Here is a 122,669-nt window from a genome sequence, read left to right on the forward strand (position 1 = left end):
CATGGCATCGTTGGCCAGGCCTTGGTAAGATGGGCTTTTGCGGCTGCGTTTACGAGGCCTCTCTTCCTCATAGGAAAAGGTCTCGCTCGGAGGGGTTCTTGATCTTCGCCGATATTCGTTATCCTCGTCACTACTAAAGCCCGAGCCAGGTGAAGGACGTTTCTGCTGTGCTCGGCGCAGCTTTTTCTTCAAATCATCAATCTCTTTCCGTAAAGCCTTTCGATCATTTTGCTCATGGGATGCATGATCCTTCCCCTTTGAACGGCTTTTACTCGTGTAAGAGGTGTTCACGCTTCCCTCTCGTTGGTTATCTTGATCGTTCCCTCGTTCGACATTTAAAAAATTGTCCTGCCGTTGAGAATCTGCACGTCCGGTTTGGCGCTGGCCTGATCCTTCCATTTCTTACTGTTCACTTGTCGAGACACAAATTCTTCCCACAAACGGCGCCAATTGTAAGAGTGGATTTTGCGGCCCAGGCCCAGTAAACAGGCAATTCTGGCCCAAAAGACCCTCAACAATGAATTTGTAGAGAGTGGGTTGAAGAACTAGGTCTAGACAGAGTAAACGTAATTGTTAGTAAGCCATGCAACCATTTGAACGTGGGGATGTTTTATTAAGTTTCCTGGGATAACAGTTCATGGAACAATAACTTAGGCTTTGTTTACAGAACTTCTCTCTTTTTCTCTCTCTTCTTCTTCCCTTTTCCTTACTTTTTTGCTCTCCAGCTTCCGATCCCTTGATCATGGGGGTTTTCTTCTCTTATATAGCATCCTTCGAATGATAATGACCTTACACTTGTTGATCATCTGGGCCTCTACTTGAGTGCCTGTCCCATAGGACATCCTCCTCCTTTTCTGTGAGTTGCACTAGCTAAGATAATACTGTTCTCCTGTCCTCTCCACATTAATGCGGTTGAAAAAGTAGCTTCCTTGCATTTAATACGGCAGTTGTGGTTGCCCCCCTGAGCGTCCAGCATTTCCCTTCGATTTGGGACAATTTCCCACTATGTGAAGGGTGTGTGTTGGACTCCCATTTGATGCGTCCGAGGAGACACTCCTCCTCGGACGCCTCCTAAACAGGCTCGGTCCGGCCCAACAGGGTTGGGCTGGAAGTCCTCTGGCCATGTCCTCACTTCCTGTTATGGCTGGGCCCCGCATGGGTGCCAAGGCCCACTGTTGACTGATGAACTTTACCCCCCCAAGAGCAATACTGAGGGTACAATATTTTTCATAATTCTTCATAATATGACTTGCTATAATTGGAGTAACATTATTTATATTTTTTTTTTAATTCATTATTTATAATAACATTATTTGTACTTATTTACACATCAATCACAACAACTATGTCTTGTGAAAATATTGTATTGTTAGATATAAATAAGTAATGGGTCATGCTAATAAGTGCTCTTAGAGTAATGGTTAACAATTCAGTTTAAAAAAATTTTAACACCATTTTTATGGGAAATAAAAATAATTGTCAAAACATTAAATCTTTTTTAAATAGATTATTAATCATTACCTCAAAATCATCCATTAGTATTTCTCTGATGTAATATATAAAATTATAAAATCCCCATGAAGCTGACGTGAATCCTATGTAAAATTCCACGCAATGCACGTTGACTTCGGCACGAAATGCATATAGCAAAAGTGCAAAACAAAACAAGTTGCCTTCTATAGTTGATATCCAAAATCCTTAAAAAAAAAAAAAAAAAAAAAGGTTAGTTTAAGATCCACTAGAAACAAATTGATTACTTCATTACTTTTATCTCAGAGGTTAAGCGTTAAGCATGAGGGTCATGTCATCGATGCCATAGGTCAGTTTACTTGTTTTTCTTTTTCTTTTTTGCTAAAACATTGGCCATTGTTCATGCTCCACCATTGTACTATTTTTATGTTATTTATATCCGACTATCTTTGTTATATGGCAATCTTCTAATGATTACATTTTTATGTCTTCCCCTCCACTTACTGCCTTGAGTCCAAAAGAGAAAGATGACAATGTAAAGAATGTAGTCTCTATTGCCATAAAGATTCAAACTAAGGAGTAAGGCCTCCCCAGGTCTATGGGGCTGAAACTTTCAATTATTCAAAGCATCTTGCGGCTTCATTATTGGATGTTATGGCCCATATGGAATACAAAAGAATCAATATTATTGACTGTCATCAAAAGTTGTGAGATGGAGAAAGAGGAATTGTGGGGTATTTGCAGCACTTAAGTAAGTGAACTATCACTTTTGATTTGTTAATTTCTTGGAATGCTCTTGGATTCTCATCCAAATCTTCCTTTAGCATATTACAGGAATAACAATGATAGTGATATATAGTGCTAAATATCTGTAGATCATTTAAATAAGTTCCTACTTCAGCTTCAACTCTTTCCCACTTTTATTTTATTGGTCTCCATTTGTATTGTGTGGGAATATGCTGAGTGTTACTGAGGAGCACTTCCATTCCCATTTATTATGAATGATAGAAAAGCTGAAATCCCAATGGAGTCAAGGATGTAAAGGACCTCGATCGACCAAGAAGGGAGGATCACTGGCTAAGGGTGGTCCAATCTCCATTACTTAAAGGGGTCGTGCGAGAGGGGCCAATAACAAACCGAGTGCCCAAGACAAGAAAGAGACCCATTGAATGTTCCATTCCAGCTAAATTGTAAATCATTGAGTTTCGGTTGTGATTCATAATACAATTATAAATTCATTGTACTTAAGTTACATTTTGAACCCTCTACAGGAATCAAAGTAATTCTTAGGTACTCCTGGAACGTAGAGAATGGTGCTCTCTTCTCTTTTATATTCATGGTAGGGTTAACTTATTAAATTCATGTTAGGACTACCATAAATGTGAGGGGAGGCAGCACCATTTCTCTGTGCTCTGGGAACACCTAAGAATTTTTCCAAGTATCAACCCCTTTGCTACAACCGAAACTTTGTACTAAAAAGAAGAAAGAGCTTGAGATGCCATTTAATTACGAATACCATTTGTTTTATTCTTTTTTTTCGTAGTACATAGCTTTGAACTTTTTTTCTTAGGAATACATAGCTTGAACTTAATTTAACAAATAGTGGAGGAAGTACAATATGAGAAATGCTATGTCCACAACAAATCCTAAGTGATAAGCTGTTACTAGTTATAATATAGGTCTACCACTAAATTTGCTTTTTTACTTACTAATAATAGTCAATAGCAATTTGCCACCTAAAATTTGTTGCAAAAATGTTGTGAATTTAACATTTATCGGTACTAAAAATCAATGTCTAAGACTTATTCAAGCAATCCACATAGCAGGAATCCACAAAACTTTCCACCTTTTGCAAATCTGTCATATGAAAATCAATACGATGATAAGATTTTTTTTATGTTGCAATCAACTTTGTACCAAAAATAAATCCTTAGAAAATTTGTGAATCCACAAATGATTTCTTAAAATCCATTGTTCATAGAGGAAAATGGAAAATAAATTAGGGTAAATTACTTTTAAAACCTTAGAGTCCATGTTTAATTTAAATCTTGAACTTTTAAAATGTTTCGTTTAAACTTCAAAGTTTCTAAAAATGTTTCACTTAAAACTTTATTTCACTTTTTTTTTTTTGGTTAACACCTTTAAACATCACATGATTAACTAGTTCAAAATAAATTTACTTCAAACTTTAAGTTTTAAACAAAACTTACCCAAAATTGTAAGGTTGAAGTAAAATTATCTTAAATTATAAGTTTTAAATGAAACATTTTAACATTTTTGAGGTTTAAATGAAACATTTTGAAAGTTTTAAGTTTTAAAATAAATATATGTAAAACTCTGAGGTTTAAAGAGTAATAAACCATTAAATTATAAGTGGGAGAGAGGCAACAAGGGAATATGGGTGGGAAATTCTCATGCCAGATTTGAAATTGTCGGTCTTGGATTGTGCACAATCTTGAGTACAACTATAAACAACATCTGCTGGTGAACTTTGGCATAGTAAGAGCACCTACAGTAGATATGGGATATGTGCCAAATGCTAAATATTTGGCACATATCCCACACCAAACACAAAAAACAGCTCCCATCAGATGTTGCATATGTGCCAAAATTATACCATTTGTGTCCGTACCGTTGCAAATTTGCAACGGTATGGACAGATGTGGTAAAACGAAATAATGTTTTATATTTGGCTTTCTCTCTCCTCTCTCTTCCGGTCTTGATTTCTTCTCTCTCTCTTCTCACATCAGAACCAACTTCCCTCAACAGAGAAAGAACAAAATGACACTCCAATCAGATCCGAGGAGAAGCAGATCATCTTCATGAGCAAGGCCACTCCGATCGGATCATCGCCATCGTCATCGCCATCGGAGGCGCAAGCGGCATGGGCGAGGCCACTCCGATCATCGCCACTCCGATCAGATCATCACCATTGTCATCGTCGTCGGAGGTGCAAACGGCATGGGCGAGGCCACTCCGATCATCCACATCGTCATTGCTGTTGTCATCGCCATCATCATCACCACTTCGATCTCACCGATCTCTCTCTCTCTTTTTTGGTGGTTGGTTGTTTTGATTGTTGGTGGTTGGCTAATTTTGGTTGATGGTGGTAGGTTGATCGGGTTGTGGGTGTGAGATTTAGGTTGATATTGGTGTTTGAGTTTAGGTTGATCGGGTTTGCTGATTTTGGTTGATCGGGTTTTGATTGTAGTGTTTGTTTGAGTTTTTTTTTTTTTTTTTGGTAGCAGTGGCTGATATTGGTGGTCGGTGGTTGATTTGTGGGGGTGGCCAGTGGTTGTGGGCTATGGCGGTTGATCTGCGGTATGGGTTGTTATTGCTGTTGCTGTTGTTGATGATAATGGGGGGAGGGGATAATATATTATTTTAATGTGTAGTAAATATTATTTTAATGTATAGAATTGAATTATAAAACATCTGATAAATGGGATGTTGCAAAATGATGTGGTAAAATAATAAAGTAGGCATTTGATGTGGTAAAATTGCATAATTTTTGCACCAACTGCTACAGATGCTCTAACATGCAAAGCTCAAAGCAAAACAAATCTTGGGTAGGGTCTAGTTTTAGTTTCAATAAGCATTTTAGACCACACTTTAGACCACAACGAAGGTTTGATTCAGCTAAATGGAAAGAAGAAGAGTGATCAGCTTGCACTACAACAAGAGAAAGCATCAAAATCACAGTCACAAGTCTTTTTGTACCAATTCCTTCCATAATTAGTCTTTTTGTACTCCTCTCTCTTACTTCAACTCTCAAATGTTTTATTGGAAATTTTTATCATAAGGTAGTTAAATGAAACCACTATTTATGATTGAACTTTTGTCTATTTAAGCAATCATGCTTATTTGTGAATCCATATGAGAACCAGTAAAAATTTGCCACATCACCGGTTTGTAAATACATTATAAAATAATGGGTCATGTTAACGAGTGTCGTAAGGCATTGGTTAAGAATCCAATTAAAGAAAGTTTTTATAGGAAAAGAAAAAAAAAACAATTAATGTTTTGACAGCTTTTTTCATTTCCCATAAAAGTGATATCAAAACTTTCCTAAAATAGATTCTTAACCAATGCCCTAACAGCACTCGTTAACATCACCCTAAAATAATTTGTAATTGCAGTATTACTCCACAATAAATACATGATATTCCTCTCACATAATAGTGAGTTCAACTAAGTAATTACTTTGTGTTAAAGAGCTTAAATGTTGAAATTCTATATAGCAATTTATATCAATATTTAATTCTCATTTTCATCAAAAAAAAATTTTAATTCTCATTTGTGACCATTAAATATAAATTTGAATTATTATTTTTCTCCATGAGTAATGCTACAGGCCTAAACTATTTTACAACATTTTTACAAATTGTTGATATGTTCAACTTTCTATTGGTTTTCATCTAGGCCCACCATTAACATCATTTTTTTATTTATCAAAAACCACTCACCATATTAGCAGTTTGTAAAAAAGTTTGTATCCGCAATTATATTTAAAGTGTCAATTGCACAAACTTTATGTACATAACTGTTGAGGTCCAAAATATTACAAATATTGAAATCCAAAACTAATGAGCCCTCAAGGATAAGAAATGCCCAATCCGTGAGACAAGGCCCATTTAAAATGGGTCAAAGGAAGCTCAAGCTCATGAATGGGTAAGTCTTGGGCCTTAGAGAAGGAAGAAAAAGCAGAGGAAGGTTGGCCCAGCCTCTGTGAGAAGAACCCCCAAGGAGCATAGAAAGAGACTGGACCAAGATACCAAGGAGCTACCAGAACCAAGGAAGGGATCCTTGAGAAATGCAAGAAACAATCATCTGGGAGTTGGACAGCTCAGGGAAGCATGCTCATGGGCACAAGGAACGAAGAAAGACATGTCCCATCAACTGCTTGCAACTCAGAAGAAAAAACTTTGGAAACAACTAATAACTTAGGAACCAACACCTATAAAGGGAAGCCTAGTACCTCAGGAAGAGTAATAAGGTGAACCATGAAGGAAGGTGGCTGGAGATTTTTCAACCTGACAAGGGGGAATTTGCCTATTTAGAGAAAAAAGACAAAGGGTGAGAAAACCAAAAGGGGGGTTCTGAAAAGCCTCTTTAGAAGCCTTGAAAAAAGAGATTAAAAGTCAATCCCTAGGAGCCCCTAAAAGAGAAAGGTCAGGTGGGGACTTTTTGGAGGAAAACCTCAAAAGAAGAATATAGTGAGAAAATGAGGAAATGACCAGCCACCAATGTTGCTGACACAACATTGGTTTTGGTACCCAGAACAGGAAATGTAGGGAATCAGTGTTACACCAAAAACCCTAGGAATGTACTATAAAAGGGGATGAAGTCATAAGCAAAAACCATTCAACAATAAGGAATTAGAGCACAAAGACCATCTGAAAAACTCCTTTAAATCTCAAAAAAATAGAAAAAGGGAAAAACACTATGAGAGATCTTGAGATAGACACTAGAGGATACACTTGGATTTAAGGAGATTCAAACCTCACAAATCTTGGAAGCCTACAAAGAGCTGTCTAAGTCTGTGACTTTTGAACTTATTTGAACCTTGTGACACATCCCAGTGAAAAGAATGGTCCAATGTACTAAAACTTAATATAACGAAATATCATTCAATTTTCAGAGGATCCTTAACGTCCATACATGATTTTTCAATATTTCCTTTTTGTTCTTTAGCCATTTGTTTTACAATGTGTATATGTTTGCATATATGGATATTTATGTGTTTGTTGAGGGGAAAATTTTGGATGTTCCCAAATAGAATATGGGGTAGCCAAGCCGAAACTTGACAATAGGCCCTAGAAATAAAGCTTAAAGGCTTTCGGTGTCGTGTAAGCCCGCCCAAGTAAGAGATGGAGGCTGCACCCTAACAAGAAGACAACAATAAAGCACAATAAACACGTTACTATTGTTAGTTTGTTATATTATTAGTCCTTTTACAGTATCATAGTTCAAATCAGCCCTCTAGTGGTATGGTATTATCTCCAGCAGTAGGGTAATTTCAAGTTAATAAGTGTGTTTACATGGTAAAAATCATATGTTTTCCTTATTATTATTAAGTCAACATAAGGGAAAACTTCCATAGTTTCCAAAACATTATAGCCTTCATCATAATAATACTAAACAATGATTAAAGGCTTTATAGTTACAAATACAAGAGGAAAAATAGGATGGAATGACGGGAGAGAGAGATCCCAGCTCAGTGCAGCAAGTATTAAACTAAGATTTTGATGAGTATGTGTGCATAAGGCATGAATGAGGTAATGTGGGCGGTTTTGAGTGGGTGGGATGGGATTAACACTGAGGTTAAGGTTTTAGTGAGTAGTGGGCTAAAGGGAGATGAGTGGTAAGCTTAAAAAGAGTTAAACCACAAGTAAAATGACAAATAAATCAAGAGTTTCAAAGGGGGTAGTTGTCTATGACTAATTGGGAGACATTTATAAGCTATGATTGTGTAAAGAAGAGACAAGAATATCTGAGGTTAGATAAGCGTGGGCTAAAGGGGATGAGTAGTGAGCTTAAAGAGAGCTAAACTACCAGTAAAATGGCAAATAGATCAGGAATTTCAAAGGGAGTCTGTCCCCTCTTGTGGGCTGAAATGCTTTTGCTTTTATAATGGAGTTTTAGAGAAGCATCAATTAACAAGAATCCAAAAAAAGTAAGCCTGATTTAGGGGAGCCAAACAGCTGCATTAATAACTTGGATTTGGCCTAAAAATGGGAGATTTGCTTTTGGAGCTGCCTTGCTTCTTTAGGTAATGGTGGGATTTTAGAGTGTTTGGCGTAATCTTACATTAAATGCTAAGATTGCTGAGATTGTGTTCAGCCAATGGGATTAAGGCAAGTATCAAGAACAAATCCTAATGTTGCAACTGAGATTTGGACCCTAGGAAGTAGGACTCAACACCCCAAGCTAGGTGTTAAAGTTTAAGCTAACTTCAAAGGGTTTCGCTGGAGATCCCTTTATGCCCTCCAAGCCACATGTTCCCAACTTTTCCCCTTTAAGATTCATGGGCTTGGTACATGAATCATGTCTTGAATGTTTTTAACATTTATAGCATCAATTTGTTGAAATTTGGATAATTTGATTTCAACTCCCCTTCCGTTAGAGGTGCAGTCTTAAGGAAGATGATGGAGTCCCTTCACCCTTTTAACTTCAATTGATATGACAGCCCTTGGGCACTGTTCACATCAGGTACAGGGTGGCAAAAAACTGATGGGATAGCCCCTAGTTCATCCTTAAAGGCTTGGTCCTCTTGTAGGGGGCTCTAGTTGTTTCTTTCGTTAGGAATGAACAAGGGTTGGTTGCCCACTTTCAAGCCTCTTGCCGGGACCTTTTTGGGCTGGAACTTTGCTTCATTTCAGCACCTTTAGTTGGGCCACATGGCCCTTTCTTTGCTTGGGCTTGCTCCCTTCTCCACGAGATTCTTGGGTCTACAAAATGGGCATTAAAGACATGCTTTGCCATGCGTTTTTTAATCCTCATGGGTTTTAGTTGTTAGTAGAAATAAAATGAATCTATGAGCTTTAATAAATATTTATGATAGATTTTGGGTATTAATTCTCATGGGCTTTAAATAACTTCTCATAATTTTTATTATGGATTACTTTGTAAATGATATTTTCTTTGGGGCTTTTTTGAATAATGACCTCCAATATTTTTCTTGAGAATAATATTTACCATGGGTTTTAAATAAATATGGTAACAATCACTATAATGGAATAATGTGATGTTCTCATGAGTTTCTCTATAGATAATCATAATGGACATGTAGGATGAATAATTAGCATGAGTTTTGGTAATAAATATTATGAATATTGTGATGTAAGATAGATAGTGAACATGAGTCTATAAATGCTATGGGTCTAATAATCATATCTTTCCATAGGCTTTTATAAGATGATCGACATGGGTTTTGAGAGTAGATAATTCATAAATTCCATGAGCTTGTAATATTATAGTAATAGGTTTAAGAATCTAAAGTATTGTTCATTATTGGACTTTTAAGTGAAATAATTATGATATAGTATTTTGCCAAGTATTAATAACCTTGGATTTTCGATAAATAGTACCAAATAGTCAACTTGGGCTTTCAATAGTGCCAACATGAGTTGGGCTTTTGATATTGCCAATGAGAATTGGGCTTTGATGTTGTCAATGAGAATTGGGCTTTGATATTGCCAATGTGAATTGGGCTTTTGGATAAATAAATTGTCATGGGTTTAAACCATGGTCTTTGATTATGGATTTGAATTCCATTGATAAAATTGTTTTGCCATGGATTTGAATCATGAGCTTTTCCAATATTGCCAAGTATAACTATTCTTGAGCTTTAAATAGAATAAGATGTGTGTATTGGGTTCATAGGGCCGGTTTTGGGCTTAGCTAAATAATTATAATAAAATTAGATAAAATATAAGTTTTTTGGGATTTTTGTGATAGTTTATATCATGACTCAATTTAGATAATGAAATATGAAATATTTGTGATTAACATAATAATAAAGCCAAAAAATATTTGGGAAAACCCAATGATTTATAGTCGTATAAATAGGTGGTACTTAAATAAAATTAGGCGTAAAAAAGAAGAAGAAAAAAGTACCCTAACAATGTTGTAGGGCCCATGTTTTGTGCACAACTTGGTTCGTAATCAGCCCAATATAGCTATAGTGAACCAAGCCCAGTCCACCAAACAACAAATCTAAGGCCTAGGATCCTTGTTTCCACTTGAGCCTGGGTACTGTCCAAAATAAGAACCCACAATAACTACATATAGAAAGAAATTAATGTATCATTAAATATCATTATAAGCATGAAAATTATCTAATATGCTCTAATTAAAGCTGGAAAATGTGGAAATAAAAAATGCATTTACTCAGCACCATATTTATATCATGTTCTAATTATTATTTATGAGCATTAATTACCTTTTTTTCAACATAAACTATCACCTTGATTACACTTTTAGGGTTTGTTTGGTTGGAGAGGTGAAAAAGTAAGAGAATAGAAAATGGAAAGAGAATAGAAAAGTGGGAGAATAAAAAACTTTTTTAGTTTTCCCTTATGGTGTTTGGTTTGAGAGTTAAAAAATGGAGGGATAGAAAATATATTTTGTATAAATTTACTTTCATGCCTCTAATAGATTAAAAAAAAAAATACAAATGAGCCAAAAAACAAAAACAAAACAAAACAGATGGAAAAAAAAAAGTATAGAGAAGGACAAAAAATATATATATATATATATATATATTGTAAGGACACAATTCCTTTGCGGTCCAATAATGGTGTTGGGCTCGCATATGAAAGATCCCTCACAATATGATTTGTAGAGAGTGGGTTTGAAAAGCTAGCCGTTGGTCACGGGGCGGTGCCCGGTCTTGGTTTTAGAGGAATTCGTGTAGAAAAAGGATTTGGGCTTGAACATTTAAGCCCTACGGCGTCGCATCCTATGGGATGGGTCTCCTCGGACTTGATCCGAGGACCATTAAGGTCTTACCCCGGTTACCCGACGATGGGTTTTTTCTGTTATCTCAGGTGTTGTTTAGGTGTTCTCACCCATGTAGTCTCTCTTTTTTTGGAGGTGGGATGGGCCTCCTCTTAGATTTACTTACTTTCTTCTTTTATACTCGTCTGCGTTAACTGTCCTTCGTCCACGTGTAGGGTCAACTTTTACAAGACTGATATTTGTCCCATCAGTCTAATCCCAGAATTGTTGGGGATGATTGATAAGGCTGAAGAATACGGCTCTGCTAGGTGCAGAGTCTTATCTGGGAAGGGTCATAAGGGTAACTTTCCCAAGATATTTTAGGTCTCCTTTCAAGTTTAGTCCTATACCAGTTTTACCCCTTTATTCCGGTGGGATTTTGGATCTGCCGATGACTGAACTGTCATCGGCTGTATTCCAAAACAGTCTTGTGCTCTATGTTATCGGGCTTGGGCCATAGCTCTCCTCGGCTTGGGCCTTCGGACTCTCCACGAGCGAATGGGCCTGGCCCATAGATTATTGGGCCCTATATATATATATATATATATATATATATATATGTTTTAAAGGAAACAGTTGGCACGTTAAAAAATAAAAAAGACAAAATGGAAAAGAAAGAAAAGGAAAGAAAAAAAGAAGCAAAATAACTATGAAAATTTGAAAACCGAGCACGTAGCAGTAGCGTAGGGGTGTTTTTATTTCCATGAATGTTCTCAGGTTGTTTTCTCCCCTAAACATTTTGGTAGGTTCTGAGAGAAAATATTCATACCCAACAACTTTTTTTTTTCTCCCTCCCTTCCAACCAAACACCTACTAAAAACATCTTCTCTCTACTTTTCTCTCCTCAATTTTCCATTCTTCCTAAAATCCCTCCAAACAAACATTTAATCCCCTAACTATTGAAATGCATTTTCTGACCCCTCCAAAGTCCAAACTTATAATTCTGCTTCAACGTTCCCCTTCTATCTATTTCATGAAATTGTTACCTTTTATTCTAGCTTTTTGCTCTCATTCAATAGCTTTGTATGAGGATGTTACTATTAGGAATTAAATATTACAATTGAAAGTTTAGATTCATCAGATTGTTCACTTTGAAGTACAATGAAGATCTTTCCACATTCTAATGGCATGTGTTGTGAATATAAGTGGTTTCACTACTTAAAAAATTTATTTTGGTTTTCCATTCATATAGATAGTTCTTAAAATGTTGCCATTTTGGTATTGCAATTCCAAAATATGATAAGGTGATGTTAGAGATCTTCTAATTCACTGGGTAGGTCAAACAGATTAAATAAGATAGCAGTTCTTAATCTTGGGTAGGGAAGACTGGATTGGAGTATAATATAGCCTGGTTAGAATGATGGAGACACATTGACCACTCAACAATAACAAGTCAGTCCTATCCAACAAAAAAAAAAACAATAACAAGTCAGGAAGGAAGGCAATGGGAGAAAAAAGATATCAATGTTTTGTGAAATTTAGTGGTTTAAAGAGTATGAATGATTGATTTGAGAACAGTTTTATTTTAAAATGTATATTTTGTCTAGATCATGTGGCTTTTCCCATGGAGGGTCATTATCATTTGAATGGAACCTTTTATAAGTACTGCAGCATTAGGATTTTAGCTATATTATAGTCAATAGTTGTAGGTCCTCTCTCTCAAAAAGATGTTCTGAACAGAACATTTATTTTACTTTGCTATAATGATCTTGTCATTCCAAAGTAGTTGGTAACCTAGTATGGCACACAAACGCAAGGTGGCACCCCAAAAATTGAAGAGGACAAGAATAGACTTTCATTTTAGTCTAGTTGTCCATCTCTATTGGATAAATCTGTTCCTAACATATGCAATTGTATGTTCCTTCTGCTAAAGCTAGTGGCTGGTGGGTTTTCATTCCTTGAGAAGTTCTAAAAGACAATAGATTTCACCAATGATTTGATTCCACCTTATTGTATTTTTAAGCTTTATGTTGCTTCTTCATCCACATTCATTTGTATACCATAAATTGAATAAAGACTTTTCATGGTAATATGGATTATGAAACTGATTCTGATTCTGACAGTGATATGGATAATTATAATTATAACTATAATAATACAAATAATTGGAGTACTTACACAGGGGATAAAATCAACAGACAAACTAATAGACACAATAATAGTTTCTTAGATAGGATTAATAAAAAATTGGAATCTTTAGAAGCTATTGAAAGATCCACCACTGTAGAAAGAGAAAATGATAGAGATAATAGAATAGATAGTTTTTTGGAACATTATGAAAAAATTAAAGCTTTAAATTCAGAACAAGAAAGAAACTTTGAACCCCATCAAAGATCATCTCTAGTGACAGATAATTGGCATGATAGAAAAAATAATAGCTTAGTAAGCACTGACAGATTCATAAATAGTAGTAGAAAAGATGATAGAGGACTAAAAGTAATTGAAAGACCTATAGTTATAACATATAAAGATAACAAGAAAGACTTTGATGAAAGAAAAGACTATAGTCAAGAAGTGCAAAAGATGATAGACGTAGTGAAAGTATGAAGTTCAACAGAAAGACAAGAAAATAATAATAGGAAAGATGACATAATAGAAACAATACAAAGGAATCCTAGTACTATAATACAAAAGAAGAAGCTAGAGATAATTGATGGAGACAAAGAAAAATGTATGGAAAGACAACAAGGTAATAGTATTCTTACCAATTCAAAAGAAATTCTACGTAAAGTAATAGATATAGAAAAAGAAAGAGACATGATAAAAGACATAGTAAAAGAAAGAGACATAATGAAGAAAGAGAAAGAGAGATGTAATAATGATAGTCTAGAAAAGGTAGTCAACAAAGAAGAAAGAAGAGATAATTCCAAAAAGAGTAATAGTTTTAAAGAAGAAATTGATGAAAGACTAAAATCAATTGAAAAAACTATGGATTATACTCGAGACAATAGTTTAGTAGAACTGGCTAAAAATATAGAAATTTTAAATTCACCAATAGAGATAAAAGAAATGAAAAATGGCATAATAGTTTTAGAGATTACTGAGTTATCAAATAATGATAATGAGAAACTTGACAGACATATTAGAAATATTATTTGTCATAAATGTAAAGAATATGGGCATACTAAAAAACAATGCGACAGACATAATAAAAATGTAAAACGAATAAGTAAACTAGAATTTGAGAAAGACATAATAAATGAATTAATGGAAATATTTAATGCTAAGCAAAAAGAAATAGACCAAGTAAAGAAAAATGAAGAACTAAAATCAACCAACCCACTTAAAATTAATAAAACAAAAAGAAAACAAAAAGACATAATAATGAAATTGATAGAAAATCTACCCAATCACCTAAAAGATAAAAAAGAATATTTAATAAAATTGAAAGATTCTATAGATATACCTATTGCTTGCATTAAGTGTAGGACATATGGACACCATGCTACGGAATGTGAAAAAGCTAAGAAAGGAAAAGATAAGAAAGAAAAAACAAAAAAGAAACAAATTGGCATAGATATAAAACCAATAACACATCAAGATTTAATGATAGAAGCAAAAATAGTAAAACAAGAAATTAAAGAAGATGATTCAATGGACATAGATGAACAAAATATTGCAGAAATAATAAATTTAAAAGAATTTTCTAAACCCATGATAGACCCACCTTTATTAGAAAAAGATGATGGCAATAGACAGAATTTCTTGAGTTTAATTGATAGATTAATTTTTCAAAAATGGCATACAAAAATTACTTTAGTAATTAATAAAGAATTCTCTTTGACAGAAATTGCTTTAATAGACTCAGGTACTGATATGAATTGTATACAAGAAGGATTAATACCTTTAAAGTATTATGAAAAATCATCTGAAAGATTAACCTAGGCTAATGGAGAAAATCTCATAATTAATTACAAAATACCTAATGTTCATATATGTAAAGATGGACTATGTTTTGAAACTATTTTCGTTTTAATTAAAGACCTTTCTTCTAAAATTATTTTAAGAAACCCCTTTATGGCCTTACTTTATCCCTTCTTAACAACAACGGAAGGAATTAAAACTAACGTGTTAGGAAAAGATATATTCTTTAGATTCATCAAAAAGGTCACTATTTTAAAAGATATTAACGAAAGAAGAATCTATAGAACTGAAAGAAGTTTGTCATCTTGAAAGACAGAAATATTACTAGATAACCAATTGACAGAAAATGACAAAAAGAAATTTAAACAAGATAAAGAGACAGAGATTTGTTCCTATTCCCCCATTTATTTTTTGTATAGGCACCGACATAAAGTCCAATCACCTTGTGCAAAAAAACTTAGTAGAAAAGGCATAAAAGACGGAAATATGGATGCAATCTTTTTTAGTCAATATGCATGGACTGACAGTATGATAGAAGTACCAAACAAAATGATAATAAATGACATATTTACACCCTTTATAGTATCCTTAAATACTCATATAACAGATGTTTTAATAATTGAAGTATTGACAGATTCTCCTTTACTAATTATTAAAGAAAACATTAATTGTGGTAATCTCTTGAACAAAGACAGATTTAATTTCTTCACAGGAAAATTCAATCATAAGTTTTTGATAGATTTTACCCAGACTATTACAGTAGTTGATGAAAGATTTTATGGAGAAGCTTTATTTCACATATTCTCGCAAAATGAAATATATAGTAATACATACATGGATAGAATCATGACAGATTTTGAGAATTTTTTGAATTCCACTCAATTTGATAGACTTCATCATGACTACTCTAATACCACTACTACTCAGCAAGAGCACAAAAGTGTACAGAGAAAAGTTTGTTTTATTATATATACTCTAAATTTTAAAAATGATTTTCTTATAAAATATTTTAAAGAAATTTCACAAAAAGACATTGTTGAAAGGATTTTAAAAATGGATTCGAAAGAAACTTTGCATGAAAATGTTTATTCTCAAAATAATATTTCAAGACATAATCCTTTTCCAAAACCCATTTGCAGACTACTATGAGTAAAAGAACCTCCCAGGCAGACATGAAAGGAAAGGGCAAGGCACCAGCGGTGCAACCCAAACAATTCCTAAAGCCTTCAGTAAGGATTTCAGATAAGCATGAAGGCATCTCGATAAAAACAATATCCCTTCAAGATATGTTGCTAGCAGAAGCAATGTATTCATATGGTTAAAAAAGTGAAATTATGCAAGAAGTGCTCCGCATTGACCTCAATTTTCGAGATAGAGAATTTACAGACCTTCCTCTTCATATTAAATTACTCATTGATAATTTACAAGCAGCCTTTACCCTCAGACAGAAACCCTTATTCCAAAAGACCCTTAAGGCTTTGGAATTACATCTTGTTAGCACCAGTGCATTCATTGAAGCATCTGGTTGTCAACTCCTTGGCAAGGAGGATGGAGATTCAAGCTCCACAAAGATAGAATCACAATCTCCAAAAAGCTATCTTATGGGAACAAACTTTTCAAAGCTCCACCCTAAGATTTAGCAAAAAACGAGACTTGCAATTAGAACCTTACCCCTTGAAATCCAACAGAATATACTAACTCATAAAGCCATAACCAGTTCTTATGACAGATGGATGCATCTTTTCAAAGTATTAGTCTCTATAGCGTTTATCAGAACAGAAGACATGACAGATGACATATGGCTATCTCATAAAGCTACATGGTATGAAAGTTTTGGAGAAGCAAACAGAGTTTATGAAGGAACAGGAGACAGATACAATCTCTATTCGAGATTACTTATCAATATGAAGACAGAAGATCCAGTAATTCGTGATCCTTTATGGTTATCTGAAATGCTAGACGCAAGGTTTATCAGCAAATTAATCATAACTTCTGGAATTCAAATTAGTTTATTTCCCAAATTCATCCAAGAAGTAGCTGCACAAATTAGAAGACTTAATTATATGAGGATCACTATCTGGAGCACTCTTCCAGCTTGGGACAATAGCTATTATATGGAAGCTCGACAAGCACATATTTTGGTCCTTATCCATGATTGGGGTTGTATCCCTGAATACAATTGGCATGCAGGAGAAACTTATTTATTGCTTGATAATCTGGATGCTCTGGCTCAAGAATGGTCTAATTTCATGAGTAACAAGATTTATGAAATACAAAAAGAATTAGACAGAGGCTTCCACTTATATAGCTACACTAACAAAATAGCCGTATACGATCCAAGACCTTCCGCAAGGAGGCTTTTTGGAAAAAGAAAGATTATTAAGGATCCTAGAATAATGACGGCAAAGGATCGAGTCCTTATTTATCTTCCTATTTCATACTGCGTTCTATGTAGTAATTATGGAGTAGTCCATGAGCATGAGCAGTATAAGGATAACTCTGATCCGTTAGATTATGATAACTACGCGGATACAAATTGATAGACAGACAGATGTTCTCCCAGACATATAACTGGATAGACAACGGCGACAAATCACTGACGACAGATCACTATTCACTAGAACTCATGAATAGCTTCCAAACAGAAGACAAATACAGACAGATGCTTATAAGTCACTACTATTTACTTGCATGCAATAGATTCCCAGATAAAAAGATCAGACAGATATTCCTGATAGAACAGTATTCACTTGCATGTGACAGAAAGTATCCTGACAAATTCTGATTCTTAGAATATATGGTTCTATTAGCTCCTACTGATAGTTTAACTTGAGTTAACTTCACCTACTCAGGTTAATTTACCATGGTTTACTACATCTATAAAGGAGACGGACTATGAGGACAAAGAGCAAGCCTTAAAAGTTTGAAGTTAAGCTTCTAAAGTTCCAAGTTTTTAGAAAGTCCTTGTAATAGCCTTCCCTCTCCCTCAGAAAGACTTCTCCTGTTGTAATTTTGTAATCTTGTAACCTTTCTCTTCAAACAGTTTTATTTTGTAATCTTGTAACTCTTCAGATAGTTTTATCTTCAAAGCTTGTATCAAAGACAGAAGTTTGTTTCAAGTTTTATCAAAGACAAAAGCTTTTATTCAAGTAAGATTTTACTTGTTTCAGTTTTCATATTCCATACTCTGTTTTAACTTATTTTGAATACAACTATTTTGCTATTTTCTTCTTTATCATCTATTTTATCATTGTTTATACTTCCATATTACTGTTGTGCTCTCTCCTGGGTAGTCATTGGTATTAGAGCCATGGATGGTAGATATATGAGTTTTATTTCTTTGCAATTAAGAAGTTACTAGGAACTTTTATTACTGCATAGTCACTACTTGCTCCTTGTTAGCGTTGGTCAGCCTTAATACTCGTTGGCAAACCATAATTTCGCGTTGGTCAGTCCGTTCTTTGTTAGCCGACGGACAGGTGTGTGTTTTGGTGGTCCCGCAATGGAGTTTCCCAAAGAGGTGGTCCCGATAACAAGGATACCAGTGATTAGTAATAGTCCCGCCAGTAATTATTAATTGCTTGAAAAATAGAATAAATACGTTTATCAGTTCATCATCATTTGCTTGTTCACACTTAGGTTAGGCACACACTAATAAGAAACATGGACTATGATGATATAGATTATGATGAAGGATATAGCATGAAAGATATAGATAATAATTGGTTAAATAGTAATATTTAATATGAAACAGCTTCTGACTCTGACAGTGATATGGATAATTATAATTATAATTATAACTATAATACAAATAATTGGAGAACATACATAAGGGATAAAATCAATAGACAGACTGATAGACACAATAATAGCTTCTTAGACAGGATTAATAAGAAATTGGAATCTTTAGAAGCTATTGAAAGATCTACCACTATAGAAAGAAAAAATGATAGAAATAATAGAATAGACAGTTTTTTGGAACTTTATGAAAAAATTAAGGCTTTAAATTCAAAACAAGAAGGAAACTTTGAACCCCATCAAAGATCATCTTTAGTGACAGATAATTGGTATGATAGAAAAAATAATAGCTTAGTAAGCACCGACAGATTCATAAATAGTAGTAGAAAAGATGATTGAGGACTAAAATTAACTGAAAGATCTATAGTTATAACATATAAAAACAACAAGAAAGACTTTGATGAAAGAAAAGACTATAGTCAAGAAGTGCAAAAAAATGATAGACGTAGTGAAAGTAAGAAGTTCAATAGAAAGACAAGAAAATAATAATAGAAAAGATGACATAATAGAAACAATACGAATCCTAGAGCTATAATACAAAAGAAGAAGATAGATATAATTGATGAAGACAAAGAAAGAATGATAGAATGACAACAAGGTAATAGTATTCTTACCAACTCATCCATAACTCTACGTAAAGAGTTAGATATAGAAAAGACATAGTAAAAGAAAGAAACATGATAAAGAAAGAGAAAAAGACATATAATAATGATAGTCTAGAAAAGGTAGTCAACAAAGAAGAGAAAGATAATAATTCCAAAAAGAGTAATAGTTTTAAAGAAGAAATTTATGAAAGACTAAAATCAATTGAAAGAACTATGGATTATACCCGAGACAATAGATTAGTATAATTGGCTAAAAAGATAGAAAATTTAAATTCACCAATAGAGATAAAAGAAATGAAAAAGGACATAACCGTTTTAGAGATTACTGAGTTATCAGATAATGAAAATGAGAAACCTAACAGACATATTAGAAATATTATTTGTTATAAATGTAAAGAATATGGGCATACTAAAAAACAATGTGACAGACATAATAAAAATGTAAAACGAATAAGTAAATATTAGAATTTGAGAAAGACATAATAAATGAATTAATGGAAATATTTAATGTTAAGCAAAAAGAAATATACCAAATAATGAAAAAGGAAGAATTAAAATCAACCAACCCATTTAAAGTTAATAAAAGAAAAAGAAAACAAAAAGACATAATAATGAAATTGATAGAAAATCTACCGAATCACCATAAAGACAAAAAAAAAAAAAAAAAAAAATTTGAAAGATTCTATAGAAATACCTATTGCTTGTATTAAGTGTAGAAAATATGGACACCATGTTACGGAATGTGGAAAAGGAGAAAAAGCTAAGAAAGAAAAGGATTAGCAAGAAAAAACAAAAATGAAACAAGATGGTACAAGTATAAAACCAGTAACTCTACACGACTTAATGATAGAAGCAAAAATGGTAAAACAATAAATTAAAGAAATTAAAGAAGATAATTCCACAAAAATAGATGAACAAAATATTGTAGAAATAATAAATTTAAAAGTATTTTCTAATCTTATGACAAACTCCCCTAATCATCCTACAGATAAAGAAGTTACAGATATTAATAAAATTGATAGTAATAGACAGAATTTCTTGAGTTTAATTAACAGAGTAATTTTCCAAAAATGACATACATAAATTACTTTAGTAATTAATAAAGAATTCTCTTTGACAGAAATTGCTTTAATAGACTCAAGTGCTAATATGAATTGTATACAAGAAGAACTAATACCCTTAAAATATTATGAAAAATCATCTAAAAGAATAACTCAGGCTAATGGAGAAAATCTCATAATTAATTATAAAATACCTAATGTTCATATATGCCATGATGGAATATGTTTTGAAATAGTCTTTGTTTTAATTAAAGACTTTCCTTCTAAAATTATTTTAGGAACTCCTTTTATGGCTTTGCTTTACCTCTTTTTAGTGACAGATGAAGGAATTAAAACTAATGTGTTGGGAAAATATATATTCTTTAGATTCATTTTACCACTTGTCCTAAAAGATAATCATTCTTCCAAAAAGGTCACTATTTTAAAAGATACTAATAAAGAAAGAATTTATAGAACTGAAAGAAGTTTATCATCTTTAAAGACAGAAATATCACTAGATGACCAATTGACAGAAAATGACAAAAAGAAATTTAAACAAGATAAAGAGTCAAAGATTTGTTCCCCCATTGCTTTTTTACATAAGCACTAACATATAGTCCAAATACCTTGTGAAAAAGAATTCAGGGGAAAAAACAAAGACAAAAAAGATGGAACTATGCTTATAAGTTCTTCTAGTCAATATGCATGGACTGACAGTATGATAGAAGTACCAAACAAAATGATACTAAATGACATATTTACACCCTTTATAGTATCCTTAAATACTCATATAACAGATGTTTTAATAACTGAAGTCTTGACAAATTCTCCTTTACTAATTATTAATTGTGGTAATCTCTTGACCAAAGACAGATTTAATTTCTTCACAGGAAAATTCAATCATAAGTTTTTGATAGATTTTCCCCAGACAATTATGGTAGTTGATGAAAGACTTTATGGAGAAGCTTTATTTCACATATTCTTGCAGAATGAAATATATAGTAATACATACATTGATAGAATCATGACAGATTTTGAAATTTTTTTGAATTCCACTTAATTTGATAGACTTCATCATGACTACTCTAATACCACTACTACTCAGCAAGAGCACAAAGGTGTATAGAGAAAAGTTTGTTTTACTCTAAATTTTAAAAATGATTTTCTTACAAAATATTTTAAAGAAATTTCACAAAAAGACATTGTTGAAAGGATTTTAAAAATGAATTCGAAAGAAACTTAGCATGAAAATATTTATTTTCAAAATCATATTTCAAGACATAGTCTTTTTCCCAAAACCCATTTGCAGACTACTATGAGTAAAAAAACCTCCCAGGCAGACATGAAAGGAAAGGGCAAGGCACCGACGGTGCAACCCAAACAATTCTGAAAGCCTTCAGTAAGGATTTCAGATAAGCATAAAGGCATCTCGATAGAGACAATATCCCTTCAGGATACGTTGCTAGCAAAGGCAATGTATTCATGTGGTGAAAAAAGTGAAATTCTGCAAGAAGTGCTCCGCAATATATTCATGTAGAAATTCACTGTGACATGCTTGAAAATACTAGATAATTTTGCTTTAAATTCTTTTAAATACATTCCATTCCATTCCCTTATGATCATTCTATTCCATTCCCTTATGAACTCCCAAATGAAGCTTTAGATTAGGGTAGAGTAGAATTTCTATCTTGTATAAATAAATAAAAAATAATAAAAAAACTTCAATTTTCTTCTTATCATTACCCTTCTAAGCAAGGAAGATTTTCTCCACATCCAATCTAACCCAATACAATCTCAATTACTATTGCATAGCAACAATCAAAATAATCAAAAAACACAACCAAGACAAAAATCACAACCAGATCACGAACTCAAATAGAGTTTCACCAATCAATCCCCTCTCAAACTCTCCAAACACCGATCTTGATGCTTGTTTGATGAGAGAGAGAGAGAGAGAGAGAGAGGAGAATGCATCGTCGTCTAATCTGAAGGAGAAAGGTGTCTAGATTGGTGAAGGTGAATGTGCTGCTACCACGGTCCTCATCGTCAACTGCTACATTGTCCTCCACACACCACCAAAGATGAGTTCCTGAGGGAGATTCTACCTCTCTCTCCTCCTCCACACACTGTAGCATTCTCCATACCTCGCACTGCTTGAACCCATTAGTATTGACATTAATAGAGGGACCATAAATCAAAACGACATCCTAACATTAGAGGAGTGAATCAAAATTTTGAAACGTCAAGGGACAAAATCTAAATGACCCCAAATTTTAAGGTTATCTTATGGATTTTAGTCTTTTATATTTTATAAATTTAGATGCTTGATTTTGCAGATAATTGATACAAGATTAGTATTTTAGTCTTTTATATTTTACAAATTTAGATGCCTGATTTTGCAAATAAATATAATTGATACAAAATTAGTATAATTAGAAGGATAACTAGCATGAAATTATAGTGCATTCAAAGTTTAAAGATACTTGGTATCAAATTATAGTGTAATTAGAATAATACCTACACTTGGATATACATCACTGTTAGTTTCTTTAAAACCTTCTCCCCTCTCCCCTTGTGTGTGTGTGTCTTAAAATACTTAGTATTTTCAAAAGAAAAAACAATGGGTTAATCCCACATTGGAAAATGAGTGTGAATTATAGAGTTTTAAAGCATATGCTGTGTATCTAAGAGTTAAGACCCTTTTAGATATACATCACTGTTAGTTTCTTTAAAACATTCTCCCCTCTCCCCTTGCGTGTGTGTTTTAAAATACTTAGTATTCTAAAAAAAAGAAATAAAAAAGAATAATACCTACACAAAATTACAATATAGTTAAAATCTAATATTTTATTAGACAATTTAAATTTGAAATTTAATTATGATTGAACTTTGACTTTAATATATTATACACGATATATGATAACATTGCTCACACAAATTTTAAAGAAGGGGTTATTAGAACAAGAGTTTGAGCTTGTCCAATCTAAAACCATAATCAGTTTTTTAGATACATAAAATTGGATTGAGACTTAAGGTATTGCACTTGATGCAATTACTCTCGTTTCTCTTACAATTTTTTATTTTTTAACTTTTCAACTTTTTACTTCTTCAAATATTTTTTTTTTCATTATTATTTAATAATTAAGATTGAAAGTTAAATTTTGTTTAACTCTCGGACAAGGAAAAAGTTTATCTACAAAATTAGTTGTAGCCTAAGGATACAACTTTATTCAATAAAATAAACATTATTACATATTTTTAAAATCTAACTGTTAAATTGAATGTCCTTTACATTCTTAATACACATGTCAATTTTTGTAACAATTGGATATTATTTACTATATAATCTACAAGCTTATATTTTATGCATAATTTTAAACTATAAAAACTTATAATTTAAACAATTTTTTGATGACATAATTATTAATCTTTAATTTTTTAGAAATTTTTACAAACATGGAAGATATAAGAAGAAAATGTAATCCAATGGTGGATTTGTCAAAAATTTATCTCTAATTAAAAGGTATTAAATAAAATTGTAATTTAAGGTTACAACCAATTTTGAAAGGACATCTATGACTGTGAGGTAAAGACTTAAAACAATGTGAGGGATTGGTCTATACTCTATAACGAGATACCGTCACAGCTTCTCTTGCACACCTCACCGCTACCCCCACAATACATAACTGAAAATATCAATATTATCCCTTATATATATATATTTTTTTTTTTTTTTTGATACATTATCCCTTATATATTAATATTATAGCTTCAGATATTTATTTATTTATTTTCATAAAGTTAATCAAATCAAACCGACCTACCATACTAGCTCTACCAAAAGACACAAACACCCCTATATTTCTCCCAAATTCTCTGCCTTTTCATATGCTACTAATCCATCTAGAAAAGGGCATCATTGTCCCATCGACTAGTTTCGTGCCCTAACGAAACAGAATTTGTTTATACAAGTCCCACACTCCTATCGCGGTTTCTTCTTTCACATATTCTCTCTCTTTTGAGTATTTTTTTGGAACCCTCGTGTTTTAGGGTTACGATTTTCTCTCACTTTCTCGCTCTTTCTCGCCCACTCTGTTTGGGCGGCGGGAGATTTTTTGTTTTTCTGGGGCTGCGAGCTCCGAGTGATTTGCAATGGGAGTTCCAGCTTTCTATAGATGGTTAGCGGAGAAGTATCCGTTGGTGGTGAAGGATGTGGTCGAAGAAGAACCTGTTGAAATCGATGGCATCAAAATTCCGGTCGATACCAGCAAGCCAAACCCTAACGAACTGGAATTCGACAATCTCTATCTCGACATGAACGGGATCATTCACCCTTGTTTCCACCCCGAAGATAGGGTACGATTTCAATGCATAAATTTCCATTATCTTGCTCTGAATCTTTGGTGCTCTGCAATGTAATTAGGGTTTTGTATGAGCTTTAGGTGCTGTTAACATTTGTGCATATTGGTTAATGGAATCTGTTAACACGTATAGCCTCGAGCTCAGTGTTTTCGAATTGCATTGCATTTGAGCTCCAGTTATTCTTAGAGTTTATCAATCATGGATTGGTATTTGAAATTGTTGTAGTGATTATTTATTAACTACAATTAGGCTGTAATTAAATCGAAACAGTTTGGGCTCGTTTCGGAAAGCTTTCATTTATTTAGCTAACAAGTCAAGCTCATGCCTAAGGCTTGAATTTTTAAACAAGCTAGTCCCAAATATAATAATGCGCTCGAGAGTATGAGGCTCGATTAAAGTATATATAGTATTATATTTTTAATCGTATAAATGTTTAAAATATTCTTATATAGACTTGAGAATGGATTGCATAAGTATGTAAATAAGTTCATAGGATGTCAAATTATTATTTGTAATTTATTGATAATATAAACAGTCCATTTTGTAGTAGTGTTATATATAATTTTTTTAACAATACAAAGGTTAGTATATTTTGTTTCCTATATTAAAAAAAAAAAAAAAATTTGGTGAATCTAACATTTATAAGTTCATTAATAAAAATAATTCGATCAATTAACTCAAATTATATAATTTCAACAATAATTTAGTTATTAAATTATTAGCATATATTTGTGAAGGGGCAAATAATTTTAGTCATAGTGTTTGCTATGGAAAAGAATAAGTTAATCAAGTAACTCGTAAACAAACTCGAGCTTGTTTGACTAGAAAATGAACCTAGCTTAAACATATAACCTAGTTTGGTAATGAGCACAAGCTTGGATTATTTTTGAAATAAAATTAAAAGAATAATCTTGAATTTCTAATACTCGACCTGGTTTGTTTACTACCCTAACTACAATTAAGTGTAACAAACGGGTATTTTTTTGTCTTTTAAGAATGTTTAGTTTTTTCTGAGTAAAAACACACACGCACACACACATATGATAATTCAACTGTTACAACAAGTGGGGGAGGGGGATTCGGACCTTGTTTCTATTCATAAAGGAGACTAGAAAACAGTTTGAGCTACGTGGATCTTGGCACTAAGTCTAAACATAGTTGGTTGCATGTTTATGGCAAATATTCCCTGATGATGTCCTCTTTTTATTAGTTGCCTTGGCTTAATGTGTTGACTAGATACTTGTTCAGTGGTTTGATGCATTCCTGATGCTGTTTTGAAAGATCTTTTTTTGGCTTGCTCTTGGGGCAGTCCAGCAGAAATATTAGATTTTTTTGTTAATTGAGTAATATAAGGCAAGTTCAATGTGTTTGCATTACATGGTATGAAGTGATGGATCCATGTAAAGACATTTTGACAAAACCTAAGTCTTTCCATGCTAGAGATGTCCTCTAATCAGGTTATATTATCACCATGGGAAAGATATATGAATTACTCTTTTGAGAGTTTGATTGTTATCAAACAAGCTTAATGCTATATTGATTCAATAAATGCTAAATTTTGAGGGCTTAAGGGCTTAATGCTCTGATATGCTGTGTACTTTGGAGATTGTGTTGTCAGACTCCATATCCTCATGTTCTTTCTAATTAATTTTTAATAATTATTTGTTTACCATGTTATTTTATTTATGCAGCCTTCTCCAACAACTTTTGATGAGGTATTTCAGTGTATGTTTGACTACATTGATAGGCTTTTTGGGATGGTGCGGCCTCGAAAGCTGCTATACATGGCTATTGGTGAGTAGTAGGCCAAGTTTATTCATTGTTACCACATAAGCCTATGAAATATTGTATGTGCTGTGTTTAATACTAATTATCTGGAAATGATTGGTAGATGGTGTTGCCCCAAGGGCTAAAATGAATCAACAACGGTCTAGGCGTTTTAGAGCAGCTAAAGATGCAGCAGATGCGGTATGTGCTTTTGTGTGTGCTAGGTTTGTCCTCAATGTGTGTGCATGTGAAGGGCTTTTTTTTTTTTTTTTTTTTTTTGATAAGATGTGAAGGGCTTCTTAAGTATACTGTTTGTCTAAATAAGTCATTTGGCTCTTTTTTATTTTTTATTTTTTTATAAGTATTAGTCATTTGGCTCTTCCTTATTATACAAATTGAATTTATTCACTAGAAGTACTTTTGAAAGAGAATATATATTACTTCTAAAATTTTCAATAGAAAGCAAATCCATTTGTTTCCTTTTGGCATTTTGAAATCTCACTTAATAGCTGATATCATAAATATTTTTCTCATTTAATTTTTTTTTGTTTGTAACATGTCCTTTAGCATGGAAACTACTTATAGACGGATTATTGATTTAGGCATTGAGAATAGTCAACAGCTCTTCAAAGAATGCATGTGCTAGTATTAATTAGAATGGCATTCAAAATTTTAACAAGGCCATAATCCAATGAAAACTTGCATGCACATTTAGCTCAAACCAATTTGTGCCTGCAACAATCATTACCTTCATACCAAATTGATGATGGGATTTGATGCTAGTTTGTTGTGATAGCAGAAGTTTTGATACCAATTTATTGTGAAAAACATGCAAAACAAAAAAAAGCCCAATAACACAAGACACAAAATTTAACGTGGTATGGCAAACTCTATGCTTACATCTCTTTTATTTTATTTTATTATTATTATTTTTTTTATGATGTGGAACCTTACCAAGGCCCCACCTTTAGGGAGTAAACCATGGATACATGACCTACTCGTCAGAACCATGTAGCAGGTAATCCAAGGGAACTCCTAGTGGGGATTGAACCCAAGATGTTTGGGTCTACAACACATCCTAGGCTGCACCTTAATGGTTAGGTAAACTTTATGCTTACATCCGTGGGAACACTTATTAAAAAAATATCAATGATAAGAATTGCAACCACATTGGCGAACTCTCATAAACCTCACAATCTAAACTAACCCTAATTCCCAATGCATCCACGAGTGTTCTCACACTAACACACTAGAAAAACTGTCTTTTAACTCTCTCATACACACTAAAGCTACACCACCAAAACCCTTTACAGTGCTGCCTACATGTAGTGATTTAATACCTATTTTGGGTGGACAAGGAATATTTTTCTTGGTGGATGAGGAACATAACAACACATCTTTGACAAGAAAAACTTTTTTCCACACCGTGAAAACTCAAATAAAAAAACCAAATCCTCTGAACTAATTTCCTCATGGGCTGGACTTAAAACTTGTCACTTACTCTTTTGATCAATGGAGAATCCATGTCAATCATCGCCTAGGATTTTTGATCCTAGAAGTTCAAACCTTATTTATTAATTTATTTTTATCCCAAGATATTCCTTTTCCTTCATTCTATGTATAAGTTCTTTATGATTTCTCCCCGGGCAGGTGGAAACTCTTTATTAAGAAGAGGAAAAAGCTCAAAAAAGAAAACAAAAGTTTTCGAACTATTCATATTGATGCTGTTCTTCTGTAGGCAGCTGAAGAAGCACGGCTAAGGGAAGAGTTTGAGAAAGAGGGCAGAAAGCTTCCTCCTAAACAGGAGTCACAAATTTGTGATTCTAATGTTATTACACCTGGAACTGAATTTATGGCTGTTCTATCGATTGCACTACAGTACTATGTTCATCTCAGGTTGAACAATGACCCTGGTTGGGAAAATGTTAAGGTATTTTCCTTGCCAATCTCCGTTATCACCTTCTAATTTGCTTACTTTGTGGTTAGAATGTGGTGCTCGTGTGTATGTGCTACAATGATCAAGGAGTGTGCTAACTGTACCTTTTTGTGTGTGGCAAGGTCCTCATCTCTGATGCCAATGTTCCTGGTGAAGGAGAACACAAGATTATGTCATATATTCGTCTTCAAAGAAACCTTCCTGGTTATGACCCAAATACACGTCATTGCCTGTATGGTTTGGTATACTTCTTCCTTGTGCACCTATAGTAGAGAAATTGGCTCTTTCTAAAATTTTTGGCATTTGATTGATACACCTGTGCCTCAGCTGTTTTAGACTAACATTGGCTGCTCTATTATTTGATGCCACATGACAGGATGCAGATTTGATTATGTTGGCTTTGGCTACCCATGAAATTCATTTTTCAATCCTTCGAGAGGTTGGTATTACACAATTTACTTGCAACATTTATTTTAGTTAGAATGTGTAAATTATCTTATTGAAGAAAAGAGAGATCGGTGGAATCTTATTTTTCCTGGAAGCGCTCTATTCTTCTCTTTACTTGTTTGTATTCTTTTGCAAATGCTTATTCATTAGTATGAATGGGTATTATATGTATTAATGTTTGCAATACTTGTGATATAATGTGGTCTTATCAACATGTTTAGCAAAAGTTGGTGCTCCTTCTAAATGGTCCGTTTTCCATTTCAGGTTGTATTTACTCCCGGGCAACAAGACAAATGCTTCCTATGTGGTCAGATGGGTCATTTTGCATCAGATTGTGAAGGGAAGGCAAAAAGAAAGGCTGGAGAGTTTGATGAGAAAGGTGACAGTGCTGTTGTGGCCAAAAAACCATTCCAGGTTGGATTTCATTCTTTGGAATTCCTTGGTGGCAAAGACGATTTTGTGTAGCAAATATCGTATCTTTTTTGGTTCTTCTTATTTATATATCCCTATCTTTACCTTCCTGGCAGTTTCTCCACATTTGGACTCTTCGAGAGTATTTGGAGCATGAGATGACAATTCCCAACTGTCCATTCAAGATTGATTTTGAATGCATTGTGGATGATTTTATTTTCATGTGTTTCTTTGTTGGCAATGATTTCTTACCCCACATGCCCACTTTGGAGATTCGTGAGGTTTGTTAAACAATTAATTTCTTTTGGAGTAGATTAATTTTGAAACACGATTGCTTTGTTATAGAAATATTTTAAAGTATCATAATCATAATTTTTTCACGTTTTAAACGCCCTCCTCCAAGAAGGAAAGCTTAAAAGTAGATGTTTGGTAATATAAAGAAGATGGCAATGTATGGATATAGTTTAGGTGGCATTTGGAGAAGAAGTAATTGGCCTAATTTTTTTTTTTTTTTTTTGGGATTTGTTAATTGTTTAATTGCCTATGCTGATGTCAATGCTATTGATTACATGAATATATTGGAGTTCGTGGGTAAATTTCTGTTGGTTACTTGGGTAGTGCAATTTTCTTGAGTTTAGACTTAGTTGAGATTTGAATTTAGGTTTTTGGTACAACATGCGCAGGCTTTTCTTTAATAGGAATATGTCTGTCATCTCTAGGTGGTTAAAATGTTTTTTGAAAATGATAAACATTATGTGTTTACAAATTACAAAACTAACTGTGCTGTTTATAATCTACGAATACAAAATTGCTTGTTACTTATAAAAAAAACCCACTATTAGAAACTGACATCATTCTGGTCTGTATCATTAGCAGTTGTACATTACATTTAGTTATAAATTTATTAGCATCTACTCAATGAGCTCTAGCTCAAATGCCACTTCCTCCCCTTGTAAGTGCAAGGTGGAGGGTAAGGTCACAGGTTCAAGACTCATCTGGTGTGTACCTTACCAATAAAGAAAATCATCACCTATGTTTCTAACATATACGCTAGAATGCACGGACGCGGCTGGGAGGGTGCCGCACCCGAGTCCGACGCGGCGCGACGCGGTTGACCGCGCGTCGGTGCCGCGTCTGCGTTTTTTTTTTTTTTTCTCAGATTCGCGCCGATGCGGCTCGATTCGCGCCGAACCGGGCTGATTCGGCCAGAATCGGGCCGTATCGGTCCATATCGGCCGGCGACTGATACGGCCGAAATAGGCCTTGAAAATCGCCGGAGAGACCGAAATTCTAACCTCAGATGCGTTTCTTGCCTTATTCTTTCTTTGTTTTGTGAATCAAGTATATTAATGTGTTTTTTAAGAATATTTTAATAGTAAAAATATATAGAAAATATAAATAAAAATATTTTTAATAATTTTTTAATCGCCGAGTCCCGCCGCACCCGCACCCTACTTTTTCAAAAATTGCCGAGTCCCGCATCCGCACCCGCACCCGCACCCGCACCCAAGTCCCGAAACACACCCGTGCTTCATAGCATATACGCAAACGAATTTTGGGGAGTAAATGTTTGCTATGTATATTTAGTTTATTAATAGAGTACTAATCAGACTTGTAATCATTCAAATGTTATATGACATTTTGGCTTTGATAATTTAACCTTTTGAAGTAAAGGTAGATATGCACCAAATGAAGGAAGGCAAGAATGAAAGATTTTCGTTTATAATCTAAAATTGAGTGGTTTGGGGCTTGAAAAGGAATATGGAAGATAGAAATTTTGATGTAGAAATTTTTTATTGATTCTGTTGTTATTTTAAACATAAACTTCATCACTAGAGATTATTGAATGATGATGTAGCATATTCAATGGCAAGGATGTTCACAAGAGAAATTTGTATACCATATCGATAATCAACTATTATTATGGAATTTTCATTAGTATCTCGCATTAAAATATATAAATTGGTGTTCTTTAGACATTTGTATTTTCCATTATTATGTCATTTTCATTATTGCAAATCACAAGAAGATAATGTAAATTTTGCAACTTGCAAGCTAGCTCTGATTTGAATTTCCTTTTTGACTTTTCTTCAATTTACCTAATGAAATCCTCTACCCTCTTAATTTTCTAGGGTGCTATTAACTTGCTTCTAGCTATATACAAGAAGGAATTGAGGGCAATGGGCGGGTATTTGACCAATGGAAGCAAGGTATTTTTATTAATTTCTGGAGTGTTGTCGCTTCTAGAAGTTGTCCCAGTTGCTTTTACTTTCTAATCTTCTTTAGGGGTTATGTATCTTCTTGACTTGTTTTATTTCACAGCCAAATTTGAGCAGGGTGGAACATTTTATTCAAGCTGTTGGATCTTTCGAAGATAAGATATTTCAGAAGAGAGCTCGATTACATCAGGTTTGCTCTGTTCTTAGATTGACATGGTTCTCTTCAACTTAATAAATAATAATGTCATTGACGAGGATTGAAATAATTATAGAGATGGTCCCATTTATCATCTGCAGCTTGCTCAAGACACCCCTTACTCTTCTTGCTGTCACTTTTAAAATATTTTGTTATGTACTACGGTGTTATTTTCAGTTTCATGTGCATATGTGGGGGAAATCATAAAGAGAACCAGAATTAAGCAGTCAATGGATTCTCAAACCTTTTAAGTAATATTTGACTGTCAAGAAGTCAGCTGCAGTTGAGTTAGATCTCCTTGACTCTAGGCTTTTAGAGTCTGGTCAACTGGGAGTCAAAAGGGGTAGACGGTTTAAAGCAACATGAGTAGAAGTAATGAAGAATGATATAATAAATGGAGACTAAAGAGGGTATGACCTTAGGCAGGATAGAATGGCTGAAAAGATACATGTGATTGATCCAAATTATTTTTTTTTAAAAGCCATGGGATTAAGGTTTAGTTTGGAGAGCCAAGAGTCTTGTAGCTCAATGGGGTTGCCTGCTCTCTGTTATGAGGAGGACCAAGGTTTGAATCCCTCCTCCTATTGTTGTAACTAGTGAATTATTTAAATATCTTTTAGTGGAGAGAGAGAGAGTAATTCAATACCAATCAAGTTGCTAGAAAATTCTAGACTGCAGTTTTGTTTAGGAATTAAAATATGGTTTGATGAGTTATTTGGTAGAGAAAGCATGTTGGGTCATAGGGTTTTGATAGAGGAAGGACTTGATTTGTAAGAAAGACAGAAGATAGAAGCTTGTAGTATTCAGGGGCTGTATTCTCGTTAATAGCACGAGAAAGTGAAGAAGGAAAGAGGTTAGAAAGAAGAAAGATCAAACTTGGGTACACATGCCTTTTACAACCAATACTCAATTTTATTATTTAACTCCTTAAGTCCTTCCATTCTTTGAGAACATTTGGCACAAGGACTCTTTCTTGTACCGGTAGCATGTTACTCCAAATTTGAGTAGTAAATTAAAACCTAATAAAATAATTTAAACCAACTTGTCATGTCAATAAACATAAGATACATGGATTCTTTTAGAAAAATTCTGGACTCAGCTAAACTACCAAAATACCCTTTGATTTGTTGGAGTTGCAGTAAATACAGTCCTGCCTGGAATACAAAACCAACTATAACTTGTAATATCTTTTTGATAGAAACTATAACTTGTAATATAAATAGCCCAAATTAAATCCACTGTAGCCCTAGAATACTTGTAACTAGACCTTTAAAACCATACAACTTTGCTTCAATTGGATAAAATAAATCTTGAATGGACAAAATTCTGAAGTAGAAAAAAATTAGTCTCACATAACTGCATCAGGTGATCATCAGTATCTCAGATTTTGTATTATTGTTCATACTACCTGCAGTTAAAAGTAGTGATTTTCTAAGCTTATAGTTTGTCTGAATATTATCAGATCCAGCATTATGTAATGCGGCTGTCATTGGTTGTTGCTATATGCTATTCCTGTAAACTTAAATCATGATAATCTTTTATTCTGTATTCCTTTTTCAGCGGCAGTCTGAAAGAATAAAGCGTGACAAGGCACAGGCCAAGAGAAGAGATGACGCCGAGCCTCAAGTTCAACCTGAGTCTCTAGTTCCAGTTGCTCGGTTCCATGGTTCCCGTCTTGCTTCTGGTCCTTCACCTTCACCTTTTCAACAACGTGGCTTTAATCACCGTTCAGAGGGCTCAATGTCCGTTAGAAAAGATTACCCACTTGGACAAGCTACATCAGGAATGTCAGGGCTTGAAATTAAAAGCAAACAGTCTCGGCCCCATAAAGTTGCACGTTACTCTTCAGGGGCTTCTATTGGTGCTGCTATTGTTGAAGCTGAAAATGACCTTGAAATAGATGTATGTTTTCCTGCTTCAGGCGAGGCTCTTTAATGTAATTCTGACTCCATCACCCATTCTTTAGGACTTTCTGTGGGCTTGGGTATGAGCCTTGCTGGCGTGGAGTTATGATTGCATCTATTTTCTATCATTGTTTATTTGTAATCTTTGTTGTTATTATATGATGTTAAAGTGATGCTCATTGAGCCATCATCTCTGTTGTTTTTGGTTTCCAGGTAAATGAAAACAAAGAAGAATTAAAAGTGAAGCTTAAGGAGATACTTCGTGAGAAGTCTGATGCTTTTAACTCAAAAAATCCAGAAGAAGACAAGGTTTGATGACAGTTTACCTCTGCATATTGATTAGGTTTAAATGTTTGTTACCAATAAGCTCTAGCTGAGATGGCCCTTCTCCCATGAGAAAAGGTGGAGGATGAGGACATCATACAAGGCTTAATTAGCTATTACTTTTTGTGTTGTTACCAATATTATGTTGTTTAATTAGGTCAAATTGGGATCACCGGGGTGGAAAGAAAGATATTATGAGGAAAAGTTTTCTGCAAGAACGCCTGAGGAGCTTGAAGCAATACGAAGAGATGTGGTAAGTAAAATGAGTTCAAATATATTGGTACTTGTATTTGGTAGGTAACTGTAGGCTTATATTGGCTTCTCTATTGGGTAGGTCTTGAGCTACACAGAAGGCTTATGTTGGGTTATGCACTATTATTACGAAGGGGTTTGTTCTTGGCAGTGGTTAGTTTTTTTTTCTCTTGTTCTTCAAAGCAATGTACTTAATTTTAAGGTTTTGTATTTGGTTAGTTTTTTTTCGATCTTTTCTTATTGTGCATTTCCCAAAGTTTGTTGTGTTGCATTTCTCCCTCTTTCCCCAATTTCTTGCATGCACCTGCTAGTCTAAATTATTAAAATTAGTGGTTAGTTTCCCATTCATCAATTTTCGGTGATTTCGTTAATCACTTGCACTTCCCAGCTTCTGATTTATCTCTCCCCTTCCTCCCCAAACCAAAAATAAAAAAATTAAAAAAATTGCTTCTTGTGAGGTATTGTTTTGGGATTGGAAAGGGTGAAGAGAAAGAAGGGGTGGGGGAACTTATTCAATAACTTACATAGCTCCTCTATTTTTTGAGGAAGGGTAGTTGGTCTGTGTAATTTTTGAAATGACTTACACATCTTGAGGTAGAGGATGGAAAACTGCTCAGTTAAGAAAAGGGGATGGAGAACTTACGAGAGAAAATGTTGGGCTGATTGCCATTTTCCTCTGTTCAGTAGGGAAGAAATCTCAGCAGAAATAAAGAGGGTTGGGGGATTATTTTTTATTCTGGGCCCACAAACTTTTATCATTTTGAGAGAAAACAGAGGAGAAAGCTTCCTGACATAGGACAAATTGGGGCATGTCTAGGTCTGCATGTATTGGGTTTAGGGTTAGGAGATTTTTTGGATCTTGGGTTTGGAATTGTTGGAGAAAGGGTTATAGGTTTGTGTTAAGAATTAAAAGGTGGTTTGATGAGATAGAAGAAAGTACGTGGGCTTTTAGGTTTTGGAAGACAAATGAAAGGGCTTTTATTTGGGCTTGTAAGGAAGGAGTAGAAGAGAGAATTATATGGTGTATAGTGGTTGTTGAATGGCATCTGTGAACAGTACCACATGGAAGAGAATAAGAAAAGACATAAGAGAAAGGGTGAAAACAACACACGATGCCCAACATGTGTCGATGCTCAAAACACTCAATATTTTATTAATAAACTTCATCCCTTCAAGTATGTTGGGCAAAAATATATATATATATATATATATAAGGGCTTATTCTTGTATTAATAGTATTAGGACTTCTAGTTTGACTGGTAAAATAAAAAGGTAATTAAAAAAAAAAAAAAACTTGAACTCAAAGATAATAAAAGATAAGATATATAGGATCTCCTATAAAATTCCAGACTCAAGTAAACAACTAAAATACCCTTAATTTGCTGGATTACTGAAACTTCAATTTCACCCCTAAATGCAAAATTGGCCATAACTTAATAAACAAAAATTTGTTTACTTTAAAACTACTTCTTTTATTTCAATTGAATTTCACTTGTGCTCCATAAAATTAGTCTTGAATCAGGGTTGGTAAAAGCACCAGAAGATACAAAGCACACATTCTTAAAAAAAGAAGTCATAAATTTGAAAATAATTATTAATGGGCAACACAACTATCTAGTTTAGTTTTTTTTTTTGAAAAATATAAAAAGCATTCCTTTGAATGCGCCTCGTGAGGCGAAAAGTACTGGAGCTTTGCTCTTGTCGCACTTTTTACCAACATAGTCTTGAATAGATGAATTTACGAAATAGTAACAAATTAATCCTCCATGGTTCATCACTTCCCCTCCTAGGAAATGAAGGCAAATTTTCGATTTTGTCCCATGCCTCTCTAATGTGTTTATAAGGAATGATTTCAACTCATTCAAATCATTATTTTTTATGTAAAATAGATGGCTAGAGGAAATAAAATAATATTATAAACGTGATATGTTTATGTGGCCGATCCAATCTAATCTGTCAAGGATCCATAGCCAACCCCTAATTTTATTTTATTTTTGATAAGTAATATTACTTCATTGAATAAAGAAAACAATATAGGAAACCAAAGCACACAGGCAGTGTACTAAGGAATCGGAAAAAAAACAGCAAAAACTATAAAGCAAAGAAAGTACAACTTTCTAACAAATCTTTCAAAGAATTAAAAGTAAAAACACCCGAAGCATTTGTTCACTCTGGCAAAGTTTGGAGAAAAAACTTCATATCATGATTTGATCTCTCACATCCTTCAAAAGTACGAGCATTCCTCCCCTACCAAATGCCCCACATAATACAATGAGGAATCATACTCCAAATCACCAAAGACTTATATTTATTCGACCAGCTAGCTAGAAGATCCACAACATGGCATGGCATAACCCAGTGAACCACAAATAAAGAAAATACGATATTCCACAACTCTCTAGCTGCATCGCAATGTAACAATAAATGATCAATGGACTCCCCATCCTTGCACATGCATCACCAATCCAACACAAATTTTGGTACTAAGGCTTTGTTGTTGATACGTTCACTTTTATATGGTGTTATCATAACTAACTTAGCTAATTACAATTTTCGTTACATAATAAGGGAAAGATTACTTCTTATGTAATAAGTGTGTAATTGTAATAAGGTAAAGAAGTAAATTCATACAAACTATTTTTTTCATCCTCCCAACTAAACTATAAAAAGTTATATTAACTTTCTATCCTCTCTACCATACAAGTACGAAGGAAAACAAGAAAATATTCTTTACTTCCATTTTCCACCCTTCTCATATTGTCCTTCCTCTCAACCAAACAGATCCCAAGTCTTTTTACAGCTGCAGGACCCTTTCTTCTTTTCTGTTGTCAATGATTTTTCTGGTCAATTTGTTATTTCTATTCAATATATGTCCACATCTTCAGATCATTAGTCTGTCTATTGTACATGAAGTAGTCTATTTTTTAGTAAGTTTATCTTTACCTATAAAAAAAAACCATTTTTGGATCATTACTTTGACACTGAAGAATATTTATTGTAGGTTTTATCCTTATCATTATGCACCCTTTGCTTCTGATCTCAAGGATCTCAGTGATCTGAATATAAGCTTTGAGCTTGGTACTCCCTTCAAACCGTTCAATCAGCTTTTGGGAGTATTCCCTGCTGCAAGGTTTAGTGTCCACTATTTATTTCTTCTCATTTTCATTTTTTATAAAATATTCCATCTACTAAAGAACTAATTATGATCCGCTTGCATTTATCAAAAAAAAAAAAAAATGATCCACTTGCAGTTCCCATGCACTTCCTGAGCATTACAGGAAGTTGATGACTGATCCAAATTCACCTATTATTGACTTTTACCCAGCTGGTATGCTTTTTTCCTAATGGAGGCCTGAAACTTGTTTCTCTTTGAATTTATGTAGTAAAATTTGCTTACCCTTAACCTTTGTTTTTTTTGTCAGATTTTGAAGTGGATATGAACGGCAAACGATTTGCCTGGCAGGTGGGGTTTATGTTTTGGTCTCTATTTCTGTATCTTAGACATCATGATGATATAGGCAGCAACCACTATATATATGTTTTAACACGTCTACTTGCTTTTTTTAAGGGCATCGCAAAATTGCCGTTTATTGATGAAGCTCGCCTTCTTGCGGAGGTCCAGAAAATTGAACATACGTTGACGGTATGCTGTTTGTCATTAACTAGCTTGATATTCTGCACTTACTAGATTGTCTTTGTTATCTCGTCTTTTTTACATTTCTTTGCTAGATACAACACATTTTTTATATTGAGTTCTACAATTTCTTTTACAGGAGGAGGAGGTACGGAGAAACAGCATGATGTTTGACATGCTTTTCGTGAAATCGTCACATCCTCTCTCTGTATGCATAAGTATTCTTGACGAGAAGTGTAAACGGTTAACAGACAAAGAACGGGTTGAGGTCAAGGAGAGAATCGAGCCTGAGAAAAGGTTTGTAGTTGTTTTCAAATGTTGCTATTTTTTTTTCTTTTCCTTTTCAAGATTCAAGGAATGAATGAACTAATGCATTCTATGTGAGGATTCTTCTAATCTGGCATTTAATGCACATGTAGTATGCTAAATTTGATTCACACTTATTATATGCCTGACATTTAATGAATACTATTGTCATTTATTGTGTACTACATTTTGATGCCATTCTGGTTCAAGTTTCCCAAGTATGTAGAATTAGTAAGATAATTAAGATGTTCTCTAGCAATGACTTTTTTGGAGGTCATCTTTTTTATTTATTTATTGTTATTATATTTTTTATTTTTTATTTTCATGCCAATTTTTAATGTTTGCTTTTGGTGGGCCTTTGTTTTGCTTGTTCTTTTAAGTTTCATATTTTTCCCTTCAAGATTTGTGACAAGTTATTACCAATTTTCTGCCTTATAAATGTTTATCGTTTATAAATACATTTGGCATCTGATTGTGACCATCTTTCTTCTGTTCTATAGAATCTTGTGTTTCTAGGTTAAATTTGTACTTCATACTGAATACAGAATAATCTTACTGTGCCTGGTCTTGAGTTTGTTCTGCAATATTCCATGCTATTATAATAAGGTGGACTGTATCTTATAAATCAGTATGTTCTTACATCTAACTGAAAGTAAAGGTACCAGTGACACAAGATTTTGCTCTGCTTAGCCATAATATGACCTGCATAGCTTTTGCTATAGCTTTTCATGTTGACCTCTTGTCTTCTTCCTCCTTTTATTTTTTTGGTAAACTTTTGGTAATTTATTTAGAGTGAATGATTCCCGAGTTAAGGAATCCCTGCTCCCTTGGCCTTGGGGCGAAAAAAAAAGATACGACTTTGTTTACCTTGTACAGATAAATTTGTCACCTTGGTGGTGTTAGCATCCTTTTCTGACTATTTTAAACTAAAGTTCTGGCATTAATTGATTATTGTGATTTTATTTCATTTTATATCATCATAAGAGTTATGTAGTCTAGTCACAAGTCTGTTTGTGTCCTTGGCTGTTTCACTGCTTGTTTCTTGATTTATGGTTGAAATATTTGAAATGCCTTGTCAGCTGTTCGCTTTAGCTTGTAGGTCATGTGGATTTTTTCCATGCTCACTTAAAATTAAGTTTATGGTTGGACTATTTTCTGATTTTATTTAGGGCTAAATGCAGTGGTGGGATGAATGGTTATTTATCCCCATGTGGCGGAGAACCTCGACCACCTATTTTCAGGTCTCCTGTCACAGGAATGGAAGATGTTATTGACAACCAAGTCATGTAAGTTTTTGAGACTGTTGTTCAATTGAATGAACCATACATCTAGCACCTGTTCTCCTCATTTCGCATTTCTTCTTCACTCCCTCTTTTTCAGATGTGCTATATACAGACTCCCAGATATGCATGAACATATCACTCGACCGCCTGTGGGGGTTAAATTCCCAAAGAAGGTATGTAGTTACCACTTATTAGTGAGGTCTTGTTGCTTGTGAAAGTTTTGCTCCTTTAGTGTTTTATTTCTCTTTTCCTGAATTTGGTATGGGAGTATCTAATTTTGGTGTGGAGAGTATCTAATTCTGGTATATAATCCCATTTCAGTAAATAATTTGAATAAAATGAAGTCCTAAATAATGAATTGTGGAGTTATTCAAATAATAAACAACCATGTTATTGTTCTCTCAGAGTTGTAACTTATTGTACATTATTCTTGTTATTCCATACATATTGCTAGTGAAATGGAAGGTAGTGATGTTGGCTTGAGGTAATTATTTTGTTTCTATGCCCTTTCAACCACTGATCAAGGACATTCAGCAAGTGGATGCAAAATTCAAACGTTTTGGTTATAGTTGTCTTACCCTTCAAGTTTCTCAATGTTTTCAGTGTATGAACATCCAGTCTACTATTGTGCTCGCTACCATTCAAGCCTTGATCGTATTGTTTAGATATGATCTTAGGATAATGTTTTCAATCAACCATATTTACAGTTCGTGTTTATATATATATATATATGTTCCTTAAAACAGTTATTGCATCCAACACGTATCTCATTCATTGATTCTTATTATTTCTACTTTTTGATATTTTAGATTCTAATATAACAATTTAAATAAAAGCTGGTATTTTGTATGGCCAAGTGTGGTGTGGTGTGGCTTTTTAAGCATGGTGGTTTTTCTGTGTATTGCATCAACTCACGTGAAGTTCCTTGTCTTACAGATTGTGAATTTGGGGGATTTAAAACCTGAACCTGTTTTGTGGCATGAAGATTCTGGAAGGAAGCCATGGGAGAATGGAAGGTATGCCTTGATTGTAAATCATTTTCATTGAAATGCCTATGCATAACCTTTAAACCTATTGGAAATTCCTTGTTCCGTGTCTTCAGATGCAAATATCTTTTTATCAGTGTATTTGACCATTGTGGATTTCACTTGCTTCTCAGGCAAGCCCCCTCAGGAGCCATTTCTGGTCAACATCTTGGGGAAGCAGCTCATCGACTGGTTGTTAATAGCTTACAAGTGAAAGTAGATCGAAATGGTTATGGCAATCGGATGCATGCCCCACCACACTCTTACCCCGTGCCTCCATATAGACCGCAGTTGCCTTCCTACCAAAATAATCAAATGCCGCCACCAAGACCAGGTCACCATCCTCGAGGCCCCCCTCAATATTCAAATTCCATTGGTCAGGGTTACCATGATGATGGGTATAAACCACCATATGTTTCATCAGCACCCCACCATCCAAACAATAGGCCTCAACCTCAAAATTATGAAAGAAATAACCGATCAGTTACCCACAATAGTGGAGAGCATTCCAGGAATATATACTACCCGCCATCAGGAGGTGGCCAGATTGCCGTACCCATGTTTGCTGGAATACCGTTGGCACAAACTCCAAATGGAGTCCGTGCTCATCCTTACCAAGCTGGTTACAATAGTTTCCAGAACTACCAACCACCTGGAGCTTCTAGTCAGCAACACTGGCTAAATGGTGCTCCAACAGCCAACCATAGCTACCCCAGGGGATACAGTCGTCCTCAACAATCAGGTAACCAATACTCTGTATTAGACAAAAGAGGAAATAAGAGGCCACAACCTCCACCGCCTGGTTATGGGCGCAAGTAGAATTGATTGCTGCTTGTCACCCCATCCTGGCCTTGACAATAAAAATGTTGTACAATAGTCGGTTCTTTCATTTGGGTTGTATCGTGAAATTATTTTTCATTTATCTAGGAGGCTTAATCTTGGTTAGGCTTTTTCATATGTTTTTTTGTATTTATTGTATTCTCAAAGGAAAAAAATCTCAATGAATTACGCTAGAGTATACATGTATTCTTGTATTGTAGAATAAAATTGCCATTGAGGTTAAGGTTCCATTGTTTGCACCACCTTTCTTTTTTATTGAGAGTGCTTTGTGTCTATCTGTGCCACTCTTAGGGTCTGTTTGGATACCGCTTATTACTGAAAACGGAAAACTAAAAACTAAAAACACTGTAACAAAATAATTTTTAAAGGTGTAAATAGTGTCGTGAGACCTAGTTTTAAAGTTAGATTTACATTTTTCCGTACTTGCGGATTCTGTGAACAATGCCTGGGGTCTAGCCAAAAAACCCCAAAGTGTTGCTATTCAAAGCCAGCTTTACCTGGGCAGAATGATTAGTGATTTAGACTTCAGAATTAGAGGCGTTGGACAATATTGGTTGGACAATTTGATCCCTTTCAACTTTTTTTTTTTCTTTTTCTTTTTTTTTTGCGGGGTTATTTGTATTTGACAAATTCCTGTTATTGCTGAAAATGACTCGTGAAAGCTATCATGCCGAATAAATAGCAATGGCAAATATGCTTTATGATATTAATCTTGTACTAACGCTACTGCCAATTTGAGTAAATACCAGGACTGGAGAAACAAAAATGTGATGCCCAAAAAAAAAAGCTCGGAAACATCATGACTCTTGTAGCTGAAGAAACCAGATACTGAATAACGCTTTTCGTTAGTGCACAACTTGCTGTAAATGCTAGACTCGTAGACGCTAAAGCCAACTGAGAACTAGGGTGAGACAAGTGGGAGAGGGATATTCATTAAATCCACTAGTTCCCACTAGACACAGCCCATTATAGCTGCAACAGCGTCCATCATGTCCAATATTGGACTGAACATTGTTCAGATAGGTTATAATAGATTGATAATAATACATAAAAGCATCAAAGATGCCCTGACATTAGTTGCAATATCAAATACTGCATAATGCGTCCACGTATATTGAGTCTGTTATTGCATACAAATTCTGCTACTAATGTTGGACGTTTATCAATTTTGCCAACACGTAATCCAACTCGAGATCCCAAATCCCCAATATATTGAAAAGTAAAATTTGGATTTCATATAATATACCCAAATTGGAATTAGGAAATGGTACGTTCTTCTTTCGTACCAAACAGCTTGACGTATGGTGTGTGTGGATGGAACTAGGGGAAATATGCAGTTGATGAGACCCAAAAATAGGTTGGATGGTTCATTCTCCTATATTCTGTCTGTCTCTCTATATTGTATAATTAATGCAAGTTGTATGATGATCTATGATCGAAAAAGAAAATGATACTAGTAGTGGTTTCATGATTTTATTTTTGAAAGGGGAAAACTTGGTCCATTCCTGTGTGAGAGTGTACGTAATTGCTTAGAATCTTTGGATGCAAGTTGTATGATGATCTATGATCGAAAAAGAAAATGATACTAGTAGTGGTTTCATGATTTTATTTTTGAAAGGGGAAAACTTGGTCTATTCCTGTGTGAGAGTGTACGTAATTGCTTAGAATCTTTGGTGTCCGTCCCATGATATAATCTAAACCCGGTGGATCAGATTGTAATCTTTATAACCACAAGTTTCAACTAAGGTCGACAAATATGCACGCGGTAAGTGTACTGTTTTTGACAACCTGAAAAAGGCAACCCAATAGTGTTTAGAAAAATCTTAGTTATTCCTACCTGATACCATTATTTAAGATGGATTGATTCCAAATTAAAGACTTATTGAGGTTTTGGTGATGGGCGGCATAAAGAGAAAGAATGTTGCTTTACCTTTTTCTTTGATTGGTTGGAAGCAAAATGAGTTTGGACTTTGGAGAGTACAAGAGAAGATGGCCAAGAGAGAATTGATTTTGGTCCAATCAACCACACGAATGCAGCACAATCACAGCTTGGAATGGTCGGCTGGTGGGAAATTTGGGGGCCGACATTATCTGAGTCCTTGGAAATTGGAAACCTCTCTCTCTCTATCATTTATCAAATAAGACTTCTATTTATTTTAATAAGGAACAGGTGGCCTACAATGCTTGCCTAAATTCTTGGATATTTCTTCCAATCTGGTTGTTCAGACTCTCCCACCGTCTACAACTTGACATTATTGCACTCACTAAAACTATGCTTAAGTTAACTGATTAGGTAGAAAGGTATTTATATCATGGAGAAATCTTATTGGTCAGTGATTAGGAAATAAGTGAAAGCAATAGGAACTTCAAGGTTAAGCTGGGCATGACATGCAATTTTAACGTAGTCACGTGGGACAGGAGGTATTTGAAAATTAGATTGAGATAATGAGAGTGATTCACAAACAAATTGAATGGTTTCTTAATAGGCACAGTTGCTCGATTGGTGGAACATTCTATCTAAAGTCTTAAACAGACTAAACCCCCAATTAATTTTCCAAAATATATTTGTTGTGAGATTTGGATTTGATTGTGGGAATCGCATTTGTTAAGACTGCATTGAGCCTTTGAGCACAGATTAATCAGCAGTAATAATAAACTATGCCAATGATCCTATATATTGGTTTCAACTATTTGATTCATAACCATTATCTTATGATGTCATTGGTTCGGTTAACATGGGGCCAACCAATTAAGGCTTTTAATTATATAGAATCTCCATGAATGTTGCTAGAAGGGTTTGATAGGGATAAGTTCGAGTAAATAAATCTAGGGAAGTTTGAAGGAATTAAAAAAAAAGTGGAAACTCATAGAAAATGATCGATGGCTAATGAAGTCATCCATGACGCATGCTAGTGAATGGCAGGTGCGGTGTAGCAGCTAGCCATGCACCAAATCCCACCTTATACATACAATCATGCACTAACTAGAAAGCAATAGTTGTCCTTATATATTATAACATTACCAAGATTTTTTATTTGCATTATGAGTTATATGGTGTGATTGGCATTAACATATAGGCATATAGCCCAAGATGGTCATATTACATAGAGTTAATATAATGTTAGCGTTGTAGCAACAATCATTTTAGAGCTAAAGATGGGGTTTTTTCCTTATCAAAAAAAAAAAAGATGGGGTTTTTTCTTTTTTTATTATCTCCATCGTTATTATCAATCTAGAGCCAATCATCCTTGTTTCACTTCCTAATTCCCATCATTTCCTAATAAGGTAAAGTCCAAATGATGGGTTAATACGTCAAGATCCATAATGCAAATGTAGTTAGTAGTAGTGTCAAATCATCAAAGAAAGATAAGTCAGTACTAGTGTCCATACTCTTAACTCCATCCGTCAGCTCCAATGATTACAAAGTTAATGATAAGCTTCACTTTGATTTAAAACTAGATTGGAGCATTGGAGCAGTAACTAATAATTTCCCGATTATGTAGTTTCCTCTGCAGGCAAAATCTAGGACAAGGGAGTTCTCAAAGTAAATTGAATAAAATTTTGAGTTCCTAAACTAAATCTACGAAGCACCTTTCATAAACTTTGCCACGGAAATGAGAGCAACGGTGGTGACTACAAACGCTTTGTTTGTTTTAGCATTAGCATTTTTTGGAAAATGCTTCATTTTCCAAAGAGTATTTTCTAGAAAACTGTCTTATTTTCCAGTATTTGGTAATGACTTGGAAAATGAGATTGAAAATGTTTTCTAGTATTTGGTATGCAATTTTTTAAAAATATTTCTTGTATAATTTAAAACATATATATTATGTAAACCAACTAATGTAATCATTATAAATAAAAAACCAAGAATGAATTTGGTTTTCATACTAAAATTTTGACAATAGATACAGTCAAAATTAATTAGTTGTCAAATTTTCATGATCTCTACCACTCATCTTACTCATATATGTGGATAGTAATATACGTACGTATGTACGAACACACACACACACACACACACACACACACACACACACATATCAACCAATTGTCTATATATATATATATATTTGATAGGGAATACATTTGCAATAAGTATAAATAAAAATAACTTATAGTTGTCTACTCTTTTTGTTGGTATATTAATTGTCTACTATAGTCAACCACAAGTCTTCAATATTACTCAAAATTATGTATTTACATAATGTATCTGCATAATATATCATCACTACATAGTATTAGCATAAAATATCTGCCAACAAAAATAGTATTTGCCAACAAATGCAATTCCCCTAAACAATTATCGTTTATTATATAATAATATTATTAGTCCATGGTAAAGATTGTCCCATGTAAAAGCAATTTAGAACAATATAGGTACTATGTTTAAAATTTTCATCTTTTATTTCATTCGTTCTTTCTTCTTCTTTTTTATTTTTATTTTTTTGCACTTTATGTACGAAGAAGTAACTTCTGCCTAGAATCCATCAAACCGAAATTTTCTTAGAGGAAAAAGAAAATCAAGCTTGAAATTCAAAGAAAAGAATTGGGATTTTGGTAGAGAGGAATGACATAATTACCACTACAAATTTGTTCTCCATTGCAAGTCGGAGCTATTGACTGATCAGTCAAGGAAAAAAAAAATCTAATCAAAGAATTGTGTTACAGAGGGGAAGAGAAGTATGGAGAAAAGAGAGAAGAGAGACAGTTAGAGAGAGAAATCTATGGAAAGAGGGAAGACCAGAACTAGTGATAGTGAGGGTGTGAGGAGAGAAAAAGCAAAGGGAAGAGAGAAAAAGTGAGAAAACTTACCATGAGAGAGAGAAAGCACCAAAAAATTATGTTTCCCACGGCTACAGACAAGGATAATATCTATAGGAGATACAACGCGTGAGAGAGAGATTGTTTTCCCAAAAAAATTTTTGGAAAACAACCTATAGAAAATAAGCCTTATTTTTATTAGTGTTTTCTGTTGACCAAAGATAGTTTTTCATTAACCATTTTTTTTTTTTTTTTTGGTGCTATCAAACACTGGAAAATGTAGAATTTACAGAAGGTTTTATAGCAAAACAAACAAAGCAAAAAAAAGATAAGTATTTCCTTTGCAAAGTTTTTAACACATTTTATATGTAATCTTCTATGAAAAATATTTGGGGTATTAAGTTTTATTACAAAAGAGATCCAAGCTAATATGGCAATTGAATCGTTAAATTATGTACGTATCACATAGACCCCACTCGATGAAAATGGAAGTACGATACGATGTCATATCAATTTCATTATAACGAAATGGTAACTAAACTTGTAGGTACTTGGGACCACGCCACTCTTTATTTCAATTCTAGTTCTCAACATTGTTAAAAAGATCCAAAAGCAAAGCGACGTAGCCACGTTTACCAAGTCATAGAAATCGGCCATGGACAATTGCATATCATAGCTTTTTGGGGAGAAAGATCTGACTCGCCAACCAAAAGAGAGCCCCATGACGCGGATTATGATACGAAAAGGTCATACAAATTGCCAAAAATAACTTTGTCATTTTCAAAACAATTTAGGTTCTCATTCATTGAATAATACTCTTTCTTTTCTTTATTTATTTATAGTAGGGCGTTAGGTTATTTCTTCTTGCACCTTCCAAATTAGAATCAAACCCATGTGTTCTCTAAATTAACCACATTATCATCATACATATTACGCATTATCTTATATCATGGATCATAGATAGGGTATTTAAATATAGAAAACATTTACTAGTCAGAAGACTCAAAACCCATTTTTCAGGGAATTAAAAAAAACAAATACTCTGTTTGGGAGATCATCAAACCAACCCCATCAAAATCAGTCAATATTTCGTTTAAAAAATGTGTATAGAGACATGTTAGACGTTGAAATTTATGGTTATGTGCATGGAGTTTAAGCCGGAGAAGGCAAATAAGTGAAAGGGAAACAATAATATAAAGAGTTGTAAACTTGTAATGAAGAAGAAAACAATTGTGTAAGCTTAAGGTCTCCCCTAAGAATAGGAAATAAAAAATACGCATAATTAGTAAGACCTGCAACGAAACACGAGGCAACTACTTACCAACCATAGTAGATAAGTTTGGGAAAGGTTTTGATTGGATATGGAACTTTGAATTGTAAGCATCATGGTAATTTTTGTAAAAAAAAAAATATTAAAAAGAAGAAAACTTGCGAAGGAGATGATAAACAATTCTATGCCCGTTGATGGATCACGGAACCGATAATCTAGTAGATACCATTGCACACGTACGTACCCTTTTGGAGTGGAATTCCATATGGATATGGATGTATTTGACTCCAGTAATCATGAGCCAAATGGGCCCTTAAAAGTTAGATTTTGCTTGTAGCTTACACTTATTGTTTTAACAAATCATATATGAGTCATATCAGCTTTATATGGATTGGAAACTCTAACTTGCCTTTCTTTGCTTTATTGTCGTTTCTTTGACTAACCTCAAATTCATTCTCTCTCTCTCTCTCTCTCTCTCTCTCTCAAATAAACAAAGAATGAAAAATGGCTATTTAAATAATATAAAATTTAGAATAGATAATCTGATGTGAGTGTTTTTAAAAAATAGTTGTGTAAAATAAAAAAATAAAAAAGTTCTTATGCTAAAATAAATATAAAATTTTGCACAAATTGATGTGAATGCTCATATCTACTGGTTATGCATTGTGTGTATCAAAGGACAAAACAAACTTGGGTTCAGTGTTCCGGTGCACTGAACTTGTTACAATATTGAAACTTGCTCACATTTTGCTTTTGTAGTAAAACATGTAATATTCCAAGTACTTTTTATATTTTAAATTTTCATTTTTTTTGAATTTTATTTTCCTAAGATGATAAAAATACTCTTAATTCTACAAATCTTGTAACAACAGCCGAATCTCCTCTTTTAATTTTACTCTTAATCAAGAGAGTTAATTTCGTACCGTACCGGCAAGCAAACCGGTACATATAACCCCCTATTTTGTACCGGAAAAAATACTGGCCGTACCGGCCAATTTCGGGCAATACCGGTCGGTACAGAAAAAAAGTTTTTTTATTTTTTATTTTTTTATTTTTTTTTAAGTTTTGTAATTTTTGAATTTTTGTTAGGGCAGAATAGTAACTTATTTGCATTAACTTATTAGTATTATTTGTTTTCTTAGTATGCAATGGTAACTTTTAAGCTTTCTATTTTTTATATTGTGTTTTTTTTTTCTTTTAATTGATACTAACGTTTAAAACCATGAATAATTAGTTCTGAATTGAGGAAATGTTTTATGGTAAACTTTTATATTTATTATAATATATATATATATATACACACACACCCATACATACATACATACATACATACATATATATATATATATATGTGGGGGGGGGTAAAAGACCAGTAGGCCCATGTCGATGACTACATTGGGCCGAAGGCCCAGCCCAAGGGAAAAAATCCCTCCTCGGTTACAGGGAGGAAAAGCCCCTCCTCGGCCACGGGGAGAGTCCTCCTCGGCACAATGTAGCCGAGGATGGAGGAGGTAACCTGCCACCAGTAGTAACACTCTCTATCATCTCACGGAGCTGGAAAAGTACTAAAGCAGAAAAAGATAATGAAAGTGTTGAAAGGAAAGGCTGCCATTATCGCATTCAGTGCTTTGTGCCTGACACGACCATACCCCTCTGTCCTTACAAACACTCCCAACAACTGGAAGGAAGGGCTGATGGGACAAGTACCTACCCTAGGGGCCCCATTCAGGAGGAAGGAAATTACTATAAAAATGGAGTAAAGAGAGACAGAGAGGGGGGGTGGGGGCGGAGACCCCCCAACACGCCGGAGACATCGAAAAAGGCTCCCCAGACCGTGACGAGGATCAGTCCTCTCTAATGAATCTAGTCCGTCTCAACCTGATCGTAAAGAGCACCACGATGACCGTCATTCATACGCTAAAACCCAGTTCTTTAGCCCATTCTCTACAAATTCATTGTACCGGGCTCACCAAGGTCTAAAGTCCCATTGATTTCGGGCTTGGCCTGAAAAACGTGACCCTACAATTGGCGCCGTCTGTGGGAAGAGCTTGTGCAACGGCAAATATGACGGTTAGTCACGGTCAAGCTACAAGAATCCCTCGGGAGGATAGTTTTGGCAGTGGTGCGAGCTGCGCGGAAGCCCTCCATCATTTCTAGGAACACACCATCGTCATCATAGCTCAGCCCCCGTTTTGGGTCATGCTTCGAAATGATTCATTACGAGGGGAGGATCGCTAGACAGCGTAGTTCAAGGGGCTTCAGAAGTCAGATATGCGCCCCCACGCACTTGTCAAGGGGCTAACTCTTGAGACCCCTAGTATTCCGGTCCACTGAATCCCCTACGGACAGGGGAGCCGAGGGCTAAACCGGAATCTCTTGAAGTGCTAGATAGAACCAAGGCCTTGCATGGTCCTCAGACTCAAACCTATGGGGAAACTAGAAACTTCAACAGCCTAAGTGCTAGACAGAACCAAGGTTTTGCATGGTCCTCGGACTCAAACCTATGGGGAAACTAGACACTCCAAGAGCCTAAGTGCTAGACAGAACCAAGGTCTTGTATGGTCCTCGGACCCAAACCTATGGAGAAACTAGACACTCCAACAGCCTAAGTGCTAGACAGAACCAAGGTCTTGCATGGTCCTCGGACTCAAACCTATGGGGAAACTAGACACTCCAAGAGCCTAAGTGCTAGACAGAACCAAGGTTTTGCATGGTCCTCGAACTCAAACCTATGAGGAAACTAGACACTCCAACAACCTAAGTGCTAGACAAAACCAAGGTCTTGCATGGTCCTCGGACTCAAACCTATGGGGAAACTAGACACTCTAACAGCCTAAGTGCTAGACAGAATCAAGATCTTGCATGGTCCTCGGACTTAAACCTATGGGGAAATTAGACACTCCAACAGCCTAAGTGCTAGACAGAACCAAGGTCTTGCATGGTCCTCGAACTCAAACCTGTGGGGAAACTAGACACTCCAACAACCTAAGTGCTAAACAGAACCAAGGTCTTGCAAACCTATGGGGAAACTAGACACTCCAACAGCCTAAGTGCTAGACAAAACCAAAGTCTTGCATGGTCCTCGAACTCAAACCTGTGGGGAAACTAGACACTCCAACAGCCTAAGTGCTAAACAGAACCAAGGTCTTGCATGGTCCTCGGACTCAAACCTATGGGGAAACTAGACACTTCAACAACCTAAGTGCTAGACGGAACCAAGGTCTTGCATGGTCCTCGGACTCAAACCTATGGGGAAACTAGACACTCTAAGAGCCTAAGTGTTAGACAGAACCAAGGTCTTGCATGGCCCTCAGATTCAAACCTACGAGAAACTAGCAACTTCAAGAAAGGCCTAAGTCCTAGGCAGAATGGAGGTCTAGTATAGTCCTCGGCCCCCCAGCCTTATGGAAGCTAACACACAAGGGTGCCTTTCTGAGTGTTTAGACTAGGTACAGTCATGCCTCGGTCCTCGGACCAGACACCTAAAACGAGTTAAAGCTACGAATATCATCGGAAAAGCGGAAAAGAACCCTAGTACCCAGCGATCCCTTCGGACAGTTTATTTTAGATTACACGTCCTCAGGCAGTCACCCCGTTCGCAATACAGAACGCACGGCCGTTATCTCAGTTAGTCTGATATAGTTAACCTATTTTAAGTCGACATGGTTGTGCCCGTGGGTTCCGCTAAGTTCAAAGTAATAACTCTTTACCGATAAGGGCATCGGTTCTAAGTGCGGTTCGAAAGAAAAGACACCAGCACATTCATTCACAAAATGATTATTGCAGAAAAGAACGGATACATAAAATGCAATAAAATCATCTTTTATTAGATAAAGAGATAGTACAATATACATAAAAGGGCTTAGACAAGCCTATAATCACAAGCTAACTATGAAAAAGGAAGAAAAAAAAAAGGAATACATGGGGACGATAGATCCTTCATTTTTGCTCTAACAGCGACTAAGCAAGTCTGGATGGCTCCAATGATGGAAGAGAGGAAGAAGCAGAGGCACCTGGTCCACAACCTTACTCCGACAACGACTAGGCAAGTCTGGATGGCACTAGTGATGGAAGAGAAGAAGAAGCAGAGACACCTGGTCCCCAACCTTGCTCTAGCAGCAGCTAGGCAAGTCTGGATGGCACCAATGATGGAAGAGAGGAAAAAGTGGGGATGCCAAATCCCCATACCTGCTCTAGCAGCAATCGAGCAAGTATCGTTCTAGCAGCAATCGAGTAAGCACGGATGGTACCGATGATGGGAAATCCAAGCCCTCACGTGCATGACACACGGCACTGGATGGAGGTCCCAGTGCTATCACACCAAAAATCTAATGCGACCTCCACCCGCTTTGGATTTTGGCTGAAGGAAGGAGAGGCTCCTTTCTTGCCTTGTCGAGGAGAAAAAATGTCTTGAGCTTTTGTCTCCCTTGCCTTGACCGGGCCATTCTGAATCTCGAAGATACCCAAGGCTTCTGAAGAGGGTGTGGTTCCTTCACCCTCACCCTAGCCTTGACCATTTCACCTCCTAAGGCTCAGTCACACAAGTAATGAGGACTTTGGGCACAATTGGAGAGTTAGGAATTTGAAAAGCTTAAAGGGTCTGCAAATAAAAGGAATGACCTCCCACCGTGCTTCTTATATGGGAGGCAAACCTGGTGGCAATCAATTCACCCAAATCTCCAAAAAGGAATTACAAGCGAAATAAATCTCGTTCAATTTCCAAAGTGATCTTCAACCGTTGAATTTATGCTACCTTGTGAAGGGACCCTCATTAAAGCACGCCTCATATACCGAAGCGACAGGGACGCGGCTTGAATAGATTAAAAGAATGTCTCACAGCTGGGAACGCGCCTTGGGCAAACGAAGAGGGTCTGGCCTTTAGTGGAAGGCCTGACGTGGCAAGCCAAAACAGAGGCCCGATATCACCAAAACCTTCCTCTCCTCCCGAGGAACTGGACAACAGGATTTTGAGGGGCTATTGTAGGGGGTAAAAGACTAGTAGGCCCATGTCGATGACTACATTGGGTCGAAGGTCCAGTCCAAGGGAAAAAATCCCTCCTCGGTTGCAGGAGAAAAAGCCCCTCCTCGGCCACGGGGAGAGTCCTCCTCGGCACAATGTAGTCGAGGATGGAGGAGGTAACCTGCCACCGGTAGTGACACTCCCTATCATCTCACGGAGCAGGAAAAGTACTAAAGCAGAAAAGGACAATGAAAGTGTTGAAAGGAAAGGCTGCCATTATCGCATTCAGTGCCTTGTGCCTGACACGGCCATACAACCACTCCCAACAACTGGAAGGAAGGGCTGATGGGACAAGTACCTACCCTAGGGTCCCCATTCAGGAGGAAGGAAATTACTATAAAAATGGAGTAAAGAGAGACAGAGAGGGGGGGGGGGGGCGGGGACCCCCCAACACGCCGGAGGCATTGAAAAAGGCTCCCCAGACCGTGACGAGGATCAGTCCTCTCTAATGAATCCAGTCCGTCTCAACTTGATGGTAAAGAGCACCACGATGACCGTTGTTCATACGCTAAAACCTAGCTCTTTGGCCCATTCTCTACAAATTCATTGTACCGGGCTCACCAAGGTCTAAAGTCTCATTCATTTCGGGTTTGGCCTGAAAGACGTGACCCTACTATATATATTTATAAATATAAAAAAATAGCGGTAAACCCGAAACGGTACACTGGTATTGACCGGTATCCGAAATATATCGTACCGCTAGTCAAACCGGTACAGCCTCCCTTGCTCTTAATCCAAACCTCCCACTTTTATTAGGGTAAAAATGCCACAAACTATAAGGCTGTAAGATTATTAGTAATATTTCAATACTTCATGATGTCTTTGCTCAGGTTTGCCGAGCTAAGCAGAATCCAGTTTCAAAGGATACAAAAATGACTATCAAAATACTTAGGCCAATGTGAGCTTGGGAAGCAATAATTGTGCTCCTATGATTTTCGTCTAAAGTCGAGCTGTTACAGTGTTACTTCAACTCCATAATTACCATGGTGTGTAAAAATCGGGTAACGATTTCTAATAATGTGCTATCAGAATTCAATATAAACCAAACTCCATACCATAACAAAAGTAACACTGAATTCTTAACTCTCTGAATTTCTTTCCTTAGAAAGAACACTTTTTTACTTTGATTTAAGTATTAGACATACCCAACTGGTATTTCTCTCTCTCTTTTTTTTCATGCTAAGTGTGTTTAGTGTCCATATCTGCTATACAATTAAACTGTTTCATAGGTCATGCTTAGCTTTTATTGGAATATTCTTGAAATTTTCCTTCACAATTCCATCTAGATAATACTTTCCACAATTCACAGTGCATTAGTTTATTCTTTATGGAAGTATGCAAAGGGGAGTCCGGTTTCTAACTTCTTCATGGAATCCCAATCAGCTTTGTTTTGATAGTTAGAAGAACTAGTTAAGGAAGAGAAATGTATGATTGAGTACATGAAAATTGAAACTATGGAATTTTTTTTTTTTTTGGAGCTAAAGTACATGAATTTGATTGTTGGCTCTTGGCAGACATGTACAATAATAATTGACTGGGTTATGGTACATAATTTCCTGGATCAAGACAAGATTCTATTCAAGAGTGAATGTACCATTTGAAAAAAAGTAAAAAACACCACCACAAGAGAAGTTATGGTACTTTATTTCACTTGGTGGATATTTTAATGCTTAAATGTATGGACCTCAATCCCTCCAATTTTGATACCTTTTTTTTAGTACTTTTATTAAACACATGACCTAAGATTTTTCTTGTTTTTATTAATCATGCCCTATAAGCTCTAGGATTGATTTTTTAAAGAAGGTTTTAGGATTTTCAATAATACATTTTTCACCTATAAGCTATTAGCAGATTACTAACTAATGTTGTCATGTGATATTCACTTTACTTATAAATTGCTAAGAGCATTATAATCCATTCGACACATCCTGGTGTTTCTAATAGAGAGATTTAGAATTTAAATCCCTCTTTTCTAACTATCGAATTATATATATGAACTTATAAATTAATGAAGAATGAATGCATGTCCCGTATATATATATTCATTTGTTTATAGTAGAGTTTTTTTCCGTATATTTATATTCATTTGTTTATAAGTCAAGATGATATCATTTGACATAATTTTCTTTGTAATTTTTTTTAGGCAAATTACATATACCCCACCTCTATGATATACCCACAAAGCAAGGAACTACTACATGGCTTATTTAGTGACACTTATCTTAGGTTTATGTAAGGACCAGATAAACAATTAGCCCAGACCCACTAAGAACAGTGGGTAGTACAATTCAACCTTAGCCCAAAATAATAAATTTGTAAGAGAGGGAAACAAACAACAAGAGGGGGCTTGCACGAGAGTGAAAATCAGGAAGAAAAAGGCTGATGTTATTTAATAGATAAGTTAATATCTCATTACAAGCTAGCTCGAGGAAGCCAAAGTCAATACAAAGATGGTACTGCTCACTCTCTCTTCTCAGTGCTCTTCTTTTTCTTTTTTTTCTTTTTTCATCTCCTCCTCCCTTTCTTTCTCTAAAAACCCTATATTTCTTATATACTCCTCCTTCCTTCACATCCTAGCCTTCCATCTTTACCTAACAAATCTCCCTTCATGACACTTATCTCTTTTTACATCTGAAGAAGGTGGTAGAAGGAGTTTGCTTAGCTTTGATTTACACTATTCAGGTCACTTCCTCATCAATGCAGCTAATAAAGTTCTTGCTCGCCATTTAATGCGGAGGCAACAGGCTACCCCAAACTGGAAACTTCCCCTACGATCACTGATTCTCTCTCTTCAGACCCTCCTTCCCACTTGGAACACCTTAGAGTCCTTTGTCTCATCCCTTTCTCTCCTCAGACGAATTTCCTCCTCGGGCCTGTGATATCCCCACATCAATACTGCAACTCTTCAACTTCATCATCGGTCCTCGGGCACTCATAGTTTACTTTATAAGGCATGCCTTCCTTGTGGTTTGCTTAGAGCATTCACAGTAAAACATCTAAAAATTTTATCTTTTAGCAACTCAAAACATTACTTTATTTATTTTAACAACTCACTTTATAATACACTCTACAGCAAAGGTTTTATATTAACATTAAACACATTAAAATAATATAAATAACACAATAAAATAATATATCTAACACAATAAAATAATATATCTAACACAATAAATAACAACCACAACACTGCTGCTGCTGCCGCCACCACCACCACCACTATGGCAACCACAATCCACTGCAAAACAAAAACTCAAAAAAAAAAAACCACCGCCACAACGACAACCACCGTCATTAACAACTCACCACAAAACCCATTAAAAACAGAGCAACACAGCCAAGAAATCCAAACAAAAAAAAACCCAGCAACTCCACCAAGAAATCCACCATTACAGTCATTGCTGCCGAGAAAAACCCAACACCAGACTAAGGAACCCACTAGCACCAAACCGAGAAAACCACACTTAACCAAATCTAGAAAACACAACAACTCAGACCCAGAAAACACAACCAAAACACTGGCAACCCAAACCCTCGAATCTACTAGCACCACCAACCTAAAGCCACGAATCCACTTGCACCAACAACCAAAACCCACTAGAACCGGCAACCCACGATTCCAATCTCACCTCAACATCGATGCCCACGAATCTAATCTCACCTCAACGCCAATGCCCACAATTCGATTTCACATGGGCTGAGGTCAGAGCCGAGAGGAGAGAGTAGAGAGTAGAGGAGAAGTGAGAGAGCAAAGAGAAATGAAAAGAAAGAAAACAAACCTTTTATGTGTGTGAAGTGATTTGTGAGTGTGTGGGGAATAAAAAATGGGTTTTTAGGTTTTTTCCAGCTATAGTAGCCCACTGTAGCAATCAGTTAAAATTTTTTCAATTTACCTCTTTTGCTGTGGTGTGTATTTTTAGTGTTTTGGTTCATTTTAGCAACCTTATTGTGAGTGCTCTTATGAAGCATTCTTCTAACTATGATGAAATTTTATGATGTTGAGAATGATCAAAGAATTGAAAGAAAATAATTGTCAACCATCACATTTTTGGTTCTCTTTTTAACTTCCTCCTTCAATCGTCATTTGGGTTTGTATATATTTACAAGACATAACCTTTAAGGTAAAACAATCTTCTTCTTTTTTTTCTTTAATTTTTTCCCAATGGGTGTTGTTGGCATTGACTACATCATTGAATTCCACTAAAAGTAGCCAAAATGCCATATAAAGCAAACCACAAATATAGTAAGTGTTACAAAATAAAATACATAATAACTCCATATTTTAAAGGTATATCAACTAGTATGTCACATGTTCAATAAATGAAAAAAACTAATATATCACATGGGTGATGGGTGGTCTGCAATTTGTCCCTTTCTTTTTTTGGATGGTTTTGATACTTTTTTAAATAATTATTAACAGTATAATGGATGAAAAATGGTCTAATCAAACAAATCCTAACGTATAATTATAGGCTATTTGTACCAATGTGGCAGAAGGGTGTACTTAACCGAATATAGATCAAATTGTAATTAAAAGACTTGTTATTTAACAGTATAATGGATTCTCTAAAGAAGAAGAAGAGTTGTTATTTAAAATTATAAACTGAAAGTGTAATGTATATATATAGTTATTTAATTTTTGCCAACTCGGTTTTCTGTGGATTACAAGACTCAATTGGCAGACTGAACCATCTACCTGTGTTTGTGGCATTATTATTTGTACTAGCTATAGGTAAATAATTAAACAAGTTGGTTTTTTCAGATAATGTCAAAGTCATTTCCATTGTCGTTGAGAATCTTCCAGGCATGGTCCTCGTGATTACCATATATGCTATAGTACTACTTTTTTTTTTTTTTTTTTTTTTTTTTTTTTTGAGGAGTATATACTATAGTACTACTACATATATAGTAGTTGGATGAGTGATCTGTTCAAATGTCTTTAGTCTTTATTGTTTAACAATTGCTAGCTAAAAAGTTCATTTTTGTAATCTAAAAGTACAATTTGTTATTATACAAGTTCATTTCTGATCAATGCTAAACTATTGGACTTGTTTACCATGAGATGCCTAATTTATTATTATTATTATTATATATATATATATATATATATATTAAAAAACTACAAAGTAAACCATTTTGGTCACAAACTCGTATTCAAAGCAAGCAATGCGGAAAGCAGAGAGGATATATTCTAATTTCTGAAGGTGTAGCCAAGGTTGGGGATTGAGCTTTGGAGTCATTATACAATAAAAGTTGTTTGGAAAAGAGTCACTGAGCATTTGCATTAGACCAAAAAATAAACTCAATTTTACACATTTAAACTCCAAAATTAACTATGTAAATTTACAAAAATTACTACAATAATCATGTAAATTTACACTGATACTACTCATTTGAATTTAATTTTTTTTTTCTTTACATATTTTGAAAATGAAGAAATAGAGTAAATGGTGATTGTTGTGTATAAAGAAAGAAAAATAAATAAAGAAAAATAAATATTTAATGAACTATAGTTTAAAATATATAATCCGAAGGTATTTTTTATAAATGGTTATTTAAAAAAACAAGTAGATTCTTATATTAAAATAAACAGAAATTTTTGCAAGAACAGATGCGAATGCTTTAAACAAATCCATCCACTCGTCCAAAATTATGGCCTATGGCCCTTAATTTAACCAAAAAATTAGTGCAATAACATATAATTGACCAAATGTTGCAATAGACAGTCATTATTCAAGTTAAAAATGGCAGAAGGACAGTCTTTGGACACTAGCATACGTGCAACTACCATTACAGCTGTTATACATCTTCAACCAGTAGGTCCATAAAGAATTTAGTCCATCTTAGTCCTTTCAATTTCTTTAATATCTTCATATTTACATATATTCTAAGAAACTTCGTTTTTTTTTTTTTTAATATTAATAATAATTTCTTGTTTTTATTTAATTTTATTTATGGTTGATCATAGTTTGCAATAAGTGGGACAGATTACGATTCATAATTTCACGTGCCAATCACGAGTTCTTGCATGTTAGTTGTAAGTACAGGGTCCTCTCATACAGTAGGGGTCCGCTTAAATTGTATGGACCATAAGTTAGGAATAAATGTACCCAAAAAAAAAAAAAAAAAAAAACCCCAATTACTGCAATGGCCAAATGCTTCCTAGGACAAATGCAGTACTTATTTTTAACGTACAAAGAAAATGGTACATAATAATTATTAATTTCCTTTTGTACCATGTACCAACTACCATGTAGTCTCGACTTTTTAAAAATTTGAATGATTGATCGTTAAGTGAGTTTAGTTAATTCAATAGATAAAAATTTTTATGATTAGATAAGAAGTTTGAAATTTAATTTTTGCTTACACTAAAAATTAATTGGTACCGTAATCTAATGATAAAGAACACAATCATTATAAAATTCTTTGTAAATTTTATAAAACATTATATAAAAAATCACATGATCAACCCAAAATTTTGGAAGTTGGCATGCTATGATTTGTGCCAATAAAAGTAATGTTACTAGTTAAAATTAATACTGCTTTAATCATAACTTATTACCTCAATAATTATGAAAATTTTAGTGTCCTAGCATTGCTTAAAAAATTTATCGTTTCACCATTTTTGAGGTCTGTTTGTTCTAAGGGTTCGGTTAATGTGTGCTCTAAGGGCACATATTAAGCCATCTATTTTTGAAAAAGAAATTATATGTCTACAATATTTTTACAACAAATTCTAAGTGGCAAGTTGTTACTAGTTGTTATTGTTGAGGCAAAAAAGTAATCTTAGCGTTAATTTGAAATTTGAACCAATAACAACTAACCACTTGTAATTCGTTGTAAAAATATTGTAGACGTAACATCTCTCTTTTTGAAAATTTTTTTTAAGAAATTGAAAAAACTGTTAATACTTTTTCAATTTCTGAAAAAAAAAAAAAAAATTTCAAAAATGTTTTATTAGCAAAACCCTTGTTTTAAAGGTTCTTCAAAATGTTTTAGGAAATCCCAATGTTTTTTAACCTATTTGGCTGATAAGGTAAAAAACATGATTGATGGATGGTTGACATGTTCAATTGCTTCTCAGGCTTTGGTGTTCGCCCAAATTTGGTAGCAATTGATTGAAAGGAAAAAAATGCCATTTTAGTCATAGTGCTCTTTTACTTTTACTTTTTGAAATTATTTTTTGCCCCTTATGTACGTACCATCACAAGTTATTTATAAACCGTTCATTTTTTAAAAAAAAAAGAAAAAAAAATTATCAAATTTATCAGATTCTTGATATTACCATTTTCCTAATGCTTGATTATTGCAAAGAGTTTTGTTACGGACACATTAAATTATCACAATATTATCACAATAGTTGTGGTGTCAACCCTCATAGATCAAAAGAAAACTAAATAAAATAGTAAAATATTAGTTAGGACTAATGACAACTAAAATAAGAGTGTTTTAAAAATGTGCAAACACTTTATTTTGTCCTTGGACTCTCTCTTGCACAAAATGAAAATTAGAAAGAAAAACAATTTAAATATATAATTCTATATAACCTTTCTTAAAAAAAAAAGGTGTTTTTATTTTATTTCTTTCTTTTCCTTCCCTTCATCTGCACATAATTATAAAATACTTTTTTTCTCTTTCTCTCTCTTCCTACCTACATCACATGTGCAACTAAACACAATGTTAGAACATTAACACCAGATGATAATCGTGATGCTATATGTGTATTTCATTGATGATAATTGTGCTCGGTTTTTTGTAATTTTTGTTTGCTCATCACCGACTTAACCCTTAGTATCGTCATCGGTGATAATCAGAAGCCAAGATCAAAGAGCAAAGAAGGATGGATTTGAGTTGATCAGCCAATTTTGGGATTGTGATTGGGGGAAATGATTGATCAAATTCATCTCAAGTTTTCTTTTTCTTTTTCTTTTTTTGTGGTGGTTTTGGGTTGATTTGGTAGTTTTGGGTTTGTGTTGATTTTGGTGGTTTTTGGTAGTTTTGGATGGTGGTTGATGGTGGTGGGTATGCGGTAGCGGTGGTGGTTGATGGTGGTGGGTATGCGGTAGCGGTGGTGGTGGTGGTAGGCTATAAACACCAATTTTTTTATAATAAAAAAAAAAATTTACTGTAGGAGTTTTTTTAAAAGGTTATTCTAACGTGTTAAATCTTAAATTAGTAAATGTGATGTAAGGTGTACTATTAAGTGATGTGTTAAAATAAACAAAATAATTTTTTGAGGGCATGCGGTAGCGGTGGTGGTGGTGGTGGGTTGTAAAGACTAATTTTTTTTTTTTTTTTTTTAAATTACTATAGTAGTTTTTTTAAAAGGTTATTCTAATGTGTTAAATCTTAAAATAGTAAATGTGATATAGGGTGTACTATTAAGTGATGTGTTAAAGTAAACAAAATAATTTTTTGATGTTTCAAAATAACATTGTTTTTAAAATATGTGATGCCAATGCTCTTACTGTTGGGGGCGATAGGAATGATTTTCAAAATGAATAACTTTAACAATCTATTTGTTTTAGTGCTGATGTTACAATTTTTCCAATTTGGAAAAGAAAAAGAAATGGACAAATTTATTTATTTATTTTTTTTGGGGGATCAAAAGTGGCCGTAATCATATCTATTTTACTCAGAATTCAGAAAAGTGACCATAATCATGTACCTTAGATGATTATACGGCCCGAAATGATTAAATGAAGCCAAGTTTCAATTAATCTTAAAATTTCAAAGATGGACAAAAGATCAATAATTTATAATGATGATCTGGGACTAATATGGATAAAAATGAAAAGAAAACTTGATTGACAACGAAATGAAAGGTTGTCTAAACCGCTAAAGCCCCCGTATTAAGGGAATCCAAGTCATTATTTTGAAACCAAAGAATAGAGACCAAATAAAAGGGAACCTTCTTCCATGTCAATTTCAACGTGAATTTCATTGCGGAAACTGGAAACCATCACGAGACGATAAATTGATGGATGAGAAATTGTCATGAGTATGTGGGGCAGTGACATTAAAGTTTAATATATGTATATATAAAGGGACCAATAGCACCATTTGTCACCCTTGCTTTTGGCTTTCAACATTGAAGCTCTTTGCTGACTGCTCAAAGTTTTAACAAATACACGTTTTCTCTCTCTCTCTCTCTCTCTCTCACACACACACACACACACGCATACAGAGAGAGACACCAAAAACAAAAACCCAATTGAAATAAATCACTCTTTTGGTTCTATATCCTTTTCTTACAGTTATGGAAAATCAACAGCCTTCCATGAATTCAAGATTCAGACGTGTCTGTGTTTTCTGTGGGAGCAGCCCTGGAAAGAACCCTAGCTACCAGCTTGCTGCTATTCAACTTGGAAAACATCTGGTACTGTTTATAACTTTTAACAGTTAAACACCTCTCTTTGTTTTTTGTTGTGAAAGTGAAACCTTTTTGGTCTTTGAAATAAGTGAAAATATGAGGAACTACATATTCTAGTTCCTAAGTTTGATCTGTGATCTTACATATTTTTTCTAGAAGTGATTACAAAATTCCAGTAGTAACTGTTTGATAAGAGAAATCAGTAGTATATATTCGAAACAGAGTACTCTGTAGCTGAGTAAAACAGAGATCAGATACAGAGTCCTCTGTTTTTTGTAACAAGATGTTACTAACATCTTCTTGCTTGGATTGATCCATTGGTGATGAATATTGGAATTTTTTTTTTTTTAAGTAAGGGTTTTTGTTTGAAATAAACATGTGAGTTTGATAAGATAAGAACATTGCAGGTGGAAAGGAACATTGACTTGGTTTATGGAGGAGGAAGTATTGGCTTGATGGGTCTCGTGTCCCAAGCTGTCTATGATGGCGGTCGACACGTTCTGGGGTAAGTTGTAGCACGGGCACATGTTATCTATATTGTGTGTGAGTGAACCAATCAAAAATATATTTTCTATTTTTTTTTTTTCTAAACGTCTGTGCCTAGAACTCTTGAGAATACTTGACCAATCAAAATGTGTTTTGTCTTCCATCAAAAAAAAAAAAAAGTATTATGTCAATAATCAACATTTCTTCTATTTTTTGTTCCCATTTGCAGAGTAATTCCCACGACTCTCATGCCAAGAGAGGTAATTGAATTTCTTACCTTTTTTGTAAATATTTTTTAAAATGTAACATATTTCTTGTAATTGGTAGAATGAATTCAATTTTTACTTTGTTAAAGAATTCTTAATTTTTTTTTTCAATTATTAATCCAATTTTTAAAACTGTATTATATGACCTAATCTACAAAAGTATGAAACTGTCTGCTTGTGACAAGAATCCATAAAGTATATTCAAGAAAAAATGGTATCCATAAATAAAATATAAATTAAAAAGAAATTCAAGATGCTACCAGCTTAAATTAAACACTTATTAATTTCTTGTTCCAATAAATTATGTTTCAAACTTACACTAATCACATGTTCAAGCTCAATGAATTTGTTACTAATTTTAAAATGTTTTTTTTTAATTTTTAATTTGTGTATAATTTTAGATCACTGGAGAAACTGTCGGAGAAGTTAAAGCTGTATCAGGCATGCATCAACGCAAAGCCGAAATGGCCCGCCAAGCCGATGCATTCATTGCCTTGCCAGGTCTATATTTTTTCTGTAAATAAAATACTAATCAACATTTTTTATTTATACCAATCATTTTCAATGTACAATTATCTCTTTCCTTTCTTTTATATGTACCATAATCTTTCAAAGATCATGAAATATCTTTTTAAAAATAAAAACATAAAATCAAGATATATCTTAAAGTTAGCTCTTCCCAAGATAACTGTAAGCATAACGATCAACCATCAGTCGTATTATTAAATTCAATCAAAATTAAAATTGCTTGCAGGTGGCTATGGCACCTTGGAAGAACTTTTGGAAGTGATCACTTGGGCTCAACTGGGAATCCATGAAAAACCGGTAACAGTTCAATTCTCTCTCATTACTTGATTATTTGGGTCTATTGCTAGATTAGATCTAGGATTACAAATTTTTTTGGTCACAATTTTAATGTAGTCTATCACTTTCATATGTACATACTTTTTTTTTTTCCTCACCGCATATAATTATAGCAAAGTTGTGATCTTAGATTTTGTTTTAACAAAAAATAGTGATAAACAAAGTGATTAAAGTAAAAATTTTATTTTTTTCCCTTTACTTTTTTGGAGGCCCACACTCCATCGAAACTATCTATCTTTTAGTACATCCACCGAATTATTATTATTATTATTTTTTTTTTGAGGAAAAAGCAACTCAACATCCACCGAACTAAAGAGAAAAATATTAAATGATAAGTAAGAAAATAAGGGTCAGGCTTACGTCTAGTGTTCAATACTATTGGATTTGTTGAGATGATGACGTGTGTCCTCTTTTAGACACGTGTCATCATTTGATCGATTTAGTGCACTAGATGCATTTGACTTAAACTAAGTCCAAAAACAAGTACAAAAAACACATAGTTCCACACTTCCACTTACCAAAAAAAAAAAAGAGTTTGCTTTAGGCATTAATTTGATTAATCAATAGCACTAAATACAAAATGAAAAAAATTAATGAATGTCTTAAAGACAATAATTTAGAAACTTTTTATGGAGAAAGAAAAAATAATAGTTTTTTTTTTATTTTTTATGAAAATTATATTAAAATATTTCTAGAAATTGTCTATTAATAAATACTTTTGAGGACACCCATTAACACTGTCATACAAAATTTCATATCCATAATCCACAACCTGAGGTGGCACCCCAAAAAAAGTGCTATGAATAAACTTTTAAATACAAAAAAAAACAAAAAACAAAAAAAAAAACAAAATTAATGTTTTTTTTCTTCTTGCAGGTGGGCTTGTTGAACGTTGATGGATACTATAACTCACTCCTATCATTCATAGACAACGCTGTAGATGAAGGTTTCATAACACCAGCTGCCCGTAACATTATCGTGTCTGCCCCCACTGCCCATGAACTCATGTGCAAGCTCGAGGTACCATTTTAAAAAAAAAAAATATTATTCCCTCAATCATATCTGTAATAATACGTGGCTGGCTCACGTGCAATGCTACAGTGGGCTCCATTGTTTTTTTTAGTCAAAATGCAAATCAGATCATCTAAGCCGTCCTTTTTTTTTTTTAATCAAACCAGGATTATGAGCCCAAGCATTCTGGGGTGGGCCCAAAGCTAAGTTGGGAGATGGAACAACAATTGGGTTATGCAACAAAGTCGGATATTTCTCGTTGACCTAATCATCATTTACGTTCAAAAATATGTTGTAAAATAGTACAATATGATCAATGATTAATATTGGCCCTAGGTTTTTAGTTGATTTCTCTACTATACACATAACCATGTAGAAGGGAGTTCCACTCCGAAAAAAAAATTTAGGTAGTCTCGAAGCAGTGTTTTATGCTCTCACAAATAGAGTCGACTCCATATGGGAGTAAATTGTCATCACAGTTCTTTTAATTACCTGTGAATCACGCTTTGATTTTTTTTTTGGAGACAATTTTATTTATTTATTTTTTCAGTTAGAATCTGACCTCAAATGTCAAGGCCTGCGATTTTAATACTACTATTACCTTGTCGGTGTATATTACTTCTTTATCTATATTCTTCTTTCATGAATTGATGGGTTGTTAAAAGTTAGCTTTCATGAAAAAGATATTGGTGAGGACTGAAAGAGATGTACCATTAGACCTACATTGAATCCAGCTGGAATGGAATAAGTATATGAAGAAACTTCGAAAGAAACATTGATCCTGAAAGTTTGCATGATAGGCAGGAGTACTTGATTTCACTTCATGTTTCTTGATTTCAAACATAAAGCATCATAAAGTCTCAAATTGCTCGTGAATTAAGGAATAATTAAAAATTATGAAAGTACTAAAATACTATTTTCCTGACAAGAAGAATTTTTGTGTGTACGGAGCACCCATAACAAATAGTTGCTTAATAAAGTTTATATAAATATGTATACGTGCGGAATCGATGGGTCAATCTGATAACCCTTATAGGGTGGAGAGACTTCTAGCAATATCTCAGATATTAATACCACTCAAACAAGAGACTAATTTTAAATAGTTTTGTTGATAGAAAATAGAAAAGAGTAATATTATTTGCACAAACTATTTTATAATATTTTTATAAACTATTAATATGACAAATTTTTATTAGTTCTTATCTGAACTTTCAACTAACATCACATTTTTATTTACCAATAACATTCATCATCATAACAACAGTTTATTAAAAAAATTGTAAAATAATTTGAAATTTTAGCATTTTCCAAATAGAAAATATAACACTTAATGGTGTGAATTGCGTAGGTGATAATGAAGACCTTCAATAATTTTATAGAATAGAAGATATAATGGTCTTTTAACAAAAAATTTGCTATAATTACACTAAGTATAAAAAAAATAAAAGAAATATTGGATTATTAGAGACATCTATAAAAAGATCCACGATTTTCTATTCAAGAAAGAATGAAATTGATAACAAGATAAGCAACCCTTGTTTTGAATATGAAGATCTTTTAATGAACTTTTACTATGAAACAATTATATTTGCTTCAGATGATCAAGTTAATCAATCTTAAAATTCATCACATACAGCCAGTGTTGCATAATAATAGACACACAACACTTTTTTTTTTTTTTAATAATTGCAAACATGATACATTGTGATTAAAGTAATACAACTTTCATTTAAATTTGCTATTTTTTTTATACATTTTCAGTGGGAGATGATAGATTCGAATCATGAACATCTTCGTTGGAAATACCAAGAGATCAGGGACAGAGCCAAAAATTTTTGCTTGGGGAGCCAAGTTGTGACACTAATATATTAATCAAAACAACATCTCATACACACACACACACGCTTTTTTATTATATATAAACACTTTTTTATATTTGATAAGTTATATATATATACACACCAAAAAAAAAAAATTATTATTTTCAATCAAAATTATGTTTGATAGCAATCTTTCATAAAATAAAATTCATTTTTACCATATTCATAGTGAAATTCTTAAAAATTTTCATTTTCAATAAAAATTATCAAATTTTATACTAAAGTAAGAAAAAAAAATCTTTCAATTAAACTAATGAAATTTTCAAAAACTTTCCAAAACTCGGAGGAATAAGTTAAGTTCCGAACATATTTGAAACTATCTTACTCTAACCCATTATGTGGCAACTAAAAAGACACTTCATGTGTAATTTTAGTGAAAATATTTTTTTTAATAAGTCAGTAACTTGTTAATAGCCATATAACAGGCTGAAAAAGATATTCAAACATATTTGGTTTGCCAAATTTATCAAATATTTAACAGATATAAGAGCACATTTTACAATAAAAAATATAATTGTGAAAAATAAATTTATATCTTTATAATTATTAGACCAATTCTTTTTTAAGAGTATCATTAGATTAATTAAAATATTTAAAAGGACCAACTTTTATTTTTGTAGACTAAATTTTGAAAACATTAAAATAATTATATATATTAAAAAAAATTTCAAAATTTTTGGGGCCACGCAGTTGAAAGGATGCAACCCAAAAACACATAAAACCATAATAGTGGGGCCATTATGTATTTTGAAATCTTACCGAAATAGGTGCTTTCAAATCGCTGTCTTGTTTTTTCTTCCAAAAAAACGAAACCAAATGGACACTTCAATGTCATTGATGCTTGAATTTATCACTTATTATGCCACCTTTATTATTGTGCATCAATTACATCAATAGTTATGAAAATAATTCTGCAAAAAATATAGTGTTTTGTTATTAGTTCATTTGAATGAATCAACTGGTAACAAAAAAATACATCAAATAAAAGAAGCATATAATAGTTGACTGAAATTAGCTTTATCCAAGTAATATTTTTTAAGGAAGAAAAAGAAGAAGAAGAAGAATGAGAATGAGAAAGTAAGCAGACATGGGTGAAGATAAAAGTTAGAGCCGTTTAGTAATATTGTTCTAGTAATATTATTTGTATTTTTTAAAAATATATATAAGTAAAAACATGTATAAAAATACGTGTAATATTATTTAAACACTGAACTGTTGTTTAAAATAGACCACCAAATAGTCTTTTAATATAGGTGAAGATAAGGAAAGGGAGTAGGAAGTCACAAGACAATGTTGGTGCTTAGTCAGAATCATGGATGGCCAGAAGGACAACTGTCCTTGATCGTACCTAGAGGACCATCAAGGAAGTGACTCGTGTGAAAAAAGGTCGGAAGAAAACTGATGGTGGAGAGCAAGTAGTGCAACTTGCTAGCAATAGCTAAGATAGGGCCTGAGACATTGTATTTGTACCGGTTGGTTCTCACGTGGGCTAATGCCTTTTCCCAAGATACTTGACTCCCTTCTGGAATGGATCCAAAACACAAAACCAGGCACCTTTTTTCAATTTCCTTTTGAGTAAGGTATTAATCAGTGACTGACTCATCATGAGTGCTGCATTGCATAGCGTCTTTTTTGTCATGTTATTTCTATCTTGTACGGAAGGGAAGCATGAACTTGATAATGGGCATCCATGACAACAGCAGAATTGACGGTGGAATGTAGAGTGTAACACAGGTGGTCTAGGGTGCTAATCGTACATTCTGATACATATCACTACACCAGCCAGCCTTGATTATTATGTCTTAGCAAGAAGTTAGAAAGTGATGAATATCTCACCAAAACTTTAAGACAGGCTCATGAGTTCCTATTGTCTAAGGTTCCAATATTGTAAGTCAATAGACAATAATTGATTTCATTGCAAGAGAAAACATCATAGGTGGATTGTGGGCTCTCTTCCCCACTTCCAAAAAGATCCCAAAAAGTATGGGTTTATGTAAATTAACCTAATTTATAAGCTTTGAGCCATTTTACCCACACAAAAAAAAAAAATTTTGAGTATGTCGAATTATCATTAATGATTGATTTTCCTTATGGTTTGAGGATTTTTTTTTTTTTGGTAAATCAATCTTCCACACAATAGATTACTAACATTAGTCAATCAATCTCTCATGACCACAAACTAAACACTCTCTCTATCTCTCTCTCAACACTAAAATAAAAAATGAAGTTAGATTTTACCTTTCTTTCACCATATATTGTTTTATTCAAGGTAAAGTAAAACTTTTTTTCTTTCAAGAAGAAAAATATTCATCTCGCTTTGTTATATTATTCACATAAACCATGATATCTATATAAACTTAATCTCGATTTGATTAATATTAATTCATTAAGTTATGTGTTTAATTTGTTTGTACTTGGACAAATTGAGAGTATTGGGTGATTTTATAGTTACGTGAAGTTGTAATAGCGCCTTTAGTAAATTACATTGTTTTATTTTATGCTTAGAATTTTTTTACATCTTGTCATATTATTATGGAATTTTTAGGGTTCACCTTTCAACCCTTCCTCCAATCAAGTTGCAATTGGCCTTCCAGCTCAACCTGGGAAGTGCAATGATCAAGCTAGAAACCTCACTATCAACTACATGTTTGAGACACTTTTTCTCCTTGATTAACATCTTCTGGAAGGCCAAGGGTAGGAAAGCAAGGCAAGTTTGAAGTTAAGGCTAGTTTGGCAACTGATGGCTATCCATCAAGGTGACACCGAAGGTCTACCTTCTTTCTTGCTTGGAGATTAAGGTTTCAAATTCTATTCATTGTGTTAAGTGGAAGTGCAATGATGCCTGTTTTCTATTTTAGTTAGGAAAGAAAGGCAAAGTCCATCTGAACTGTCCCATGAAGTAACATAAGGACCAAATGTACAGTAATCTCAAACCCAGCAAGCTCACATACAGGATCTAGGCCATGCATTGAAATAGGATGGCCTAGATAATATTTCTTTTTATTGTAATTTTTTTAATTATAAATGTCTACTGTAAAACATCAATATATGTATATGGAAAACTGTGAGAGAGAGATTATTTGTATAATGAAATTTTGTTATGTGACTCATTAATTATCGAGATAATTTACTTTGAATGAAACTCGGGTAATTATTGGATACTTCTAGAGTACCATAAATGTATACTCCCCCTTTCACATAATTGTGAGTCCCACTAATTAAATTCATGGTGAGACCCACAATTCATGTGAAAATGAGGAGTACGCATTTATTGTACTCTCAGAGTATTCAATAATTCTCTATGAAACTCTATTGTCGTATCAAGTGGCTAGTAAATCAATTGCTAAGATAGTTTAGTTTAAGTAGAGCACTATTACCTAAATTTCAATAAATTTAAAATGGTACTCTAGCTAAAATTTTATTACAAAAAGTTATTGTAAATGTAAAATAAAAAAGATAATTTATTTTAATTATTTTGATCATTTATATAAAATATTTACTTTAATATAATAAAATTTATATCTTACACCAATTAACTCAACAAATATGCTTCAATTTTAAAATTAATGTGCTTTCATGATAGAGGTCATTAATTATTAAGATAAACAATTTATTATAGGTGAAAGTGAAACTGTATCAAAGTTTCATGTGACTCACTAATTATTAAGATAATTTTGATGATATTAATAAAACATTTTATTTACCTTACACATTTTTTAAATAATTTTTGCATCACACAAAAAATTTATAATATAAAGCTAAATAAGTATTGTATAGTTGATATATAAATACTAAAAAATTGCCATCACTTAAAGTTGTATTAAACCTTAAAGTAAAACTGTATCAAATCAGTCCTTGTAATTGTTATCTAATATCTATGCTCACCTTTCCTCCTCATAATAGTTTAAGGATTATTTTCCAAGGATGTGTTGTAGGCTCGTAGCACATTGTTTGTATTTTTCTATCATTAAAAAAAAAAAAAAAAAAAAAAAAAAAAAAAAAAAAAAAAAAAAAAAACTCTATCAAGTCACACCAAAGGAGGAAATAAACACTCATATATGGTTTTGTAAAGTTTGAACAAATTTTATAATAAACATTCACTTTTTTACTATTTCAGCCACTCATTTTTACAATACACCCTACATCTTACTCTTCGTTTTATAATAAGTCTTATTAAATTTTCTAGGTAACTCTTTTGTAATCCAAATGAGAGAGAAAAAAGGGATAGAAAAGTTTTTCAAAAAGTTGCAGTCTTAATCAGCATTGAATAACATTGTAGCATTTTGCAAAATATTGACAATGATAAAAGAGCTGGATGCGGGATATTAAGGATAATTTTGTGTACAACTCTCTTTATTTTTGCTTTTGAATGGCCAAATGTGAATGGTGGACATGCATATGTTCCTTATATAATTTATATACGTGGACCTCGAAAAGGAACTTTGACTTATCATAGTTCAAATTCTATCCTTTGTACTTTTGCTTCAACTCCTCATCAAACGTACCAAAATCAAGACTCAAGAGTAATAATTAAAGTATAAATAAGGGGGCAGTAATATGGAGTATATGCTAATACTCTTGTTCTTTCCGTTACGTTTCTTAAAGATAGAATAAAAAAAGAAAAAGAAAAAACAATAGAGGCAATAACGAATTGTTAAGTATTCACTGCAACTCTGCAAGAAAAGAACTACACCTGACATTTACTACAACAAATTGAGCAGGAAAGCTCAGAACAACCGAGCCAAAAATCACATATTTGCACAGAACCAGGTAATGCAAACGGCTAGATATAATACAAACATCTTGTAATTATGTACCAAAGCAGCTTTAATAGAAGGATTGAACTGCTGAAGACGTGGTGACCAAACTCGATAGGAGGCCAACTATGAGAGCACCGTTATATGTGGTTGGCTCCCCTTGCATGGAGTTGTTCCGAGAGTCGATGTAAGTTTCATTTTTGAAGGGCCCGCCAACAAGTCCTCCAATTGCTACATTTGGATTGGGATCAGTCGAATTAAGCCACTTGAAGCCATCAGTGCAGCCAGTCTTTGCATTAGCCGGGATTGAAGCTCCCCTATGGTGCACATATTTTGGGTATTTATCACCATACCCCACAAGGAAACTCATTTCCAAAGGATTGCTACCCAAGACATAATCAGCCTGATAAAAAATGGACAACAAACTAGCGTGTAAGCACCTCCTGAAGTGTCATTATCATTAATCACTAAGTTGTGTATTGGTATTTTCTCTAGGTGACCTTTAATTCTCATGGAAAATGCACAACATACCTGAGATTGGGCAAATTTCCGAAGATCTGCTGGGGAGAAGGAATTTGAATCACATTTGAGATGTCCAGTCCGGCTTGTAAGCATGTAATCACTGTAAAGGGCAGCTAAGAATGCAGAAGCCACAGGATGCTGCAGAGCGTTCCACTCACTGACCCATATAAGACCACCTGTGTTACAGAAAACATGATGGTAAGCATAGGCTCCGAAGAATGTAGCTGGGAGGTTCAATGCATGAGGTGATAAAAACACTACTAGAAAAATTTACTGTTCCACTCTGAAAATGTATTTGGTATAGCTGTTTGGTATCTTGGCTGTTTAAAGCTCTCCTGTATTTCTAATTTTCCAAGTTACAAGAGAGCGCATCCCTTAAATATCATTACTTATGACTTTAATGATCCATACTTATGTTTACAAGGAACAGAAAACTCATTAATAACTCCACTCATTTAGCAACCATTGGCGCCAATTAGTTGTTTTACCTTTCTCTAGAACCAAAGCCACCAATTACTCATCTAGTCTTCGATTAATCTTTCCCTTGTATGGATTCTACCATTTGACAATTAACAAAATCAGGAGTTTCCCTCATTAGGGACAAGATGAAACAACATGGGAGGAACCAGTAAAACCGTAGCCTCTCTTAGTCCATACATGCATGTCATACACAGTCAGCACAACGGTTTATTAATACATATGAATTTATAACAAATTTGAGTTTTGCATGATAGGCATTCTAATCATTGGTGAGTACAGCTGTTAAATAGGATTCTTGGTTGAATACATCTAATTACTGGCTCTCAATTTTTACCATATGGATATAAATGTTGAATCAACCAACTACCAAGAAGATAAGTTATATAATCAATGTAACTAGCACAAAATCATTAATTTTAGAAGTCAACAAAAAGAAACAAGAGGGGGAAGGGGAAGATTTGAGAAAAAAATTGAAATGATTATCCAAGTCTTATAGAATATGTGGTGAGGATTACCATCGGTTCTGCTGCTTGTGGCTGTTGGAGAATCTGATAGGAGACCGCACATGACAGCCTCAGCTGTCATTCTGTACATTTGAATACCAGATTGGCTAGAGTCTGAGAGGCCTTTGGTGTCAAAGAAGATTATTCTGGACAGCAAAACCTGCATCAAAATAGTAGACTTGTTAACAAAGTTGAGAAGCACAATATGCTTTTAATGGCTTTGCATAATATCTTCTAAATCTAAGCTAACTCTGTTGATATAGTTATGAGGGTTGTCAAGGAAGATAAAAGTCACTGGATTTCTCAACTCCTTACCTGAACTAGTTAAGAAGAGGGAAAGCCAAGCAAATTAATATATTTTTGCAAAAATTAAAGGTTTTTATGTAGGTTGCAAAACCACTCCTGAAAGTACAGTTTCAAAAACAACATATCGCAGTGTCCACAAGCCATGGTCTTCAGTCATAAGAAAAATTTTATACAGACAACAGAAAAGTGGTTCCAAATATATGGCCTGCAAAGTCTCTAATGTCAATTTGGTGAATTTTTTCATGTGCTTAACAATGATGTGTTGAAGCTGCTTTTACTCGTACGTAATATTAGCTTTCTACTAGATAAGGGATATTGAGTGGAAATAATGTGAACAATATTCTTCTGAATGCTGTTCATGCTTCATAAAAATTCACAACACAAATAGAACAAAAACAAAAAGATTACACTATTGGCATCAAGTTATGACATTTGAAGCATAATATGCACACTACATAAGTAAATATGAAACCAGAATAGATTTGCTACAAAACTTAAACTCCAAGAAAAAAAATATATATATACCTGTGTTCCTGCAAGCTTGTTATCCCAACTAAACCACGTTGGACTTCCCCATTTAGCATAGGATTTTCCATTTTGTTCAGTCACATACTGAAGGTACATTTGATCCTTTGTAGCATGATAGAGCCAACTAGCTGCCCATAAGAGCTCATCTCCATATCCTGTTGAATTGTAGTAGGTTTGGACATCTGGGATGCTCTCACTATAAGAACCTCTATATTTGTCAGCAAAAGTAAACAGTTGTTTAGCATGTGTAAGGAGCGTGCTTGAATATTTGGAGTCAATTTTCTTAAACACCAGAGATGCTGAAGCCATAGCTGCTGCAGTTTCAGCTGCAACATCAGTTCCTGGAGAAGATGTGTTGACCTGGGTGAGTGGCCTCTTCTCAGTCATTACTTCAGGCCTCTCCCAACATTTATGATCCGATTCAGGATCACCCACCTGTCCAAAAGAAAATTGTGAAAAGAGAAACACATTTAAGAAACTTGATTTGCCATGACAAATGGAGCAACATTCAGCCGCCGCTTTAGGTTCCAATGGGAATCTGAACATGCTTCCCTAATTCAAATCCAAACTATACATGCTTTTACGGTTATGTTTCCGAAGACACTGAACAAATTAAATATGAATTTTTGAACAAAATGGTTTGATCTAAAGCCAAGCACTGACAAGACTACCAAAAATGCCAAGTTTTTAGGAAAATAAACTACAAAAAATATTACAGCTATGACAATTCCTAATTAAATTTGTGAAATTATAGTTGAATTACATGCAAGCTTGTTTTTCAAAATAATCAGGAAGTCTTCAAAACATTGGTAATAAAATTGATGCAAAAAAATGGATAGACACACCTGCACACGCACATAAACTCACACAATGCTGAACAATAGATGAACTCAAGTTGAAGGCTAGAGTAACCTGAACGTAGAGAACATTTGCTGAAGGATGAGCATTGATTAGGTAGTCGGTGATCCACTTGAGTGAGTCTTTAGCTGGTTCCAACTGCTTCACTGTATCCATCTGATCTCCATACTCAAGGATGGCCCAAGACAACATGGTGGCAGTGTAGGCCAACGGAAAACCAAACTTCATGTGATCCCCAGCATCGTACATTCCTTTTGACAGATCTAAATTTTCTTCGCTTCCATCTTTTAGAGCCGAATCCCCTCTCCAAGTTATCTTGTTATCTACCAACTCACCGGCTACAATAACAAATAGCATACTCACCTTAATCAGTATTAGGATCCTCTCCATTTGAAATTGATCCATTTCATGGTTGAGATTAAATATCGCAAATCTAAAGGTATATCTAGTGTGACACGCTCTACACTATCAGATCTAGGAAATAAAATCTTAAACGTGAAATAGACTCTCTCCGTTCGCGTTCCTCTCAATTAACACAAAACGAATCAAACAGTATAATAATTGGCACCATAAGTCTATATCCTAGTAGTCACAACTCACAATTCACATTGTCAATCCAAACAAAATTGCAAATGTTAAAAAGTCTTTAAAAAAAAAAAAATGAAGAAATTGGGCAGAATACAACATTGTGAACTTTATTAGTTAAGTTTTCATGTTCCAGACAACATAAACGCAAAGAACAGTAATTGAATCATTATAAAGCTCGTGTAACTTTTCAGATCCATCATAATTGTCACACAAATGATCAAACTAGTTACGTCAAGAAGCTTTATTAGAACACAAAATGACCAGCATTGAAGTATAAATACTACATAGCAACAAAACAAAAAAAGATATTAAGAGAAACCTACATTTTTGAACGTCGAAGAATTGCATAGCGATTTGGAGAGCATCACCGTATTTCTTAACAGGAGCTCCGGGAGGACCAGGCACCGGAGCAGCCTCATTGGAGTGATTCGATTTCTTCTTTATTGTGAGCACAACCGCAGCAACAACCACAGCCAGTACTATCAGAACAATGATCCAACCACACCATCCTCTAGACCTCGATTTCTCTCCCATTTTTTTTTTCTCTCTTTGATTTCACACAATGCAGTGCAAACAGTAATAATCACTGTAAGATTGGCTTGATCTGAATCAAACCAAATTACACATTTTATTTCAAAAAATTTAAGTGGCACTTCAAGTGCCGCAATGCGAAGAACAAAAAAAAAAAGAGAGAGAGAGAGAGAGAGAGAGATTGAGTTTTGTTGAGAAGAAATTTTAGAAACAGAATTACATTAAAATAAGCAAAATGTGGTTAAGAAACAGAGCAGAGGTTGAGGTTGAGAACCAATGAAACAAAAGCCTAATTAAGGAGTGAGTGTTGGATCTGGGCCAAACCGTAAATTAAGATTTTCTTTTTTTGCTTTTTGTTTCTTGCAAATATGGTTTTCTTTGACAGAACACCGACAGTGGCAGGGGGTTATTTATGACGGAAAAGTTTTATGTTCTGGTTTTTTTTTTTTGTCTTTGAGCTTATTTATGACGGAAATGCCCCTTGGTGTAGTTTGTGAAGTTTAGCGAGGGTTGGTGGCATTTTGGGAATTTTAGTGGGTTTTGCGCCGGAGATAGAGGTTTTGAGAGTTGGTAAATTGGGAGGAGTGGAGAACTGTTGTGCGCCGTTGATATTTGATGGGGTCCTTGTGATTTGGACGGTTGACTAGCCACCGACAATGTGGTGAATGACTCAGACCGTTGATCTTTATTCTCTGTGGCTGTCTGTCAGTACCTAGTGGAGATAGAAACAAGTGATTTTATTATTTTACGCCAAAGAATAATAAAGTATGAAAGGGAAAAGGAATCCAACCCACCCCTCCTATTCTTTCTTGGCTTCTTGCTTGCTGGTTAGTCTGCAGCAAATAGATTATTATAATGATTAGAATGTAACAAACTAACAACAAAGTTTATCAAAAAGAAAAAGAAAAAATACCATAATAAAAAAAAAAGTATTACTAATAAATTCATTAATAAGCATTATTATGTCTAGGTTGTTTATATATATATATATATATATAATGAGAAATGCTAACGAGTGCCCTTAGGACACTGGTTAAAAATCCAATTAAAGAAAGTTTTTATGGGAAAAGAAAAAAAAAACAATTAATGTTTTGACAGCTTTTTTCATTTCTTATAAAAGTGATGTCAAAAGTTTTTTTAACTGAATTCTTAACCAGTACCCTAAGGGAACTCGTTAGCATGACCCATATATAATTTCAACTATTGGCGTCCGTTTTTAATAATTGCTCATTATAATCAAACAAAGACACTAAAGATCTCTTATTCAACTACAAAAAACTTACTATTTAAGCTAACTAGAATTAATATATTTAAGTTATTTTAATGAGGGTTGAAGTACATTCAGTTAAAGCGATATTTATTTATTTTTGTTACTCTCAATGTCGTGGGATACAATCAATTTAGTAAGTACAATCAAGAAACTGTTAATATATTATTAGTTTTTTTTTAGGTAGTTGGACAACATTCGATTTCAAAGGAGTTTATTTATTTGTTTTTGTAAGACTCACTCAATTCCTCCTTACAAGTACGAGTAATTCTTAGGTATTATTGAAGTACGGAGAATAATGCTCTCCCCTCTCACATTTGTGATGGGGTCCACCATAAGTATGAGAGGAGTGAGCACAATTTCTCCATACTCCGAAAGTACCTAAGAATTTTCTTACAAGTACAATCAAACATCCATTGATATATTCCTTATATCTATTACTATAGAAGATTTCCTACTGAAGAAAAAAAAAATTGATAAAGCTATTTCCATGAATTTTTTTCCTACATGCATTTCCTAAAGATTGATCTACACCTTTCAAATTAATCAAGTATAAACAAAGTTAGCTCCAAACCAATTTGGAACTATCTCTTTTAATCCGCCATGTGACGATTTATAAAATTAATTAGGTGTATTATAAACACGTGAATGGTGCGATAACACTACAAATGAACGGTCTCTTCAATTGACACATAATAAGTTGGAAAAAGATGTTTCTAAATCGATTTAGAGCTAAACTCTTTCTGTTATGTATTGGCAATAGTTTGATTTGACACAATTAAGGAGAGAAGTTAACGGAGAATAGATAAAGTTCATCAAAATATCCCAACTAATGTAGCAAAATAATTACTACTTTTAGGGATTTGAAGTTATTTTTCAATCCTATCATATGCCATTAATATAAGTACAAGAGTAATGCTAAGGATGCAACAAAATGCCCCTACAATTTTACGACATTCCCAAATTAGTATGTCTATCATCTATACTATTATTTAAGGGGTTCTCCTGTTTGGATTTCTCATTTTTTTAGTTCAAAAATGTCTCTACACCTCTATATTTAAGTGGAGACAAAATTAAAGGACAATCCGATAAAAATGCAACTTTAACTCCCACTAAAACATTGCCTAAAAAATAGAACCACTCTCCTATTAATTTTTAAATTTTTTTATCCACTTATAAATTAGATTTTCAAAATAAAAATTATATATATAGAATAAAAAATAAAAATAAAAAACTCTACGAAATAGGATCACTAACAAAAAAAAAAAAGCCTCCTTGCACGTGCAAAGTGCGTGTGATGAGACTAGTTAAAATTGGTGGTTGTGGTAGGCTCATGTGTGAATTGGCATATTAATTTAGAAATGTTGTGAATTTTTTTTTTTTTTTTGATAATTTGCAATGCATTACTAGATAAAAACGGAACATGGGGGATAATCTGCCTTACAAAGTGCCAGCAAAGCAGTGGGCAGATTATCCAACAAGAACACAAAAGCTAAGCAACAAAGTAAAGAAAATTTTGCTACTTGGTGCACAAAACCATTAACAATCCTACTAATCCAAACGAACGAACAAGAAAAGAAGAACTCAACTATAGCAATGGTATTAAGTAGCTGGGTCTAAATGCACCAGGGAAAAGGTTGGTTAGGAGTGTTGATGGCATCAAAACAAACCTTGGCATCCCCTTCAAAGATAACATGGTTCCAATTCTCCAATTTAGCAAGTTGAACAGCCTAAAGTAGAGTTGCAATTTCAGCTTGGAGGGGGGTTGTCTCCTTAATTAGCCTAGCCCAGATTTTGATTGGCACTCCATGGTGATCACGAGCCACCATAGCAATGGCAACATTCGTATTAGAGATGGCAGCATCTATGTTGATCTTGATGCAGTCAACGAATGGAGGGGACCAAACACTCACAGGTAGAGGAAGACTGTGAGCTACAGGGGGGTTATGATTGTGGAGAATTCATGGCATCTGGTCTAGACAAGCCTAATAGAAGAGGAAACATCCCAAACATAGTTCTGATGGAGGGAGCAATTTCTTGCCATCCAAATTTCTTCAATTGTAAATGCCAATTGTAGGGAGATTTGGCCAATGTCAACATTTTCACAAGGGAAATTAGGGGGATTCAAGATGAGCTTAATAATGTCCTCCGGTTGAGAAATTGCTAAGTTCTTTATTCTGAGGCCCCAACAAATAGCAAACCAAAATGATTTGGATGCAAGGCAATTAAAGAAGAGGTGGGTTGAGGATTCAATGCTATCCTTGCAAAAAAGGCAATTGGTATCACTAACATGGAGCTGGGTGAGGAGATTTTCCTTAGTGGGAATAGAGTTGACTCCAATCCTCCATAGGAGCATTTTTAGTCTCTCGGGCAGGTTCAACTTCCAGAGCTTATTCCTGCAAATTCCACTGGGGTTTAAGGAAGGTAGGTAGGAGCGAGAAATGTGGTAAGCTAATTAAACTGAGAAGTTACCTTTTGGGTCTAGTGTCCATATGAGTTTGTCTGGAAGAAGTCTAGATGGAATGGGGATGGATAGAATTGCCTGTGCTAAGGGAGGGTTGTGTTGACACCCTATTTTGCAACCCGCATTTAACCTCACATGGAGGGTAAAAGGGTAATTTCACCTTGAAAATATACATCTTGATTCTAGTCATTAGATCTTTAATCTCATTTCACCAAAATGATCTTGATGTTGTAACGATCAAATCGACTGGTCATGAGCCCTAATCGGACCATCAAATTGAATGTTATCATCAAATAAAGTTTTAATAGCTGAGATGTATTATCACAAATTGAGTCCGACTATATGTGATTATGAACAATTGATTTCAATTGGTTATAAGTATAATCAATTTGAGATCGATGATGTGTAATAATTTAATTGGTTAGGACTACATTTTATGATAGGGTTGCACACACTTAATTAACTAGATAATTAAACATTAATTATTCAATAAGTAATTTGTGCAATTATCTTTTAATTAGAGTAAATTTAGAACCAATTAAGTCTAAAATGAGAGTGATTGGGGCCATTTAATGTTAATTGGGAGCTAATTTGGGACCTATTAATGTTAATTGTGCTGAAACCATTTTCTAACAAATGACCTCTGCTCACCATTTCATTGATATCTCTCAGAATATTTTGAATCTGTGAATGAGGTTAATTTTTCCAGAAACTAGACATCTGGGGCTTCAATTTGAGCACAAGAATGAGACAATTCTGATCAGAATTGAGGTAGATATGATTTTTTGAAATTGGCTCTACAGGCTGTTACAACAGTTATGGGAAAACTAAACTTTGCTTACTCCTCACTCTCATCAATCTCCACATTTAATGCACCAGATTTTCCCAAAGGCTAAAATGAGGTCTAGGTTCATGATTTTTTGTCAACCCTCATTAAATGGTCTTCCATTCATATTTCCTCTATTACTACTATATAAACCCCCCCTCTCCTTCATTCCAGAAGACAAAAAAAAACCCTCTCTCTTCTCTTCTCTTGAGTTCTAGTGAAGTTGAGTAGTCTTGTCATATCTTGGTCTTCCTAAGACTCAATATATTGAGTGAGACTCACTCTCCCTCTCCTAAATCTTCTTTTCCTTCACCCTTAGGATCTCCATCAAGAGTCCCCTCCTCCACCATATGGATCTTGCATAAAAGTATAATCATCTTCCCTAACTGTTTGTTTATGTTGTCATAATGAGAACTTAAGATTAAAGCATGATAATTCTCTTGAATATGTTTGAATGTTCTAAATTGTTCTTATGTGTTCTTCACATATTCTTGATTGTTCATGCATATCACTAGATTTAATCTTAAATCTACATCAAAAATATGAAAAACATGTTTGTTTAATAATTGTTTCAAATTCTTGAATCTAGGTTATCACCATCCACACACATTCACTAGAATTTATTTTTCAATCCAAATGGAATGCTTAATAAATTGAATTAGGGTTTATCACATACACACACATTAAATTCAACATGTAAATTGTTTGACATATTAGATGATATGATATGAATGTTGGTCACCATAGTCTAGAAGACTGGTTTCACCAGGCAAGGTGGGTGTCTAACACCTTCTCACCTTGTAATGTAGCTTCTGAGCTTAGATTAAGGGTTAATAGATCAAATGCTTATCCATGTAAATTTCAATTTCTAGATTGTAACTAAAAAACAAAGTCATGTACTTTATCTTAGATTGTATCTAGGACCAAAACCATGTAACTTTCCTATGATCAATGTAAATTTAATTACAAATTAATAAAATAAGGATTTTTTCAATTTTGGTTTTCTTATTTATTTCAATAATTAAATAAGTGGCAACTCCAATATAAAACCCTTAATCTAAAGGGGAAAATATAACTAGTCGAACCTCCATTTTGAGATGCAATAACACGACTCCACCAATTCACGTGGGTTTAGCCCAACATCCTGTAAAACGGGCCGGGGGCACGGTCTCTCACAGGTTGAACAACTCTTTTACTAAAATATGCTTCCAGCAGTGAAGATTAGGGTCAATCAGATGGCTTACAAGGATAGGATATTGGGAAGACACCTCTTCTTTTGGGGTTGGGATGAAACCTTCTATCCAAGGAACCTAAGGATCCGTCCAGACGTTAATGGATGTCCCATTGCCAATAGTATAGCATGCTCCTTTAACAATGATTTTCTTTGCCAACTCAATACCTTTCTAGATGGGTGAGGCTCTCTTTGGTGGCTTGGAGTGCAACCAGTCCTCTGAAACTTTGTATTTAGACCTCAGAATATTCACACAAAGCTTGTCCCTTTTAGAGGCAATCATCCAAGCAAGCTTAGCAAGAAGAGCATTATTGATATCCTTTGCTTTTTTGAATCCGAGTCCACCTTGACTCTTTGGGTAGCATAGCTTATCCCACGATCTCCAAGCAAGAAACTTACCCTCTGATTTCTTCAGGTTCCACCAGAATCTCCTGGAAAGGGAGTCAAGGTTCTCGCACACTTTCTTAGGAATGTTGAAGGTAGACATGCTATAATTTGGAATGGATTGGGCAACCGACCATATGAGAGTCCTTCTTCAAGCCCATGAAAGGCACTTGGTCCTCCAACCTGTGAGCTTGGCTTCAAGCTTGGATTGTAGGTAAAAGAAGTCCTTTGCAAGTGCTCTGGACAGGAGGAGAGGCGCACCTAAGTATATTGTATCTTTTTTAAGGTACTTTTCAAGGATCTGCGAGTGTTACTTTGAGTTTGCTTTGAGAAAAGAATGCCCAACTTCTCCCTATTGACTTGTTGATCGGACCAGCTGCAATACTTATTTAGGATGTGGTTGATTGTGGTTGCATCTTTTTTAGAAGCTTTGGAGAACAAAATGATATCATCCGCATACATCACATGCGTGATTATGGGACCACTTCTGTTTGTTCTAATTCCAATAATTTTATTTGTCTCAGTTCTTTGTCCAACAACCTAGACAAAATTTCTTGCCCCAAAATAAAAAGGTAAGGGGAGAGCAGGTCCCCTTGCCTAAGCCCTCTGCTCGGTTTGAAGCTCTCGGATTTACCCCCATTTACAAGGACTTTAAAGGATATCGAAGACATGTAGTAAAGAATCCATTTTGCGAAAACTTCATTGAAGCTGAGGTGGAGAAGAACAAAGTGAATGAAGTCCCAACTGACCCTATCGTATGCCTTTTGGAGATCGAGTTTAATAGCCATCAGACCCGAATTGGTTTTTCGAGACTTGAAGCTGTGGAGAATCTCTTGAACAATTACTTGATTCTTGGCAATCCATCTGTTGTGGATGAATGTGGACTGTGCTGGAGAAATTATTTTTTCAAGATGAGGTTTGAGCTTTGCCACCAAGAGCTTGGATATGATTTTGTAAACTACATTGCAAAGACTTATAGGCCTGAAATGATTTACAGTAGTGGGGTTAGAAATTTTGGGAATAAGGACAATGAGTGAGCTATTTACCTCCCTAGGCATTGTCCTTCTGATGAAGAAGGATGTGACAGCATTTATGACAGTGCCACCGATGGTATTCCAAAATTTCTTATAGAATATGGTAAGGAAACCATCTGGACCTGGGGCTTTGAGGTCATGCATATTGAAAAGAGTGGATTTGATCTCATCATGAGAGGGAATTCTACACAACTCAGTATTTTCATCCTTTGTGATGCACAGAAGGACAAGATGTTCAAAGTGAGGTGGAAAATCAGCTTCATTTTGCTGAAACAGATTCTTGAAATGATCAAGGAAAGTTTTTTTGATTGAGTTACCCTTAGTAATCCATGAGCCCTCTCCGTCATGTATAGCATCTATGTTATTCCTTTTTCTTCTGATAACCGTGGAAAGATGAAAGAAATTGGAATATTTGTCCCTCAATTTTAGCCAAAGCTCCCTTGATTTTTGGTGCCACAAGGCTTCGCTCCGAAGGAGCCATTCCATTAGTTCAGCTTGAAGGGCTACTTCTAAATCCCCAACTTGGTTAGAAGTGAGTTGCCTCTGGATGTCCTAGATGCGTTTCATAAGGGAGTTGATCCTGTCCTGGCACATTCCAAACACTTCCTTATTCCACTTTTTGAGAGCTTCCCTAGTGGCCGCCTACTTTTTACACAATTTAATGAAGTCTAATCTAGTGTGTTCATCACTCCAAGTGCTATCAATGACCGAGCCACAACGGTCGTCCCTAAGCCAGGCAACCTCAAATCTGAAAGGCTGGTGCGCAAAACATGTATGGGGGTTCATGTCAAGAACAATAGGGGTGTGATTAGAACCTCTGGCACCGAGATGGGATATTGTAGCTTTCGGGTATGCACGCGATGTTGGCAATTCCTTGGTCCAGTTTTCTTTTAATTGCGGCATTTCCCCATTTACCTTTCACCCAAGTGTATTTGCCACCAAAGAATCCTAAGTCAATGGCCCCGACCTCGAACATCAAGTCCTTGAGATAGTTTGTGAAGGGACTGCCTTTTTTACCTCATACTGCTTCATTTTCATTTAGCACAAAATTGAAGTCCCCGAAGCACATCCAAGGCCCTTGATGAGATTCAAGTAAAGCCATGAGATTTTCCCATGCTTTCTTCTTTTTTGATGGATACGGTGGGCCATAGAAACCAACCATGAGCCATTCACATGCCAGATCGCTAATTTTAACAACAATAAGATTTTTATTGTATTCCACCTCCTTAATAGTTAGCCCATTTTTCCACAAAATACAGAGCCCTCCTGCTTTACCTTTTGCTTCAACAACTAACAAATGATCAAACTTAATAGAAATTCTAACAAAGATTCTACTAAGAGAGGCTTTAGTTTCAGACAGAAAAATTAACTCGAGCCTAGCCCCTTTTATTTGAGCCTTTAAGGCTCGAACTATCGAGGCATTACAGATGCCCCGACAGTTCCAACCGAGTAACTTCATGGAGACGATGGGGGCATGATAAGGCCCGCCTCCTCGGCCGTGTGGGTAGTCAAATTGGATTTTGTATTAGAGTGTGAACAGATTTCAAACAGAGTGTGATAGAAGGACTTACGATTGTGTGCTTCATCTTCCACTTTCTAGCTTTCTTTGATTATGAAGTACTCTAGGCTCGATTGTGGAATGAGATTGGCTCTGGTCCCCTTGCAACAATTCTGAGACGTTTGGTGAAGACCTCAAGCTCTTTTCCTGTAACTTTCCTCTTCAGAGGGTTTGATAGAGGTAGTATTTCATTTGGTGTGGATATGAGTGGAGTTTGGAGCTTTTGATGATGTTCAGGGTTGGTGGAACACGGTGATGTAAGGGGTGTGGAGGATTGGTTATTTGTTTGTTGGAGCTTTTGATGAGGTTCAGAGTTGGTGGCACACGGTGATGTGAGGTGTGTGGAGGATTGGGTATTTATTTGTTTGCGGGTTGGGCTATACACATGATTTGGGCAGTTTGGGTTTTGGGCTAAAGAGGGGTAAGCAAGCTCCTCAATGGGCCTCAGGCCCATTTGAACCGGGGTTAAGCGAAACAATTTGCGAAATCCATGGGCTAGTTTTTTGGTAGCAGGGCCCGCATAGGACATTGTCTCAATGCATGAGGCGTGGTGGGGGACTGTTGTCTCCTACAGTGATTCCAGCTCAGCTTGGATAGACGTTATAGAGGTAGTACGCTTTGTACCTGCTGATGTAGTGGAGGTGAGAATGTCGTGGGAGTGCCATGTGTCTTGTGAAGGTAGTGGGCTGTTACAGGGCACCCAATGCAAGTTGTACGACGTTGGAGGTGCTCCTTTAGGCGTACCATCTTGCACGGATCTACTCTCGTTCTCCGATGACCGCCCCGATGACTCTCTGGTCACATTGGCGGCATCATCTGGTTACACGAAAACCCTAATAGGAAGAGAGTCGTGACTAGATCGAAGCCATGGTCTGACAACTTTAAACTTGGCACCGTTGGAGTTGTAGAGCTGGAAAATGGTGTCTGTACACAATCTTTCTTCATGCCCTATAACTCCACACTTGTAACAAACATCTGGAAGCTTTTCATATTTTAAACTAATCCAAGCTTCAGTGTTGTTTGGTCAAGGAAGGAAGAGGCCTGGGAGTAGTGGTTTTCCTACTGGAATGTCCACACGGATTCTGAGAAATTTTTTCCGTGCGCCACCAGGTTCACCGACTAGATCCACTTCTACAACTTCTCCCAGCCTCGAACCTATCTTCCTAAGGTTATCCTCAATATTCCACAAGGCAGGGAGACCATGGACTTGGACCTAGAAAGTTGATGTGGAAAACTCTACTTCTTGTTAGGTGACTTCTGGGCTCTATTTTTTTAGGATAAGGTGGCCTCCCTTACACGACCAAGGTCTTCTGTGGTAAGCTCTATAGGCATCCACTTCATGGCTGAAGGAGAACATAAAGATGTCCTTATCCATTCGTTTTACCTCCAGTGAGTAGGCTGGGTCCCATGCCTTTAAAACCACATCCCTCACATATGAGAGACCAATATTTTTGTTGGTGATAAGTTTGGCAAGGAGTATGAGTTTTGGAGAGTTAATAGTGCCTTGGTTTGGAGGGAGCTCTATTCTAGCTTATTCGCAGGATACTTTTTTTGTGCGGGATATGAGGTCTAAGACCTCCATGGTGAATAGTGGATGGAGGGTGGTATTTTTCCAGTGATGGGTGGTATTTTTGCAGTGATGGACGAGAGAGGAAGATGGTTAGGTGGGGTGGTAGATGGGAGGGAGTGGGTGGATGGAGGGTGGTATTTTCGCAGTGATGGTTGGTATATTTGTAGAGATGCGCGAGAGAGGAAAATGGTCAGATGGGTTGGTAGATGGGAGGGAGTGGGTGGAAGGGGTGGACAGCTGCAACAGGCCTAGCTACAAAGTTAGGGGAAAGGTGAAAGGGATAGAGTACTAGTGAGAGTACGGAGAGAAATTTTTTTGGAAAAGGAGCGTTACTTTCAACTCCTCAAGGTTGAAGAATATTATCCCTTCACAGGATTGTGAAAATTGTTGTGACCTTTTGTGTGTACCTAATATTTCTCCTAGCATAAACAAAGAACCTCCTTCCTATTCTCCATTTGTTATTTTTCTTCTTCTCAAACATAGAATGAAATTTGACGTGGAGGTAAATTCAATTACCCGAAAATAATTAAAAGGGAAAAAACAATTATACTTGTTTGTTTCAATAATCATGTTTTATAGAAAATGAGTCATTTTCTAAAATATATTTTCCATAAAACTATATCATTTTTCTATATTTGGTAGCAACCCTAAATGAGTTGAAAAATAATCTCATAACTTCTTTTATTTAGCTTGCTATGAGATAGAGTTGTTTTTCAAAAAAAAAAATTAGTGAAAAACAATCTCTTAAAATAAGTCATACTTATTATGTTGACTAAAAATAGTTTTCATTTGATTCATTTATTCTGTTGTTACCAAACACTGAAAAATATGGAAAATTATCTTTACTGAACTACCTTTACACAAGCTTACAAATAGACAAACTCCCATATTAAGATTGTAGGGAAAAAAAAAAATTAGAGAGATGATTGAAAATGAGAGGGTGGAACGATGTTTTTATTTAATTATTTTATAGTATATGATGTTGGCACTCATCAAATCATAGAATCTTATTATAGTTAATAGAAATATAAATACATCACTAGCTAACCACAAAATTAAGCACATAGGTGAGATATGTCTTCTCAAATCTAATTCTAAACCATTAAATACCCCACAGCCACATAAAAATAAATTGTTCCAATGACACTAGATTGAGACATTTTATGACCGCATTGATGATATTCAAGTGATAGTCTAATAGTAATGACATATTTTGTAGTGTTTTATATTTGTGATTTGAATCCCACCTTCTCTCACCTACTATCTACCTATCATTTAAAAAAAAAACACATTAATAACAACTATGAAGGTTTTTTTTAATGAAATAACAACTATGAATAGAAGGTTTAAATTACACTATTGATGTTGGAGGGATCAAAACCATAGATTTAAAAGTACAACAGGACCTAAAGGTATTTTAGCCTTAATCAAACCTTGATAAAATTTTAAAGAGGTTTTTTTTGTTCCTCCTCTAAAAAATGGCTGAAATCTGGCATCTGGGCTAAACCCAACTAGCCAAACAAGGAGGAATGGACCCAAGAAATGATCCAAATTAAAGAAAAAGATTTTGAGCCCAAAGAGTTCTGTTAGCTTTTAAGCCCACAATTCCAAGACCCAAAAGAGTGAAAAAAGAGAGAATAGGAGTGGGAATCGGGATTGGAATGGAACCAATCAAGTGAAAGATTTTCACAAATGGTGACTGAACACGCGCCACTTTGGAAACACCGGGGAACTGCACCAATCTCCTCTTGACATGTTATTATATACCCATTTCAGTTTCAGCATATCCCATTAATCTACACCATCATTCACCAATTAAGCTCAAATATTTAGAACCCAAAACAAAAAAATCACTCTTATTCTGTTTTGGGTCTTTTTGTTTTTGTTTCGTTTGTGTTCAATATTCTTTATAGGCTCTCTCTCTCGCTTTTGCAACCTTCCCATCCCTATTTCCGATCAGGTGCTTCTCATTATCATTTTTCATTGTTTTTATTATCTTTCTCTTATTTTTAATATCTTTTTCGCACACTCAACGATTTCATTCATTTGTTTTGATTATATATCTCTCTGTTTGGATTGTATTCGTATTAGTAAGTTGTAAATACATTGATTCCGTCGTGAAATCATATTGTTGTATCATAAAAATGCTTTCTTTCTCGAGGTATTTGTGATAAAGTTTCGAGCTTTGTTGTGTTAGTGTCTCTTTTAGGGTTTGGAATGGGCTTGGAGGGCGTTTTGATTTTACTTAAGGCTCTGTTTGGTCCTTAAAATAATAATGAGTAATCGCTTATAAAAGGTGTTTCCTTTTTGTCAAAATTTCCTGAGAAACAAACAGAGGGTTTCGTGAACTGTATAATCAGGGGCGGCCCTAGACATTTTGGGGCCTAAGGCGAGAATTAGAAATATATGTGTATATGTATGTGTATTTATGTATGTGTATGAGTGTATATGTGTATGTTTATGTGTGTGTATGTGTATGTTTATGTTTATGTTTATGTGTATGTATGTTTATGTTTATATTCATTTATATTTATGTATGTTTATATATGTGTGTATGTTTATATATGTGTATGTGTATGAGTGTGTATGTACGTGTGTATGTTTATGTATGTGTGTATGTTTATATATATTTATATTTATAAACATAAATATAAACATAAACACATATTTACATAAATATACATGAACACAAACACAAACACAAACAAACATACACAAAAACAAACAAACATAAACACACATACACATAAACACGCATAAACAAACATAAATAAAAACAAACAAATATAAACACACATACACATAAACACACACACATAAACATAAATATACATAGACATAAACACACATACAGACTGAAAAAAATTAAACCTTCATATAGACTAGAAAAAATTGCAAATTAACACCAATCTTCAAACAATTTCGTTAGTTACTTTAGTGTGCTAAATCGAGCCTTTATGTGTGTTTATGTTTATATTTAAGTTTATATGTGTGTATGTTTACGTTTATTTGAGTTTATACGTGTTTTTGTGTATGTGTGTTTATGTTTATGTATATGTATATTTATGTGTATGTGTGTATATGTTTATGTGTATTTGTATGTGTATGTATATGTGTATGTGTATGTTTATGTATGTGTGTGTATGTGTGCTTATGTATGTTTATGTATATGTGTATGTGTTTATGCGTGCTTATATTTATGTATGTTTATGTGTATGTGTATGTGTTTATGCATGCTTATTATGTATATGTGTATGTGTATGTGTATTTGTATGTGTATGTGTATTTGTAGATCTCTTTGTCTTTTTCAGATTCAGGTGCAATACCCTGATGCAATTATAATTAATGGCTAAGATTAAAAGTTGAAAAAACAACTTTCAATCTCAACCATTAAATAAAATATATTAGAGGAGAGTTAAAAAATTAAAAAAAAAAGTAAAAAATATATAAAAAAATACTTGCGACAGTGCACCTGATCTCAGTTCGTCTTTCTTCTCTCCCTATTTTTCTTTTCTTCTTTTTTATGCGGTGCTTTGTTCTTCTTCCTTTTATTTCTCTTTCTACGTCGCCTAGGCTGACAGGAGAGGAGCGAGCGAAAGCCACGTCAAGAAAGGAAATCGAAGATTGTGCTGCCGAGCCAAAAACTATGAAAATCTCTTCCTTTCAACTCAGACGATCTATTTAGGTGAAATTGTGGCTCACGAGACTTCACCAGATTATGGTGTGCGATTTTTGTTTATTTATTTATTTGTTTGATTAATTTGGATCTAAAATTAGTTCAACAAGATGATTTTTCTTTTAAAATATAATAATAAAATCAATATATGTTTTTTTAATGGTGGGTTCACTTTCAGTGTTTTCATTTTGTGATTTTGGTTGTTTTATGGGTTTTGTGTTTTGATTTCGGTGGGTGTGATTTGATTTGTGATTTGGTGGGCTTCTGGGTTTTTGTTGCGATTTGATTTTGGCTGGGTTTTGGTCGTGGTGGTGGTCGTGATTTGATTTTGGCTGGGTTTCAGTAGTGATGCATGATTAGAGGTGATGAACTTAAAAAGCTCCGGCCATGGAGGTTTAGAAGGAGAGCTTGGTGATCAGCCATGGAGCACGGTGTGACGTGGGTTGAGGCAGAGAGAGGATGAGAGGGAAATAGGGGTGGCCTTAGACATTTTGGGTCCTAAAGTGAGAACTAAAAATTGGGCATTTTTTTTATACTTATATGTTAATTAAATTAATGTTTATTTAATATTTTGATATTATATTTTTCATAATTATTTTCATTTTCTTCTAAATTATTTTGAAGTTCATTATCAAGATTTGTTGTATTGCAAAATTGAATATCATCTTCTTCTAAATTATTTTGGTGAATTTTTTGCTCATTTGTGATATTTTCATCTAAATTTTGTGTTATATTTTGTTTATTATTAATAACAAATTTATCCATTGATCCTTTTTAAGACTCAATTAATTTTTTTTTTTTTTTTTTTTAAGTTTTTTATATCCAAATATATATTTTCTAGTAGACATTTTTAATCAAACAATATATTTATAAAGACTAAAATAAAAAAAATAACTTTCAAGTGTAGAGCAAATGAGGAATAGAACTTGATTTATATAAAAAGTATTGTTATAGTTTCACTGAACAATAACAAGTTTTTAGCAATCTCAACCTACATAAATTGAAAAAAAAAAATAAGCACAAGCATAACAAAAATTTAAGCACAGCCATAACACTGACACAAGACTTATTAATAAGGCCACCCACTAAAAAAAAATAATAATAATAAATAAATAAACAAACAAACAAACAAAAAACAAATCCTATCTATAACTAAAAAAAAAAAAAAAAAAAACGCAGACTTAAAAAAAAAAAAAAACCTTGAAGGCCCAAACTTAACGCCCAGTCCAGGGAGGGTCCAGGCAGCCATAATGATAAACTGATAAGTGATAAACAAAGTTACAAAACCAGCCAGGGAGGACCCAAACAAACAAAGTTATCTTAAGTTCTTAACAAATAAAATGCAGTGCCCTGTGCCCGAATATTTATAATTTTATACCTGATTCCTGAACCTCAGAACCTGATACGGTGAGGTGAGCAGAGAATCAGAGAGAGGCTGAGGCGGTTCAGCTGGAGACTAGAGAGAGGCGGAGAGCAGAGACTAGAGAGAAAGGTAAAATTTTTAGGGTTTTGAGTGGATTTATTTGTTTTGATTTGTGATTGTTTTGTGGTTAATCTCTTAGATCGGATTTGTAGTTTATCTGGTTGATTTTTGGTCAATGATTTTGTTTAGAACCAATGTTTAATAGGATTTACCAAAATTTTTGTTTTTTTTGGTTAAAAGGATGTGCCAGATTATTTTTGTAATTCATTTGAAACTAAATTTTCTACTACCCGGTTGGTTCTTTTCTAAAATTTTGGGACTTGGGGGCCTTAGGCAATTGCCTAACTCGCCTAAGGGAAGGGCCGGCCCTGTGTATAATTAGGCTGCAATCTAGAGGGCTATATGCGTAGTCAAGTTTTGAACATTTTATTTTTTGATATTTTTTGATCCTGTAGGTCCTGGACGTGAGTGTAAACTGCTTAGCCCGTTAGGGAGTGAATGCCCTTGAATTACCTGGCAATTGATTTTGGCGGGTGGGTTATATTGGCTATATTCTAGAGGCAAGTCCAAAGAGCTTCTTCTTTAGAAAGGTTCCCTATGTAATCAAAAAAAAAAAAAGAGGAGAGGACTCAGAGGAGGTGCCAGTTGGGCTAGAGATCATTGGCAAGTTTTGAACATCTCTCCAAACAGACGGCAATTTAATGTTTGATTGTATATAATGAACAGCTATTTGCTTGAAATTTTAGTTGTCTTGTCACATTCTTTTTGGGTTTTCATTATTTTTTATGTTTGTGAAGAGAAATTACTGTAGTCTGAGAAGGGAGATTTGAGGAGTCATGGGTTAGAATGAAGTTGTCAAAAGCAGAGGGAAGTAATATTGACAAGAGTAAAATGCAGTTGGTTTATTTCAGGATTGAATTTAAGTACTTTTATCATTCCTGGGACACACGTGTATATATAAATTATATACGCATATCTAAATATAAGCTTGTTGTGTATGATAAGGGAAGTGAAAGAAGGTTGGAATAGTTAGTTTAGAGCTGAGAGTTATGCGATATGTTGCATTGGAAAGTGATTTTTGAATGATTATGCAATATTATGTAATAGATTGGAGCTGAGGGATGCTTACAAATGATTATGGATTTCTATTCTTCTTCAAAATTTGTTTGATGAATAAGTTAGGCCTGTGCCAAGTGATTTTTGAATCTTCAATCTCATCCTCCACCTTGCGCTTACAAAGGGAAGAGGTGCCATTTGAGCTAGAGCTCATTGGCTTTTCTTCTTCAAATTTTTAATTTTATGATTGTTTCTATGAGTCCTAAGATTTCTTGCGCTAGCTCAAGTGATTTATATATGAAGTCGGAATTGAATTTGCAAGAATTCCCAGAATTGCTATCACACTTCTATCTCTTCTCATAAATATATATATTTTTTTATCAAAAAAAAAATTATTTATGAGAATAGGTGGTTGTTAGAGAGAGAGAGAGTCTTTATATATAGAACAGTTCATACTGTACAAAAACATGGTGGACAAGTTTTGAAATTGATTAAAGATGGATTAGAATAAACTAAATATATTTGATTTATAAAAATAAAAAAGAGAAAGAAATAAGAATAAACTAAATATATTTGTCACATGCATAATTATCTTTCTTATATGGGTTTATGAATCTCAAGTTGTCATTTCATGTTATGCTGTAAATGGATTAAGAAATGTCAATTTTTGAACGGTAATCTTCAGTATTCTGACACCTGATCTTCTGTAACTGTCTGTATGTGTTGATAGGTACTTTTTGGTAAAGAAAAATATATGCGTTGGCTATCACTATTTGTTACTTTTGCACATTTTGGTGTCATCTCTAAAGTTTGAATATTATGAGGATGATTTTAAACTATGCTTTTTTGCAGGATCACTGACTAGCAATCATCTCTTATAATCTTGTCCTTTTTCATCTGATTTTATACTATTATGTATGATTTTGACATTTTCAAGACTTCTGATGCAAAAGTTGAACATGCAAATTTTTAGTAAATCTTATGGACATTTTAGTTTTATAAAAATAGGTTTAACATTGCTACTCGAAAATAACATATCATTTGTGTGATACCATCTAACAGAGGATCATGACCTGTTGTCCTACGCATTCAACAAGAAGAATCATTTGGGTCAAAAAGTAACTCAAGGTAAATGATTAACAATTATTAGGATATTTATTTATTTATAAATTTTTTGCCATTGAGCTCTTGCTCAAATGACACCTCCTTCCCTTGTAAGAACAAGGCGGAGGGTGGGATCAAAGGTGATGGGTTCAAGACCCACCGGGTGCATGTTTAACTTGCCAATAAAAAAGGAAAAAAATTTAGATTAAAAAAAAAAAAAAAGAAAAAAGAAAAGAAAAAAAGAAGTTGCATGCTGTTCTGTCCGGGGTTACAAGAAATCATTTGATGAGATTATTTATAGGTCAAACTTATTATGCTCATGCCTCTATTATTAAAGAAAAATCCACTGAGAAATGTTTTGCTATGAGTTGCACATCCGTAAATAAGGAAACAAAACTCAGCAACTACACCTGAAATCTAAAAATTCTTAAGTTCTTGGTTTATTTCCTTTTAACCAGTATGTGGTGAATGTGAGGCCCGATTTAATAATTGTTATTTTCCAAATACTTTTAACTATGAATTTGATTATTACATTGTCTAGCCATACCTTAATTGATATAATTTATTTTGGAGTTGAAAATCTTGGCTTCTTAGCAAGAAGTTTTTGAACTGTTATGTTAATTGGCATATTATTGATTTCTAATGCACTTTCTGCACTTGTAGATGGACAGTGAAGTGAGTCATCAGCCAAAGCTGGAACGTTCAAGGACAAGGTGGACACCATCCCTCGACAAGATATTTGCGGACTTGGTTGTTAAGCATATACAACTAGGGAACAGACCAAACAATGTTTTTGACAAGAAAACATGGAATCTCATTCGCGAAGAATTTAATAACCAAACTGATCTCAACTTCAATAACAATCAATTGAGGAAGCACCTGGATGTTCTGCGGACACGCTTCTATAATCTGAAATCAGCTCTTGATCAAAATAATGACTTTGCTTTGGATGATTCGTGTTGCATTGGGTTTGACCTGTGGGAAGATATTGGGGTACATTTCTTTCCTTCTGGATCTTCCATTTTTGAATATCTTATTTTGAGTTTCTGATAGATTTCACATATAGGCACAGCCTAGGCCTGAAATGGTCAAAGTCAAGGACTGCCCAATATATGAGCAGCTATGTGTAATATTCACAGATTCGGCGGCTGAAGGGAAATATGCACAATCCAGTCACTATGAAGAGTTGGACAAGTCTGCTGGAATAGATAATGCAGGATTGAATTCATGTCAGGATGGTGGAACCCCACTTTCTGCAAACCCATCATCATTGAAACCTGCGCAAGGAATCATGTCATCAGCAGAAAGGACAATGAAGAATAATGTGGAGAAAAAAAGGAAGCGTCCATCTGAGACACACTCTTCTTCGGGTCAAAGCCGAAAGGATCAAGAAATAAATAATGCTATGGCGGAAGCCATGTTTGAAATGGTTGCTGCTTTGAAGTCTAGGGCAGTTGCAAAAGCACCTAGTGATGAGAGATTTACCATCACTAATTGCATTAGAGCACTGGACGAGATACAGGGCATTGATGAAACTCTCTATTTTGCTGCATTGGACCTCTTTGAGGACCCCAATTTAAGGGAAACATTCATCTCTCTGAAAGGCAACAACATCCGGTTGACATGGTTGCAAGGGAAGTATGGTAAAACAGCCTGCAGTTAGTTTTGGGGACTGTGCGACTTTTTGGCTAATTTGGGAAATGTAAATGTCAGTTTTAGTATTATAATTTTGCTCTAGTGAACTAGATTGTTCATAATATGTTTTCTTTTTTGTGGGGAAATAGTTTGTTTATAAATGATGCTAATCATATTTTCTGTTATAGTTTGGTTCATGATTAGTTTCATGATTCATTGATTGGACTAACTCTGTGCAAGCCCTGTACAACCTGTGGGCTGTAGATTTTGGAATTGAACTTATGCAACAATAGGTGTTGTGGCATTAAGATGGAATTCGTATACTTCTCACACAGAAACTGACTAGTTTCTGGTTTGAATTGACATACGCTCTTAGCCCTTTATAATGAGTGCAGAAGCAAGTGCCATAGCTACTTGTTTTAGCCTCTGCCTCCGCAAAATGCGTCAACGCAACATTAACGTGCAGGAATATGCTGCAATGGTTTGAGTTCAGCCTCCGCCAATATATTCACTTTCAATTGTAGCAATTTTTTTCCTTTCCAAATATAAGTATAATGTTCATATTATTGAAACCTGAATTTTAAGATAATCTTTTAAATATTTATCATTTTTATTGCATTTTAAGAGCCTATATCTCTAATTTTTAATGGCTATTTTGTTTTTATCATTCAGCCCAAAATTATAAAATGTGGCCCAAATAGAATAAAACTCATACTTTTCAATCCTAAAATTAAGAAAAACAAACAATTTCTGAGCTCAAATTGAAAAATGATTTTAAGGCCCAATGAGTTCAAAATGGACCGAATTAGATTGAATGGACCGAAATGCTATATTGATTTAGCTTAATTGGTAAAGTCTCTAATGGTTGTACGTAATTCAATCCCCGCCTACATCGAAAACTGATTGGTGTCTTGGTTTGATAATAAAAAGTTATTATTAAGAGCAGACGCCATAGGTTGAAACTCTCTAAAAAAATAATACTAATAAATGCTATGTTTTAGCTTTTAGGATTTGACTTAGCTCCAGTACTTTTTTAATTGGACATGTCCTTCTATTTTAAATATACAATGACAAGTGATAGTGAGTTTTAATCTCTACATTTTATTTAATTAGTAAATGATGAGGCAATTTCTCATTAAAACAAAATGGGATTCCAGTTAAAAAAGTACTGGAGGTAAGCTAAACTCTTGTTTTTTTTTTCCAACATTGTTTTCCTTTTATAAGTTTTGCACCTTAAAAAAATTGATAAATAGGAAATATATATATATATATTTTAATGAATTTCAACTTATAAAGAAGACAGTAATTCACTAACTATATTATAAAAAGCAATCCAAAGAAAAAGAGAGAAAAAAATTCAGATTATAATTGCAAGGGTAAGATAAAATTATAATGTGGTTTAGATTGTTTTTGACAAGACGGGAATTGCCCTCTTCGATCCTATTGATTATAAATATAAGATTGTAGATTGGATGGTAGGTGAGGTCTTAGATTTCGATAGAAACGATGTAATTTTAACTTATGGCATTCGTTTTATGATAATTGCTTTTTATCTTCAACTCAAGATACCAATTGGTTTTTTATATAGACGGGGTTTGAACTCCAATATCTTATTTGACGATAAAAACCTTAATCAATTAAACTAACTTGAACCAACAAGTTCTTAGATTTAAGACCCACCACACCATATGCATTTATAACTTGCCATTCAAAAAATTATTGGCAAGATTAAATGCATTTTAAAAAGGGTCATGCTAACGAGTGCCCTAAGGGCACTTGTTAAGAATCCATTTTAAGAAAGTTTTGACATCACTTTTATGGGAAATGAAAAAAGCTATCAAAACATTAATTGCTTTTTTTTCTTTTCCCATAAAAACTTTCTTTAATTGAATTTTTAACGAGTGCCCTTAGGGCACTTGTTAGCATTTCCCTTTTAAAAAATAGTAATAATTGGTAACAGAGGTTATGATGACCCTTATCTGTGTTTCCGAAAATGCAAATTGTAGTTCTATTAAATTTATTGCCACCTGATTCTTGACGTGATCAAATGGTTTTGTTTGGTATGTGTGAGTGTGAGATAGAATCATAGAGCTTTTGTTTGGCGTGCCTGAGACTGAGACTGAGATAGAATTTTAATTTTTAAAGATTACAAATGGAATAAAGATGGAAACCACATTAAATTTTCTTCCATTTTCAAGGCTATCTAATGAATTGCACCTAACACGTATTCTTGCGTTTCCAAAATTGCAATAAGCGCTTTTACTTGTGCCATCGTGCCTGTGTGGGTGTTTTTTTTTAAACAAAAAATTAATACCTCAAATCTTTGTGCCAGGCCTTCGGCATAAATACCCCATACTAATGGTGATTCTTCTCATCTCATATTTTCACACAATGCTTCTTGTAATCGTACATATAGGCACAGCAACCCGTCTCCCCAAACGCAACATGGAGAATAAGGTCCTTGAAGACCAATTCTTCAAAGCAAAATTCAACAATGATGTCCAACAATATCGGATCAATGATTTACCAGAATATATTCTTGCTTCCAGAATTAATAAATTTTCATTTGAATGGCAAGTCCACAACTCCCTCTCTCTCCCCCTTTTTGTTTTTTGTTTTTTGTTTTTGTTTTTGTGATTCAGTGATTAAAGTTTTATGAATTCTTTTTTCTTTTTTCATTTCTGGTAAAACTTTCTTGAAGTATTAACTAATGTAAGAGAAAAGTGAGAGTAGAAACCCTCTCTTTGGTCTCTCTCTTTCACTCTCAAATAGTAAATTTCTATATCTTAATATAGATATAAGAAAAAGAAAAAGAAAAAAAAACCTTACAATATAATGATATATAACACATGGTCCGTTTGGATATAACTTATTTTTGCTGAAACTGAAAACTAAAAACACTGTAGCAAAATAATTTTTAAATGTGTGAATAGTATCATGAGACCTATTTTTAATATTTTTAAATGCATGAACAATACTGTTACATCGTTTGAACAGTGCTGCTACAGTGCATAAACAGTGATAATTGTCTCTTGTACAGTAAATCCATGTGATTTTATTGTTCATGCGCTGAAAAAAAAAAAAAAAAAAAAAGAAAGAAAGGAAGGAAACGTGAAATAGAAAACGTAGTCGCACACTAAATCCTATCCAAACACATACATAGTCCGTCCTCTTTGGGATTATATTTGCACTGCAAAGATGCAAAGAATGAATCAATGAAGGATGGAAAAACAAAATGTTTAGCTTTTTTTTTTTTTTTAATCGAATAGATGAATTATTATACTCAACCAAACCATAGATGTATTAGGATGATTGGAAGAAACTTTTTTGCCTTCCTAGGCCTAAAACCAATTGAAGTTTAGATTTCCCACCTACCCTTTCCAAATACTTCATAGAGGAATTCTATTGAGATAGTTTTAATCCTCTTTTTTCTTAGTTTTTGGTAATTTCAGTTGCATGGTACCAGCCCAAAATTTCCACATCCTAACTATATTCTGAGACTAGCATAAGCTTGAGGATCTGTTTGGATTATATCCTCCAAGAATTTGTAGCACCTTTTTTTTTTTTTTTACTAAGGGGTCAAAATTACAAATTGAATTCTGGTTTTTATCCTAGTTCAAACAATCAATTAATCATCATGTTATGTTGCTAACTAACTGTTTGATGTTTAATAATCATTTTTCAGCACTCAGGCAAAAAAAAGCAGGCACCAAAGGAAATCTACATACTTGGTTCCTCCACCAGTGTGGATTATGGAAATTATCCCCTGCTAGGGTTGGTATGTCCTAAAACTCTTAACCAAGTCCTAGTGTTTGTAATTTGCTATGTTATTCCATTTCTTGCTTATCATGTCTTTGACATAGACTACGTACAGTCTAGTATTTTTATTTTGAAGTATTTTATAATTTTTATTGTTTTCACATGTCTAACTTTCATAATTTGCATTGATCAACAGAAAATAAAATTTCAATTCCTTGCTACTCTTAATAGAGCTTTGTGTCTTGCAGTCTTGCTTTACTTGTCCTGTCTCGTTCCAGGACCTTCATTTTGTTTTCAGAAATGCCAAACAAGTCTGGTGAAAATTTGTTCAGACATTAGCTTTTTTTTTTTTTTTTTTGTGTGTGTGTGTGTGTGTGTGTGTGTGTGTATTGCTAAAATTATATGGCTATCTTTTTTGGTTATTTTTATTTTTTTTAAGGCTGCGATCTGTATAATATTATTATTAAAAAAAATCAGTATTTAATACTGCCATATAAATTGAAGTAAAAAGAGGACTTAGAAAACCTAATCACATGAAGTCCCCGAAGCACCCGAAGATCACAAAAAATAAACTAAAATAATATGAAAAGCATCCTCAGTCTGCTTGGTTCTCGAAAGACACTCAACCTTGTTACCATAAACGTATGTATATTTCTTCATTTCAGTGTTTATTATTAAATCATTTGCCTTTGAATTATGACATTATATATGTTAAGTGCTTAGAATTTGCCTCACCTTTCTCTTGAAAGAATGCAGAATGCACGATCTACATTGTCTGTGTGCTATAATCTATATAGTGTCTTCTTGATTTAGACCAATATATTAATTTTGTTTCTATTTTTTTATTTTCAGAATTGAAGATTATCGTACTTTTGCCCAAGAGTGTAGATGAAATTCAATAATGTTCTTTAAATCAAAGGGCTTGCCAAATCTTTGAAGGCGCAATAAGCCCGGAAATTCTGGAAGAATGTAGATGATATTCAATAATGTTCTTTAAATCTAAGGGCTTGCCAAATCTTTGAAGGTGCAATAAGCCCGGAAATTCTGGACGGAAGGTCAAATTGAACAAATGAGGGAGCATGCCAAACTCACACACCTAACTACCATCAATCTTACAGCCATGAAACAAAAAAAGTTATACTCACTTATATACCACAAAAGTTCTGAAAATTGTCGTAAAATTTTATGTATTATTAGTCTTATTACAAAAGATCATGTATTTGTACCGTTGTACCAAGTTTTTGTATGAAAAAATCATGTTGAATGTAAGTAATATATGATATAAAGCATGTTACTAGAATTAATCCAAGTTGAATGCATTTGGTCTTACAATCTTGTGTTCGGTTCAGTCTTCTTCTTAGCAGAGTATGAAATAACATGAGATAAATGTTTTTTTTTTTTTTTTTTTTTAAATAACATAAGATAAATGTTGGGGCCAAAGTTTGTGAAATTAAAGACGAAGTAAATGTTAGATCGATACTCAAAACAACAAATTTGTGGAAAACACTTCCTTTTCCTTGCATTATTTCCATTGCAAACTGCCTCTAAGATACAGTGAAATCTACTTTGACAAAGTTCCACACTTATCAATTTCCAAAATCCTATTCACGAAACTACAGTAATTCTTGCCCAAAAGTGAGAAGCGGGTTCATTCTAAATATTGTGTGATAAATAAGCCACACTCTCATCGTACTTAGAAGTTTGAACAGTTTTCTGTTACCATTTCAGTATTAATGTGGAGGCGAATAGTCATGAACTACTTCAAATATATTTTTAATAATACCACCAGAACTTAGAACATAAACCATTGGTGAGGTTGACAGGGCTGTTATTGGAGGCAAAACTGGGCCTAAAAGCTTCACACGCTTTAATTAGTATCATTAAAGCTAGAAACGTAATTCATTAGGGCAACCATTGGAGAATTGGAAGTAGAAAGTCAGTGAGAATATGGCATGATGGTGGCTACTAACACCATCTATGTACCAAGTTGTATTCCCAAGAAATTTTTTTCAAGAAGATGTGAAGGTGAGGGAATTAATCAATGAGGTTCAACGTGATGGAATGAGGACTTGTTAGATATGGTGCTTATGTGTCATGAAGCTGACTAAATAAAAAAAGATTCGTCGTAGCAACTCACTCCTAAAGGACAAGCTAATTTGGATTGGTAATTGACAAACACTTATTCATGGTCAAAAGTACATATAGGGTTAGTTTGAGCATGAAATCTGCAAGCCATAGAGGAGAAAGCTCAAATGGTGAAAGAATGTGATCCTTTTGAAGAAAACCATGGAAGATGAAGTCAAGAGTCTTGTAGCTCAATGGCATTGCTTGGTTTCTGATATGAGGAGAACAAGGGTTCAAATTCCAACCCCATCCCCTTGTAAAAATTGAATATTAAAACAACTGTGGAAGATGAATGTGGCAAATAAAATCAAGATGTTTGCCTAGTGAAGTCAGGTGTGATGCATGCCAATGAGATAAGGAATTCACTTCTCATGCACTGTGAGGTTATGAGAAAGTTAGAGTGGTGTCAGTAGTTTTATTTTTGATAGGTGTCAGTAGTTTTTTTGATGGGATACAACAGGTGAACTTTGTTAATGTGTTTTGGGATGTGGTTGATAACATGGTGAATAGGGGCCGGAGCTGACGTTTACCATTGCATAGAGAGTGGAACCAGTGAAACAAGATCCACATTGGAGAAAACTAATGATGCAACACATAACTCAGCAAGTGCTACATAATATTTGACAGAATTCCAACAAGCCAAAACCATGAATAAAGGCCAAAGAAATAGTGAGATAGATCCCTTCATGGCAGCTTGCACAAGATTTTCAAGGCTCAATGGCAGCTTGCACAAGTAAAAAGATAAAAATGGTTCATGACACCAAACATAAATAAGTTGTGGCAATTTTTCAAGCTTTGCATTTCAACAGATTATCATGGAAAGTGATATTCTTTCAACCATCCAAGCACTGAAGCAGAAAGAACTGACGAAGGCTTTCAAAGATTTCAGGGGTGCAACATAACCCATATAGGCAAATATGGGGAACAAAGTGGCCCATGCTTTGACCAAACATGCCTCGAGGATTTAGTGCTTGGATAGAGGTGCTTTTGGAGAAATATTTAACCCCAAAACTCCAAATTTCTCATGAATAACACTATATCTTCTTTATGTTAAAAAAAAAAGGGACTAGAAAACTAATCATTGTACTAATAGAAATTTATTAACTAAAAAAAGGCAAATCTTCTAAACTATGTTCAATTCGTGCAAAGCAGTGAAACATCACAATGAAAAAAACATTTACCTCAATCCACAAAAGTTCATACAAATTTAAAAAGATATGCAAAATTTGTTTAAGGTGGCTGGGTGGAACAAAACTGCTGTGCTAAGGTTCATATGGAACCTCTTTGCAAGTGTTGGTTCTATTTGGGTGGCAGGGGTTAAGGCAGATATAAATAAAAAATAGAAAGGTATACCAGACTAACCAACTTGAATAAGGAGGCAGTATATACTCATCCCTTCTAGAGAAAAATCATATGGTCCCATCAATCCGTTCCAAACTCTCTCCTCTAAGTTTGTAAAAGTCCAACATTTCTTCTTCCACCGGATGGGTCTTGCCTACTATTACAAGGCAATGCAGAGGTGCTCCAAAATCAATCGTCTGTAGTTGCCTCATTGTACCTGCAACTATCATCTGATCCTCACTTCCCAGCCGAGCAAACCCAACACAATCGGTGTCTTCGTTGTAGGCTGCAGGACAATGCAAAAATCACCAGTCCTCAAATAACACATTATTTTGCAAAACTTGAAACATCATATTTAGAGCAATTGAGAATTGATTGCAGCAAAATATGGGGTATCAGATCATGGAAGAAGGCAGGTAGCCACCTAGGCAATTGCCATCAGTTTTATACAAGCAGTTTACATAAATTTTAAATAAAACTCAAGTAGTAAATTTGGTGAACCAAACGCACCACACACATAAAATCTACACTTGAAAGTGAAGACCTGAATGGAAGAAAAATGAACCTTACCAGATCCTCCTTGTGTTTGCTCGACCTCCAGGAGCTGCTCAATGGCAGTGTTTATTGTCATGTATCTAGGTGGTTCATACTGCTTTCTTCCTCTGTAAGAATTCAAGGGGCAAAGCAGTGAAATGATAATCAGTATAAGCATTGGTAGAAGTGAAGTAACTGTATAGAACATAAGAATCACAGAAAATTGAGAAGGCAATCATTCAGTTTAAGTACAGACCTGCACAAAGATTCCAGTGAGGGTTCCTTCACCCGTATATCTGCAGGAACAAAAGAATTTGCAATGACATTTTTTAGTATAGACATCAAGAAATGGCACATATCGCAAACTAGCCAGAATTCAGAGAACTTTTTTTCTTTTCTTTTTTCTTTATACTAGAGAAGTGACTGGCACATGTTGGTCCATAAAGAAGGAAAGGATTAAAGATTCTCAGAAAATCCAAAGGCTACCAGGACTAGAATATAGAGTCATTCACTCTAGATGCTAAGTTGCTTTTTCAGACACCTAAAGCTATGAGGTCTAGCCTCTATGTTTCTAAACCAGGATGACTGACTGTCCAAGATTTTGATAAACAGAAAAAACTTTCAAAAGCTGCCTGTTCATAATTGAGGGATCGGTGAGAAACACACACTGAAACTATGATGCTATCATACATGAGTAAAGTAATAGGCCATAGTCTTCCATAAAGATGGACTTTGATATCTAAGCTAGGTTTATAATTTAAAATGCACAGAAATAGATGTAGATTGAACATTGTTGTGAATGCAAAAGTCAGCGCTCCTTTGTTCTAAATTACTTGAAGTGTGTACGTGTGTGTCTCTATAACATAAAATTTGGTAAACGTGTTTGGGTAATTCCAAGAGATTGCTACTGATATGCCAAGCTATGTCTTTCTTATTTGAAGAGATAAAAGCTGGGAGTACCTCACCTAGTAAGCAGAGTGTATGCAATCCAAGCAAGCGATTTTGTTTAATCTTCTCGTAAAAGCTATCGGGTCTCCATGTTTCAGTAAAGAATGGTATTGAAATGGTCTCTCCATAGCGGTAGAGTTGTAAGCCACATACACCAATTGCATTCATCACTGATGCATTGTGCACCACCTTGACTTCAACGTCCATTTTCTTTGCTCGCACAACAAGATCACTGTGTGTAGTTGCCCTGTGTTTGAAAACAAAGCATTAAACAGAAGAAGAATATATCCAATAGAGCAAATCCAATAAAGAACTATCTTACTCCTATTGAAATCTGTACTTTTTTTTTTTTGCGGAATTTGAACCCTGTATGTCATGAACACACTAGGAGATGCCAACCAATTTAGCTACAAGGCTATTGGCAAAATTTTGGATCATTCCTCGATTTATACATGTACATTAACTGAAATTTGCGGTATTTGATAACCGATGCAGAGTTTAAGCTCCATGCAAGATTTTACTCCAAATACTGAACATTAACTGATTTTTTCTTTTTCTTTTTCCCCCCTAGTTGATAAATTACTAATGCCCACTGGTGCAAAACTAATGTTTCTTCACTTGCAAACTTTAAAAAAACACACACACACGCGATAATTCAATAAACCCCATATATGATCCTACTAGAGCAAAAACAAACAAGAAAATTACATACCCAAAAGGATCGCCAACAACAAGGAAAGCCACGTCAGACTCACGAGCCTCTGATAGAATACCATCTGCTTTTTCCTCTACAATTTCCCTATCTGCAAGCGTAATTGGCTTCCCATACAATTTTTCCTGGTCCAATTAAAAATAAATAAATAAAAGCCCAAAATCTGAAAAAGAAAGAAAAACAAATATTATGAGAGGAAAGAGGTTACAATACATACGAGTGTGGAAAGGCCATCGGAAGAAAGACCGAAAGAGAGGAGAGAAGTGTAGGCCTCAATGTACACCTTTTCGCACTTCTTCACAGCTTCTAATCCTCTCAGAGTTATGTCCTTCTCATCACCCAGTCCTAGGCCTACTATGAATAACATCTCTCTCTCTCTCTCTCTCTCTCTCTCTCTAGCTCGTAAACCCCAAACTGACTGAAAACTAGAAGAGCTGTCGCTGGCGGCGGCTGAACCTGGCAATCGGAACGAGTAGGGCGGGGGCCGATTCGGGAATGAGTGCTATTACCTGATTGGATGCGGGTTTAAGTGTGAAGTCAAGTCGGACTGACAGACTAAACCAATTTTTTTTTTTTTTTTTTTTTTTAGGATGCCAAAAATGCCCCCCCGCTGCCCGTTCTGTCAATTTTCTCCGACAATACTACCCGCCTACAATTTCACATCATGCTACTATTTTTTTAACTTTTTATAATTGAAGGCTGAAGCAATTTCATTTTTAATTACATGGTTCAATTACTAACATTTAACTTATTATTATGTGTAGTAAAAAATAAAAATAAAAAAATTTATTATTATGCACTAATCTTGACACGATAGTTGATTGAAAAATTGGATATAAAATTAAGCCTCTTAAGAGGCTGAGACTTTTTTGGATTTTCTCTGGCCCAAAGTTTAATAAAAGATATTATGGGCCTGTTTGATAATGTTGTTTTAGTAAGGTTATTCAAGTATTGTAAAAATACGTGTAGGTGAAAAAAGTATTGTAAAAATACGTATAGTGTGGTTTAAACAACGAAAACTGTTGTTTAAACAACACTAACAAACAAATCCTATTAAGTCCCCCACACACACATTTGTATATATAAAAAATATTATTTGAATCTTTTATATAATATATATTATTTATAGTTTAATTTTTTTATATATATTATATTACCCTTCTAAACACTTGTTTATGTACTTTCATTGTTACCATCTCGTTTGAATTGCCCCACTCTTTTCCATACCGGTTTTCCCTATCCTTGAGCAGGGGTTGAGACACTCATAGTCTAATCCCACCCTATCCAATGATTCGTCCTTCTATTCTCTATCCATACCCAATCTTTGATGGATTAGGTTAACATATTATGAATCATATTAAACTTTGTAATAGAGAGCAAGCAAATAAGTCAAGATAGGTCAGCTTGGGAATGACCTATTCAATAACAGATTAAATTATAATAAGTTACCGTTCATATTACTCATACCCCTTTTTTATAGGTGCTATTGGGTGTGATCTAATTTTATCAAATCTAGTCGTAGTTCCATCTTATTGTTCTTTGTAAGTAGTTGTTGTGATGACCTATAAGGTTGTTGCAACCATCTTGCTATTCAACACAATTTTTAGCAATGATGAGAATTCAAGTTGTTTTAAGAACATAAAAATAGGGATAACAATCGTGTGAGATTGAGTTGGATCATGGATGCCTTACCCCCATCCCATCCCCTCTTATAGAATAAAAACAATCTACATAAAATTAGAGCACGATAAGTTGAGTAAAGACTCGATATATATATATATATATATATATAATAGAATAAATTATATATAACTAATTTAAATATATGCATGAAAATTATATATACACACACACATACAACCAAGTCAAGGTGGGGCTAGCAAAATCCATTCCTACCCCATCTCTTCTTTTGGGTAGGGAAAACCCTTCTTGGAGAGGATGAGGTTAGTTGGATCAGAGCAGGAGGGGGGCATTCACCATCCCCAAATAAATTTGCCACCATAAGCCTAAATAGTATTCTCAAATTTGCACATTTTCAAGTATAGAAACCCTTGCATTTATCAAATAGCAGTTGGGGTGTTAAAAGCAAGAATGGAGAGTGCCCACATTCTTGGAGTTGGATAGCTGTTTATCAAAAAAAATACACGATACTAGGTTTCAATTTTCAACCTGTTTCAGCTAAAGAAACAGTGCGCCGATTATTCTTTCAGCCTTATTTGGTATATCATAACAAACATTAGTAAAAGAATGAAGGCGGATGGTTATATCAATAATCAAATTGTACAACAGAAAGGCATGAAAAACACTTTGATAGAATGTAAAGTAGGTGTATAGAAACACATGTAGGAAATGCGGATCTCTTCCTGTTTCTCTAGTAATGAGTTAATTATCCAATGTATTGAAATCAAAATCACTGCTACTTCTTCTTGGGTTCAGTCATCATCCTTGAATTCTCTGTTCAAAACAAATACACACTCCGTCAACAAAAATTCAAGTTTTTTCATATTTTTTAGTAGGCAAGTATTTCATGTTGGTTATACACATATGACTAGAGTCCCACAAAGAAAAATTTTAAGAACTTAAGAAATTAATATAACATAATTAGGTTCAAACTCATAAGTTTAATCTTTTGGGTTAAGTGGTTTCATTATATATTACACTAATTTCTCAATTGGAATATCTTACCTAATAAGTTATTAGTAATAACCAGTTGATCTATTGGCTAACTCATCAGTAGGATTCGCATAATTGAAACTAACTAAATAGTCTACTATATCTATACTATTATTTAAGGGACATTTTTTAATTCAAAAATGCCCCTACACCCCTTATGGTTAAGTAGAGACAAAACTAAAGGACAATTTGGTAAAAATGCAACTCTAACTCCCACTAAAACACTGCCTAAAAAATATGACCACTTTTTTATTAATTTTCAAATTGATTTATTCACTTATAAATTAGATTTTCAAAATAAAAATTATATATATATAAAATAAAAAAACACAATTTTTTTCCCTACAAAATAGGACCACTAACAAAAAAAAAAAAAAAAGACTCATCGCATGCGCGAAGCGTGTGTGATGAGTCTAGTAAACATATAATTGTCTTTCTCAATATATTCCCAATACAGAAATCTGAACTTTAAAACTATTTGGTTTATTAAATCAGCAACATGTAAATATTGCTGTGATACCTTATTAGGCTAAACACAGGTAATAAACTGGTCCAGTTTGATTTCTTGTTAATGTTATTCTCTCAATTGGCATAGTGGTTTTTCATTTATAACTGAGCTGTTGTAGTCAAAATTATTATCTTACTTCGTTTATTTTCTCTTCTGCTCTATTTTTTTGGTAGCACAAGAGAAAAAAACCAAGTTATATTAAAGAACTCCATACCTGCGATCAAGGTATCGAGGTTGTATCCCACTGCCTTGACATGTGGTGCATGTTAATGAACCGGCACCTTCACAATTGATGCATCGAGAGACGTCCTTCTCATCCCCACCAAGCTCTACTGTCACTGAACCAGTTCCTAGGCAAAATCTGCATTTCTCTGGGGAAGAGTTATCCACTTTCATGAGAGTAAAGATTTGAAACAGCTATCAAGCTGATTCTTGCCAAAAAATTTTGAGTTCCATGTGGAATTGCAGTTGAGTAACTGCCCTTCCTTTTTTTTTTTTTTTTTTTTTTTTTTTTTTTAACTATATGGTATCCAGATTGTGAGTTTGCAAAAATGAGCCCCCTTGGTGATAAACTTAAAACTAAAATCTAGGATCAAAGAGTAATATACCATGTATAATATACTTGCACCAGTGAAGATTAATTAGTTGATCAAAGAGTACTAAGGCATATACAGTTTATTTGATCACCCTGGTTGCCAACTTTCTATATAAAATCTAAGTCTACATTAGCAATTTGCTTTAATAAAAAGTCAATAAGTTTCTGAACATAAGTTAGTCTATAAGTTATGACTAGTTCTGCAGTGTGATGGGCAATGTAAGATCCTAATTCTGGCCTGTTAACTGCTGTGAATGTAAATGGGACAGAGTTTACTTCCAACCTGGTTTGGAAGAAAATTCCTCCAACCCACTACGTGGCGATGCAAATGGCCATCCACATGTACCTTTTGTCACATTACCTATTTAATAGATCATGTGACTTGTTTAAATAATTTAATGAGTCGTGATTTAATACACGTGGATAGTTGTATGAATTGCCATAAAATGGGTTGAAGGAGATTCTCTCAAAACCTTTTCTTGATTGATTTACATTGAATCCGTGTAAATGTGTAAATCAATCAAGAAAAGGTTCTTTACGCCATAATAACAAACAATTTTACCAAAATCACCACACCTTGTGGTAGCACTAGAGATAAGAAGTTGAGTCTACTTCTCAAAAACCACAAAGAAATGGAGTGAATCTACAACCCATCGACTAGTCCAAGAATTAATAGTTGACATTGGGGAATATCCATTTAACGAATTCTCATAATATGGTTCAGAGCAGTCCTAAGGACACAATTTTTTTAACAACATTTTTCACAACTTGTTAAGGTCACAAGTTGTGATTAGAGCAACAACACTTTCACATGACTCCATCATTGACATCACTTTTATTATGAACCAATCACAATAGGCCACATGAGCAGTTGTGAAAAATTTTGTATCCCTATAATTATTGAATTGTCGAGGTACAAAATTTTATAATAAGAACTTAATCGTGTGAAAATTATGGATATTATCCAGAACCATCTTAGTTGTATTAAACTGATAGATTAGAATTCAGCATCTTGACCCATTGAACAAATAAAACAAAGCATCAACTTCTTATATTACACACCATTTGGTACATACCATTCAATCTTCATTCCTTCTTTATTAACATAAAATTTCTATAGTTTTCTATATTTTCACTCAATTAGCTTTAAGGCAGACATGAAAATTTCACAATTCAGAGCAATTTAATACTTACGTGCACCAGTGCCATTGCAAGGGAAGCATGGCTGAGTGTTATCTCGCTTTGACTGCAGCAACATTAAAAAATAATAATAAAAAAACGCCTCAATTTTAGTACACTTCAGTAAGTAAAACAAAATAGAATTTACCAAATCTAACATTACAAAATTAGAAATTTACAAGAAAGTGGAAAAAGAACTTACAGCATTATCAATTTGGGTTTCATAGAAGACAGGAATGCCTATCCCAATTGCAACACTAGCAACCCCAACAGTTATTGCCACCACCTGAAAATGTTATTTCCAAATCACTCAGAGAAACAAGGAATATGTTATTATAAAAACAAAAACAAAAGGGAATGGAGAAAGAACCGTGTTTTGATCAAGATCAAGAGCTCGAATGCATGGATAAGACACTGGTGACCGTTGAGTTCTTTGGGATTTGTAAGAGAAAAAAGAAGTGGTAGGAGAAGAGAGCTTGAGAGGGCAACAAAGAAATGGAGAGTGCAAGCGAGGGAGTGAAGGTGCTAGTGACATTTTTTAATGTAGTCCAATTTTTGTTGAGGTCTCTATCTCTAACACACACGGTGTTTCTCACCCAGTAGAAGCAGTGTGGAACTGAAGCAGCTAGAATTGAAGTCCATCACTAGGGGATTTGGATATGTGGGGTAGGTACAAATATTAACCACCAGACCCTTGGAGACTTTCATGTATCACAATTCACAAATGGCAAATGTTCCTCCACGTGGATTCTCTGCTTTTTTTTTCTTTTTCTTTTTTGAGGAAAGTGGATTCTCTGCTGTGAACTGTATATATATGTGCATTTTGTGAAATTTGGGCTTAAATTTTTTGAACAGCCCAAGTCCTCAACTATAACAAGTCCATTTCGTTCTCTGGCAGGACCAATGGGAGTTTGTGACTCTGAATCTGAATAGCCCAAGTTTCAAAGCATGCCCAAGGCTCGTGTGTGAGCTAAGAGCTAAACGATAGGAATGTATTTGGGGTATCCCCCATATGCATCATCATTTTTTTTTTTTTTTTTTAATTTAAAAATAGGATTTTTTTTGAGAAACCAAAAATAGGATATAATTAATTTCAACTTTTAGGCTTATAGTGTGAGCTCCATGATGATTATTCATTATGATCATGAGTCATGACATCATGCTAAGAATAATCATTATGGTGTTAATAACAAAAAAAATTTACTAATTGAGTTAATTAAAACCCACATGCATTACCTTTCTTAGTCATGAGAAAATTAAGATTTTAATTTTGGAGGAACCAAAGTGGGAACCAAAAAAAACAATGTTATATTTTAGTAGAGGAAAATATACTTAAACTTAAGAATAGATATACTATACAAAATCAAACTATTCAAGCAATAAATAAATAAATCTAGTATCTATCTTACAAAATCAAATTAATCATTTATCAGAAATGAATTTGATGTTCTTTTGAATCTTGAAAATAATCAATAAATGAATAAATCTAGTATCTATCTTACAAAATCAAATTAATCATTTATTAGAAATGAATTTGATGTTCTTTTGAATCTTGAAAATAATTTATGATTAATTCTGTACTAAATTTGTATTAATTTCATTTTCAGTATATGAAGTCACTTAGTCTTTAAGAAAACCACCTCCCTTTTTGTTGTGAAATCTAATTTTGATTGAAAATGTTTGTCTTGTACTTGTATGAGAAACAAAAAGAGTAAATACAAGTATAATCATTCTATAAATAAGTAGGTAAATCGTTGATCTTTTAATCCTTACCAACCATTTGTCACACAATATAGGAAGAAATGATGGTGAATAAAAAACATTTGTGTGCTTCGTATTTACCATCATTCCCATCCAAATTTTGAATTTAAAAAAATAAAAAAAAATAAAAAAAAAACTAGTATGAAATATATTGATTAAAGAACACACATATGCACCGCGCATACACATAAGAACAATAAATTAGCTTAGAATAGAAATAAAAGAACAATCATGCTTGAATACACTTAGTCTCTTATTTATTGGTTTGCCCTTAATTTTATACTAATTAAAAAGAATATTTTTTTTGTGCATTTACTAAATTATTTAGTGGCATAAAACACCAAATCATAGTGAACAATTTCCTTTTAAAATGTTTTTATGTTAAAAAGTTGTTCATTTTAGAGGATGGCCACAACTTATAAGCTAATTGACTTTTTTTTCCTTTTTTTTCTTTTGAAAAAAAAAAAAAACTTTGAAACTTATTAAATTTTTAGACTGGAAACTTAAAATATTTATTCCATAACAAATTTTGAATTTGAGAAAAAAAAAAAAAAAAAAAAAAAACATGGAGGAGGCCTTAGGGCTAGGATAGCCATGGCCCCTTGGGTCCCAACGTGAGAATGCCCCTGCTCCTAACACGTATATATTGAATGCACTACTTAATTATTACTAAACAACAACCCCAGTACTTATAGATTTTCAAACATAGTGTATTAGACCAATGTCAGCCCTCTTAATCATGTATCAGATACATATATCATTCCTCTCACAATATATAGATCTCATAATTATATAGGACTCACATGTTGTGAGTTAGAAGATGCATATATCTAATGTATGAAGTACTTTCACCCATTTATCGGTCTAACATTATTTTGGATTTTTTAATTTATTATGAATGGTAAAAGTTTGGAGTGTAAAAACTAGAGCAATTTTTTTTTTTTTTTTTTAATTGAGGAGAAGACCGTCCAATTATTTACCTTAACTTTGCTAGTTGGAAATAATTTAATTTAAAAGAAAAGAAAAACAATTTAATGCATGTTAATGACCAGAGAGCTGCCTTAAGAGTTACATATTGAGGGAATTACAATTTTTCAACTTTACATTACCCTTTCAATTAGCAGTGAGAGGTTTCACTACTCGATGCAAGTAAGTAACACTATATATATATATATGATTGATAGATCTAAAAGAGTGTAATTAGTCACATCTCTTAATTAGCATAGGATTTTTTTTTTTTTTTTTTTAAAACGGGAATTAGCATAGGAATTTGCTAAAAAATCAACTTCACTGAAAGGTTGCAGACATGCAGTTAACCCATATGATTTATTTATTTCAAAGAATAAATCATATGGTCAATTACACTCTTTTACAGGGACGTAGCTAGCTTTGGACTAGGGGGCAATGACCCCCCTAATTTTTTTTTTTTAAATATTATTATTATATATATGTGTAATAATTTTAGTAATTTTATTCTATAAAATTACATTTTTTTCCCTTAAACAATATCATTGATTTTTTTAAGAGTAATACTGTGGGGCCCGACAATTCGTGGACTAGGCCCATTTGCCCTTAGAGATTCTGAAGGCCCAATCCGAGGAGAGCTGTGGCCCACACTCTACAATGCCGAGCACGAAATAATTTTTGGGAGGCAGCTGAGGACAGTTTAGTCCTCGGCATATCCATAATCCCACCGGAACAAAGGGGTAAAACTGGCGTAGGGGCGAATTTGTAAGATCCAAAATACCTTGGGGAAGTTATCCTTACTACCCTTCAAGATAAGACCCAGCGCCTGACAGAGCCGTACTCTGCAGCTTTATCAAACCATCCCCAACAATTCCGGGATTGGACTGATGGGACAAATGTCAGTGTTTGTAAAGATTGACCCTACACGTGGACGAAGGACAACGAATGCAAGCCAGTATAAAATAAGGAAGTAAGTGAAGTCTAAAGGGGGGCCATTCGATCTCCCAGAAAAAGAAAGGTTACAGGGGGGAGAACGTCTCAACAACACCGGACTTCACGAAAAAATCCATCAATGAGTAACCGGAGGGAGACCCTAATGGTCCTCGGATCAACTCCGAGGAGTCCCATCCCCTTGGCTGCGACGTCTTAGGGCTTAAATGTTCAAGCCCAATTCCTTTTTCTGCATGAATTCCTCTAAACTCAAGCCCGGAACACCGCCCAGTGACCAGCGACCAGCTTTTCAAGTCCACTCTCTACAAATCATATTGTGAGGGACCTTTATTGCGTGAGCCCAAAAATGTTAGTGGGCCGCAAAGGAATCGTGTCCCTACAAATACTATACTCAAAAACTTTTTTACAACATTTTTACAAATTTTTTAGTATCAAATTCTTATTGGTTCGCACATGGACCCACCACTTACATCATTTTTTTACTTACTAGTAACCACTTATTATATTAATAATTTATAAAAAAGTTTTGTAGCGCTAGTATTTTCCTCATTTTAGTGACTATAAAAGAATTTATAGATCTAAAATCTAAAACAAAATATACAAACTCCAAAAAAATAGCTCAACAACAAAAATTACCAATAGTAAAACTTTCAAAAAAATTAAGCTCAATTAACCAATTTTATTTAAAATAAAGAACCCTGTCATTTAAAAAATTCTAAAAAAAAATAATTTTGTTCTAAAAAAAAAAAAAAAATCACAGCAGCTAAGTAGTAGCAAAGTCAAAGGTTGAAACCGCTTCACCCAACCAACATTAAAGTCGCCCTTTATATATATATATATATATATATATATATAAATATATATATATATATATATATAATTGATTGATAGATCTAAAAGAGTGTAATTGGCCACGTCTCTTAATTAGCATAGAAATTTGCTTAAAACTTAACTTCATTGGAAGGTTGCAGACATGCAGTTAGCTCATATGATTTCTTTATTTATTTCAGAGAATCAGGATCAAAACCTGTCTTTTTCTGATTGAGAATGCATGAGTCATGACAAAATGCATTAAAACTATGAAATTTTCTGCAATTGGAAAACTGATTCATTGTTTTACTTGTTGTTTTGGTCAGGTAACTAAATAAAATATTCCATCCTTGTAGGATATCCTGGATGAAACAGTGCCTTAAAGGAATAGAGTATAGTATATTGGTATCAGTGCGAGACACATTAAGAGAGAGATAGAGAGAGACAGAGAGGTATTGTTTGGATTTGCTTAAGTAGGTAAAGGGAATTGACCAAATTGGCATGTACTATGACAGGATTCGTCCTCAAACAGTTGGTTTTCTTGGTTAGTTTTTAATGCAATTCTCTTATTTACTTAAAAAAAAAAAAAAAAAAGAATTGATAGGGTAAGGAGACATGAGAGGGACATCCCACCAAACTTTATAATTAGGAGCACATGAAAGTATGACAATGATGTTGAAACTAAGTGGTATATAATGCTATATATTCGATGCATGTTTCATAAAATGGGGCGAACTATAGCTTATAGTGCTTGATAAACGTAGAATCCGAGGCTTTGGATTTTGGGACCTCCTTCCACTTCCACATGCTTCGCCTTTTATTTGGGCTTCCCTTTTCTCTGTCATCCATAGCCATTGGGGTCCTTGCTCGTGTTCGGATAAGAATTTTCACTGGTTATTTTTTTAATGGCTCTCTGCCTTTCTTTAATTTTTTCTTACTTTTATTTCCATTGTCCATTTGTGCTTTTTGGCTTTCTTATATTTGACTCCACACACAAAGGACCATGTCCTGAGAGCTGAGAGAGTGACTGAGAGATGGATATGATCTTTTTCTCTCTCTCTCTTCGAAGTTGATTCCAAGGAAGTACTTAAATAGCATGCCTATGCTATTCTTTTTTTGTTAACATGTTTATGCTAATCTTAGAACTTAAGGCTGCAACACTGTGGGCTCACAGTGAAGCTAATAAATAATAATAGATGGTTGATTCCTAAGACTTTACTTAATGATATTACTAAGTAAAGGATTGCATTACTTCAAAGCATTTTATTGGATACCTATTCATCTAGAACATGACGTTGATGATGCACCATAATTTTTTGCTTCATGTCTGCCTTATGTAGTAGTTATTTTCATGAAACAACATTCATATAAGTCTTGATTGAATATAATGACCAACAAAAAAAGAGACTTGAATATAGATTAGGTAGGAATGACTATGAAAGGTACAATACAATACGAGAGTTTCCTTTAATCAAATCAATGGAGAAGGTGGCGACTCTTAAAGGAGGAATATGCTCTTGTTTTAGCTTTAACTTTTCCTAGAGAAAATTAAGATTTTAAACAAATTATCGTTGAGTCATAGAACGATTCCTATAGAACTAAAGTTGTAATAACTATTTAACGTTAAGATTCACATTAGAGTTGCATCACCAAGAGCTTTCGGTTGCAATTATTTGATAGAACTTGTGGGTCAATGGCATGTACTATTTTAAGTTTGATTAATTGCATCGTAATTAATAGAAGATATAATTGAACACTATTCTTATATTTACACGTAAATTTAATTTATTTTTTGGCCTTCTCAATCTAATCATGTTCATGATTAAAAAGACAAAAAAGAAAAAAAAAAAAGAAGCTCTCTCGTGCTTTTAATCCTGATCCAAAGGCTACATTGTGGGTGGTATAGCAATCCATTTCAAGTCTACTTTAACATGCAAACAAAGAATAAAGGTCATTATGAGGGCTTTAAGATTATGTAAATGACAAAGATGATCCAGCATCAAATCACATAAAGACATAGGACGTCATGGTGTTTTTCTCATGGGAGAATAAAGAGTAGTGAAAGTTGGGGAGTGAAGAGTGACGGTAAAGCAAAGAGAAAGTGTAACTAGTAATGCTGTAGGAGAATTCAGCAAAAAGTTTAGAGCTGTGCAGAAGAGTGTGTTGGCCAAATAAACCAACAAAAATAATAAAGTGAAGCAGTGGGGACTCCGACCAAAAAGTAATGCAAAAGAAGGGTTATAAAATAGGACTAGACAGTACCAAGGCTCCAAATCAATAAAAAGAAGGCTAATCGCTAATGTTGATTTGAAAAACTTAGAGAAGACAAAGCTTAATTATGAAAACTCCACTTTTATTCTATAGTTTCCTGATGATTTTATGTTGGAGCTGGATGGATATGCATATAGTAATATACATGCATGTTCGATAATTTTTTTATGGGACTTAAAATATTTTTTAAGGCTAAAATTCAAAAGCAACCCTTACGGTTTGGGTTAGTTGTAAAAACATCCCAGGAGTTTTGAATTCTTTTTTGTAACTCTTTGAGGTTCTATATCCGCAAAATTGATCTCTTGGATTAACTTTTGTTAGCTTTTATAGATGGAAAAATCATGTGACTATCACTTGATCAAATTAAAAAGACTCACCAACTTATTTGCTTCACTAATCATTGGATGGTCATGTGATTTTTTAGTCCATAAAAGCTAAAAAAAGCTAGTCTCAGAAATCAATTTGGTGGATATAAAAGCCTCCAAGAGTTATAAGGAAGAAACCCCATAGAATATTTTTTACAGCTGACCCAAAGTGTTCTAGCATTTAGCCCTTCTCCTTTATTTTTTAATTACTTTTTTTTAATGATAAGCAAAACTTGAGGGGATTCGAATTTATACTTTACTGGTAGAATTGGCAAGTTACAACACTATATGGACAAATGCTTAACAATATAGAAAACACACACACCTTTTATTAGAAATTTGTGAAGATAATATGATGCAATTGACAAAATAAAAGTGAATTTAATTAATAGTAACATCATGCCAATAACGTTCATAGTGTGTTTGGAAATTTGGAGGAAGACGAGGAGGGGGGTAAGGGTCCTAGGGAAGAAGTAGAGGAGATGGGATGGGAATGACCATCCCTTCATTTTGAATGGATGCTTTAAAATTTAAGGGGATAGCAATAAATATCCTTCTTGTTTGTTTGGATGATTTAAAAATTAAAATGGGAGGAGGAGGAATGATAAAATATCATGTAAATTGACAATTTTATATATATAAATATATATATATATAAACATGTAAATTGAGAATTATACTCTTCTTTTATTAAAGTTTTCTTAAAAAAATAAATATAAATAGACACCATTAAGACAAAATTGACAATTTAAAAAATATATATAAGTTGAACCTCTACCCTCAAATCTCTTTCCTCCCTCCCTCATATAAATATAAAGAGAAATAATATGTTTACAATATTTTTACAACAAATCATATATGGTAGGTTGTTACTGGTTGTTATTGTTAGGGTAAAAAAGTAATCTTAATATTAGTTTCAAATTTGAACCAATAACAACTAACCACCTGTGATTTGTAGTAAAAATGTTGTAAAAATGTTGTAAACGTAAATCTCTCAAATATAAATATTGTGAATGTAACACTTCTCATAATGAGAAATGTTATGTCCACAACATTTTCACAACAAATTTTACGTAACAAATTGTTACTTGTTATTATTTATTAGACATTTTTCACAATACTTTCCCAAGTTTTCTCTTTTAGACATTTTTCCCCTTATTTTTTGGCTATAATTTAGGGTTTAATTTATTCATTTTACAAAATTAACCTTGTTTTATTTTAATTAAAGAACTTACCTAATTGGGTAAAATTTGGAGGCCTTCCATATTTTGGGGGCTTTTGCGGTTGCCTAACTTGTCTAGGCAAGAGCCGGCAATGCCCTCTTCCAAGCCTCACAAACTGGAGGAGGAAGAGTCTAGTTATTAACGCAAATGGGGGATTTTGAGACAACAACAAACTTAGCCAAGGCATGAGCAACCATGTTTGCTTTCCTTCTCACCCAGCAAAATCAATAAGAATGAAAATCTAAGTACTCTAGAGTCATAACAATATTTGCAGGCATAACTCCCCTCTCTACTTAAAATTGTGTCAATCACACCACTTACACTCAAAACAAGTTGTTAAAAAAAAAAAAAAAAATGATATCCCTCACAGTGCGGATGGCCTAATATTATTGATGTTGCTCCTTATCCACAGTGATTTGATTCTTTACTCAATAATGGGTCACCCCACGCCTGCAATGACCATTTAAAAAGAAAAAAAAGATTTAGAGTCTGTTTGGATACCGCTTATTGCTGAAAACCGAAAACTGAAAACACTTTAACAAAATAATTTTTAAATGTGTAAATAGTACCATGAGACCCGGTTTTAAAGTTGATTTTACAAAATTCCGTACTTGTGAAGACACATAGAAAACGCAAATGCAAATTATTTCAGCTATATCCAAACTCTCTCTTAATAGAATTTCATGTCTCCACTCCATGATGATTACGCTTTATCATCATGCAATATGACATAAGTAGAATTCAAATCACAAATACTTTATTCCACCACAAAAAATTTCACTAATTTAGCTAACTAAAACTCGTTGCAATGACCTCCATTGATTGGCCAATTCATGAGTTCACATTACAAAAAAGCCACAACTCGTCCATGTGACAAGTTATGGTTGGTGAAGGGGTTGTAGTGGGACACCTCTCTATCAATCATAACTCGCCACGTGCGTGAGTTGTGGCTTTTATTTTTTTTGTGGCACAAGAATTTTTCTTCACATTAATACCACTACAAACTTCGGGTCAATCAAGGACGTAAACGTAAATTGGGAGTTGAAACTTGAAAAAGAACCATTATCCACAGAAATCACTTTCACAAGTTATAAAATAACTCAAAAAAGTTTGAATACTCGCACTTAATAGAGCACAAATCACCTACAACCAAACCTATCCAAATTCGTAAAACCTATCAAAACTCTTAAGTCTTACCACACCCCCAACCCATTAATTAAAGTTTTAACGGTGATTAGACCCTAATATCCACGCTATCTTCATACAAACAACCCATTAATTATAGTTTTTAATTTAAATCTACTATTTAAATTATTTTTTTACCCAAAAATAATAACTTAACGCATGTGAAATTTGTTGTAAAATTGTGGCACACTCGTCATTTCCCTCAACTAAACTCACATAAGCAAATTACAAATCCATATCAAAGGTAGCTAAAAGCCAAAATAGAGACAATAAAATTTAAACGGCACAAAACACTGTTGTTTTCTCTATCATCATCTCTCTCTCTCTCTCTATAACTCTTTGTGAAAAATTAGGCTCCCTCTCTTACTCACTCTCTCTCAATCTCTCAATCTCTCTCTCTCTCTCTCTCTCTAAATCACCGCCGACATCGTAACGGCTCGCCGTGGATTTCGGCGGTGCCGATTTGTTCCGAACACTCCGGCGATCTTCTGAAACCGCCGCGGCCCCTTCTCTCTCTCTCTTAACTGCCTCGGATTGACGACTCTCATTTCGGTTATTATACGGTTGCTTTGATTTCTTCATTTTCATTGAAAATAACCACATAGGTACTGATCGAGTTCTCATTCATGTATAAAGTTTTCGTCTATTTGATTTTCTTGTTTGTGTTTGTGTTTTGAGTTTTTTTTTTTTTTTTTTTGAATAATGTATTGGACTAGATAGTTCCCTGGGATTTTCTTTATTTTGAAAATTAAATTTAAAATTTCTTCTAGGTAATTGTGCATTCTTTTTATTTCTTTTCATGTTTTCAATTTCATAATGCTTCAATTCTTTTAATTTTTCATTTATTTTTTGTGTGCATTTGTTTGGATATGGTTTTTCTTGGTTTGTTAGGTAGTGTTCTTTACGATTATTTCTGACAATGATTTTGCCCTAATTTTGGGGAATCATAGGAATGGTTTGGTACTTTGGTTTGGTTTTTTTTGGCTTTGAAATAACTTTTTTCTTTTAAACAATATTTTGAAATTTTGGTTCTGTGATTTGTAATATACAGTAATCCTTTGTTTGGGTGCTGAGAAAATGGGATTTTCAAGGGGTTTTATGTGGTGGATTTAAAAATGTAGTACATAGTAGTGTAAATTTTTTAATTTAAAACAAACTCCGTTTTGATTAAGCTTGATTTAACCATTTAGCTTAGTGGAATTCCCATTTTCCATTAATTTGGAGAAAGAAAATTTTTTTTGATCAGTACTAATATATTCTTTTAAAAAAAAATTGATGTTTTGTTGTTGTAAAAATTAAAACAGTATAGGTTAATGTGGGATTTTCGACTGGTTCTTTGTGATTTACTATATTGTCCTGTTTTTCTGTGATTTCTATTAGTCACGTCTTGAAGATTTTGTATTTGTATTAACTCTTTAGTTACTTTTATGTGTGCTAGGTATACAAAATGATAGGATCCTTTCTCACCCGGGGACTCGTGTATGTCACTCTGCAACTCAATTCTTGTTTCTTGTTTCTTGTTTGACTTTGTAGGTTTATTGTTGTTGTTAGTTGTCGAAATTCAATTGCTTTGTACTGTGTTGGCAGAATGGTTTTTGGCTATGCTTATCCAGCTTATGAGTGCTACAAAACCGTTGAAAAGAATAGGCCCGAGATTGAGCATCTTCGCTTTTGGTGCCAGTACTGGTATGTAGTAGGTTGCCATTTCTGTCAACAGTTGTTTTGCAAATAATTTCTAGTGGTAAAAGTGCAACCCTTTCCCTTTTGCATTGCAGGATTTTGGTGGCTGTTTTGACAGTTTGTGAGAGAGTTGGGGATGCTTTTATTTCATGGTACGGGTTCTGATGCGAATTAGGAGTCAATTTTAATGCTTTCATAAATCTCTTTCTGTATTTTTAATTTTAATTTTTTTAAATTTTCTTGAAGGGTTCCAATGTATAGTGAAGCTAAGCTGGCATTCTTTATATACTTGTGGTATCCTAAAACAAAGGTATTATGGGATTCTTTTTTGGTGTTGGAGAATGAACTTATGTGTCTATATAACCATTTGTCTGATTTTCCTCCCCGTTTCTTTTACTTAATATTCGTGTAACTGTGCCAGGGAACAACATATGTGTACGATTCCTTCTTTAGGCCATACGTCTCAAAGCATGAGAACGAGATAGATCGGAACTTGTTGGAACTGAGGACCAGGGCTGGAGATATGGCAATTTTGTATTGGCAAAGAGCTGCAAGTTATGGTCAGACAAGAATATATGAGATTTTGCAGTTTGTTGCTGCACAATCAACACCACGGACTCGCCCTCCCCAGGTAGTTTATAAAGATATGATTTTGGATTTATTTTGCTTCCTGTTTGCGTTTTTTAAGCCCTTGTTTGATAACTTTATTTGGTGACTTGTGCTGCGAACCAACACACTTGGAACAATGTTGAACCTCTCTCTCGTTTCATGAAAGGAAATTGTCAGGGCAAAGTTGACCTTCATTTTTTTTCTTCCCATCTCATCTATTTTTGTGATGCTCTTTTGTATGTTGAGTTTTTCTGTTCTGCAATTGCAGAATATAAGTCTTACATTTTGCAAGTGATATATTATTGGAGTTGTGCGCTTATCTGTTACACTTGGATTGTTTTTCTGATGCGCTGTAATGATTTTGCTTCAGAAATATAATAGGCCAATGTTGCCTTTTGTTCTCTCATTTGGCTTAGAGGTGAATGTGGATTACCAATTACCATTGCCATTATACTAGCTAGGGTTTTTTAGAGATGTTTCAAACCTGTCTTCCAAATCATTATAAATGGAGCTTTCTTGACTATAGTTTTAGATCAGTCTATGAATGTTTGGGTTTTCTGTTAGCCCGTATCCATGGTAACAAGTACAAAGTGAAAAAATAAGGGCAATGTCCTAAATAAAAATAAAAATAAAAATAAGTTTTTAAGGGTTAAGAATTTGATTGGTTCTATATTAAAATCCTACATCCTAGTTGAATTGATACTGGAATATGTTTTTAATATTTGATATACTGTAAATAATATGTTACTATTCTGTCTTTTGATTTTTTCTCAGTCGCAGCCTCAACAACAACAACAACAACCAAATGGTAGGGTTCGTCCACCTCCTAAGCGCCAACCAGCTAAAGCACAGCCGGAAACTGAAGAACCACCATCTCCCACTTCCAGTACATCTTCTAGTCAACACCAAAAGGAGGTAGCGGAAGAGGTTGGTCCTTCACAAGTGCCTAATGCAGCTCCCCCTGCAGCAGACCCCCCTGCAGTAGCTGCAAATACTCAAAAAGCAACTGCTCCTTCTGAAACAACCAGCCAGACCACACCAACTGAAGATCAACCAATGCAAATTGAAGCAACACCACCTTCTTCAGCTGAGGAGAACACAAATCCTCCTCCACCAGAGCCAGTTGTGGAAGAATCTATTCGGGTCACACGTGCCAAATTGAGGAAAACCCGTTCTGCAGGAACTCGTTAGGGAATGGAAGATGGCTGTTTTCCAATTTAAAATCTTGCAAAACTAGCATTTCATCTTGGCGAACAACGGTGTTATTGAACGGTGATCTAGACATTGATGTAAATTTGTTGTTTTCTAGCTTCTATTCCATTTGTTGCTTTATTTTTTTAAACATTTGTAGTTAGATGGGGGTCTTGGGTTGGTTGGTTTTGGGGGGGGGGGGGGGGCCGTTGATGCAACTCTGGAATGATTAGGAATGAAGATAAAAGTAAAATTGTTTACGTTTAAGATTGACTTCCAGGGTTTAACCTACTCTCTTGTTAGTCTTGTGCTGATATATATAAATTTGGTCTTGCAAAGTAGGTTAATGTCTTGTCAAAAGGAGGGGTAAGTAGGTTAAACGTTAAAGTATACATAAATGTCCAAAGTTTTTCTTATTTTATTAGTACGATTATTTGTTGGAAGACAGAAATCTAACGGTTTAATTTTTTTTAAATTCCTAAGGTCACATGAAATTTTTCCAGGACAAGAGGGTTAGGAACTTAGGATAGCAATAACTATACCTTGGGGCTTTCACCGACAAAAAAATAAGCGTTGGTTAGTACTTATACGTTGACATCATAGTTCACCCACCATCACATCACTGCTTAGAAAGTTTCGTGACACTTTAAATTAAGGTGTTAGAAAAATTATATAATTTCTCTATAATTTATGGTGATTTTAAATTTAATCCTAAATTTAAAAAAGAAAAAAGAAAATATAATTAAAAGTGATCTTTTCAATTGTTTCAATTCAAATACAGATATGGACTATTTCAAAGGATACCGTTACTATTAGGATATCACTCATTCACTTGAACCTCCTAAAACTCTTTAATTTAAATAAATGTAAC

General features: G+C 34.2%; 7 protein-coding genes across 12 annotated transcripts; 4 read left to right on the forward strand and 3 right to left on the reverse strand.

Annotated features, from left to right (window-relative positions):
• The first annotated feature begins 24,214 nt into the window (after positions 1-24,214).
• On the forward strand, positions 24,215-41,427 carry LOC115974474 (5'-3' exoribonuclease 3). 2 transcript variants are annotated; one of them, XM_031094857.1, is made up of 23 exons: positions 24,215-24,634; positions 26,332-26,434; positions 26,532-26,608; positions 28,146-28,337; positions 28,466-28,585; positions 28,720-28,782; positions 29,055-29,204; positions 29,318-29,482; positions 31,334-31,411; positions 31,524-31,610; positions 33,177-33,518; positions 33,734-33,829; positions 34,002-34,097; positions 34,179-34,249; positions 37,098-37,226; positions 37,348-37,424; positions 37,519-37,559; positions 37,665-37,739; positions 37,870-38,027; positions 39,206-39,322; positions 39,417-39,492; positions 40,256-40,335; positions 40,479-41,427. In XM_031094857.1, exons 1-23 carry the CDS (start codon positions 24,431-24,433, stop codon positions 41,161-41,163), a joined length of 3,282 nt encoding a protein of 1,093 aa, XP_030950717.1. In that variant the 5' UTR covers positions 24,215-24,430; the 3' UTR covers positions 41,164-41,427. The 2 variants fall into 2 exon arrangements, with proteins under 2 accessions (XP_030950717.1, XP_030950718.1); XM_031094858.1 differs by having other exon boundaries at positions 39,218-39,322.
• A 19,879-nt stretch (positions 41,428-61,306) lies between these two features.
• On the forward strand, positions 61,307-64,739 carry LOC115974476 (cytokinin riboside 5'-monophosphate phosphoribohydrolase LOG1-like). Its single transcript, XM_031094859.1, has 7 exons — positions 61,307-61,611; positions 62,013-62,110; positions 62,321-62,351; positions 62,759-62,858; positions 63,112-63,182; positions 64,098-64,241; positions 64,400-64,739. The coding sequence occupies exons 1-7, from the start codon at positions 61,492-61,494 to the stop codon at positions 64,493-64,495; spliced, it is 660 nt and encodes a 219-aa protein (XP_030950719.1). The 5' UTR covers positions 61,307-61,491; the 3' UTR covers positions 64,496-64,739.
• A 5,921-nt stretch (positions 64,740-70,660) lies between these two features.
• Positions 70,661-75,589, reverse strand: LOC115974477 (endoglucanase 10). Its single transcript, XM_031094860.1, has 6 exons — positions 74,978-75,589; positions 74,121-74,404; positions 73,206-73,643; positions 72,387-72,534; positions 71,401-71,567; positions 70,661-71,272 (listed from the first exon to the last, which is right to left on the reverse strand). The coding sequence occupies exons 1-6, from the start codon at positions 75,186-75,188 to the stop codon at positions 70,940-70,942; spliced, it is 1,581 nt and encodes a 526-aa protein (XP_030950720.1). The 5' UTR covers positions 75,189-75,589; the 3' UTR covers positions 70,661-70,939.
• Positions 75,590-87,258: 11,669 nt separating this feature from the next.
• Positions 87,259-94,629, forward strand: LOC115974478 (L10-interacting MYB domain-containing protein-like). 5 transcript variants are annotated; one of them, XM_031094863.1, is made up of 5 exons: positions 90,497-90,687; positions 91,074-91,178; positions 92,737-92,802; positions 93,442-93,771; positions 93,845-94,629. In XM_031094863.1, exons 4-5 carry the CDS (start codon positions 93,442-93,444, stop codon positions 94,439-94,441), a joined length of 927 nt encoding a protein of 308 aa, XP_030950723.1. In that variant the 5' UTR covers positions 90,497-90,687; positions 91,074-91,178; positions 92,737-92,802; the 3' UTR covers positions 94,442-94,629. The 5 variants fall into 5 exon arrangements, with proteins under 5 accessions (XP_030950725.1, XP_030950726.1, XP_030950723.1 ...); XM_031094865.1 differs by lacking the exons at positions 90,497-90,687; positions 91,074-91,178 and adding an exon at positions 87,259-87,479; XM_031094861.1 differs by lacking the exon at positions 91,074-91,178.
• A 6,788-nt stretch (positions 94,630-101,417) lies between these two features.
• On the reverse strand, positions 101,418-104,355 carry LOC115974524 (probable diphthine methyl ester synthase). Its single transcript, XM_031094925.1, has 6 exons — positions 104,049-104,355; positions 103,832-103,956; positions 103,137-103,366; positions 102,428-102,467; positions 102,208-102,299; positions 101,418-101,923 (listed from the first exon to the last, which is right to left on the reverse strand). The coding sequence occupies exons 1-6, from the start codon at positions 104,196-104,198 to the stop codon at positions 101,706-101,708; spliced, it is 855 nt and encodes a 284-aa protein (XP_030950785.1). The 5' UTR covers positions 104,199-104,355; the 3' UTR covers positions 101,418-101,705.
• Positions 104,356-105,986: 1,631 nt separating this feature from the next.
• Positions 105,987-109,444, reverse strand: LOC115974480 (protein SPA, chloroplastic). Its single transcript, XM_031094868.1, has 5 exons — positions 109,157-109,444; positions 108,989-109,072; positions 108,802-108,853; positions 107,227-107,383; positions 105,987-106,285 (listed from the first exon to the last, which is right to left on the reverse strand). Exons 1-5 carry the CDS (start codon positions 109,319-109,321, stop codon positions 106,264-106,266), a joined length of 480 nt encoding a protein of 159 aa, XP_030950728.1. The 5' UTR covers positions 109,322-109,444; the 3' UTR covers positions 105,987-106,263.
• A 9,149-nt stretch (positions 109,445-118,593) lies between these two features.
• On the forward strand, positions 118,594-121,949 carry LOC115974481 (putative HVA22-like protein g). Its single transcript, XM_031094869.1, has 7 exons — positions 118,594-118,923; positions 119,757-119,797; positions 119,906-120,004; positions 120,094-120,150; positions 120,245-120,308; positions 120,420-120,629; positions 121,382-121,949. Exons 2-7 carry the CDS (start codon positions 119,766-119,768, stop codon positions 121,796-121,798), a joined length of 879 nt encoding a protein of 292 aa, XP_030950729.1. The 5' UTR covers positions 118,594-118,923; positions 119,757-119,765; the 3' UTR covers positions 121,799-121,949.
• Positions 121,950-122,669: the final 720 nt, after the last annotated feature.

The sequence above is a fragment of the Quercus lobata genome, chromosome 2 (genome assembly GCF_001633185.2).
Source record: "Quercus lobata isolate SW786 chromosome 2, ValleyOak3.0 Primary Assembly, whole genome shotgun sequence".
Lineage (NCBI taxonomy): Eukaryota > Viridiplantae > Streptophyta > Magnoliopsida > Fagales > Fagaceae > Quercus > Quercus lobata.

Coding starts and splice junctions, on each gene's coding strand:
- LOC115974477 (XM_031094860.1), bottom strand. CDS start 75,188: ATGGGAGAGAAATCGAGGTCTAGAGGATGGTGTGGTTGGATCATTGTT. Junction 74,405..74,977: donor ATTCTTCGACGTTCAAAAAT/GTAGGTTTCTCT, acceptor TTGTTATTGTAG/CCGGTGAGTTGGTAGATAAC. Junction 72,535..73,205: donor ACAAGCTTGCAGGAACACAG/GTATATATATAT, acceptor ATTTTGATGCAG/GTTTTGCTGTCCAGAATAAT.
- LOC115974478 (XM_031094865.1), top strand. CDS start 93,442: ATGGACAGTGAAGTGAGTCATCAGCCAAAGCTGGAACGTTCAAGGACA. Junction 93,772..93,844: donor ACCTGTGGGAAGATATTGGG/GTACATTTCTTT, acceptor TTTCACATATAG/GCACAGCCTAGGCCTGAAAT.
- LOC115974474 (XM_031094857.1), top strand. CDS start 24,431: ATGGGAGTTCCAGCTTTCTATAGATGGTTAGCGGAGAAGTATCCGTTG. Junction 37,560..37,664: donor GCAAACGATTTGCCTGGCAG/GTGGGGTTTATG, acceptor GCTTTTTTTAAG/GGCATCGCAAAATTGCCGTT. Junction 39,493..40,255: donor GGGTTAAATTCCCAAAGAAG/GTATGTAGTTAC, acceptor CTTGTCTTACAG/ATTGTGAATTTGGGGGATTT.
- LOC115974476 (XM_031094859.1), top strand. CDS start 61,492: ATGGAAAATCAACAGCCTTCCATGAATTCAAGATTCAGACGTGTCTGT. Junction 61,612..62,012: donor TTCAACTTGGAAAACATCTG/GTACTGTTTATA, acceptor AGAACATTGCAG/GTGGAAAGGAACATTGACTT. Junction 62,111..62,320: donor GGCGGTCGACACGTTCTGGG/GTAAGTTGTAGC, acceptor TCCCATTTGCAG/AGTAATTCCCACGACTCTCA.
- LOC115974480 (XM_031094868.1), bottom strand. CDS start 109,321: ATGTCACTAGCACCTTCACTCCCTCGCTTGCACTCTCCATTTCTTTGT. Junction 109,073..109,156: donor TTGATCTTGATCAAAACACG/GTTCTTTCTCCA, acceptor TAACATTTTCAG/GTGGTGGCAATAACTGTTGG. Junction 106,286..107,226: donor CCTCGATACCTTGATCGCAG/GTATGGAGTTCT, acceptor TGTTTTGAACAG/AGAATTCAAGGATGATGACT.
- LOC115974524 (XM_031094925.1), bottom strand. CDS start 104,198: ATGTTATTCATAGTAGGCCTAGGACTGGGTGATGAGAAGGACATAACT. Junction 102,468..103,136: donor GCATACACTCTGCTTACTAG/GTGAGGTACTCC, acceptor TTGTTCCTGCAG/ATATACGGGTGAAGGAACCC. Junction 102,300..102,427: donor TCACTGGAATCTTTGTGCAG/GTCTGTACTTAA, acceptor GAATTCTTACAG/AGGAAGAAAGCAGTATGAAC.
- LOC115974481 (XM_031094869.1), top strand. CDS start 119,766: ATGATAGGATCCTTTCTCACCCGGGGACTCGT. Junction 120,005..120,093: donor CGCTTTTGGTGCCAGTACTG/GTATGTAGTAGG, acceptor TTTGCATTGCAG/GATTTTGGTGGCTGTTTTGA. Junction 120,151..120,244: donor GGGGATGCTTTTATTTCATG/GTACGGGTTCTG, acceptor ATTTTCTTGAAG/GGTTCCAATGTATAGTGAAG.